Below are 144,179 nucleotides of genomic sequence, written 5' to 3'. Positions count from 1 at the left end.
ATAACGTCACTGGTTACTGCAACCACAGTTTTAAGGCAAACTGACAGCCCAGCAGTGTTTAATCGCAGGGATTTTCTGTGCAGGGCCATTTCTGAGATAGCCATGCAGGCAGTCACTGGGGTATTGTATCCAATTTACCTGAGTGCTGGTCGATGATTCAAAAACTAAAGCCCATTCTGATCAATACCGGGGTTAACCAAAGTGATGCGTGTTATCTATTCCTCTCCTCCTCTCGCTCTCACTCTCTTATTCTCTTTTCCTTTTGTATTGCTCGCTCTATCTTTGTCCCTTAATTCTCTACACCTCTATTTTCAGTCACTCTCTTATTCTCTCTCGCTGGTCCCATTGTCCATTTCTCTCCACTGTTTCTATGTTGTCCACCGGAATTAGGATTTCCAAAACCCAGAGAGGCACAACCTCTCGATTCAGCATATTTTCTCTCCCCTCTGACGTCCATTATAGCATAGTGACAAGTCATCACCTTTCTCCTGAGAACCCAATCTCCATACAGTGGGGAGAACAAGTATTTGATACACTGCCGATTTTGCAGGTTTTCCTACTTACAAAGCATGTAGAGGTCTGTCATTTTTATCATAGGTACACTTCAACTGTGAGAGACGGAATCTAAAATAAAAATCCAGAAAATCACATTGTATGATTTTTAAGTAATGAATTTGCATTTTATTGCATGACATAAGTATTTGATCACCTACCAACCAGTAAGAATTCCGGCTCTCACAGACCTGTTAGTTTTTCTTTAAGAAGCCCTCCTGTTCTCCACTTATTACCTGTATTAACTGCACCTGTTTGAACTCGTTACCTGTATAAAAGACACCTGTCCACACACTCAATCAAACAGACTCCAACCTCTCCACAATGGCCAAGACCAGAGAGCTGTGTAAGGACATCAGGGATAAATTGTAGACCTGTACAAGGCTGGGATGGGCTACAGGACAATAGGCAATCAGCTTGGTGAGAAGGCAACAACTGTTGGCACAATTATTAGAAAATGGAAGAAGTTCAAGATGACGGTCAATCACCCTCGGTCTGGGGCTCCATGCAAGATCTCACCTCGTGGGGCATCAATGATCATGAGGAATGTGAGGGATCAGCCCAGAACTACACGGCAGGACCTGGTCAATGACCTGAAGAGAGCTGGGACCACAGTCTCAAAGAAAACCATTAGTAACACACTACGCCGTCATGGATTAAAATCCTGCAGCGCACGCAAGGTCCCCCTGCTCAAGCCAGCGCATGTCCAGGCACGTCTGAAGTTTGCCAATGACCATCTGGATGATCCAGAGGAGGAATGGGAGAAGGTCATGTGGTCTGATGAGACAAAAATAGAGCTTTTTGGTCTAAACTCCACTCGCCGTGTTTGGAGGAAGAAGAAGGATGAGTACAACCCCAAGAACACCATCCCAACCGTGAAGCATGGAGGTGGAAACATCATTCTTTGGGGATGCTTTTCTGCAAAGGGGACAGGACGACTGCACCGTATTGAGGGGAGGATGGATGGGGCCATGTATCGCGAGATCTTGACCAACAACCTCCTTCCCTCAGTAAGAGCATTGAAGATGGGTCGTGGCTGGGTCTTCCAGCATGACAACGACCCGAAACACACAGCCAGGGCAACTAAGGAGTGGCTCCGTAAGAAGCATCTCAAGGTCCTGGAGTGGCCTAGCCAGTCTCCAGACCTGAACCCAATAGAAAATCTTTGGAGGGAGCCGAAAGTCCGTATTGCCCAGCGACAGCCCCGAAACCTGAAGGATCTGGAGAAGGTCTGTATGGAGGAGTGGGCCAAAATCCCTGCTGCAGTGTGTGCAAACCTGGTCAAGAACTACAGGAAACGTATGATCTCTGTAATTGCAAACTAAGGTTTCTGTACCAAATATTAAGTTCTGCTTTTCTGATGTATCAAATACTTATGTCATGCAATAAAATGCCAATTAATTACTTAAAAATCATACAATGTGATTTTCTGGATTTTTGTTTTAGATTCCTTCTCTCACAGTTGAAGTGTACCTATGATAAAAATGACAGACCTCTACATGCTTTGTAAGTAGGAAAACCTGAAAAATCGGCAGTGTATCAAATACTTGTTCTCCCCACTGTATATTTCTTCTTCTCCCCAGCTAAGATCCACTACCAACCTGCTCTACCCATTTAGAGAGAACACCTCACACAGAACATGCCTGTTGGGCACTTGATGAAGTTCGTCATCACCTACCAGATGGTCAGTAACACACATGCGCGCACACACACACACACACACACACACACACACACACACACACACACACACACACACACACACACACACACACACACACACACACACACACACACACACACACACACACACACACACACACACACACACACACACACACACACACACACACACACAATTTATTAACACCTTTGGCTCATAAGAGACTTGACACACATTGATAATAACACTAACACTTTTCTCATATAATGTTCAAAATATATTCTCAGTCTATACTGTATATGAACATGATTTGTTAAAAACGAAATGTTAGTCTAAAATAAATGTGAGATAATGTCTAGATCAAGTTTATAAATTGCATGGCTGGAATGATAAGACAGTAGATTGCACAATCAGATGGAACTGTGTAAATAGGCATTTTAACATAATAGATTTAGCAGGTTATAACTTGTGGGATAGACACCAGCTGGAATGCGCTTTTAACCAATCAGCATTCAGGATTAGAACCACCCGTTGTATAATATAATAATAATATACACAGTGGGATCTCTTGGGCACCTGTAAACATAGAGGGAATATCAACAATAAGGTCAGCACATAACTATATTGTCAGTATCCATTTTACAGTGCCTTCAGAAAGTATTCACATTCCTTTACTTTTTCCACATTTTGTTGTTTTTCAAAGTGAGATTAAAATGGATTTAATTGTCACTCTTTGTCAACGATCTACACAAAATTCTTTGTAATGTGAAAAATGTATTCTTAAAAAAATTCTTCAAGCTCTGTCAAGTTTTTTGTGGATCATTGCTAGACATGCCATAGATTTTCAGGCCAATTTGAGACAAAACTGTAACTAGGCCACTCAGGAAAATTCAATGTCGTCTTGGTAAGAAACTCCAATGTATATTTGGCCTTGTGTTTTAGGTTATTGTCTTACTGAAAGGTGAATGTATCTCCCAGCCTCTGTTGGAAAGCAGACTGAACCAACTTTTCCTCTAGGATTTGTCCTGTGCTGTATAACAATTTTGAAAAACATAATTCAACTTTCACATTGTGGGTTATAGTGTGTAAGCCAGTGTAAAAGAAAATCTCCATTTGAATAATTTTAAATTCATGCTGTAACACAACAAATGTGGAAAAATAACCACACTGAAGGTAAAACACTCTGACAAAATGTGAACATCCAAAGTAAGGATAGAGATTGACTTGACTTGAATTTTGAATATTAGATTCAGTGATGTGCTGCATCTGTTACATTTTTGTTGTGTTTTGCTCTAAGATGTCATAAAGTGTGAACTTTGCTATGAGCATTAGTGTGGTTTTACACAGTCATTTAAAACAGCACAATCTCTTCTGAATAGATGGAAGTTCATCCCAACAAGCATAACACATTTACAATCCACTAATTTTGGAAACCGCAGACCTCAAGTGTACTATTAAGCTAGTGCATCGGGGGCGATCTGTGTGTGGTAAGTGCATCTAGCTCATCCAGCTGTCATTCCCTCTCTCTCCTCTTCTCTCTCTGCTGCAGGCGTTCTGGTGTGAGAAGGGTTTCTCGGGAGAGATAGTGGCACGACCCTCTGCGGAGTGTCCCTTGAGCGTCACCTTCGACGGCACCAGTCCCAGTGGGAGTGCTGCTCTCGTGGGCTTCATCTCTGGCGTGCAGGCCTACGATTGGAGCTCCAGAGAGGATGGATGGAGTGATACGAGGCATATGACAGAGACACAGGGAAGGCAGCATAGACAATATGTGGAGTACACTCTCCCTGAACACGGCCCCGGGGGTCAGAGTTTCTATGAAGCGTAGATCATGTTATTAAAGACAGATATTGTTGAACTGTGAATAACCTAGCAAACAAGGCCCATGTTTTCACCCTGGTTGAAACCAGAGGCATCTATTGGATCATTACCCGACGGCTTCATTATTTTATTAAACATCCGGCTCGTGACATAACACCACCTACAGCTACAGAGATACAGTACAGAGCAAAACAGGGACACACAACACCTTGCTGTAGACTGCCTGTCACCAAATACATACCAGATAGATGATCGAGAATGAGAGAAAAAACAGTTCCACTCCACTGGTAAATGTGTGTGAGAGAGCTATTTTCACACTGTTTGTGATAGAAAACGCAGATAGACAGATAAAGTGATCCCTTTCACACAGTCCTGTGTTATCAGCTTCATATGGCAGCAGGTGAGAGACATGTGGAGAGGGAAAGAGAGAAAGAACATGGAGAGATAGAGAAGGTGTAAATGGGTATCATTTGGCTGAAGAGTATTGGGAAGGGTGCTTACTGGCAGAGTGTGGTAAATGGTGTTGTCACCCTTTTACAGTATATGGGCCAACATGAGTGGCTCCATATCCATAAAAAAAATGTCAGTAGTGTTGAAGTGTTCACTTCAACTTTTTGGCTAAATACAAGCTGCTACCTATTTTCAGCCTTGATATTTGAAGTGGTACACCTGGCTGCATCTCTGCTCTCAAGTGAACTATCAGATGGCAAGGCTCAAACTATTTCTTGTTGTGTCATCCATGAGCCCTAAAACAAAAGAGCACACAAAACACTCAAACTGGTATTCTTTCAAAGACGTATTATGAAAAGAGAAAATACAAACCAGATTGCACGCCAGTCCATCTGTGATTATAAGCAGATGAATAAACGAAACTGCATATCAGTGGGATTCTACAAATCAAATAGAATCAGTCCAAGAAAAAATAGGTTCCCATGTCGTTAATCATGTTTTCTCAACTGAAAATTCTTACATCAGCTGATGTCACAAAGTGCTGTACAGAAACCCAAAGCGCTGTACAGAAACCCAGCCTAAAACCCCAAACAGCAAGCAATGCAGAAGCATGGTGGCTAGGAAAACTCCCTAGAAAGGCCAGAACCTAGGAAGAAACCTACAGAGGAACCAGGAGTAAATGCCAGTTGGCTTTTCATAGCCGATCATTCAGAGTATCTCTACCGCTCCTGCTGTCTCCAGAGAGTTGAAAACAGCAGGTCTGGGACAGGTAGCACGTCCGGTGAACAGGTCAGGGTTCCATAGCCGCAGGCAGAACAGTTGAAACTGGAGCAGCAGCACGGCCAAGTGGACTGGGGACAGCAAGGAGTCATCAGGCCAGGTAGTCCTGAGTCATGGTCCTAGGGCTCAGCTCCTCACACACTCAGAGAGAGAGCGAGAGAGCGAGAGAGAGAGAGAGAGAGAGAGAGAGAGAGAGAGAGAGAGAGAGAGAGAGAGAGAGAGAGAGAGAGAGAGAGAGAGAGAGAGAGAGAGAGAGAGAGAGAGAGAGAGAGAGAGAGAGAGAGAGAGAGAGAGAGAGAGAGAGAGAGAGAGAGAGAGAGAGAGAGAGAGAGAGCGAGAGAATACTTAAATTCACACAGGACACCGGATAAGACAGGAGAAATAATCGAAATTTAACAGACTGACCCTAGCCCCCTGACACATAAACTACTGCAGCATAAATACTGGAGGCTGAGACAGGAGGGGTCGGGTTTATCCGGGTTGCCGGAAAGTAGAGCAATACAGTACTCTAACATAGAGGTGACAAAAGCATGGATTACTTTTTCTGCATCATTTTTGGACAGAAAGTTTCAGATTTTTGCAATGTTACGTAGATGGAAAAAAGCTGTCCTTGAAACAGTCTTGATATGTTCGTCAAAAGAGAGATCAGGGTCCAGAGTAACGCCGAGGTCCTTCACAGTTTTATTTGAGACGACTTTACAACCATCAAGATTAATTGTCAGATTCAACAGAAGATCTCTTTGTTTCTTGGGACCTAGAACAAGCATCTCTATTTTAAAAGTAGAACATTTACCACCCTCCACTTCCTTATGTCTGGAACACAGGCTTCCAGGGAGGGCAATTTTGGGGCTTCACCATGTTTCATCAAAATGTACAGCTGTGTGTCGTCCGCATAGCAGTGACAATTAACATTATGTTTCCGAATGACATCACCAAGAGGTAAAATATATAGTGAAAACAATAGTGGTCCTAAAACAGAGCCTCGAGGAACACTGAAATTTACAGCTAATTTGTCAGAGGACAAACCATCCACAGAGACAAACTGATATCTTTCCGACAGATAAGATCTAAACCAGGCCAGAACTTGTCCGTGTAGACCAATTTGGGTTTCCAATCTCTCCAAAAGAATGTGGTGTTCGTTGGTATCAAAGACAGCACTAAGGTCTAGGAGCATGAGGACAGATGCAGAGCCTCGGTCTGACGCCATTAAAAGGTTATTTGCCACCTTCACAAGTGCAGTCTCAGTGCTATGATGGGGTCTAAAACCAGACTGAAGCGATTCGTATACATTGTTTGTCTTCAGGAAGGCAGTGAGTTGTGGGAGAGTAATGAGAGATTCGATATAGGCCGATAGTTTTTTATATTTTCTGGGTCAAGATTTGGCTTTTTCAAGAGATGAATTTATCACTGCTGAAGTGAAAGCCATCCTCTCTTAGGGAATGCTGCTTTTTAGTTAGCTTTGCGACAGTATCAAAAATACATTTGGGATTGTTCTTATTTTCCTCAATTAAGTTGGAAAAATAGCATGATCGAGCAGCAGTGAGGGCTCTTCGATACTGCACGGTACTGTCTTTCCAAGCTAGTCAGAAGACTTCCAGTTTGGTGTGGCGCCATTTCCGTCCCAATTTTCTGGAAGCTTGCTTCAGAGCTCGGGTATTTTCTGTATACCAGGGAGCTAGTTTCTTATGACAAATGTTTTTAGTTTTTAGGGGTGCGACTGCATCTAGGGTATTGTGCAAGGTTAAATTGAGTTCCTCAGTTAGGTGGTAAATTGATTTTTGTCCTCTGATGTACTGTGGTAGACGGAGGGAGTCTGTAAGGGCATCTAGGAATCTTTTGGTTGTCCGAGAATTTATAGCACGACTTTTGATGATCCTTGGTTGGGGTCTGAGCAGATTATTTGTTGCGATTGCAAACATAAAAAATGTGGGTTCGATAGTCCAGGATTATGAGGAAAAACATTAAGATCCACAACATTTATTCCACGGGACAAAACTAGGTCCAGAGTATGGCTGTGGCAGTGAGTAGGTCCGGAGACATGTTGGACAAAACCCATTGAGTCGATGATGGCTCCGAAAGCCTTTTGGAGTGGGTCTGTGAACTTTTTCATGTGAATATTAAAGTCACCAAAAATGTGAATATTATCTTCCATGACTACAAGGTCCGATAGGAATTCAGGGAACTCAGTGAGGAACGCTGTATATGGCCCAGGAGGCCTGTAAACAGCAGCTATGAAAAGTGATTGAGTAGGCTGCATAGATTTCATGACTAGAAGCTCAACTTTAAATTTACTATCGTAAATGTTAGCAACACCTCTGCCTTTGCGGCATGCGCGTGGGATATGGTCACTAGTGTAACCAGGAGGTGAGGCCTCATTTAACACAGTCAATTCATCAAGCTTAAGGCATGTTTCAGTCAGGCCAATCACATCAAGATTATGATCAGTGATTAGTTAATTGACTATAACTGCCTTGGAAGTGAGGGATCTAACATTAAGTAGCCCTATTTTGAGATGTGAGGTATCACAATCTCTTTCAATAATGGCAGGAATGGAGGAGGTCTTTATTCCAGTGAGATTGCTAAGGCGAACACCGCCATGTTCAGTTTTGCCCAACCTAGGTCGAGGCACAGACACGGTCTCAATGGGATAGCTGAGCTGACTACACTGACTGTGCTAGTGGCAGACTTCACTAAGCTGGCAGGCTGGCTAACAGCCTGCTGCCTGGCCTGCACCCTATCTCATTGTGGAGCTAGGGGAGTGAGAGCCCTGTCTATGTTCGTAGATAAGATGAGTGCACCCCTCCAGCTAGGATGGAGTCTGTCACTCCTCAACAGGCCAGGCTTGGTCCTGTTTGTGGGTGAGTGCCACAAACTGGGAAGGGTCCAGAGACAATTACTCGATGCCGACACATCTTTCTAGCTGATTTACACGCTGAAGCTATGTTGCGCTTGGTGACCTCTGACTGTTTCATCCTAACATTGTTGGTGCCGACGTGGATAACAATATCCCTATACTCTCTACACTCGCAAGTTTTAGCTTTAGCCAGCACCATCTTCAGATTAGCCTTAACGTCAGTAGCCCTGCCCCCTGGCAAACAGTGTATGGTCGCTGCATGATTCGTTTTAAGTCTAATACTGCGGGTAATGGAGTCGCCAATGACTAGGGTTTTCAATTTGTCAGAGCTAATGGTGGGAGGCTTCGGCGTCTCAGACCCCGTAACGGGAGGAGTAGAGACCAGAGAAGGCTCGGCCTCTGACTCCGACTTGCTGTTTATTGGGGAGAACCGGTTGAAAGTTTCTGTTGGCTGAATGAGCGACACCGGTTGAGCATTTCTACAGCATTTCCTTCCAGAAGCCATGAGAAAATTGTCCGGCTGCGGGGACTGTGCGAGGGGATTTATACTACTATCTGTACTTATTGGTGGCACAGACGCTGTTTCATCCTTTCCTACACTTAAATTACCCTTGCCTAACGATTGCGTCTGAAGCTGGGCTTGCAGCACAGCTATCCTCGCCGTAAGGCGATCGTTCTCCTGTATATTATGAGTACAGCGACTGCAATTAGAAGGCATCATGTTAATGTTACTACTTAGCTTCGGCTGGTGGAGGTCCTGACAAACCACGTCCAGATAAAGCATCCGGTGTGAAAAAGTTGAATGAAAAAAGTAGAGTGAGGGAAAAACTAAAAATATAAACGGTAATTAAAAAGTAAAACCGTAAAGTTGGCAGGTAGCAAAGTAAGGTTTGCAACAAAACGCACAGCAGCACGTAAACAGGTGAAACAGATCAGGGCTTCCTAGTAGTGATGTTACGTTTGATACTGGAGCTCCAAGGCATGGAGACGCTAAGATTTCAACATGGAAATGTTGGACTTGAGCCTTGATCTTTAATTTCTTAGAAAGTAAACATTCATACCGTAGTAAAAGACTAGTTAATTCATTATGGACACTGACCTATTTATGACCTGTTGCTCCTAAAGTGTATGGTCATAAAAAAACATGAATCAGGGTAAAGAAGCAGAGGAGACATGTTAACTGTCTGAAGTAACCCTCAGTTTAAACCTATATAATGATACGTTATACTGTATGTCATGAAATGGAGTTTTACAGGAATACTATAATCTGGCAACATTTGTCCCTCTGCGCTGTGTTGAACGTGGACTTGTGGCCTGGCCCTCTGGTCTCCACACCCCATCTCTCCTACTATAACTCAACCAGAGACGTGAGGTATTCACATCGATAGTCCACCAGTGGACCTCAGCTTGAACTGGCTTCTTGGAACTGCATTCATATTTTAACAGGCCAAGCTTATTTCTGTGCATGATGAGAGAATGTGAATTCAAAGCTTCAGGATTAAGACTCTAATTTCTCCTGTTCAGCTGAGCGAGAGGAGGGATGCTGCCATTCTCAGCCTGGTGAAATACCTGGGAGAGGAGGCTGCTAGCTACATCCACTATGAGGAGAAAGTAGGTGTCTAATTGGCCTAGATATAAATGTCATAGAATGTCAAGCCTGAATAGGACAGTCATACTTGAACGTTGGGTCTTAGTGGCTGCATAACCCCTTAAACCTCTTCGTATTTAATAATATGCCTAGTATAATATTATTTATATAGTTATAGTTATATAACTAACTAACTTATATAACACTGGGAAACCTTGGGACTGTGTTGGATGAGCAGTAGACTGGAGCCTCTCCACTAAACCCGCTGTTCCGTCTGCTATCATGGTCCCGGGCTAGTAACTGCTTCAACAACTGCACACTGGGTTTTCTCATAATATCTCTACAGCAAGAACATTTGAGCAGCATGAAGGGCAAGGGTCAATCGCTCCCCTGGGACTAGTCAGTCTTGTAGGGAAGTAGAAAACACACAGATCGCTTGTCGCCGTGACACAACACACTACCAAGATTGACAAACGAGCACATTGGCCTGACAGATGTTGTCTGTTGCAATATGTTAGCATTCTGCTCCCTGGGCGGCGTTTCATGCGCTTAAGCTTTGAATGGCGAGGAAGAATTGCCTCCGAGGAATCCAGGGCTAGGGAGGGCATGGGGGTTGATGATTTTCCCTGCTTGACTAGTTACGAGACTCTGGAGGGAGAAACAATATAGAGAGATGGATATCAACAAGTAGGAGATACAGTGAAGACTGATAGAGGAAGTGAGTGGACAGGTGGATTCACACAGAACACAGTGGGACTATTAGTGCTTAATTTGAGCCGGATCCTGCTGGAAAAGGATCCGGCACCTCTCAGATTTGACTTAGTTCGTTCCGGCACCTATTTGTCCCGGATCCAGTATCTCTTGCAGCATGATTTATGAATTATTTCACTGTTTGCACTGTAGACATTCTAATAAAACGATCAGCATTAAATCAAGTTGCCTCCTTGTTATTTCTCCCGCCCCCCAGAAAGACCATCATGTAAAAGCGTGGGAATCCTTCTGTGTAATCATCCTATCCTGCCACAATGATTCCAGACCTGCTCTCTTATTTGTAGACATAGAGTTTATGGGGAGGGCCGGTGGGGTAAGTAACTGATACTGGCACAGGTCTTGTCTTGGTAGTGATGGTCAGCTAGTGAAGAGGTCCCTACGTAATCATGTCACGTAGCTAGGCTAGTCATCTCACTACTGAATTTGAAACGTGGGAAAGACAAATAAAACAAATCACCACCGGCACCTCCACTCATGCAAAATTCAAAGCTGGGCTGTACAGCGACAGGCCCGCTAATGGGGGAAATCGACTGTTAGGAGTTAAATGGACTTGACATGGGGAGAGTCATTGTGGGAGGTTTTGAAAACTAAGGTAGGAACATCTTTTTCCTTTACAAACTTATTCTGTACTGTGAAATGAATATGGATATTGTCACAGGCAGGAGGCCTATATATTCCCATACTGTATGTGTGTTCTGCTGTCATCTACATTGATTTATTTTATTTGAAGTTCTATTCAGATATTGTGATATTTGTTCTACTGCTACATTGATGTCTGGAAAATGATATGAAATTCAAGTCTTGTAAGCCCTACAGCTGAGTATGTGTGCATATGCATATGGCAGGTGTTCTGATGTATGTTGCTGTACATTAATGTCTTGAAAATGTGGCTTATAAGAAATTCTGACTTGTGTAAGCACCATAGCTTTACTCGAGTACGTGGGGATACTATAGAGTATAGCCTACGCATGGCGGCTGTTCTGCAGTGACGTCTAAATTGCTTTGAATTAATCAGCTGTCCGTTTCACCCCCATAGATAGTAGGCTACTTGGCTGTTTACTCCAGATAATCCCCCTCTCACGCTCACTATGGGTTCTGGGACCTCCCGATTTACAAATGAAGTACTGGGGAATATGACATACATTGGTAACCTAGAAGAGGTGTGGTGCGTTGAGACATAATGTTACAGTTGAAAAGCAGCATCATTTTACAGAGAAAAGCAGCAGAATCTTACAGAGAAAAGCAGCAGAATCTTACAGAGAAAAAGCAGTGTAATTTTACAGAGAAAAGCACAAACCTCGTTATCTTATCTCTGGTTTTCAGTAATTGATTAATTTCAACATGCAAACACATTAAACACATTAACATAAAAACTGTTGTGCTGTATGTAGTGAATAGAGAAGCCTGTGTTTGTGTGTCTGCTTCTGTTGTTGTAGTAAATAGAGATGTGTTGTGTTGTTGTCTCTAGGACTGTACTGTATGTTCTAGATGTGTGTTCTAGATGTGCTCTGCTGTGTGTTGTGTTGCAGGACTGTGTGTTCCAGATGTGCTCTGCTCTGTGTTGTCAGGACTAGGCCTTGGAAGAGTACAGCGGGGGTTGTCCTGTTAATGTCATGGCACCGGGCTGCTGACATATTACCACCCCAGCCTCTGCACGCCCTGTGGCAGGAAATAAACCCTGCTAAGCTGCTACTGTTCTAAACCTCCCCTCTAGTCCCCTCCATCCCTCCTCTTCATCGGCAATATCCTACCTGCACGTAACGCCACTGACATATCTACCCTGTCTATATTTACCAATGACCGCTATTATACCCCGCTCCTTCACCACCCACATCTTGTCTATGCCCTTTCCTTCCACCATAACACACTCACACACACACACAATCAGCCTCTGTAACCACCGTATGGCCCCATAACAAACCCGAACCAGCACCAGCTAACCCCTGAGCAACTACCTGAACTAACATAAAGGAGAACAATATGAGTGATTACTTCTTCACTATGAGACATTCGTCGAGGCCCAAGGAAAATGGATGTGGGGTCGGAGGGGACATCGCTTTCTTGGGAAGATGGTCACATAATGAATTTGCAATGGCCTGTTAGGGGACCCACACAGCCGAACGGAAAGAGGGGAAGAGAGGGGGAAAGAGTTAGGGAGATAGTGGAAGAGGGATGGAGAGAGAGGGAAAGATAGATGTAGAGAGAAAGAGCACACATCAAATCAAATGTATTTATAAAGCCCTTCTTACATCAGCTGATATCTCAAAGTGCTGTACAGAAACCAAGCCTAAAACCCCAAACTGCAAGCAATGCAGGTGTAGAAGCACGGTGGCTAGGAAAAACTCCCTAGAAAGGCCAAAACCTAGGAAGAACCCTAGAGAGGAACCAGGCTATGAGGGGTGGCCAGTCCTCTTCTGGCTGTGCCGGGTGGAGATTATAACAGAACATGGCCAAGATGTTCAAATGTTCATAAATGACCAGCATGGTCAAATAATAATAATCACAGTGGTTGTCGAAGGTGCAGCAAGTCAGCACCTCAGGAGTAAATGTCAGTTGGCTTTTCATAGCCGATCATTAAGAGTATCTCTATCGCTCCTGCTGTCTCTAGAGAGTTGAAAACAGCAGGTCTGGGACAGGTAGCAGGTCCGGTGAACAGGTAAGGGTTCCATAGCCGCAGGAAAAACAGTTGAAACTGGAGCAGCAGCACGGCCAGGTGGACTGGGGACAGCAAGGAGTCATCATGCCAGGTAGTCCTGAGGCATGGTCCTAGGGCTCAGGTCCTCCGAGAGAGAGAAAGAAACAGAGAAAGAGAGAATTAGAGAGAGCATACTTAAATTCACACAGGACACCGGATAAGACAGGAGAAGTACTCCAGATATAACAAACTGACCCTAGCCCCCCGACACATAAACTACTGCAGCATAAATACTGGAGGCTGAGACAGGAGGGGTCAGGAGACACTGTGGCCCCATCCGATGATACCCCCGGACAGGGCCAAACAGGAAGGATATAACCCCACCCACTTTGCCAAAGCACAGCCCCCACACCACTAGAGGGATATCTTCAAGCACCAACTTACCATCCTGAGACAAGGCCGAGTATAGCCCACAAAGATCTCCGCCACGGCACAACCCAAGGGGGGGCGCCAACCAAGACAGGAAGATCACGTCAGTGACTCAACCCACTCAAGTGACGCACCCCTCCTAGGGATGGCATGAAAGAGCACCAGTAAGCCAGTGACTCAGCCCCTGTAATAGGGTTAGAGGCAGAGAATCCCAGTGGAGAGAGGGGAACCGGCCAGGCAGAGACAGCAAGGGCGGTTCGTTGCTCCAGAGCCTTTCCGTTCACCTTCACACTCCTGGGCCAGACTACACTCAATTATATGACCCATTGAAGAGATGAGTCTTCAGTAAAGACTTAAGTTGAGACCGAGTCTGCGTCTCTCACATGGGTAGGCAGACCATTCCATAAAAATGGAGCTCTATAGGAAAAAGCCCTGCCTCCAGCTGTTTGCTTAGAAATTCTAGGGACAATTAGGAGGCCTGCGTCTTGTGACCGTAGCGTACGTGTAGGTATGTACGGCAGGACCAAATCGGAAAGATAGGTAGGAGCAAGCCCATGTAATGCTTTGTAGGTTAGCAGTAAAACCTTGAAATCAGCCCTTGCCTTAACAGGATGCCAGTGTAGAGAGGCTAGCACTGGAGTAATATGATCACATTTTTTGGTTCTAGTCAGAATTCTAGCAGCCGTATTTAGCACGAACTGAAGTTTATTTAGTGCTTTATCCGGGTAGCCGGAAAGTAGAGCATTGCAGTAGTCTAACCTAGAAGTAACAAAAGCATGGATTCATTTTTCTGCATCATTTTTAGACAGAAAGTTTCTGATTTTTGCAATGTTACGTAGATGGAAAAAAGCTGTCCTTGAAACAGTCTTGATATGTTCGTCAAAAGAGAGATCAGGGTCCAGAGTAACGCCGAGGTCCTTCACAGTTTTATTTGAGACGACTTTACAACCATCAAGATTAATTGTCAGATTTAACAGAAGATCTCTTTGTTTCTTGGGACCTAGAACAAGCATCTCTGTTTTGTCCCGAGTTTAAAAGTAGAAAGTTTGCAGCCATCCACTTCCTTATGTCTGAAACACAGGCTTCTAGCGAGGGCAATTTTGGGGCTGCACCGTGTTTCATTGAAATGTACAGCTGTGTGTCATCCGCATAGCAGTGAAAGTTAACATTATGTTTTCGAATGACATCCCCAAGAGGTAAAATATATAGTGAAAACAATAGTGGTCCCAAAACGGAACCTTGAGGAACACTGAAATGTACAGTTGATTTGTCAGAGGACAAACCATTCACAGAGACAAACTGATATCTTTCCGACAGATAAGATCTAAACCAGGCCAGAACTTGTCCGTGTAGACCAATTTTGGTTTCCAATCTCTCCAAAAGAATGTGGTGATCGAAGGTATCAAAAGCAGCACTAAGGTCTAGGAGCACGAGGACAGATGCAGAGCCTCGGTCTGACGCCATTAAAAGGTAATTTACCACCTTCACAAGTGCAGTCTCAGTGCTATGATAGGGTCTAAAACCAGACTGAAGCATTTCGTATACATTGTTTGTCTTCAGGAAGGCAGTGAGTTGCTGCGCAACAGCTTTTTCAAAACGTTTTGAGAGGAATGGAAGATTCGATATAGGCCGATAGTTTTTTATATTTTCTGGGTCAAGGTTTGGCTTTTTCAAGAGAGGCTTTATTACTTCCACTTTTAGTGAAATTGGTACACATCCGGTCGATAGAGAGCCGTTTATTATGTTCAACATAGGAGGGCCGAGCATAGGAAGCAGCTCTTTCAGTAGTTTAGTTGGAATAGGGTCCAGTATGCAGCTTGAAGGTTTAGAGGCCATGATTATTTTCATCATTGTGTCAAGAGATATAGTACTAAAACACTTAATTGTCTCTCTTGATCCTAGGTCCTGGCAGAGTTGTGCAGACTCAGGACAGCTGAAAAAAGACTACCGTTTACTCTAGAATACTACAGTATTTACTTTAGAATTCTATAGTAAACTGTAGTATACTGTAGAATATTATACTACACACTGTAGTATCCCTCGATCGTGTGTAGTACTTATTATAGAATGTTGTAGTATACAACACTAAATACTACAGTCTGAAAAGCACAACACTTTTTTAACTATATTAAATACTACAGTATTCAATTTGCATACAGTCCATTCAGAAAGTTTTCAGACTCCTTGACTTTGTCCACATTTTGTTACGCTACAGCCTTATCTTTATTTTCCCCTTATCAATATACACACAAAACCAATAATGACGTAGCAAAAATAGGTTTTTAGAAATGTTTGCAAATTCATAAAAAATGTCAAACTGTAAAATCACATTTACATAAGTATTCTGACCCGTTACTTAGTACTTCGTTGAAGCACCTTTCGCAGCGATTACGGCCTTGAGTCTTCTTGGGTATGACGCTACAAGCTTGACACAACTGTATTTGGGGAGTTTCTCCCATTCTTCTCTGCGGATCCTCTCAAGCTCTGTCAGGTTGGATGGGGACCGTCACTGCGAACCTATTTTCAGGCCTCTCCAGAGATGTTCGATCGGGTTCAAGTCCGGGCTCTTACTGGGCCACTCAAGGACATTTAGAGACTTGTACCAAAGCCACTCATGCGTTGTCTTGGCTGTGTGCTTAGGGTTGTTGTCCTGTTGGAAGGTCAACCTTCACCCCAGTCTGAGGTCCTGAGAGCTCTTGAGTAGGTTTTCATCAAGGATCTCTCTGCACTTTGCTCCGTTCATCTTTCCCTCGATCCTGACTAGTCTCCCAGTCCCTGCCGCTGAAAGACATCCCGACAGCATGATACTGCTACCCCAATGCTTCACCATGGGGATGGTGCCTGGTTTCCTCCAGACGTGACACTTGGCATTCAGGCCAAAGAGTTCAATCTTGGTTTCATCAGACCAGAGAATCTTGTTTCTCATGGTCTGAGAGTATTTAGGTGCCTTTTGACAAACTCCAAGCGGGCTGTCATGTGCGTTTTACTGAGGAGTGGATTCCGTCTGGCCACTCTACCATAAAGGCCTGATTGGTGGAGTGCTCCAGATTTGGTTGTCCTTCTGGGAACATTCTCCCATCTCCACAGAGGAATTCTGGAGCTCTGTCAGAGTGACCATCGGATTCACTTTGTCATTATGGGCTATTGTGTGTAGATTGATTCAGATTTTTAATTTTTCATCAATTTTATAATAAGGCTGTAACATATCAGAATGTGAAAAAAGTCAAGGGGTCTGAATATCTTCCGAATGCACTATATGCAAGCAGCAATGCCCATATAGAACACAACAGAATCTGTGGATTACCCAAACCTCCCATATCTCTCATCCAGACCCATGAGGTGCTTTAAGATCACTGCATGATCACCAGCAGCATACCTCCCTGCATCCTTCTGCTGGCTTGCTTCTGAAGCTAAGCAGGGTTGGGCCTGGTCAGTCCCTAGATGGGAGACCAGAAGCTGTTGGAGTTCCAGTAGGAGGCATTCTTTACTCTGATCTAAAAAAATATCCCAATGCCCCAGGGCAGTGATTTGGGACATTGCCCTGTGTAGGGTGCTGTCTATTCCCCAGGTTGTTGCTGTAAATAAGAATGGGTTCTCAGTCAACTTACCTGGATAAATAATTAGAGGAGATTTTAAATTATGTAAGAAACTGTAATGACTTTAAAGAGCTCCCCAATGAATGGAAGCCCTAACCAGAGGATGTTCACTGTTTGTTATTGTGCTGGACAAACTCTTGTTCTACCCTTCATTATAACTGTGTGTCAGCTGAGGATGAACAGCCCAACACACAGACATCCTCCGCTCACATGTAAGTGATCTGTATATATATCTATATTTATATAGGAAGAGAGAGAGACCCATTCAGTTGGTGAAAGGCACTGTGGTTAAAGTGACCCAGGTGTTCAGGCATAAGTAAGCCTACGCATCCATAATGCATGCAGAGTAAACATGTATCTGCTAGAACATGCTGGAACATCTGGACAGTGTTTTTATTCATAGATGTTGAGAGTCAGTGAACATTATTTTTTGTTTTCTCTTCAGAGTCATGTAATAGTATCTAATCACATTTTAGATCAGAGTGTTCTGCTACAGGCTCTCTATTAGCAAATCATCTCAATCAGAAGTAAATAACACGTTGTCCTGTTTGAAGCATATTCTAGGTGCAGGTGTCATTTCTCATTAGCTTTCACTCTGATGTCACAGATAATCACCCCCGCTTGTTTCAGGATTGTACTCTCATCGTTGAAATATGTTCCTATTTAGCATTGACAAGCAATGAAATAAGCATGGTAAATATTTCAGTGTGAAGACAGCTGGCAGGGAGTGATAACTGTGAATGCAGATGATTCCATACTCTACATGTAAGCATCCAAAGCCAGTGTGCTCACTGAAATTCTAAATAAGGAATTACAGTCAGTATCAGAATGGGTGATTAATAATAAACTGGTCTTAAATACATCTACAACTAAAAGCATTGTAGCTACACTATATATACAAAAGTATGTGGACACCCCTTCAAATTAGTGGATTTGGCTATTTCAGCCACACCTGTTGCTGACAGGTGTATGAAATTGAGCACACAGCCATGCAATCGCCATAGACAAACATTGGCAGTAGAATAGCCTTACTGAAGAGCTCAGTGAATTTTAACGTGGCACCGTCAAAGGATGCTACCTTTCCAACAAGTCAGCCCTGCTAGAGCTGTCCCGGTCAACTGTAAGTGCTGTTATTGTGAAGTGGAAACGTCTAGGAGCAACAAAGGCTCAGCTGCAAAGTGGTAGGCCACACAAGTTCACAGAACGGGCACCGGCAAGTGCTGAAGCGCGTAGCGCGTAAAATTTGTCTATCCTCTGTTGCAACATTCACTACCGAGGTCCTTACTGCCTCTGGAAGCAACGTCGGCACGATAACTGTTAGTAGGGAGCTTCATGAAATGGTTTTCCATGGCCGAACAGCTGCACACAAGCCTAAGATCACCATGCGCAATGCCAAGCATCTGCTGGAGTGGTGTAAAGCTCGCCGCCATTGGACTCTGGAGTGATGAATCACGCTTCACCATCAGGCAGTCCGACAGACGAATCTGGGTTTGGTGATTGCCAGGAGAATGCTACCTGCCCCAATGCATAGTGCCAACTGTAAAGTTTGGTGGAGGAGGAATAATGGTCTGGGGCTGTTTTTCATGGTTCGGGCTAGGCCCCTTAGTTCCAGTGAAGAGAGATCTTAACGCTACAGCATACAATGCCATTCTTGGCCATTCTGTGCCTCTAACTTTGTGGCAACAGATTGGGGAAGGCCCTATGCTGTTTCAGCATGACAATGCCCTCGTGCACAAAGTGAGGTCCATACAGTAATGGTTTGTCGAGATCGGTGTGGCAGAACTTCACTTGCCTGCACAGAGCCCTGACCTTAACCCCATAAAACACCTTTGGGAGGAATTGGAACGCAGACTGCGAGCCAGGCCTTATCGGCCAACATCAGTGCCGACCTCCCTAATGCTCTTGTGGCTGAAAGGAAGCAAGTTCCCACAGCAATGTTCCAACATCTAGTGGAAAGTCTTCCCAGAAGAGTGGATTCTGTTATAGCAGCAAAGGGGGACCCAACTCCATATTAATGCCTATGATTTTGGAATGAGATGTTTGACGAGCAGGTGTTCACATACTTTTGCTAATGTAGTGTATTTGGTTCAAGACATTCTCTAAGACCTCAGCCTTAACTGGAGTTGTGCATAAATGGTGTGACCATTGAGAAAGTTGGGGAAGTTAAACTCTTAGGTATAACATTTGGTGGTCAATTATCATGGTCAACTCATATTGACAATGTTGTTGTGAAGATGGGGAGGGGTATTTCTGTTATAAACAATATATATATTTTTGACACAAAAATCAACTATACTAGTTTTTCAGGCTCTGGTCTTGTCCCATCTTGACTACTGTCTGGTAATATGGTCTGGGGCAGCAAATAAATACCAATAAAAGCTGCGTCTGGCTCAAAACAGAGCAACGTGGCTTTAACTGCGCATACAGAACTAAGATCAACAACATGCATGCCAGTATTTCCTGATTGAGGGTTGACGAGAGATTAACTGCTTCTCTTCTAGTTTTTATGATAAATATTACTGTGATGAAAATTCCAGATTGTCTGCATAATCAAATAACATTAATCTCAGACACCCATACAAACTCTACGCCCAAGACATGCCACCAGGGGTCTCTTCACAGTCCCCAAGTCCAAAATTCACGGCAACGCACAGTATTATAAAGAGCCGTGATCGCATGGAACTCCCTTCCAGCTCCAATTACTCAAGTAACATCAACAAATATTAAACAAAATGTCATGGAACGGCGGGGACTGTGAGGGGACACACACATAAACACACACATTATTTTGGGGTGGTTGTAGTGTTTGTATTATTGTTACATTTTTCTGTTGTATTGTTTGTATAATGTTATATTTTAAATTTGTGTGTGACTGTCCTTCTCTCAGTGTATCAGTGTTTTGTTACTTGTCATGTTTTGTGTTTTTTGTGGATCCCAGGAAGAATAGCTGCTGCTCCTGCAAAAGTCAATGCGGATCCAAATAAACAAATAAAATGAACTCTCCTTCCCAGGATCCACTGGGCCGGCACAGAGACGGCCACCCAGTGGTGTGGCTACATGGATGGGGCAATTCAGTCAGGTCAGAGGGCAGCCCTTGAAGTCCTAGCCAGGCTGTGCCCTTTCACCCTGACCCAGGAGGAACAGGAGGCTGTGCAGGCTGCCCAGAACCAGAACCATGAGTCTGGACCATGCCAACACATACCTTCCACATCCCATCTCCACAGGGCTCTGATCCTCACCACGCTCATCATGGCCACTGCTGTACTATTGGCTCAGCCACAGCTCTGCCGAGACTGGATTGGACAGGCTCGGCAGGTAGTGCTACGGAGGTTTGCTTTGTGGCAGTAAAATATGCTGTTGTGTTGGCAAAACATCCACTTGACAGGGAAATGCCTCCGCTCACAGATATGTAAAGATGTTAAATACGATTGAATTATCTGTGACATACAGTACGGTTAACACTGTTTGCCTGGTGGACATTTTTCATTTAAAGAAATGTAATGCTTGTACGGTGTAATGTGGTGGTGGTGGTGGGTGGGGGTGAGACTATACAGAAAAAAATATTTTACTTTGGACTGCATTGTACTGTAAGTAAATTAAATTATATGTAAAGGGTTTTATATATGAACATTCCCTACAGTCGTATTAAGTCATACAGTCCCGTCAGAAAGTATTCACACCCTTGACTTTTTCCACATTTGGTTGTGTTACAAAGTGGGATTAAAATGGATTTAATTGTAATTTTTTTGTCAACGATCTACCCAAAATACTCTGTTCTAAAAATTCTAAAATGTAAAAAAGTGTATGAAAATAAAAACACATACAGTGGGGAGAACAAGTATTTGATACACTGCCGATTTTGCAAGTTTTCCTACTTACAAAGCATGTAGAGGTCTGTAATTTTTATCATAGGTACACTTCAACTGTGAGAGACGGAATCTAAAACAAAAATCCAGAAAATCACATTGTATGATTTTTAAGTAATTAATTTGCATTTTATTGCATGACATAAGTATTTGATCACCTACCAACCAGTAAGAATTCCAGCTCTCACAGACCTGTTAGTCTTTCTTTAAGAAGCCCTCCTGTTCTCCACTCATTACATGTATTAACTGCACCTGTTTGAACTCGTTACCTGTATAAAAGACACCTGTCCACACACTCAATCAAACAGACTCCAACCTCTCCACAATGGCCAAGACCAGAGAGCTGTGTAAGGACATCAGGGATAGAATTGTAGACCTGCACAAGGCTGGGATGGGCTACAGGACAATAGGCAAGCAGCTTGGTGAGAAGGCAACAACTGTTGGCGCAATTATTCGAAAATGGAAGAAGTTCAAGATGACGGTCAATCACCCTCGGTCTGGGGCTCCATGCAAGATCTCACCTCGTGGGGCATCAATGATCATGAGGAAGGTGAGGGATCAGCCCAGAACTACACGGCAGGACCTGGTCAATGACCTGAAGAGAGCTGGGACCACAGTCTCAAAGAAAACGATTAGTAACACACTACGCCGTCATGGATTAAAATCCTGCAGCGCACGCAAGGTCCCCCTGCTCAAGCCAGCGCATGTCCAGGCCCGTCTGAAGTTTGCCAATGACATCTGGATGATCCAGAGGAGGAATGGGAGAAGGTCATGTGGTCTGATGAGACAGAAATTGAGCTTTTTGGTCTAAACTCCACTCGCCGTGTTTGGAGGAAGAAGAAGGATGAGTACAACCCCAAGAACACCATCCCAACCGTGAAGCATGGAGGTGGAAACATCATTCTTTGGGGATGCTTTTCTGCAAAGGGGACAGGACAACTGCACCGTATTGAGGGGAGGATGGATGGGGCCATGTATCGCGAGATCTTGGCCAACAACCTCCTTCCCTCAGTAAGAGCATTGAAGATGGGTCGTGGCTGGGTCTTCCAGCATGACAACGACCCGAAACACACAGCCAGGGCAACTAAGGAGTGGCTCCGTAAGAAGCATCTCAAGGTCCTGGAGTGGCCTAGCCAGTCTCCAGACCTGAACCCAATAGAAAATCTTTGGAGGGAGCTGAAAGTCCGTATTGCCCAGCGACAGCCCCGAAACTTGAAGGATCTGGAGAAGGTCTGTATGGAGGAGTGGGCCAAAATCCCTGCTGCAGTGTGTGCAAACCTGGTCAAGAACTACAGGAAACGTATGATGTCTGTAATTGCAAACAAAGGTTTCTGTACCAAATATTAAGTTGTGCTTTCCTGATGTATCAAATACTTATGTCATGCAATAAAATGCAAATTAATTACTTAAAAATCATACAATGTGATTTTCTGGATTTTAGTTTTAGATTCCGTCTCTCACAGTTGAAGTGTACCTATGATAAAAATTACAGACCTCTACATGCTTTGTAAGTAGGAAAACCTGCAAAATCGGCAGTGTATCAAATACTTGTTCTCCCCACTGTATATCTTGATTACATAAGTATTCAACCCCCTGAGTCAATACATGTTAGAATCTCCTTTGACTGTGATTAAAGCTGTGAGTCTTTCTGGGTAAATGTTTGCCCATTATTCTTCAAATTCTTCAAGCTCTGTCAAATTGGTTTGATCATTGCTAGACAACCATTTTTACATCTTGCCATAGATTTTCAAGTAGATTTAAGTCAAAACTGTAACTCGGCCACTCTGGAACATTCACTGTCTTCTTGGTAAACAACTCCAGTGTAGATTTGGCTTTGTGTTTTAGGTTATTGTCCTGCTGAAAGGGGAATTAATCTCCCAGTGTCTGATGGAAAGCAGACTGAACCAAGTTTCCCTCTAAGATTTAGCCTCTGCTGTTCCATTGCGTTCATTTTTTTATCCTGAAAAACTCCCCAGTCCTTAACGACTACAAGCATACCCATAACATAATGCAGTCACCACTATGCTTGAAATTTAAAGAGTGGTACTCAGTAATGTGTTGTATTGGCTTGAAATATGGAGAGCGGTACTCAGTAATGTGTTGTGGATTTGCCCCAAACATAACACGTTTCATTCAGGACAAAAAGAGAATTGCTTTGTCACATTTTTTGCAGTATTACTTTAGTGCCTTGTTGTAAACAGGATGCATGTTTTGGAATATTTTTTATTTTGTACAGGCTTCTTTCTTTTCACTCTGTCAATTATTTAGTATTGTGGAGTAACTACAATGTTGTTGATCCATCCGCAGTTTTCTCCTATCATAGCCATTAAACTGTAACGTTTTTTAAGTCATCATTGGCATCAAGGTGATATCCCTGAGTGGTTTCCTTGCTCTCTGGCAACTGAGTTAGTAAGGACACCTGTATCTTTGTAGTGACTGGGTGTGTTGATGCACCATCCAAAGTGTAATTTATAACATCACCATGCTCAAAGGGATATTCAATGTCTACTTTTATAATTTTTTTATCTACTAATAGGTGGCCTTCTTTGTGAGGCATTTAAAAACCTCCCTGGTCTTTGTGGTTGAATCTGTGTTTGAAATTCACCGCTCGACTGAGGGACTTTACAGATAATTGTATGTGTGGGGTACAGCAATGAGGTAGTCATAAAAATCTATGTTAAATGTATTATTCCATACAGTGACAGGGGTTGAATACTTATGACTCAAGACGTAAAAAAATTATCCAAAAACATAATTCCACTTTTACATTATGGGGTAAAAATAAAATAACAAATGCAACACAACAACATTTTATCCATTTTAAATGCAGGCTGTAACACAACAACATTTGAAAAAAGTAAACGGGTGTGAATACTTTCTGAAGGCACTGCATATCAAATTATTTCACATTAGCTCTATGCTTTTCAAATAAATCATATTATACAGTTATCAGCTTCTGAGTTATTCCATTAGAGAAGAATATAGAAATTCAAATAGGCTAACAAGATGAGTAGTGTGTTAAATCAAATTGACATGCATTTAACTCTAAAATGACATGGACGGTACACCAGTGCCATGGTGAATAGAGGACAATGCAATATATAGTATTTTCCTACGGTACGTATTCATTCTGAGGATATTCCACATTTCTTCATGGTCACACAGTAAGTAGCCAACAATGTAGGTTTGATTTGAATTAAATTAGGTGTGTTTGAAAACTGGTCTTGACTAGGTTTGGAAAGCACATTTATGATATGCTGTGTTTTTCCCAAAGAGCAGGAAAAGCCTGCTAGCGCAGCTTTGTGATATCGCCAGGCAGTGCTTACGCACTCACTCTTTCAAACACATACATGCACCCTTCCACAGACACACGCATACATGCAGACACACACGCACACAAAGCCCCCCCACACACTTAGATGAGTGTGTGATGGATGAGCCAGTCATACAACGATAACTTCCCAGTGTAAGTGATTTAATCGCTGTCGCTCAATTGCACAGTTGAAAGCTTTTTGTCAGACCCAGGCTCCCTGCTAGGGGTATCTCTCACACCCAGCGGTCATTGGACGTCGGTACTGGGTCTCCGTCGGTGCCATGACGTGTTATTTGTCTTCGCTATCACTGGTTTGCAGTGGATCAACCGCTCGCTCTCCCTGGTTTTGTTTAAACCAGCCCAGATTAAATCAAGGCCAGCAGCACCACATCTCTTTGTATGTGTCAACTTGTGGGCCCCCGAATGGGTCACAGGACAACTGGTCCCTGGTGGTTGAAAATTCCTAACTGCACATCAATTCAATGTCCATTTGTTGGCATAGTATAGTATCTCACCTGATATAATACCAACACACCCACATGGAGAGCTTAGAAAACAGATGCTATGGTAGGTGAATATGGGTAGTTCCTTCTCACTGTATATACAGTATGTCATCGGCAGCATAAGTCATGCATGTGCCATCTGGGGGTTTGGCAACATGCCCTGTTAACTGTTTTTTCTGGGGTCATTTAACACGAAGTGATGAGTTGACTCTGTTCTGGGTGAATCACTGCCGAATGACTGGCAGTTCCATACAGCTTTTAATGTAAAAGAGGTGGACCGGAAAAGGGAGCTAAGATCTTTCTGTCAGGTCTTGTCTGTGTCTGTCTGATGAACAGTAATGCTAAGGATCAGGGTATTAAAGTCTGTGCTTCAAAAATGAATGGTGGTCTTGCCTGAGTCTATGAAAAGCAGTGTGTACATTTTTTAAATATCTACTTACAATATTGCCATTGCAAGGTCTGCTAAAAGCTAAATATATGCTGTCTTTTCAGAAAGTCACAAGAGCATTACAGTTTGCTTGGGGGACATAGCTGCATTATAGTAATTAAATTGTGGAACCATAACTATCAGCATTAATACTGTCTAAAGGAGATACAGGAATGCGAAATGTGCAATGAAATTGTAGAAATAAACCTTGAAACATAGTGATGATAAGGAGCTCTAAGGACTGTTTTGTATCTAAGGACTTTCTTCCAATTAGTTTTAGGGGAAGTAAACATACCCAACATAACCCGTGCCTTATCTGAAGTGTTTTTCTCTTTCTCTTTAGCTGCATTACCAAGACTGCAACCTCTGAATGGCCTTACTGCATTTTATTGAAGGAAGATTAGTAGGCTACGGTGTAACCCATGCTGACTGGTGTCATCCAAGAAATTGCAATTGTTCTACATTGCCCAATGAAAGTAAAGTGAGATGGATTCAAATGAGCACTTAGCCTGACTACGTTAGGAATCTCTTTGCATTGAATGTGAGACTATGATAGTGCAACATTTCTTAGAGACAGTCCATGCACCGGGGTAAATGCCTGGGTATGGATGGGTGGGAGAGGAGTGGGGGATGGAGGCCATGCAGGTATCGACGCAAGCTTTCAATCTCTGTCCTCCCACTACCTTAAGAGAAGTCAGAGGCATAGCTAGCTAGCTTAAATCGGTTGATCTATACCCCTAAGCATGGCTAGCCAGGGAGATGCATTCGGCCATGAAGCACAACCTATGCTTTTAATGTCCAGGTAAACAGATGCCAGGGACCTGCACACTGCAGAATGAATAAGGAAGGGAGCGTCATTCATTTATTTATTTCTAATCCCCTTGGGACTGTTGTGACTGAAGACGGCTAATTTCACAATCCCTCCATCACTCTTTTCTCTCACTCTTTGTGGCGAGAGCAACAATCACAGCCTCAGCAGGTTGCTATGGGCATTGAGGTGGAAGACAGAGTGAACAGAGCAGAAATGGCCATGGCAGTGAGGAAAGGGAAGTGGAAATAGCAATTCCTCCATCGACCAATTACAGACCTGTTATTTCAACATAACTTGAAGAGCACGAGAAGGAAGAGATGTTTTTACCCGACCCGTTGTGTAAAATTGAGTCTTGTGTGTTATCTTAACCTTTGATGAAAGAATAATTGCATGTGAGAAATGTATGTGTGAGGAGAATCTGTAAATTGGAAAGTGTATTCATCTCGACTGCAACATTTTAAAAGACTGTATTCGAGTAGGGCAAAAAAAACTGTGCTAGGTGTTTCATAAGTGTAGTCCTCAAATTACGTCATACTTAAATGGGATTTTTTCACCATGGGAAAATGGTCCATGCAAGTGGAGTCTAACTGGCGTAGACACATTGCATAAGTAGATACACTTCCTGGGTCTATTTTTGGTCAATAGTGGCCCCTGCTTGTTTCTTTTTGTGTCTAAGGACTGAGGGGGTGGTCTTTGCCAGTGCAAAATTGGAGAACAATCCAGACTGGGCTGAATTGCACTGCGTTTTTTCTCTGCCTGTTTCAACTATTGTGTATATAATCCAAATTGCATCCACATGGGAGAGAAATGTGACAGAATAGTACCTTCACAGTGTCAAGCTGGATTGCATACAATGCAGTGGCGGTCGGTGCCATTTAAGATTAGGGAGGATGATTATTAGAGCATGCTTCATTTCTATTACAGCATATTGGATGACTGTCGTTCATATTCCATTCAGCCAGCTCAATGTAACATCGACAGGTTCAGGCTACTATATTATACTTGCATTTTCCCTATACCCATCATGAGGTTGCTACAACCTACGACAGAAAGTTTATAACGTAGGTGCACAGGTCGAGAGACACATTGGAGTAATCAAGGTGACAGACTCTTGCCTGCATCTAGCTGATCTGGGGTGTAATCATTAGTCCAACAAACAAGGGTTTCTATTGGACAAATTCAGGTAGATCCCTCATCCTTTCGTTTTCTTCCGTTTAAGAAACATTTTGCAACAGAAGCGGTGGAATGAATACACCCCTGATCAACCGGACACACAGTTCATTTTCATAGCAGCCATATACAGCATCATCACTCCTCTCACCTTTTAAATTAATAAAACAGAAACCTTACTTTGACTTGGAAGAGTTGCAGTGTTGGATAGCCTTAGCCAGCTAGCCACATACATGGCATTCCTCTCTGTTTGAGTCAGGTTGTTGAGTATGCTAAATTAGCTGCATTACCTAAGTATGTGAAACGTAAACTTAGAAGAAACAATGAAATATAGCTAGCCCTCTCGGCTGCTTCTCCTTAAATTTTTTAAGAATGTATTTGTTCAAAACTGTTCCAACTATTGTCTTTCTCTCATAATTACTATGTAAGTCTATGGAAGGGGGTGGGAACCATGAGCCTCCAAGGTTTTGTATTTGAAGTCAATGTACCCAGAAGAGGACGGAAAATAGCTGTCCTCCGGCTACTCCATGGTGCTACCCTACAGAGTGCTGTTGAGGCTGCTGTAGATCTTCATTGCAAAACAGTGTGTTATAATCAATTATTTGCTGACCTGAATATATTTCGTTTTTATCTAAAAAGGATAACTCTTTTAATGTTTTACTATTTAGATTTGTCCTCTGAGGAGCTTCCACTGGTATACACCAGTATATTACCCTACTGTCACGCGCTGACCTTAGAGAGCCTTTTTATTTCTCTATTTGGTTAGGTCAGGGTGTGATTTGGGTGGGCATTCTAGTTTGTCTATTTCTTTGTTGGCCGGGTTTGGTTCCCAATCAGCGGCAGCTGTCTATCGTTGTCTCTGATTGGGGATCATACTTAGGCAGCCCTTTTTCCCACCTTCAGTTGTGGGATCTTGTTTGTGTGTAGTTGCTTTCTGCCCTGCATATAGCTTTATGTTCGTTTTTGTATTTTGTTGTTTTTTGGTGTCATTTTTAATAAAGAAAAACTACCATGCTGCACCTTGGTCTCCTATCAATGAGCATAACACCTACAGTTGAACATCTTCACTCGGGGGCCTTCCGGAGGAGGAAACGTTATGAAGTGCCAACTGTCTGGTCTGGACCCTGGTCAACACTATACAGCCTCATGCATTATTCAATTGGTGTGGTCTCTCCAACACAGCGCTCTGTCTGTGTCACTATCACCGCAGAGCAAGGAAGAGGGAGAGAGGGAGAGAGAGAGAGAGAGAGAGAGAGAGAGAGAGAGAGAGAGTGAGAGTGGAGGAAGAAATGCCACAGGGAACACCAGGCAGATTTGCCATCTGGACCTCTGAGTTGACAGCTTGACACACGTTTCAAGAGCAGCTAAACGCGAGCAAATTCACAAACTTGGCCCCCTCTTGAGAAAAGCTATGCTATGGTACATGGAGCGTAAAGCGGTTGGTGCAGCGGAGCGGTGCCCATGGTGTGTCACAGTATACGGTCGAACAGACGTCAATGCTCCAAAATTAATTAAGCTAATGGTGATGTGACAGGAGAGATGTGTGTGGAATAGAATGGACTCTATCAAGCATAAACACAGACCAAACTTACAAATAAGCATACTGTGCGGCAGTCAAGTCATTTGTACTCTCAGTAACACTCATGTCTTGTGAAGAGTGCTGATGTCTTGGTCTTTTGGTAGTTAGCAGGTGCGTCGAGTTCATCGTACAACTTCATACATCTTTAATAACTGCGTATGGACATACACAGGCAGATGCACACAGACACACAGGCTACTAACAAGCTCATCCAAAGACTACTCACACTTTCTCTAGTTGGTGTGCTCATGCTCACGTTTCCTTCAGTTTTATTATTTAATGTACACCCTGAAAATCCATATGCTGGAGAACAGCTCTGTAACAAATGTATATGGTTTCCATTACAGTATGGTAGAAAAAAAGGATCAATGACATTTCCATTTTATCAATTTATATTGCTCACCATTGACTCAGACATCATTTTCATTATAAAACAGAACAGTTTTCAGTGAACAAATAGTACAGTTAATTATAAAATGTTCTGGGGGAGAAAGCAGAAATATACAGTACAAAATAGTTATCTTTTCAGTGTATAAATCCATTAATACTCTTTTGACGAGGAAAACACCTCCAAGCTCAACCCCATTTTAAACACATACGAAGAACAAAACAGGTGAAACTAATGACTCCCCCATCCCTCGCAATCTCTCTGTACACACAAGCACACACACTCAAATGTAATACATCCTTTGAACACTAGAACTGCCAAAGGGCAACGCCCACTGCCGTTTGATTTTGTAATTAAAATAAAGCAACATCCTGCTTCATCGCTGACTTTCCCTTAATATTTGTATTTTACATTGCTCAGCTGTCAGAATGTTTTAACTGTCCTTTGTAAAAAATAATCTGATAATGGATTCTATTACTTACTACTAATCTAATTGATAAAATGTATTTCAAATACATGTTGAAGTAGTTTTATGTTGGTATTTACAGGTATTTAGGTTGATAACAACACAGTAGATGAATCTCAATGGGTCACCGTTCTCTAGCGGGTACACTTAAAAAAAAGGGTTCCAGCTGTCCCCTTAGGAAAACCCTTTTTGTCCTGGTAGAACTCTTTTGAGTTCCATGTGGAAATGGTTTTACATGGAACCCAAAAGGGTTCTACCTGGAACCAAAAAGGGTTCTTCAAAGGGTTCTCCTATGGGGACAGTCGAACAACCGTTTTAGGTTCTAGATAGCACTTCTTTTTTTTTTATAGTGTACTTGTATGCTGAGAAGCTCAGCGGTTCTAGTGTTAAATGGGATTTGACATATCCTTTTAAAGGAGATTTTGATGTTGTCACATGTATTCAGCGTTACTCATAAGTTGTTAGAAGTGGCATGAACTGTATTTGTGGCACACGCACATAATACTGTATCTTGCTCAAACACACTATCAAGAAATGCAAACAAACTCATGCATGAAGACACACTACAGATACACACACATACACCCACCCACACAGACACGCACGTTGATTTGGCAGAAGAGCACTGTAGTACTATAAGAACAGGAGAGAGTTGAGGCTTCGTCCATCTTCAAAGATTACAGAGGAATCCAAGGAATCCTCTCTGGAACGTTCATCATTCCAATGAATGAACGCACGCACACACACAAACAAAAGAGCTGATTGGATATAGAACATCCATCCCTCTAGTGCTCTGACCCTATGGCAATAGTCTCATATCAGTGAGTATTATCCCAGAGGGAACTCTGCTTTGAAATGGTTTCCTTGTGAAATCCTCTGGTCCTCTCTTAATGTGACAGAACAACCACAGATAGAGTCCTCCCCAGTCCCCACGAGACAGAGGGCTGGATTCAATCTGTATTGCTGAAGCGTTACAGATTGCACAATGAAAATGTAAAGGTAATTTACGATTGAGCCGACATATGCAGCGTTTACCGTGAATGAACTCTACACTAACGTGGGAACATTGCCTTTAAATTTCAATCACGCTGACTGAATAGAGCCCAGACACACAAAACACCCACCCCTAAAGGCTTTTGTTGTCGGAGAGAGACGGTACATTTTTTGTTCTTGAAATAGACATATACTACAGTTGAGAAGTTTGAGACTCAGTTTGACTTTTTATTTTATTTCCTGTCCTGATTATGGGCCAAGGTGTGTAATTAGAGTTGTCTGTGTGTCTGGGAATAGATTGAGTCCTCCACCAGGTGTGATTGGCAAGAGGATCAGTTGTTCTCCAGAGTAGATCGTCAGATGTTTTAGAAAACTCCCTCCAGCTCCCCAGGCGACTAGATGAACAATGACAGCTTAACTCAAATATTACTCAACAGACAGGTGCACACTGTAAACTTGTAAAGCAAACAAAATTATCATAAATACTTCTGAGCCGCAAATCAGAAGATAGCTTATTTTGAAGCCATCTTGACGGAATAGAAATTATGAATATTTTTTGAAACGACAGCTGCAAATAATGGGTTGTTCAACAGCAAAGAAAAATCATGGAAATGGCTGGGCTGAAACTTCACTGTGAAATGTCTGGGCGGTCACAGCCCTGTCCACTTGTCACCTTCATTAGATGTAATGTTCCTTAAGCTCCACAGCCCATTTCCACGTCGCCAGCCTCCAGCAGAGTGACAGGGTTCCACTTCCCATTGTGTCACACGCCAAGTCCCATGTTTCCATGGCAACGGTCAGAGAGGTGCTGCAGACGCGAAGTGTTTCAACCCCCCTCAATCTGGACTAGCACAATTGGCTAATCAAAGGGTTAAAGTGGCCGGTGCGTTAACAGCAACCTAGGTCATAGCTGGATGAACACTGTCCTAGGGCAGAACCAGTCAGAAAGAGTATAGAGACCTTGTAAAAGAAAAGAAAACATAAATATTCAGCGTGATAGAAATCATGAAAGTCATTCTTGCTCCTACATTAGATTGTGAATGGGCTCGTGGAGGTATACTTTGAAGTGTGTTTGTAGACGTTTAGAGAGTGCCACTGTAGGATCAGAACAGACAGTAATGGAGAAGCTGTAGTGTTGTAGGGCCTGATTCCTCTGCAAGTTAGCAATGGGCTGGTTAAACATACATCTTCTAGTGAATGGTGGGTACGTCTCCAAGCCAAGCTCCAGGTAATGGTCGGGGACACGTGTATTCATTCTGAGGGGAAAATAAAGATGACAAAGTTAAAACAAGCGGTGAGTGTGGTACATTGGTGGTGGTTACAACAAAGTAATTACAGTTCCTGGTTAATCTGATCATGGCACAATGGAGCCATGACAATGCAAGCAAAGCAAATTAGGGTAAGCAATTAAGCAGACAATGAAATGCCACCGCTTTGACGGTTTAGAAGTTTGAAATGGAGTGGCTTCGCCTAATGACAGAGACAGAGCGAAGAGACTCCACAAAATTAAAATACTGACTCGTCATCCATGTTCATTTTCAAAAGTGTTAATTAAAGTTTTGCCAATTAAATCAAATTGTTCCATTGTGTTCAATTGACCTTGCTTACATTAACACTTTATCTTAAACAAATTAAAACATCCTGTCTGAATACTAATGGTAATGTGTATTGTGCGCAACGATCGTTATCTCAATTACCCTCTAGTTGGACAAAGGCCTTAATCTAAAAAATCTCTGTGGTGCAGACCTATTAGGCTACATTATGCTTCCCCCTTTGAAAGACCTCAGTAATTACATGACAAATCGGGGCTGGCACTTTTCCTCTCTGCAGATATGGGAATGCCATAACCGATGTTGCTCCTCCACAGCACTTGGGTTAAAAGTCCATTAACCTGGTAAAAAAAAAAAAACGTTTTTGTTCTTGGAATGGTTTGAATGCCAATGAAAGTCCCCAAGCTCCACTCCAGCTTGTTAGAATCTTCACACTTCAACTCCAGAGTCACAAGCTGTGAATGAATCTTAAACCCGAATAACGACAGGAGGAGACTCAGTCTCTGCCTTACCAAGGTTGCCTCTTTGCATTAACCTTTTAAAAAGCCTATTTTGGGGCTTGGCTCTAGGTAAATCCAATCTTAATAACGTAGATTTTGCCATCCTAAGCTATTTCTGGAGTTCTCAGAATCCGCCGGGAATTATAAATGTGAGGCTTTCTGCTGCCACAGCTTAGATAACTATGTGTCAGAGACAGATGCCCTCTTCCTCTGACGTACTGTAAAGCTACATATACAGTAGGATGCCCTGAGAATCATTTGGATTCAGCCTGCTATCAAACATGCAGACACAACTCACTCATCTCTCTCTAAACATTATCTGATTGAAATTGTTGCGTCTACACATGTAAATAAAATATGTCTCTTATCTGCTCACATTGTCCATATTTGTGACCAGATTCCCTGTATGCAAATTAATCTAACATGCTTTATATATGACACACCCACTGGGCACACGCTGGTTGAATCAACGATGTTTCCACGCCATTTCAATGAAATTACGTTGAACCAATGTGGAATAGACATTGAATTTATGTCTGTGCCAGTGGGAAGCTGTATAAATCGATAAAAAACACCACACTTTTATAGTCAATAGTTTTATACTCTCATAATTTCAGCCTACTTTTTTTATCCAACATTTTAAGAATGGGCTTAATAGGCTACAGTCCCTATAGACGGGTGGGCTGATAATGTCACGAAAATGATGTGTGTGCATCAATGTTGCCCCAAACCACACGTTGTCATGATTCTGAACAGTCAGATAGCTAGCAACAATGACAAGAAGCTGCCATGTGGGGAATGGTAGGTGGCTCATTATCATTGTATCTTGTTATTGATACCATGTCTTGTTTTGAGGTGTTTTGACTGATTTCATGTCAATGCTAATATGGCAAAAAAAATGCTAGCTAGCTAAACAACAAATGTAACAATGTATTTGAGAGACAATGAGTCTGACAATGAGTGTTCAGTGAAACTCTCTGATCGCTAAAAAAGACACCAAACAAACGAGCTGAGTATCTGGATGTGTGTACAAAGTACAATTAATGCACAGTATACTTAAAGAGGACACTTAGGTCCTAAAACAGAAACGGGTTAAGTTACAGAGTAGGCTACAAATGCGAATGGGATTTTTATTTTTTTACTGTCATCCAACTCGGAATTCTAAGTCGGACACTCGGGCATCTGTTTAGATCGATGAAAATCAGAAATCTCAGACTTCCAACCTCAATGTGTTCAAAACAACTGGGAACTCGGGAAAAAAAAAGCTCCGACTGGGAAAATCTATTTGAATGGTCATCCAATTTGGAATTCCAACTCGGGAATTCAGGCCTCTTTCTATAGCTCCGACTTAAGTCATGATTTTACCTTGTATTTTTCCAAGTTCCCGGTTGTTTTGAACGCGGCAAGAGCTATGACTTTCCGACCTGAAGATCACTGACGTCATGATTTGATCTCGTTTTTTCCCCCGAGTTCCCAGTTGTCTTGAAAGCACCCATGACCATCAGATTCAGTTACCATCAGTCCAGTAAAATAAAAAAGTATTTTGATTTATGCTCAGCTGTGCCTCGCAAGTGCTACAACAACTGATCTATTTTGTTATCAAAGCTCGAGTTTTGAAATGTAATATAGTCTGAGAAGAACAATGTTTGCAGGCCAGGCATAAATGCCATAAATGTATTAGGCCTACTGCATAAACCTCAATCCTACATAACTGTTTTTATTAGGTTCATGTAAAAAACAACATCTGAGCTGTAAATCTCGGCTTGCCTTTTGACTGCGAAAGTGATCTTGACAGTTTGGTGACCACTGCATTAACCTATAGCAAGACGCGTGGTCAAATTATTAAAATGCATGGATAAAAGAGACAATTGGTATGAAGTGCAAAGGAGGTCACATGTTTAGCAAATACTATGGCCTTAAGTAGCCTTAAGAGTCCTTCATGTTGTAGCCTACATTATATTTGACAGTAGCCTCCACTTATGCTTACAGAAAGCTATGCGCCTTTACGCATCAGTTTGGACATCTTCTGCACTGTTTTAATAGTTGGAAAATGCAACAGAATATAATCAAATTGAAAAGGATTGCATTATAATAGCACTGTATTATTTTCATATCTGATACAGTAACAGAATAATACTATTCACCTCCCACCCACTGTTAATTCTGGCTATATCTACAGGTGGAAAATTAGGCCTACATACTACACCTAGCCATACACGTCATGCATTGCACCCTTATGCTGTGACTCCATCATAGTCTGTCCCATGCATCCCCAATACATTTGTAGTTCAGTTGAAATTCTGATATTACAGTCCTTGGCCTTGGTCTTTCTGTACAATGTTTTCAAATGTTTGATTTTGCGCTGGGATTGGATGTGGGAACAGGAGAACCAGTTCTCTCTCTCATCCGGAACAATATTTTTTCATAAATATCTTTATTTCTATCTGCCAATTTTAGCTGTACGTGGTATTGGACTGTGGATTCCGAACACAGTGCCAGTATAGACACTGGTTTCTAATGAAGACCATGATCTTAATTCAACTGGCTGGTGTTATTTTTTTGTTGCCAAATGTATATGCTTTCGTTGTCTGGATTTGATTACTTAAAAAATATATACACTGCTCAAAAAAATAAAGGGAACACTAAAATAACACATCCTAGATCTGAATGAATGAAATATTCTTATTAAATACTTTTTTCTTTACATAGTTGAATGTGCTGACAACAAAATCACACAAAAATTACCAATGGAAATCAAATTTATCAACCCATGGAGGTCTGGATTTGGAGTCACACTCAAAATTAAAGTGGAAAACCACACTACAGGCTGATCCAACTTTGATGTAATGTCCTTAAAACAAGTCAAAATGAGGCTCAGTCGTGTGTGTGGCCTCCACGTGCCTGTATGACCTCCCTACAACGCCTGGGCATGCTCCTGATGAGGTGGCGGATGGTCTCCTGAGGGATCTCCTCCCAGACCTGGACTAAAGCATCCGCCAACTCCTGGACAGTCTGTGGTGGATGGAGCGAGACATGATGTCCCAGATGTGCTCAATTGGATTCAGGTCTGGGGAACGGGCGGGCCAGTCCATAGCATCAATGCCTTCCTCTTGCAGGAACTGCTGACACACTCCAGCCACATGAGGTCTAGCATTGTCTTGCATTAGGAGGAACCCAGGGCCAACCGCACCAGCATATGGTCTCACAAGGGGTCTGACGATCTCATCTCGGTACCTAATGGCAGTCAGGCTACCTCTGGCGAGCACAAAGAAATGCCACCCCACACCATGACTGACCCACCGCCAAACCGGTCATGCTGGATGGATGTTGCAGGCAGCAGAACGTTCTCCACTGCGTCTCCAGACTCTGTCACGTCTGTCACATGTGCTCAGTGTGAACCTGCTTTCATCTGTGAAGAGCACAGGGCGCCAGTGGCGAATTTGCCAATCTTGGTGTTCTCTGGCAAATGCCAAACGTCCTGCACGGTGTTGGGCTGTAAGCACAACCCCCACCTGTGGACGTCGGGCCCTCATACCACCCTCATGGAGTCTGTTTCTGACCGTTTGAGCAGACACATGCACATTTGTGGCCTGCTGGAGGTCATTTTGCAGGGCTCTGGCAGTGCTCCTCCTGCTCCTCCTTGCACAAAGGCGGAGGTAGCGGTCCTGCTGCTGGGTTGTTGCCCTCCTACGGCCTCCTCCACGTCTCCTGATGTACTGGCCTGTCTCCTGGTAGCGCCTCCATGCTCTGGACACTACGCTGACAGACACAGCAAACCTTCTTGCCACAGCTCGCATTGATGTGCCATCCTGGATGAGCTGCACTACCTGAGCCACTTGTGTGGGTTGTAGACTCCGTCTCATGCTACCACTAGAGTGAAAGTCCGCCAGCTTTCAAAAGTGACCAAAACATCAGCCAGGAAGCATAGGAACTGAGAAGTGGTCTGTGGTCCCCACCTGCAGAACCACTCCTTTATTGGGGGTGTCTTGCTAATTGCCTATAATTTCCATCTGTTGTCTTTTCCATTTGCGCAACAGCATGTGAAATTGATTGTCAATCAGTGTTGCTTCCTAAGTGGACAGTTTGATTTCACAGAAGTGTGATTGACTTGGAGTTACATTGTGTTGTTTAAGTGTTCCCTTTATTTTTTTGAGCAGTGTATATTTCAACCTTTATTTAACCAGGTAGGCTAGTTGAGAAGAAGTTCTCAATTACAACTGCGACCTGGCCAAGATAAAGCAAAGCAGTGCGACACAAACAACAACACAGAGTTACACATGGAATAAAAAAACATACAGTCAATAACACAATAGAGAAAAAGTCTATATACAGTGTGTGCAAATGAGATAAGATAGGCAATAAATAGGCCGTAGTGGCGAAATAATAACAATTTAGCAATTAAACAGTGGAGTGATAGATGTGGAAAAGATGAATGTGCAAGTAGAGATACTGGGGTGCAAAGGAGCAAAAATAAATAAATAATAAATAACAGTATAGGGATGAGGTAGTTGGATGGGATATTTACAGATGGACTATGTACAGGTGCAGTGATCTGTGAGCTGCACTGACAGCTGGTGCTTAAAGTTAGTGAGGGAGATATGGGTCTCCAGCTTCAATGATTTTTGCAATTCATTCCAGTCAGTAGCAGCAGAGAACTGGAAGGAAAGGCTGCCAAATTACTTTGGGGGTGATCAGTGAAATATACCTGCTGGAGCGCGTGCTACGGGTGGGTGCAGCTATGGTGACCAGTGAGCAAAGACTTATAGATGACCTGGAGCCAGTGGGTTTGGCGACGAATGTGAAGCGAGGGCCAGCCAACGAGAGCATACAGGTCGCAGCGGTGGGTAGTATATGGGGCTTTGGTGACAAAACGGATGGCACTGTGATAGACTGCATGCAATTTGCTGAGTAGAGTGTTGGAGGCTATTTTGAAAATGACATCGCCGAAGTCAAGGATCAGCAGGATAGTCAGTTTTACGAGGGTATGTTTGGCAGCATGAGTGAAGGATGCTTTGTTGCGAAATAGGAAGCTGATACTAGATTTAACTTTGGATTGGAGATGCTTAATGTGAGTCTGGAAGGAGAGTCTACAGTCTAACCAGACACCTAGGTATCTGTAGTTGTCCACATATTCTAAGTCAGAACCGTCCAGAGTAGTGATGCTGGACGGGCGGGTAGGTGCGGGCAGCGATCGTTTGAAGAGCATGCATTTAGTTTTACTTGTATTTAAGAGTAGTTGGAGGCCACAGAAGGAGAGTTGTATGGCATTAAAGCTTGTCTGGAGGTTAGTTAATACAGTGTCCAAAGAAGGGCCAGAAGTATACAGAACAGTGTCCTCTGCGTAGAGGTGGATAAGAGAATCACCAGCAGCAAGAGCGACATTATTGATGTATACAGAGAAAAGAGTCGGCCCGAGAACTGAACCCTGTGGCACCCTCATAGAGACTGCCAGGGGTCCAGACAACAGGCCCTCCGATTTGACACACTGAACTCTGTCAGAGAAGTAGTTGGTGAACCAGGCGAGGCAGTCATTTGAGAAACCAAGGCTGTTGAGTCTGTCGATAAGAATGTGGTGATTGACAGAGTCGAAAGCCTTGGCTAGGTCGATGAATACAGCTGCACAGTATTTTCTCTTAACCATAACCGATGGCGGTTATGATATCGTTTAGGACCTTGAGCGTGGCTGAGGTGCACCCATGACCAGCTCAGAAACCAGACTGCATAGCGGGGAAGGTACGGTGGGATTCGAAATGGTCGGTGATCTGTTTGTTAACTTGGCTTTCGAAGAACTTAGAAAGGCAGGGTAGGATAGATATAGGTCTGTAGCAGTTTGGGTCTAGAGTGTCTCTCCCTTTGAAGAGGGGGATGACCGCGGCAGCTTTCCAATCTTTGGGGATCTCAGACGATACGAAAGAGAGATTAATTTCGGCTGATAATTTTAGAAGTTACACTTCAAGGACATCCGTACAAAATGTGTCTTTGAGTACCTCCGAAGGTGGTCAGAAAGATATAATCACAATCAGATCACAATGCGTCTTTTGATTGTCTACACATCGAAAAATGTGGGCACAACCAGAATGTGGATAAGATCAGAACAACCGACGCATGTTAGAACCAGGTATAAATGGGGCTTCGGAGTCTCTCAGTTGGGGGAGCTAATTGGACACTGAGTTCATCTTCGAGCTTCATGCAAGTGCAACTTTAACACAGCCACACACACACACACACACACACACACACACACACACACACACACACACACACACACACACACACACACACACACACACACACACACACACACACACACACACACACACACACACACACACCTTGACTACAGTCATTCACAGAGAAAACCTTTACCTCCGGACACTATAACAAATGAATACATTGAAGCAAAAATGTAAAATACCCTTTCTACTAGTGAATGCACACAGGCTCAGGTAATGTAAGACCCCTGGATACTACCTGCACTTGCTTAGCAGACAAGAATTGAACACAGGCACTGTATTGAGTTGCACATAAATCTCTCTATTGTTTCACTCTATCCCTACTTTTCCAAAGAGTAAATTACATTTTTTATTTTTTGAGTAAAAACTAAAATTATTTTGCTGACCCCTGGTCTAGAGATTCCTCTCTCCAAAAGGTGAACACCTATACTGGCATCTCAAACAAAGTACTGTACAGAGATTCTTCTCTCCTTTTCTGGAAAAAACGGAGAGAGGACGTCTGACCCCTCTTTCCTCCTCTCCGTCAGTTTGCGATGTGCTTGTAATTAGCCTGTTATAGTGTGCACTAATTAGGATGATATAAACATGAGGTAATTAGTTTGCTCTTTGTCAGGGGAGCGGGAGCTAACACAGACATATGCCAGCCGCTCTCTCTGGGAGCACAGGCTCCTCTCTCACCATCCACTCAGGGCTCCAATTAGCCCAAAAGTCTACCCACCAATTTATTGTATTTCTTTTATAGAAGCTTTCACTCCCCTCCTATACGCCATTATGGGAAGAAGCAGCAAGCAGATGCAATTAGAGATGCTCCGGTGTTCGAAAAAAAGGGAAATCACTGGAATTCTCTGTCTTTTTCTTGAGCTAAATTATGCTTCAGTGACCTGTGCATGCACCGTGGAGCGGGTTAGTGTGGCTGTGGAGGAACACGGCCCACGCAAGGTCTTTGTAGGGCATGTGATTAACAAGGTCGGCTAGGACTGGGGAGGAGGTGAAAGTGAAGAAGCACACTGGGGACTGTGTGATTCACACCCGCCAACAAATGAGATAATGATGGACGTGTAGCAGCTCTAGTCTTCTCACCGGAAAAGGACAAAAGAGAGAGAGATGAAATGAGAGCAAAGCTGAGGTTCTCTCTCAAATCAAATCTCTCTCTCTCTCCTCTCCCCCCTCCGTCCGTCCGTCCGTCCTTCCGTCTGTCTGTCGAGCGTAGGCACATTGTTAATGTTGCATCTTACTGGTGATATATTAATATACAGTACAACTCTGACGTTGGAGCTATTACAAACCTCATGAAATAGATATTTTTTTAACTCTCTCTCTGTGTTTACACCTTTCAAATTAGCATTTTGTAAATATCAAATATATAAAGGATTTTGACATAACTGTGTTGACTTTGTATGTCTTCACATGCCAATAGCTAGACAAGTTAGTTCCCAGCCACATAAACACAGTAAATATCCTGCTGTATCATCCTTAGTAAACATTTCACAGAATGTTTGTGACATTCATGAAGACGTGTTGTGTATGACGGAGAACATTGTTCTGGCTGCAATGTTTTATGTTAGCTGATTACTAACTTCCAAATAAACAGTGTGATCAACACAAGGCGAAAACAGAGGGGCTAAAACCAATTGCTTGTCATCTGTCATGAAGCCTGCAGGGAGACGTAGGCCTGCACACTCAGTAATTTGACTGCAATCTGCTTGCATTTTGGGGGAAAAATCTTAACAAAAATCTCAATCTACCAGAACATGTAGAGTAGAACTATACATTTACATTTCAGTTATTGCTGTTCAAATTGTCATACATTGACTAATGTATTGTACAACACTACCAGAAATGAACGAATCTTGTCATGAAAGTGAGAGGGTAGATAGATCTAAAAACAAAGCTAGGTGGAGTAGCAATCATCTGGAAGTATACTGTAGGCAAGTTTGATGTCTACTGGAACACATGTGATCAGGGTCATTCTCACGGAGGTCTCTACCTACCAGGAAACTGTGCTATTACAGGACAATGCTATAACATGAGAACAGTTTCTCTCTCTGAACATAGACTGTATACTTATTATCGTATTTTGAAAGTATACAATTTGCCCCCATCCTTTCCCCCCTTCTTTAAGAAGAAAATAATAAAAGCACATATTAACGGTAGTGCTGAAAGCATGAATGCATGAATATATAAATCTTGACAGCAACAGTAATATTTTGCCCGGGGACACGTATCATGACTCAAACTGCAATGCAAACTTCAACGTGACAGGGTGCACAAATCTCCAGGAGCCTAACAAAAGGCAGGCAGGCAGCCAGCCAACACATCTGCCTGTATAGGAGGTAGCTATGGACTGCTGCAGTGACTAAGTATGTTATAGAATAGTGATTAAGATTTTTGGGGGCTGGATAACGATGGTGTATGTACATGCAATGCAGAGCAGAAAAAAGACACAAGCCATGCTTGAGGAATGGTGTTGGCTCAAGGATCTCTCAGAGGAAATGTGTCGCAATGACTTGTAGAGAGGATCCAACCAAGGATGTCTGCGTATGTGTGTGTGTTGTGATTTATGAATATGATTTATGCTAGTGATGGACGACCACATTAGGAGCGGCAGCTTCCTTCCAACACAATCTCACTCTATCCCTCTCTCTCACACAAACATCATCAACAATCCAACAAACTCTCGAATTCAACGAACCCAGGATATTAAAATAATATTACAATGATGTTAAAATGTTTCCCATATGTATCTATTTATTCATGGTTTATAATACTCTCTAAACAGGGATAAGCTCTCCACCTCAAATATCTAACAAAGAAATGTGCCTTCTTTAGATTTAATTCAGTTGTTAAGTTAAGAGAAAGGCTATCTCCACTCACCATTATTCTTTAAGAGGCATCATTAATATGTACACAAAGAAGGATCATATTGTAATTACCGTATTCTAATACAAGTAGAAAAATTAGGAAAATAAGTAGACATTTTATTTTTCCCTGTTTTTCAACCGGGCAGAAGAGAACACAGGATTGTGTGTTATATTCTTACGGTCACGGTGACTGCAGTCTAACACTGGCACCGAGTGAACGCATATCTCGACAAATGTCTCCGTTCCCCTCTGAAAACCACCCTTTAATAATTCAAACATTTGCTGAGAAAGAGAGCCAGAGTCTTTGTGAATTAAAATTAATGTGACAAGAGAAAAGAGGCAAATATGTTCTCAAAAAACTTTAAGGGCAAAAGAAATTGTCCCCGTTTTCTTTTCCAAGCAGGAGATAGTGTGGAAGCCTGCTGGTGCATTTGATCTTGTTAAGTTCGACAGTCTTTCGTGATCTCTATTCAGGAGGAGGGGACACAAAGGTGACACAGGGCATTGTTCATTCCATTGATCTAACATTGAAACTGCCTCCACTTAAGCAACCTTAGGAATGGTACAGTCAAAGCATGTGATGTACAGTTTAGAGTGCAAGGTCTCAACAGTGCAGCCTTGGGACTTACAATTAAAGAACCAGACTAAGGAACACTCATGAGTCATGGAGTAGTTTGAATATGTCAAGAGGCCAACATGTGACTACTCAGACAATAGTCTGAAAGGAAATTTGGTATGTGAATAGACTTTACTTCGACTGCAAAATCATGTTATAGAAACTGGCAAATGGTATGTGACATAACTCTATTCAGCAAGTCAAATGGAAACAATTGTATGTGTTTGTCTGATGAAAGTCCACTGTGGTTCCCAGTGTTAACTGGTCAGGTTCACTGTCCTGTAGACCAGGCGTGCCTAGATACCGATCCATATCTCCCCTTTCACCCTTCAGTAGAGGGTAGTGATGGGCATTCTGAGTACTTCTCGGTGAGTAGGATCTTCTGGCTCCAATCACCTACAGTACAAGAGCCATTCAGTTTCAGTCGGCCACTCAGTATAAGTCAACAACCAATCATATTCACCTGAAGAAAACTGAAATCATGCCCAACGGGCCAATGGATGCTAAGCCTGCCCTAGGAAGCCTCGCCTTCCTGGCTATAATACCGGGGCTCGCATTCATTTCCTAAATTCTTCGCTTTTCAGCTTGCCTGAAGGAAGAACGTATCACGCAATTAACAAACTTTTCAAGCACATGAAGACAACGAGATTGGGCTCTGACTTAGGTGTCTGTTAGTGGGGAGAGAGTACTTGTCCCCCTAGATGTGGTGAGTTTTGGGTCTTGGTATTGGTTTTTGTGTTTGCTAAAAGCGAACTACTTTATGCTCTTCTTGTGTAGCTAATGCTTCCTTGCTTGAGTAAGATGGCCAGTGGTAAGAGTAAGTTTAAAATGTCTAACCAGCCAAATTTGAGCCTCCGACTGTGCCCTAGGGCATGCGGTTTCAAAATTAAACTTAAAGATACACACGAGTGCTGTCCTGTTTGTCTGGGGTGGAATCACACTCAGAAAGCTATGGCTCTGACCAGTTTGTGTGACAATTGTCTCCGGCTTGGCTCAACTTAAATTGGGTGTCAGGCTGCTGGCGAAGGGTCTTCTGGTGAAGCGACCTCGGGAATGGTGTTGTCTGAGGCGAGAGCAGCAGTGGTGGTCAGAGTTGATAGTGGTGTCATCCCAGTGAGACTCATTCCGGTTTCTCTGGCAGTGTTCAGAGTACAGATTCTGGGGATGATGTAGTATCCCTGGTTGGCTCTGGAGGGTTTTCAGAGTGTCAATCAGATTACATCAGTCCCGGGCAGCCTAGGGCCGATGCTTTGGATTCCACGGGCGAGAGTGAACCATTGGTTGTTAATGTGCCTTTGATGGATCCGTGTCCTTAGGAAACTACGCAGTAATTCGTTTTTTTTTCATGTATTATTTCTTACATTGTTAGCCCAGAAAATCTTAAGTATTATTACATACAGCCGGGAATAACTATTGGATACAAGAGCGATGTCAACTTACCAGCATTACAACCAGGAATACAACTTTCCCAAAGCGGATCCTTTGTTCGGACCTCCATCCTGGACATTGCATCTAATCCCAGAGGCCGACCCAAAACAACGTTGTCGCTGGAGGAGAGGAGAGGCCTCCTGGTCAGACTTAAGAGGACGCTGCCCATTCAAACAGTGCATGCCAAGCAAACCGTCTAAATATGGAATAAAGATATGGGCAGCATGTGATGCCAGGACAAGTTATGCCTGGAACATGCAGGTTTACACCGGGAAACCTGCTGACGGTTTTCCCATAAAGGAACCAGGGGAAGCGGGTGGTTCTGGAAATGACTGCAGGTCTCCAGGGGCACAACATAACATGTGACAATTTCTTCACCTCATATGCTCTTAGTCAGGAGCTGCTCCCAAAAAAAATACCATGGTGGGGATGGTTAGAAGGAACAATCCTGAGTTGGCTCCTGCCTTACTCACTACCAAGGACAGGGATCGTTTTCCCTCTAAATTTGACTTCACTGATACACACACTCTTCTGTCCTACTGCCCGAAGAAAATGAAGAATGTGCTCCTGATGACAACTCTGCACAAGGTTGTCGCTGTGAGTACCAGGGAGGACAAGAAGCCCAACGCTGTCCTGGATTACAACAGGAACGAAGAGGAGCTGACAACCTTGATAAGGTTTGTTACTCTTTATCTTTCAAGTCTCGTACTTTTTTTCCTATTACCAGATTGTTTTATATGCACCATAAAAATGTTGTTGTTTGGTGAAATGCACATTGAATTTGTGAACAATATGGAGTCATTTCTATTCATTTGAATATGTAAATATGTTTTAGATGTGATAAATTAAAACAACGCTTTGATGCAATTTTTCACATTACTATGCAAGACATGAAGCATCACTTTATTTTATGATTGTTGCAGGTTTCTGGCACATACTCTTGTAAGAGGATGACCGTACGTTGGCCCATGGTGATGTTCTTCAACATCCTAGATGTGTCAGCCTACAAGGCGTTTGTGGTGTGGATGGAAGTGAATCCAGGCTGGGAGCAGGGGGAATTCTTCAAAAGGAGACTATTCCTAGAAGAGTTGGGGAAAGCCATGGTGGCATCCCTCATTCAAAGGCGCCAACACCTTCCTCCAACACCATCCTCTGCTGGATTGGTGAGAGATATACAAGGGCCAGAAGAAAGATCTACGGCCGCCAGAGACAGACGAGACAAAAGGAAGAGGTGCAATCTGTGTGCACCAAGCGATGTCAAAACGAGCAGTATGTGCCATAAATGCAGTGCATATATTTGCAAGGCACATGCAACAACCACCACATATGGTCCAACGTGCATGAGAACACACAAAATGTAACCACCATTGATTGACAGATTGTGAACATTTTAATGTTTTTGATATTGTTAGTAATACTGTTATTGTTACTGTTGTTCTTTAATGTGTTCAGACATTAATTTTGTAATATGGTAAAGTTGTCATGTGTCGTTTTGGGCCTATGTCCTTTCTTTACTAATAAAATCATTCCGGTCAGTTTTGACCGGGAACACAACAGATATTATTTTGTGCCACTATTATTATTTTAATTTAATTTAATTGTTTCAAAACAAATGTCCTTGTTAAACTTTGAGACAAAGTAGTCTGTGATAAACAGCACAATATGTTTCATCTGAGTATTTGTTATAGTTAAAATAATCTTTTTTTTTTTTTTACGAGTTCAAAAACGAGTTGTATGAGCTCAGGTCAATGAGGCCTACAGGCCATAAATAGCAAATAGAAGTTCAAAACTTGTAGGGCAGAGGCGGTTTGCCTTGGGCCAGGGAGCGACTTCAAGGTCAGTTTTTGACCATCTTCGTGCTTCTGGGCAGCGGCGGACGTCCTGGCACAGACGCTGTGCTGGGTTGAAGGAGAGCGGGGTGAAAACAGATTCCTCTGCAGCGCCATAGAAGAAGCAGACCTCGAACCCTAGCTGGAGGCTGGGGGAGGGGGGGTGTCCTCAGGGCCCTCCTATCCAAGAGTTTACTGTGGCAACAGTACTCCCAAGTTGCTCGGTCAATGGGAGCAAGTTACTGGTTGCCAAAGTCCCTGAACCTGGTGTGGGATGGATATCAGAATGACGGTACCACGAAAGCACATTGTTTCTACCCAAGGTTCCTCGTGTTCAGCGGTATCGTCCAGTTGTGGGCATAATAAACAGTTTCTTCCCCACATTCTGACACACAATTGTCAAGAGCGGTGGATATGAAAAGTAGTATGACAAAAAAAAAAAGTTGTCCCAGTCCTCAGGGTTTCCCTCTGCCCCTTAAGGAGATAATGTATGGGAAACTGGCAGCATGCTCCATCCAGTGGCTGGCATGCGCAGTTTCACCATGAGTGATGAGGATGGTGATGAGGACGGTGACAAGGGGGTAGGTTTCTGTGTGTCCTCCTCCTTTTCATTGCATCATTAAGTCAATGGTCCTAGAAGTCCTAGCACCTGTCTTGAGAGAGGAGATTGCCATCCTGGACTTGAGTGTTTTAAACCAGCACCTCAAGGTTTACAAAGTTCAAAATGCTCACACTTCACTGGCTATTGCAGTCGGTGTGTCCCATCGATTGGTTCATGTCCATAGATCTGAAGGATACGTATTTTCATGTAGTTGTATATCTTTCCCACAGAAAGTTTCTGAGGTTTAATTTCAAGGATGTGACCTACGAGTTTCTGGTGGTGTCGTTCGGCTCTCCCTATCACCCTCAACCTTTTTTATGTTGGTGGCGATGGCTTTGGGAATGGTGTGATGCCAGGGGATCAGAGTATTGGATAATTGGCTAGTCGTAGCGGAGTCAAGGGAACTTGTTGAGCTCCACACTGCTACACTGGTTTCCCATATTCCGTCTCTGGGGTTCATAGGGAATCACAATAAAACTTTTTGACTCTGGCTCAGCGCATTCAGTTTCTGGGTCTGCTTCTGTTCTCGGTTCTGAATCATGCGTTTTTGTCCCAACAGAGTAAGGTTGCATTCCGGCTGTCTGGCACGGTTTCCGTTGGGGCACTCTGTGCCTTTTCACTTGTGCCTGCAGTTATTAGTCTGATTGTCTCTATGATAGCTGTGGTGCCTCTGGGACTACTGTTGGTGCGTCTATTTCAGCGCTAGGTGATTGCTACGCGTCTGGATGCATCTCATCACCGCCAGCGGTTGCTCAAGGTATCCTCGTCATGCCTAAGGGCGTTGACTCCTTGGAGAGACCCATGGGCCGGGTAGTGTCCTGCAGGCTGATCACAACAGACACATCCTTACTGAGATGGGGAGAACTGTGTGTGGGCTATTCGGAAAGAGGGTTTTGATCAACAGTGGAATGGGCGATGCACAACAATTACCTAGAGATACTGTTTTGGTAGCGCTGAGGGGTTTCCTTACGATGTTAGAGGGCCAGCATGTGTTGGTAAGGTCCGACAACAGGATGGTGGTGGCGTAGATCAAATTGCAGGGGGGGGTCTCTCTATCTCCTAAACCTGGCCCGTTAGCCGCTCGTATGGAGCAGTACACATTTCCTGTCGCTCAGTGTGACGTATCTTGCCGGATCCCTCAACATGGGTGCAGATCTACTTTCCAGAAAGGGTCCCATCTCTATGGAGTGTAGACTGCACCCCTCAGAGGTTGCCCAGATATGGACCAGATATGTGACCGGTTTCGCCACGTAGATCTTTACGCATTTCAAGAAAACACGCATTATCATCTTTTCTTCTCAATGAGGGATCTGGGTGCTCCATTGGGAATGGATGATCAGTGGCCTCAAACCCTATTCTATGCGTTTCCTCCGGTAGACCTGATTTAGGCCACCGTCGAGAGGGTCTGGCAGGAGGGTCTGATTCTGGTGGCACCCATTGGCTGGTTCCCGAAAATCATCCGCCTGTTAGGCGGGGACCCGTGGAGGATTCCGTGTTGTCAGGATGTATTGTCCCAGGCGCAAGGGAGTTTGTCAACCCCAACCGCAGATATGTGATCTGTGGGTTTGGCCCCTGAAAGATTGAATTTGACGGCTAGGAGTTTACCCTCGACCGTGATTACAAGAGGGTTGTATACATATAAGTGGAGCGCGTTTCAGGATTGGTTTCGGGGTAAATGAGTTTCTCCTTTTCAGACCTCTGTTGGACATTTTGATGTTCTTGCAAGAGCTTTTTGAGCAGGGCCTTTCTTTTTCCACATTGAAGGTTTATATGACAGTCATCTCGTCGTGTCATGTAGGGATTGACGGCTCTACCCCGGGGTCTCATCCTCTGATGGTGTGGTTCCCGAAAGGCGTACATCGGCTCAGATCAGTGTCTAAGCCCATGGCACCGACCTGGGACCTGGCTTTGGTCCTTGACGCTCTGTGTGAGTCTCCCAATGAACCATTCAGAGTGTCCTTTCCTACAAGACTGCCTGCTCATGGCTTTGGCGTTGGCCAAGAGCGTTGGGGATCAGTACACCCTTCCTATTTGGAGTGTGGGCCTGGCGACTCCAAAGTGATGTTACGTCCTAATGCAGCTTTTGCTCCCAAGGTTATGCCCATGTCTAACAGGTCACTTGCTTTTCTTTCAAGCTGTTCCCTTTCTCACCTCCTCCGTTTGCTTACGGTGAACAACAGAGGAATCATGGCCTGTGTCCGGTGCGCACTTTATGCACATATATGGATAGGACCAAGGAGACAGTGGCTCTTCCTTTAAAAGTTGCAGCACAGCTTACGGTGTGCCGCAGAATTCTATGGCACATTATTTAAGTGTCAGCCATTGATGCCAGAACGAAGCAATTTACCACAGTCTGCCACCATCTACCACAAACGGTCGCGGCATAAGCTCAAAACTTTTAAAGGAAGAACCAGGGTTTGTGACCAGCTTATTGTCTGTTTCGCTAATACAACTCGGGGTAGGGCGCTTTCGAAGCAGCATCTTCCTCATTGGATTGTGGATCTCCCTAGCATATGACAGCAAAGGAAAAGGGCTGCCTAGCGGTGTGCGTGCTTACTCCACTAGGGGTGTGGCAGCTTCTTGTGCATTGTTCAGGGGCATAAGGATTGGTGATATGTGTGCTGCAGCGAGTTGGGGTTCCCAACATACCATTGTGACGTTTTATTGCTTGGATGTAACTGTTCCCAGTGTGGCTCATAGTGTTGTTATGGCTGGGTCCGGGAGTGGGTGTTAGGCACTGTGCAGGTTGCGCATTTATCCGGGTTACCACAGTTCCCTGTGGGTTTAAGCCTTGGGCTGCCTTGGGGTGCAGCAGCGCATAAATTGCGCATTCATCAGGGTTACCACAGTCTCCTGTGGGTTTGAGCCCCGGGCTGCCATGATTCATTGACTCTGCTTGATGCTATGCAGCACGTATGTGCGCTTTACCAAGAAACGACAAGTGTTTTGTTGTTTTGGAGTTGCGGTTCCTTGTGTGAGTTCTGACATTTCAGGCTCACAAGGTAAGTATTGTTCTTGAAACTGTGGGGTCTATGGACTTGGGCTGCAGTGGCAGCGTGTCAGTATGCATAGCCAAGTTGCAGCAGGGTCTGGTTCCCTATATGGGGCTCTCAAAGTTCAGGCCTCATGAGGCTCTGACAGTTCAGGTATCTCTGGTAAGTATTAGGCTTCTGAAACCCCTTTTTGAGGCTGGTGGAACCCTTGTGTGCTTGGGCTGCCGTGGGCCTCATAGTTTGGTACCCTCCGAGCCGGCTTGGGGCAAGATTGTTTGTCCCATAGTATGTTATACCGAGTGACCTAATGAAAGGGAATGTACAGTTATGAATATAACTACTGTTCCTTGAAGGAGGAAACGAGGTATAAAATATTTTGGCCCTGCACCATTATGGAGTTTGGGCTCGCTGAAGAGTGGTACTGAATTGAGGAAATTAATGCGATCCCCGGTATTAAAGCCAGAAAGGTGGGGCTTCCGAGGGCGGGCTCGGCATCCATTGGCCTGTTGGGCGTGATTTCAGGTGAATATGATTGGTCGTTGACTCTCCATAGTATGTTATATCTCGTTCCCCCCAGGGAACAGTAGTTATATTCATAACTGTACGTACATTTGACTCCCAAATGGCTCTTCGTTCAGTACTGCAAAATGAGAACGCTTGCAGTAACAGTATGCAAAAAAATAATAATCACATGAACATATCACAGATGCGGTTTGGTTCTTGGAGTTCACCAAAAAGATATGTCAAAAAAGAGCCGTTCGTTCGTGAACGACCCATCACAAGTAGAGGGACATACAGAGCTGTAGGACTGTCTTAAGCCTATCTCAGGAGATGGATCCATGTGTCCTTGATCCCTCTTCTTGATATAAATAGAAACAGGAGTGCAGGAGCAGCTCATTCTTTGCTTTCAATTGCAGTTGAATCCCTGGAGGCTTTTTTCTCTCTGTCCCTCAGCCCACTTAATTGACCTCTTCTTACTTATGGACCACAGTGATACCAGGAAGTGGGGAGGGAAGGGCAGCACAAGGGGGTTGAGGTTTCTAATAAGACAAATGGCTTGACACTGAAGACCTGCGCGGGGGCACTTGGACAACACTGTAAATTTGCCTTTGTCTGTTCTAAATAATAACACACTCCCAATCACCGGCTGTGTGTGATTCAACATATTATGTGTGTAGCCAGTGTATGTGTGTCTGCGTAGCAGTATGTAGGCTACAGCAGTGTGTGTGGGTGAACTGGAAGGTGGGTAGGTGTTACTGTTATCTGTGGACACAGTACAAAGTGTCTGCCAGAGCCGGTGGCAATATGAAACAGGAGCAGGTAGAAGATTACAGAATTCAATTTAAGGCAATGGAGGGGGTAGGTCTTTGATATGAGGTTCCACACTGCCACTGCATTTGTTTCCTTCCAGTGTCACAGCAACAGATCAGCCATAGAATCTCTCCCTTCACTGTCAGTCTCAGATCTGCTGTAAAACAGGCAGACTCTGGCTCTCCCTATTTGTCTTAGCTTCAGGACCCACAGTGCCAACTGTAGCTATTAATAAACACTTCAGTAGGGATTGTAGTGTTGGGGGATTGAGATGAGGGAATAGTCTGCACGGGCCTGGGGTATCCTATCCTTGCAGCCATAGTTTTCACACAAGGCGTCCGGGAAACTACTGCACATTGGCACCAATTTGAGGTCATGCCTGCAGTCTAGGCAGGAACAAAATCCTGCTACTGAGACACAGTTGAGGATTTCAAGCTCAGGATATCAACAGGTAAGAACGATCAGGGGCATCATTTGTTTGCCTCACTGGGCTCAGTGCTGTTTAGTCTCGTTTCCGTCAGTCACTGCTTTTTTTATAGACAGATTTAGACTCTCCTTTAGAGAGTCAATGGGAGTGTGATGTAGTGGAGCTAGACGATGGAGAGAGTGTTCAGGGACTAGTTCATCATTCACCACCTAAACCCTCCACTCAACCATGAGACTTCCCCACACCTCCATTCTTTACATAGACAATTGTGATCTGCTCACTGAATCCATTAACACATCAGTTAATGAATAATAAAATAATAGTGAAAAAAATCGGATGACCAACACATTAAGCAGCTCTCTAGCAGACCATAGATCCCGTTAGTGGGGATGAGACCGGATTTGAAAAATGGGGACAAAATATCAAACCAGAAGCTATTGCATATTCATTAACAAGCCTCAGTGGAATGCGTGATTTGAGCACTTAATGGCTACTTAAAGCCGAAGAGAGAGCGCGAGAGAGAGAGAGAGACAGAATGGCAGTGTGTAATGAAAGTGTTCTATAAATCAGGGATGGGCAACTCCAGTCCTCGGGGGCCTGATTGGTGTCTCACTTTTGCCCCAGGCCCAGCTAACACAGCTGACTCCAATAATCAACTAATCATGATCTTAGTTTAGAATTAAATTAGTTTAATCAGCTGTGTTTGATAAGGAAAAAATGTGACACCACTCCGGCCCCCAAGGACTGGAGTTGCCCATCCCTGCAGTAAACGTTTTTTAGAGACACTTGTCAAGTGAAACGTACTGGAGGGGAAATTAGCCATGGGACATGCAAACAGTGGGCTGTGTTGGTCTGAACAATACCTCAACTAGTGGCACTGATTTGACACTGATTTATATTCATGCCTCTGCCTGATGATATTATATTGGAACACGGAGCACATTGCGATGATTCTGATGAACTGTATAAGATCACGTCACCAGTGATATCTAGAATCTGGAGAATATTCAGGACATGAAACCAGATTATGGTTTACTTGAAATCAAAGAACATTTCCGCTTCTTACGTATGTAGCGAGCTTTGAAAAAGGGGCAGCTCTTTTTGAGTAGAAGGAGATCAAAAAGGCAGTAATACCTGACATGAAATCTTTTGACATTGAAATATCTTACACAAAATCCTAATACTGTACACTTGGTTTTCAGTTTGACTTTTCACAGCCTTTGAGATGGCAAGTCGGTTAGGACATCTACTTTGTGCATGACACAAGTAATTTTTCCAACAATTGTTTACGGACAGATTATTTCACTGTATCACAATTCCAGTGGGTCAGAAGTTTACATACACTAAGTTGACTATGCCTTTAAACAGCTTGGAAAAGTCCAGAAAATGATGTCATGGCTTTAGAAGCTTCTGATAGGCTAATTGACATCATTTGAGTCAATTGGAGGTGTACCTGTGGATGTATTTCAAGGCCTATCTTCAAACTCAGTGTTTCTTTGCTTGACATCATTGGAAAATCAAAAGAAATCAGCCAAGACCTCAGAAAAAAAATTGTAGACCTCCACAAGTCTGGTTCATCCTTGGGAGCAATTTCCACATGCCTGAAGGTACCAAGTTCATCTGTACAAATAATAGTAAGGAAGTATAAACACCATGGGACCACGCAGCCGTCATACCGCTCAGGAAGGAGACGCGTTCTGTCTCCTAGAGATGAACGTACTTTGGTGTGAAAAGTGCAAATCAATCAGTCCTATATCGACATAACCTGGTTCAGCAAGGAAGAAGCCACTGCTCCAAAATCGGCATAAAAAAGCCAGACTACGGTTTGGAACTACACATGGTGACAAAGATCGTACTTTTGGAGAAATGTCCTCTGGGCTGATGAAACAAATAGAACTGTTCGGCCATAATGACCATTGTTATGTTTGGAGGAAAAAGGGGGATGCTGGCAAGCCGAAGAACACCATCCCAACCGTGAAGTATGTGGGGGTTTGGGGGGGGCATCATGTTGTGGGGGTGCTTTGCTGCAGGAGGGACTGGTGCACTTCACAAAATAGATGGCATCATGAGGGAGGAAAATTATGTGGATATATTGAAGCAATATCTCAAGACATCAGTCAGGAAGTTAAAGCTTGGTCGCAAAAGGGTCTTCCAAATGGACAATGACCCCAAGCATACTTCCTAAGCAAAATGGCTTAAGGACAACAAAGTCAAAGTATTGGAGTGGCCATCACAAAGCCCTGACCTCAATCCTATAGAACATTTGTGGGCAGAACTGAAAAAGCGTGGGCAAGCAAGGAGGCCTAGAAACCTGACTCAGTTTACACCAGCTCTGTCAGGAGGAATGGGCCAAAATTCACCCAACTTATTGTGGGAAGCATGTGGAAGGCTACCTGAAACGTTTGACCCAAGTTAAACAATTTAAAGGCAATGCTACCAAATAGTAATTGAGTGTATGTAAACTTCTGACCCACTGGGAATGTGTTGAAAGTAATAAAAGCTGAAATAAATAATTCTCTCTACTACTATTCTGACATTTCACATTCTTAAAATAAAGTGGTGATCCTAACTGACCTAAGACAGGACATTTTTACTAGGATTAAATGTCAGGATTTGTGAATTGAATTTAGATTATTTGTCTAAGGTGTATGTAAACTTCCGACTTCAACTGTAGCTATATAGAATAGCCTTATAGTGCATACGAAAAGTATTCAGACCCCTTGACACATTTTGTTACGTTACAGTCTTATTCTTTTTATTACATTTTTTCCCCCCTTTTTTTCCCCAATTTCGTGGTATCAAAATTGGTAGTTATAGTCTTGTCTTATCGCTGCAACTCCCGTATGGACTCGGGAGGCAAAGGTCGAGAGTCGTGCGTCCTCTGAAACACGACCCAAACAAGCCGCACTGCTTCTTGACATAATGCCCGCTTAAACTGGAAGCCAGCCGCACCAATGTGTCAGAAGAAACACTGTGCACCTGGCGACCGTGTCAGTGTGCATGCGCCCGGCCCGCCACAGGAGTCGCTAGAGCACGATGGGATAAGGACATCCCTGCCGGCCAAACCAACCCTAACCCGGACGATGCTGGGCCAATTGTGCACCACCCCATGGATCTACCGGTCGCGGCCGGCTGCGACAGAGCCTGGACTCGAACCACGATCTCTAGGATCACTGCGATGCAGTGCCTTAGACCTCCGCGCCACTCAGGAGGCCGACAGCCTTATTCTAAAATTAATTAAATTGTTATTTTTTCTGATCAATCGACACAAAATACCCCATAATGACAAAGCAAAATCAGGTTTTTAGAATTTTTTGCTAATTTATAAAATAAAACTAAAATATCCCATTTTTATAAGTGTTCAGACCCTTTACTCAGTACTTTGTTGCAGTACCTTGGGCAGCGATTACAGCCTCGGGTCATCTTGGGTATGACGCTAAAAGCTTGGCACACCTGTATTTGGGGTGTTTGTCCCATTCTTCTCTGCAGATCCTCTCAAGCTCTGTCAGGTTGGATGGGGAGCGTCGCTGTACATATATTTTCAGGTCTCTCCAGAGATGTTCAATCGGGTTTATGTCCGGGCTCTGGCTGGGCCACTCAAGGACATTCAGAGACTTGTCCCAAAGCCACTCCAGCGTTGTCTTGGCTGTGTGCTTAGCGTCATTGTCCTGTTGGAAGTTGAACCGTCACCCCCAGTTTGAGGTCCTGAGTGAACTGGAGCAGGTGTTCATCAAGGATCTCTCTGTACTTTGCTCTGTTCATCTTTCCCTTGATCCTGACTAGTCTCCCAGTCCCTGCCACTGAAAAACATCCCCACAGCATGATGCTTCCACCACCATTCTTCACCATAGGGATGGTGCAAGTTTTCCTCCAGACGTGACGCTTGGCAATCAGTCCAAAGAGTTCGATCTTGGTTTCATCAAACCAGAGAATCTTGTTTCTCATGTTCTGAAAGTCCTTTAGGTGTCTTTTGGCAAACTCCAAGCAGGCTGTCATGTGCCTTTTACTGAGGAGTGGCTTCCGTAAGGCCACTCTACCATAAAGGCCTAATAGGTGGAGTGCTGCAGAGATGGTTGTCCTTCTGGAAGGTTCTCCACAGAGGAACCCCGGAGCTCTGTCAGAGTGACCATCGGGTTCTTGGTCACCTCCCTCCCCCGATTGCTCAGTTTGGCCGGGCGGCCAGCTCTAGAAAGAGTCTTGGTGGTTCCAAACTTCTTCCATTTAAGAATGATGGCGGCCACTGGGGACCTTCAATGCTGCAGAAATGTTTTGGTACCCTTCCCCAGATCTGTACCTTGACACAATCCTGTCTCAGAGCTCTATGGACCATTCCTTTGAACTCCTGGCTTGGTTTTTGCTCTGACATGCACTGTCAACTGTGGGACCTTATTTAGCCAGGTGTGTGCCTTTCCAAATAATGTCCAATCAATTGAATTTACCACAGGTGGACTCCAATCAAGTTGTTGAAACATCAAGGATAATCAATGGAAACAGGATGCACTTGAGCTCAATTTCGAGTCTCATAGCAAAGCGTCTGAATAGTTCTGTGAATAAGTATCTTCTGTTTTTATAAATAACATTTTTAAAAAATTGCTTTGTCATTATGGGGTATTGTGTGTAGATTGAGGGATAAAAATATTTAATCAATTTTAGAATAAGGGGTCTGAATACTTTCTGAATGCACTGTATTTAATGTTGGCCATTTCAATTTAGGTTTCAGAATAAAAGGGACATAAAACTGCTCATCCCTTTTCTTTATGTTTGGCTTGATGTTTCTGCTAATATACCTGAGCAAATGATGGATGGTCGCTGATGACAGAGATCTATCATAAAAGTTTTTTAAAAACTATGAAATTATTTTAAAAACCTTTGAGCATCACTTTAAACATCCTATCTTGACCATATCCATGGAGGAAGCAAACAATGTTCTGTCACTTTAACAGTAACGGTAAGCAGTGTAGCTCATAATTGCCTGATGGGGAAAAGTGGCCTAACTCAATTGAAGCTATGCACCATAGTAATACTCAAACTGTCATGCTGATTGAATGCTTATCCTGATGACCACTCTTCAAGGTAAAAGTATTCCATTAATTGCACCTAACCGCTGTTTATATCATCAAACCATGGCTATTATTTCCTGAGGGGTTAATTGTTTCAGCCAACAAACTCAAATATGTGTAACATCTCTGTTGTGACTTCTACCATATGAAAATGTATTTATTGTGACTATGCTCTCAGTTTGTGTCTCAGTGCTATTTTCCATTACCACTGGCAAGAAAACACTCGTTCTCTCTATTTGAAAGGAGATATCAGAGGGGGGGCATTGTAGTGTACACGTAATTGAACACAAATGTAAGTGTTTTGGAGCTGTCTGAATGTAAATCTGTTCCAATTGAGCTTTCAGAGCATAAAGCATAGCATTGAGCTTACAGAGCATAAAGCATAGCATTGAGCTTTCAGAGCATAAAGCATAGCATTGAGCTTTCAGAGCATAAAGCATAGCATTGAGCTTTCAGAGCATAAAGCATAGCATTGAGCTTTCAGAGCATAACGCATAGCATTGAGCTTTCAGAGCATAAAGCATAGCATTGAGCTTTCAGAGCATAAACCATAGCATTGAGCTTTCAGAGCATAAAGCATAGCATTGAGCTTTCAGAGCATAAATCATAGCATTGAGCTTTCAGAGCATAAAGCATAGCATTGAGCTTACAGAGCATAAAGCATAGCATTGAGCTTTCAGAGCATAAATCATAGCATTGAGCTTTCAGAGCATAAATCATAGCATTGAGCTTTCAGAGCATAAAGCATAGCATTGAGCTTTCAGAGCATAAAGCATAGACTTCCTCTCAATTATTATATTTTTGATTTATAGGCAAGAAATATGCCTCTGTACAAACTACCTCTGTATAAACTACCCAGTTTTGTGTTCACCAGTTATAATCATACTATTGGCACTTGCACAGTAAACCAGACTTGACATCATAACTAACAATTTACGTTTTGGTGAGTCCAAACACCTTTGATGACCAAACTGAAACAGCCTCAGAGGAAAAATCACACCATCTCTGATCCTTTCTCCCTGGTGCTTTAATTGGGCTTTGACCCAGCATGCAGCATTCCTCTCTCGTCCTCCTCTTGAGAACGGGCCGCAACTTACAGTCTTTCTCACCGCTTTCCGTTGGGACTGCCTGCACTGCACTGAGCCATAATGAAAGGCTGTGCTGGTCGGCAATATGGCTCTTTTATCAAGCTAAACCGAGCTGACGCCTGCTGCTCAATTATTAAACATTCCCCGAAATGAGCAACAACATACCATAGAAAAAAAACCTGCTGTAGACCCCCTTTAGTACTTTGCAGAGGACAGGGAGAAAAGTGTCTGTGTGTGTTTGAGATGATGAGATTCACTTTGTCACTGTAATGGGGAGAAACACATTTGTACTAAGGCTACATTTCACTGGCATGTTTCCATGAAAACAAGAAAGTACAAGCCTTGGGATCCCCTTCCGGGAAAATCCATGCATTGTCTGAGAAAAAACTCAGATTGAATTAAATGAAGTTCCAATCAGAAATAATATGCCAGCTTTTAAAGTTGAGTTAATCACTTTGCAGGTAATACGAGGTCTCTGTATCTCCATGGATTAAGGGCATAACATGTTGACAGAGTGCAAAAGAATTAGCCACGCAACAGCACTCCTTGTCATAGAGGAGCTTAGCCATTAAGAGTTATTTTAATGAATGGCTTGGTAACTTGGTTCCTATAGGTGCTATATGAAATATTTCTCAAATAACTCACAAAAGGTGAGGCATTTAAAAATAATTAGAAAAGGGTTTGTGCAGAATGAAAATTTGACGTCGGTGCCATGGGTGTTTTGAAATCAAATAAATGCCTTATACTTTTATTACAATAAATGACGCTGGAGGCTTACTTAGCTGCATAGACAGAGGCAAAAATCTAAACTGATAAAACAATTAGCAAACTGCAGTGAGCAGTAAGGGTAAACAATGTTGATCGTAAAGTGATCATTCATATGGATAACATAGGTTCTGTGGACTTCTTTTGTTTTGCAGCACTATAATAGCATCATTCATTCAACGTGTAAACACACAAGTGTGTGAATTAATTTACTCATTATACAAACCAAACATTTACAGGGTTTTAGTTTTTGCTTACTGTGATCTTTGGTTCCTTCCAGTTGAGTTTAATAAACACCTTACTTTTTCTCTCTCCTCCTTCCAAAACGATACCTCTCGGAGCATAAATAATCCCATTTTACTAAATCACTTCAGGTGCGTATCCATTGATAAAACAGTGCATCTGTACAGGGAAACATGCTTCCTGAGATCAAACGTAGACGTGGTGCTGGTGATTGTAATTACCCTGGTATTGGGTATAAATAAGTGCCTCATCCTGGCAGGCCTGGGGCATCCATCTGCATTAAACAGCCCTATCATAAGCTTTGGGATTACCCGTATTGCTAAGGCTCTTTTATGATTACCATAAATCTCCCCAAAACAGGCGGGAGCTAACCGAATGCCCCTTCCACTATGCCCTCTACTATTTTACTAAACACACTGTTGAGTTAAGCGGCTTCAGAGACTAGACTAAAGAAGGCCGTAGCTACTGCAGTCTGGCAGGCAGGGGGACAAATGTTTTATTTTATTTCACCTTTATTTAACCAGGTAGGCCAGTTGAGAACAAGTTCTCATTTACAACTGCGACCTGGCCAAGATAAAGCAAAGCAGTGCGACAAAAACAACACAGAGTTACACATGGGATAACAAACGTACAGTCAATAACACAATACAAAAATATGTATACAGTGTGTGCAAATGAAGGCCAATAGAGGCAAAGTAATTACAATTGAGCAATTTACACTGGAGTGATATATGTGCAGATGAGGATATGCAAGTAGAAATACTGGTGTGCAAAAGAGCAGAAAAACAAAAACAAATATGGGGATGAGGTTGGTAGTTGGTTGGATGGGCTATTTACAGATGGGCTGTGTACTGCTGCAGCGATCGGTAAGCTGCTCTGACAGCTGACGCTTACTGGTGCACCAGTGACCAGATTGCATAGAGGAGAAGGTACGGTGGGATTCGAAATGGTCGGTGATCTGTTTGTTCACTTGACTTTCGAAGACTTTAGAAAGTCAGGGGAGGATGGATATAGGTGTGTAAAAGTTTGGGTGTAGAGTGTCCCCCCCTTTGAAGAGGGGGATGACCGCGGCCGCTTTCCAATCTTTACGAATCTCAGACGATACGAAAGAGAGGTTGAACAGACTAGTAATAGGGGTTGCAACAATGGCGGCGGATAATTTTATGAAGAGAGGGTTCAGATTCTGGCCCAGCTGATTTGTAGGGATCCAGATTTTGCAGCTCTTTCAGAACATCAGCTGTCTGGATTTGGGTGAAGGAGAAGCGGGGGGGGGGGGGGGGGGGGGGCTTGGGCCAGTTGCTGTGGGGGGTGCAGAGCTGTTGGCCGGGGTTGGGGTAGCCAGGTGGAAAGCATGGCCAGCCGTAGAGAAATACTTATTGAAATTTTCGATTATCGTGGATTTATCAGTGGTGACAGTGTTTCCATGTTTACAGATTTGGGGTTGTACCAGGTAGGTTCCTTGATAATTTGTGTGAGATTGAGGGCATCTAGCTTAGATTGTAGGACGGCCGGGGTGTTAAGCATATCCCAATTTAGGTCACCTAACAGTACGAACTCTTACGATAGATGGGGGGCAATCAATTCACATATGGTGTCCAGGGCACAGCTGAGAGCTGAGGGGGGTCTATAACAAGCGGCAACGGTGAGGGACGTATTTCTGGAGAGATGGATCTTTAAAAGTAGAAGCTCGTAGAAAAATTAGACGATCTTTAGAAGTAGAAACTGTTTGGGCATAGACCTGGATAGTATGACAGAACCCTGCAGGCTATCTCTACAGAAGATTGCAATTCCGCCCCCTTTAGCAGTTCTGTCTTGACGGAAAATGTTGTAATTGGGGATGGAAATTTCAGAATTTTTGGTGGCCTTCCTAAGCCAGGACTCAGACACAGCTTGGACATCAGGGATGGCGGAGTGTGCTAAAGCAGTGAATAAAGCAAACTTAGGGAGGAGGCTTCTGATGTTAACATGCGGCTCGTATAGGGTCACCGAGGCAGTTTAAGCGGCAATCAGCAGTTAAAATAATAACATAGAATAGTCCCCGGCCCTGTTTAGGTAAAAAGCTCAGGGACGGGCCTGGAGAGATATAACCACTCTCAAATTCATAGATGGATGCAAGGATTGACATTCATGATATCTACACTATAGTTTTAACCATGTTTTGAGGCTTTTCAGTATTTATTTACATTTACTTTGTTTACAAACATTGGACTAAACAAGCTTATATTTTAGGTTCTGATGGGGTACAACAAGTGAACTAAGCTCGAGGCATTTATAAGTTATAATCTTCAAGAATCAATGGGTACATATCATTCATTTAGAAGTCCATCATTTGATGTAGCAACTGCAGATTGGTCCTTTAAATAAGCCACAAGTAATAGGCATCCAGCCATGGAGACTGGGACCATGTTGATCTCCACCTCTCCTTTTTCTACCCTGCCACATTAGAAGACAGGCAGCCAGGGCAGGTCCAGTCGCTCTATTATGGGGGATCCTACTAATGCTGATCAATACCTCATTAATCCATGTTGTGATTTGGCTTGAATAGACTTGGAGTTTGTTTTTTGGAATCTTATGAGTTGGAGAGCTTCACTTTTCAGTTAGGTCAAGACGGGGTTATGTACTGTAAACTAGCTAGTGGCCCTAAAGTAATTCCTGCATTGTCTTTAATTTGGGCCTTTAAAGAAATACCCCTATAGATTAAACACACACATATTATGAGTGTGGTAAACATAACAAACATGATGTTGTGACTAATCTACAGTATATTTAACCATCCAAGGAGCCAAGCCATGATGCCGTATCAATGACTTATGTGAGACCTTAAAGCAGGAACAGTGTATCCAGGATGTCACTGGAGCCATGCAAAATGGTTTTGCTTTTCACCATGTGCATGATTAAATACTGTGCCTCAAAATGCTGCTGAAGCACAACGCTGTACGAAAATAAGCTGATTGGTAAATAAACTATACAAACAAAAAACGAAACAAAGTGCATTAACGCCAGAGAGCCGAACATGACACGTGGCAGTGTAATAATGCAGCTCCCTGAACCCGAGCTAGGTTACCATTGCCTCCTGGTTCTAAATAAAAAATGTACGTTTCCAGTGTCTAGTTTGATTTATGAATCAAAACCGCAGAAATAATTGGAAACCGTCAAGGTTCTAAGTCGACCGTATTATGAACCAAGATTCAAGGGTGCTTACCCCATTTTGTATGACTTTTTTTTGCACTATGAGATCGAAATAACCCTCTGATATTGTGAAAATGCCGTTTTCGTGTAAGAGCGGTTTGAAAACAACGCCTGCAATTTCAGCCTGTTCAGGTGGGATGGATCTTTTGGCCCAGGTGATATCACAATGCAATCAGATTATAATAGACCAATGACTGTTCATCTGGGTAAGGGGGTGGGCTCTAGACCATCAGCCAATCAGGGCTGTGCATGTAAATATCTTCAAATGAGTTTCCTAACAAAGGGAAATAAATTATTAAAATATATTTTGAAGTTATTTTCATTAAATAAACACACACAGTGATGTATTAGACATACAGTGATGATTTAAAAATACAATTACAAAAGCTGCATGGGGGTTTAACAGTGTATGCCTGATAAAGGATTTACCTCTCTTTCTTGAGCCTTTGTGTTTTTGCTTTTGGGGTTTTGTTTTTAAAGGCTGATGTGACGGGTCATACCTCGCATTCCCTGGAGCCAGAGATGCAGGTGCAGGAGCCAGTCCCGTTGCCGAGCACCTCCAAACCCTCCGGGGTGGCGGCCGGGTTGTAGCTCATGTAATACTCCTGCAGCTGGGAGCTCAGGTTCTGCTCTGGCTCGGGGCTCTTTTTCCGTCGCTTGCGGCCCACCACGGAGCTCTGCTGCAGGAGCCGTGCAGCGTTCGGGTAGCGCCTCCACGACACATAGATGACGGTCAGGATGAGCGACATGGAGAAGAAGAGCGCCACACTGCCCACCACTACCTTGTGGAAGGACATGAGCTCCAACTCTGGGGGCTGAGTCACCACCAGGCTGCGGAGGGAGGGTGGAGCCTGGGGAGGGGAGTCTCTGGGGTCAATTCCTACCCGGCTTGGGAAGGTGGGGCGGGGAAGGGGCTGAGGCAGAGGTGGGGGTAGGGGGACCAGGGTGGTAGGTGGAGGCAGGGGTGGAGGGGGGCTGGTGGGAGCAGGGGTTGGGTCGGGTGTCGTCTCAATGAAATCTGGGGTCGGGGAAGGAGTTTCTGTCTGGAAGTAGTCCGTTTCCTCACAAATTCCATTGTTCCTCGTAGCATCCATGATCTTCTCTCCCTGCAGATGCTTTGGGCTGCTGCATATCATGGTGGTGTCTTTAGTGCCTCGAAAGTTTCTCAGCCAAGCCACTAGTGGGCAGATGCCTGTCCCACATTCCCACACGTTACCCGCCAGGCTGATGGAGGTCAGGGATATCCAGGCAGACACTGCCTCTTGGGACACGTTGGACAGCTTGTTGGACTCCAGATTGAGGATCTGTAGGTTGGGCAGGCAGTGGAATACGGCTGGGTCCAGGGTCTGGATCTCGTTGCCAGACAAGTCCAGTTTCTGCAGCGTGTGCCAGCTCCAGGGCAGGCCCTGGTTGACTGCTCGGATGCGGTTCCACTGCAGATAGAGCCCCCGCAGGTTAGCAAGACGTGGAAACAGAAAGAAGTTGATCCGGGAGAACTGGTTGTGCTCCAGGTGCAGCTCCATGAGTCTCTGCAGCCCCAGGAAAGTGGTCCTGGTGAGGGCCCGGAGACGGTTGTAGCCCAGGTCCAGAAACTCCAGGCTGCGACATTCCAGGAAGGCCCGGATGGGGATGTTGGTGAGGCCGTTGGAGCGGAGGTGGAGGTTCTGCAGCTTCCTCAGGCCGTGGAACTGCCCCGGCTGCAGCATCTGCAGCTTGTTGTAGGACAGGTCCAGGCTGCGGAGGTTGGGCACCCCGTGGAAGGTGGCGTTGTGGAGCTGAGAGATCTTGTTGGAGCTGAGGATCAGCTCTTTAAGTCTGCGGACCCCCTGGAAGGCCCGGCTATCTAGAGCAGAGATCTGGTTGTGGTCCAGGTAGAGCCAGAGGATTTGGTTCAGGTGGGCAAACTGGTAGGGGAGCAGTGTGTGCAGGTCATTGTAGCGGAGAGAGAGGCCTTGGCAGCCCACTGAGATGTTCTCAGGGACATCTGAAAAGCCAGCTGACTCGCAATGGACGATTTTCCCCTCACAACGGCAGCTGTGGGGGCAGGTGCGTTCACCAGAGCAGAGCAGCAGCAGGGCCTGGAGGACGAGGAGCAGGAGGAGTGGGAGGTGCGCCAGTCGTCCATCACACAGCTTAGAACCTACGGATAGAGAGACAGAAAGGGAGAGAAGAAGCAGGCATGTTAGAGAGGAATTCTTACTAATCCACATAGATGGAAATACCCATAAAATTATAAATATTAATGATTTTATAGTTCAATTAGAGTACGTTCATCATAGCCACACTCAAGGATGTTCCGTACATTGTAAAAGGATATTCTGAAAAATATTTGATTTGAAATTAATACATATAAGTAAACACCTATACATCATGTTTTCATATTCTCGTTGCAAATTATTTGAAATTGGTGTACAACAGTTAGTGTATTATGAATATTACGCTTTCAAGGTCTGTTGATTGACATTGCAAATATGTCTAAGTGCACACACACAATGTTTGTACTGGGTAATTGTACTCTCTTTTCACCCCGGTGAATCTGTGCAAGGCTCATAGTCTTGTGTTACAGCTCCTTGCATTTCTAATGCTTCAGTAGACAGCACACAGACTACAGGCCTATGCCCTGATAAACTAGTCAGGAGACAAGACTCTACTTGTCTTGACACATAACACTCCTCTCACCCCCTCTGGGATTCAACGCTTTGATCCTATTCTTCTCTGCTTTGTTCTCTTTGTGCAGCAGATAATAACGTCTTGTCCCCATTTAAAACCATTTGTTAGGAAACAAGAACACCTGTAGATTTAGCTCTAATTGAGGCACATTGCTGCCTGCTGTGTGATGTCTTCCCTTTGCGCATAAAGACAGTGTGACGTGACAGTGAGCAAAATTGAATCCCCTTGAGAACTGATGTGTCCATGAAGTGGCACCTTCAGCTGGATTGTTACTTCAAAGTAATCGAGGAGGTCTCTAGGTTATGGATGGATGACTGTGTGTGTGTGTGTGTGAGATCAGAGGCTCCGTACAGTACATTGACATGGGACCCCTGATCAAAGCAGCCCATTCTCTAGGGCAGTGTTCCCTGTTTGATATCCGTGAGGACAAAAATGTGTAACAATTCCCTATTTACTGAAATGACATAACTGGCACATCATGCCACTGATGAACGCTAGATATCACGCCCTCAATGAAACAATTGAATATTGAAACTTATCTATAAAATGTAAATGTTCTAAGTAATTTAGCAGACACTCTTATGCAGAGCGACACAGTTATTGCATTCATATTAAGGTCGCTATGTGAGCCAACCACATATCACAGTCAGATGCTGGTGACCGATTTTCATGTGAGTATTCAAAAATCCGCATAAAGAAAATATGCGCATTTTCCCACCAGTGGTGTGTTTCCACCATACTGAATTGATGCAGATAAAAATCAGCGAGTGATGACTTAGTGCACACAACATGTACTTCGCTTAAGTTTTCATGTACTGAATAAAAATCTAAAGTTCAATGTGTTTCCATTGCATTTTCAACTCTACCAATAGTTTTGTCACAAAAACTGTTGCGTTAAATAGCAAATGTGCCCATTGTGGTCTTGACACATGCACTCTAGCTCACAGATACAGTGCGGATAGTCTACTTACATTATGACATTATTATGGATAAGAGCGTTAATATTTGTATTTGTCAAATGGCAGTCGAGCATCGATCATCATGTCACCAGAAAAAGACCCTTGATATTTATTGGAATGTACAGTTGAAGTCGGAAGTTTACATAAACTTAGGTTGGAGTCATTAAAACACATTTTTCAACCACCTCAAAAATGTATTGTTAACAAACTATAGTTTGGGCAAGTTGGTTAGGACATCTACTTTGTGCATGACACAAGTAATTTTTCCAACAATTGTTTACGGACAGATTATTTCACTTATAATTCACTGTATCACAATTCCAGTGGGTCAGAAGTTTACATCCACTAAATTGACTGTGCCTTTAAACAGCTTGGAAAATTCCAGAAAATTATATCATGGCTTTAGAAGCTTCGGCTAGGCTAATTGACATCATTTGAGTCAATTGGAGGTGTACCTGTGGATGTATTTCAAGGCCTACCTTCAAACTCAGTGCCTACCTTCAAAATCAGCTATGACCTCAGAAAAAAAATTGTAGACCTCCACAAGTCTGGTTCATCCTTGGGCGCAATTTCCAAACACCTGAAGGTACCACGTTCATCTGTACAAACAATAGTACGCAAGTATAAACACCATGGTACCACGCAGTCGTCATACCACTCAGGAAAGAGACGCGTTCCGTCTCCTAGAGATGAACATACCTTGGTGTGAAAAGTGTAAATCAATCCCAGAACAACAGCGAAAGACCTTGTGAAGATGCTGGAGGAAACGGGTACAAAAGTATCTATATCCACAGTAAAACGAGTCCTATATCAACATAACCTGAAAGGCCGCTCAGCAAGGAAGAAGCCACTGCTCCAAAACCGCCATAAAAAAGCCAGACTACGGTTTGCAACTGCACATGGGGACAAAGATCGTACTTTTGGAGAAATTTCCTCTGGGCTGATGAACCGTGAAGCACGGGGTTGGCAGTATTATGTTGTGGGGGTGCTTTGCTGCAGGAGGGGCTGGTGCACTTCACAAAATAGATGGCATCATGAGGGAGGAAAATTATGTGGATATATTGAAGCAACATCTCAAGACATCTGTCAGGAAGTTAAAGCTTGGTCGCAAATGGGTCTTCCAAATAGACAATGACCCCAAGCATACTTCCTAAGTTGTGGCAAAATGGCTTAAGGACAACAAAGTCAAGGTATTGGAGTGGCCATCACAAAGCCCTGACCTCAATCCTATAGAAACTGTGTGGGCAGAAAAAGCGTGTGGGAACAAGGAGGCATACAAACTGACCTAAGACAGGGAATTGTTACTAGGATTAAATGTCAGGAATTCTGAACAACTGAGTTTAACCTTTTGTCAATAGGGGGAGCTGTTAGCATTATTATTTTTTTTACATTTCCAAATTAAACTGCCTCGTACTAAATTCTTGCTCGTACAATATGCATATTATTATTACTATTGGATAGAAAACAATCTCTAGTTTCTAAAACCGTTTGAATTATGTCTGTGGGTGAACCAGAACTCTTTCTACAGCGAAAATCATGACAGGACATGCGAAGCTCTGAAAAATAGTCTCTGATCTCGGATCAGTTTTAAGCTCTGTGTATGCCCTATGGATCGAAATGAACTGCACCCGCCTTCCCCTGGATGTCAGTAACCAATGAGAAGTGGAATGGCGTCTCTACGTGTTTCTCAGAGTTTATAAAACGCAATGGAGTGAGATGTCCCTTCTTTTGGACGCTCGCCAGGACGCAAGGGAGGACCTCAGAATGGCATGCTCAAAAGCTCTCGTTATTGATCAAAGATATATCCGTCTGTGATTTAATTCGATATAGGTGTTAGAAACATCATAACGAAGTTATTTGAAACCGATTTATATCAGTTTATGCGAGTATATTGCTATTTTTCTGAATTTCCTTAGTATTGCGTTTGAGGATTTGGACATGTGTGTGCCGTGTAGCTATCGTTAGCTGCTAGTTCCGAAGTTGAAGAGGTCGTTTTACAACAAAGCAACGATTCTTTTGGACAAAGGACACATTGCCCAAGATACTGATGGAAGCTCGTCCAAAAGTTATTTATGATTTTATTACGTATTTATGTGGAAAAATGTAAACGCAGTTGTCGGCCATTTTTTGCGGCACTAGTCTGGCTGTAACTCACAATGTATGTCTAGTAACGTTAATTTTAAAAATCTAAATCAGCGGTTGCATTAATAACCAATGCATCTTTCATTAGCTGTCCAACCTGTATTTTTTTAGTCAATCTAATCGATAAATAATCGTAAACATAGGTGCCTTTCCAAGATGGCGCCGGCCAGAATGCATGCCATGTTGACAGATTACATTGCATAACCACGATTTGTGATGCTAAATATGCACATTTTCGAACAAACTCTATATGCATTGTGTAATATGATGTTACAGGACTGTCATCTGAAGAATTCTGAGAAGGTTAGTGAAAAAATGTATATATTTTGGTGGCGATAACGTTATCGCCCCTTTTGCATTGATTCAATGCTGGGGTGATGTTAGCTCATGTGGTATGCTAATATAACGATATATTGTGTTTTCGCTGTAAAACACTTAGAAAATCTGAAATATTGTCTGGATTCACAAGATCTGTGTCTTTCGATTGCTGTATGCTGTGTATTTTTCAGAAATGTTTTAGGATGAGTATTTTGGTAATTGACGTCGGTCTCTGTAATTATTCCGGCTGCTTCCAACGCTATTTCAGATTGCAGCTGCAATGTAGAACTGTGATTTATACCTGAAATATGCACATTTTTCTAAAAAAAACATATGCTATACCATAAATATGTTATCAGACTGTCATCTTATGATGTTGTTTCTTGGTTAGTGGCTATATATCTTTATTTAGTCGAATTAGTGATAGCTACTGATGCAGGAAAAAAATGGTGAAAAAAAAAAGTTGTGTCTTTTGCTATCGTGGTTAGCTAATAGATTTACATATTGTGTCTTCCCTGTAAAACACTTAGAAAATCTGAAATATTGTCTGGATTCACAAGATCTGTGTCTTTCGATTGCTGTATGCTGTGTATTTTTCAGAAATGTTTTAGGATGAGTATTTTGGTAATTGACGTCGGTCTCTGTAATTATTCCGGCTGCTTCCAACGCTATTTCAGATTGCAGCTGCAATGTAGAACTGTGATTTATACCTGAAAAATGCAAATTTTTCTAAAAAAACATATGCTATACCATAAATATGTCATCAGACTGTCATCTTATGAAGTTGTTTCTTGGTTAGTGGCTATATATATCTTTATTTAGTCGAATTAGTGATAGCTACTGATGGAGTAAAAAAGTGGTGGAGTAAAAAAAGTGGTGTCTTTTGCTAACGTGGTTAGCTAATAGATTTACATATTGTGTCTTCCCTGTAAAACATTTTAAAAATCAGAAATGATGGCTGGATTCACAAGATCTGTATCTTTCATCTGGTGTCTTGGACTTGTGATTTAATGATATTTAGATGCTAGTATTTACTTGTGACGCTATGCTAGGCTATGCTAGTCAGCTTTTTTACTGTGGGGGGTGCTCCCGGATCCGGGATGAGTACCAAGTAAAAGTTACATGTATTTGGCTAAGGTGTATGTAAACTTCCGACTTCAACTGTAGCATCAATCTCATCACCATGCACATTCACCACCTTGTGAATTTCATCATAACTTATTTAATCTGTGACTCCAAGTTTCTTCAATATGATGGTTATTATAGCAATATTTACGCATGGAGGCATTTCCACCGCAATTTCTCGCATAATTAATCTTACAGACACAAAAAGATCCCACCATGTCAAACAAACAAATTATCTGTCAGCATTTGTAAAATTGTACCAAAACTTACTGTTTCCATCATACTGTAGCGGTCGAGATTTTCTTTTATGCAGTACTCACATAAGAACTGTTGATGGAAACGTGGTTATAGTAAGTCGTTTTTCCCTTAATAAAGTAGCTATCAACAAAGTTAGTGCTAGTAAGAAAAGACAAGGGAGTATAGTTCAAAAAGGCAATTGTGGTTTTTTTCCTTAATGAGATTAAATACCAACCTTTGCTGCTGTTTGAGAAAAAAAGTAAGTGCAGGCTTTCCTTTTATCAATCTCTCATTCAAAATGTCCTAACCTGCAGTGCCTTTGCAAAGTATTCAGACCCCTTGACTTTTTCCACATTTTGTTAGGTTACTGCAGTGTTAGTCACTATTTTTTGTAAGGGGGCCACTTTGGGTTGAGACAATCATTCAGAGGGCCACACAGATCTTTAATTTGTACTTTTTCTTCCGACATTATCAATTGAGAGAACATTCAGAGCAATAGAGCACATGCAATTGATTTGATGTACAGCACAAATATATACACACACATGTTATGTAGCCTATTCGATGTGTGTAAGACCCATATTAAGGGTTACCTCAGTAGTTGAATGAGCAAAAATGTCCGTTCTGCTCCTTGACTGAATTCATTCTAAATGTATAGTCTGTTGTTGCTATCCTTGTGAGGCAATCCAGGTGTGTCTGTTTCTGTTTTTGTTTCACAATATTCATTGTTGAAAACGTTTCTTCACATGAATAAGTGATGACAAAAATTGTCACCTTTTGCATGCACTGCTTCAGAAGTGAATACTCTGTGCCTGACACAAGGCTCCAGAAATGGGTATCACCTGATCTTAGTTCACCTTACAATGTGTCATTTGCCTGCAGCTCCACTATCTCACTCTCTATTCCAGCACGGTCAGGACAGAGGGCTGTGATGACTGGGGTAAAAGATGACACTAGAACATGAAAGGGGTTCTCAATGAAGTTGAACAACTCCTTGTACTCCATGATATCCTTGAATCCTGACTCAAACTACTTAAACTCTTCCAACACACACACAAATGCATCACAGCTAAAAATGTTGCAGTATGCCTGGGTTGGATGTGGTGACTGCTCTGAGTTTTGGGAAATATGAACAGTATGGTGATTTTATTTTGAAATGCTGTGACCACACGCAGCATTTTGCAGAGAGTTTTATCTTTCCCTTGGAGCTGGAGATTCACCGTGTTCAGGTAGCAGGTGATGTCAGTTAAAAAGCCAGCATTAATATCCACTACGGATCATCCATCTCTGGCTCCTCTCTGCCCTTGCTTGCAACACATTCATGAATTTGAGGGAGGAGAAAGAGAAATCTTTCCAAAACTGCCACAAAACAGCCAACTCACCTCATTGTGAAATATCAAGTCGCCGTATTCTGTCTGGTATTCCTCCAGCAACTCAGTGCCCTTGCAATAATAAATGTTCACCACGTGCACGACTTGCTGCATCACATTCTTTGAGTTTAGCCACAAGTGCTTCCTGATGAATGACACTGTACAATGAAATGTAACAAATTCGGGAATATCCTCTCTCTTTCTCACCAGGCCTATGAATCCCTTCTCCTTACTTCGCATGTTTGGGGTGCCGTCAGTGCACACAGATGCCAGATTTGCCAGATATTATTATCAGCAAAAAATGTAACATGGGCAGTAAACATTTTTGAGGGAAGCGGACCCAAACACATAATTGGGCAATGTCACTTACATCAGTGCTTTTGTCAAATGCAATTCTAAAACACGGCGCCACGGATATGTCAGTAATCCGTTGCTTACCGATGTCCTCGCCGATGTCTTCTATGTGTCTTGTGATGGTCGAGTCAGAGTTGCAGTCCCTTAATTTGCTTTGAAATAGCTTCCTTGTTTGTGAAATCAGCATACAATATTTCAGCTGAGGCCAAAAAACATTATTTGACAATCTCCACATCTGTGAAGGCCTTCTTGTTTCTCGCGAGTATCCAAGCAATCTCATATGTTGCCTCTGTGGTTTTCTCTGCAACAGTGCTAGATCTGTCCATCATCTGTTGTTGTCCTTTGAGCTGTCCTTTGAGTTGTGCTATTTTGCTGTTTCTGTGGTTGCTTTGTGGCAGATCTGTTTTGTCAAAGTGGGCATGATGTGACTGGAAATGTCACTCTAAATTTGCTCGTTTAAAACAATTGACTGCTCTCTGGCAAATTGAGCAAGTCCCATCATGCAGTACAAAATAATACTGGTATGTCCATTTCTCTTGGAACTTTGTGTTTTTCTTGAATTGACCGAATCCTTCTCTTTGCCACCGGAGCCATGTTAGCCATGTTAGCTAGCTGCATTTCCCCGCCGCCATCTTCCTGATTTTCCTGGTTCTCCGGTGGTTGTTCGTTCATAGCTGTCACGTTGTTTTCCAACTCTTCCACCTCATGTTCATTGTCAATAAATTTACGTTTCTTTTTTACAATAAATCGATCCATGTCGATCAGACTGCAAAATTAGCTAGTAGCAAACTGATGTGTCGGTTGCTGTAGCTGAGCAGTTGTGTTCTATTTCAGCAAACGTTCTAGTTCAGCCTTTCTGTTCAACAGCTGCGCTATACTGCCATCTATCTGCCATCCAGGGAACAATAGATATATTCAATGAAGTGATTCAGGCCTGCATTAAAACACATTGAATTGAAATTGTATCATTGTTATGTATTATGAATATAAAACAGGAAAATCACTGGAAGCTGCAAATTAAGTGCTCGTGGAATGAGTACCACCGGGTTAGAGCCTTATTCTAAAATGGAATAACTCTTTTTTCCCCTCACCAATATACACACAATAACCCATAATGACAAAGCAAAAACAGGATTTTAGAATTGTTTGCTAATTTATAAAAAATTATAAACAGAAGTATTACATTTTCATAAGAACTCTGTACTTTGTTGCAGCATCTTTGGCAGCAATTAAAGCCTCGAGACTTCTTGGGTATGACACTCCAAGCTTGGCACGCCTGCACGCCTTCTCACCAAGCTGCTTGCCTATTGTCCTGTAGCCCATCCCAGCCTTGTGCAGGTCTACAATTTTATCCCTGATGTCCTTACACAGCTCTCTGGTCTTGGCCATTGTGGAGAGGTTGGAGTCTGTTTGATTGAGTGTGTGGACAGGTGTCTTTTATACAGGTAACGAGTTCAAACAGGTGCAGTTAATACAGGTAATGAGTGGAGAACAGGAGGGCTTCTTAAAGAAAAACTAACAGGTCTGTGAGAGCCGGAATTCTTACTGGTTGGTAGGTGATCAAATACTTATGTCATGCAATAAAATGCAAATTAATTACTTAAAAATCATACAATGTGATTTTCTGGATTTTTGGATTTTTAGATTTTTAGATTCCGTCTCTCACAGTTGAAGTGTACCTATGATAAAAATGACAGACCTCTACATGCTTTGTAAGTAGGAAAACCTGCAAAATCGGCAGTGTATCAAATACTTGTTCTCCCCACTGTACCTATTGCAGATTCAGTCTTCCCAGCCTGGTGCAGGTCTACAATTTTGTTTCTGGTGTCCTTTGACAGCTCTTTAGTCTTGGCCATAGCGGAGTTTGGAGTGTGACTGTTTGAGGTTGTGGACAGGTGTCTTTTATACTGATAACAAGTTCAAACAGGTGCCATTAATACAGGTAACGAGCCTCTTAAAGAAGAAGTTATAGGTCTGTGAGAGCCAGAAATCTTGCTTGTTTGTTATTGACCAAATACTTATTTTCCACCATAATTTGCAAATAAATTCATTAAAAATCCTACAATGTGATTTTCTGGATTTCTTTTTCTCATTTTGTCTGTCATAGTTGAAGTGTACCTATGATGAAAATTACAGGCCTCTCTCATCTTTTTAAGTGGGAGAACTTGCACAATTGGTGGCTGACTAAATACTGTATATACATACGCACACACATACATATTGTATACTGCTCTGTCAGAGTGACTGAATTCACACCCCTTGAATGAATTCAAAATGGATTCAATTTAGATTTTTTTTTGTCACTGGCCTACACAAAATTACCCATCATGTCAAAGTGGAATTATGTTTTTAACATTTTTACAAATTAATAAAAAATGAAAAGATGAAATGTCTTGAGTCAATAAGTATTCAACTCCTTTTGTTATGGCAAGCTAAAATAAGTTCAGGAGTAAAAACTTGATTAACAAGTCACTTAATAAGTTGCATGGACACACTGTGTGCAATAATAGTGTTTAATATGCTTTTTAAATGATTACCTGATCTATGTACTCCACACATACTGTACCACAAAGACCAGGGTGGTTTTTCAATGCCTCGCAAAGAAGGGCACCGATTGGTAGATGGGGGGGGGAAAGCAGACATGGAAGTTGGTGAAGTTATTAATTACACTTTGGATGGTGTATCAATACACCCAGTCACTACAAAGATACAGGCATCCTTTCTAGCTCATATGCCGGAGAGGAAGGACTTTAAAACAGTTACAGAGTTTAATGGCTGTAACAGGAGAAAAATGAGGATGGATCAACAACATTGTAGTTACTCTACAATACTGTACAGAATACAAATATTCCAAAACATGCATCTTGTTTGCAACAAGGCATTAAATTAATAGTGCAAAAAATGAGGCAAAGCAATTCACTTCTTGTCCTGAATACAAAATGTTATGTTTGGGGCAAATCCAATCCAACACATAACATCCAATACAACACATAACTGAGTACCACTCTCCATATTTTCAAGCATTGTGGTGGCTGTTTGATGTTATGGCTATGCTTGTAATAGTTAAGGACTGGAGAGTTTTTCAGTATAAAAAAAGAAACAGAATGGAGCTAAGCACAGGCAAAATCCTTGAGGAGAACCTGCTTTTCTGCTTTCCATCAAACATTGGGAGATTAATTCACTTTTCAGTAGGACAATAGCCTATAACACAAGGCCATATTTACACTGGAGTTGCTTACCAAGAAGACAGTGAATGTTCCTGCGTGACAGAGTAACAGTTTTGACTTAAATCTACTTGACAATCTATGTCAAGACCTGAAAATGGTTGTCTAGCAATTATCAACAACCAATTTGAAAGAGCTTAAAGAATTTTGAAAAGAATAATGGGCAAATGTCGCACAATCCAGGTGTGGAAAGCTCTTAGAGACTTACCCCGAAAGACTCACAACTGTAATCGCTGCCAAAGGTACTTCTACAAAGCACTGACTCAAGGGTAGAAATACTTATGTGAATGATATATTTCTGTATAAACTTTCTAAAATCTTTAAAATAATGTTTTCACTTTGTCATTATGGGGTATTGTGTGTAGATGGGTGAAGAAAAAACAATAATTTAATCAATTTTGCATTCAGGTTGTAACACAACAAAATGTGGAATAAGTCAAGGGGTATGAATACTTTCTGAAGGCTCTCAGTAGCCAGTTTATTAGGTAGACAGTGAGTCTCATGTCCGTGGCTTGCTATATAAAGCAGGCAGACAGGCTGTTTCAAGGGCAGCTTTTTTCCATCTACGTAACATTGCAAAAATCAGAAACTTTCTTTCCAAAAATGATGCAGAAAAATGAATCCATGCTTTTGTTACTTCTAGTTTAGACAACTGCAATGCTCTACTTTCCGGCTACCCGGATAAAGCACTAAACTTTAATTAGTGCTAAATACGGCTGCTAGAATCCTGACTAGAACCAAAAGATTTGATCATGTTACTCCAGTGCTAGCCTCCCTACACTGGCTTCCTGTTAAGGCAAGGGTTGATTTCAAGGTTTTACTGCTAACCTACAAAGCATTACATGGGCTTGCTCCTACCTATCTTTCCGATTTGGTCCTGCCGTACATACCTACACGTATGCTATGGTCACAAGACGCAGGCCTCCTAATTGTCCCTAGAATTTCTAAGCAAACAGCTGGAGGCAGGGCTTTCTCCTATAGAGCTCCATTTTTATGGAATGGTCTGCCTACCCATGTGAGAGACGCAGACTCGGTCTCAACCTTTAAGTCTTTACTGAAGACTTATCTCTTCAGTAGGTCATATGATTGAGTATAGTCTGGCACAGGAGTGTGAGGGTGAACGGAAAGGCTCTGGAGCAACGAACCGCCCTTGCTGTCTCTGCCTGGCCGGTTCCCCTCTCGCCACTGGGATTCTCTGCCTCTAACCCTATTACAGGGGCTGAGTCACTGGCTTACTGGTGCTCTTCCATGCCGTCCCTAGGAGGGGTGCATCACTTGAGTGGGTTGAGTCGCTGACGTGGTCTTCCTGTCTGGGTTGGCGCCCCCCCCCCCTGGTTTGTGCCGTGGCGGAGATCTTTGTGGGCTATACTCGGCCTTGTCTCAGGATGGTAAGTTGGTGGTTGAAGATATCCCTCTAGTGGTGTGGTGGCTGTGCTTTGGCAAAGTGGGTGGGGTTATATCCTGCCTGTTTGGCCCTGTCCGGGGGTATCATCGGATGGGGCCACAGTGTCTCCTGACCCCTCCTGTCTCAGCCGCCAGTATTTATGCTGCAGTAGTTTGTGTCGGGGGGCTAGGGTCAGTCTGTTATATCTGGAGTATTTCTCCTGTCTTATCCGGTGTCCTGTGTGAATTTAAGTATGCTCTCTCTAATTCTCTCTTTCTCGGAGGACCTGAGCCCTAGGACCATGCCTCAGGACTACCTGGATGATGACTCCTTGCTGTCCCCAGTCCACCTGGCCGTGCTGCTGCTCCAGTTTCAACTGTTCTGCCTGCGGCTATGGAACCCTGACCTGTTCACTGGACGTGCTACTTGTCCCAGACCTGCTGTTTTCAACTCTCTAGAGACAGCAGGAGTGGTAGAGATACTCTTAATGATCGGCTATGAAAAGCCAACTGACATTTACTCCTGAGGTGCTGACTTGTTGCACCCTCGACAACTACTGTGATTATTATTATTTGACCATGCTGGTCATTTATGAATATCTTGGCCATGTTCTATTATAATCTCCACCCGGCACAGCCAGAAGAGGACTGGCCACCCCTCATAGCCTGGTTTCTTCCTAGGTTTTGGCATTTCTAGGGAGTTTTTCCTAGCCACCGTGCTTCTACACCTGCATTGCTTGCTGTTTGTGGTTTTAGGCTGGGTTTCTGTACAGCACTTTGATATATCAGCTGATGTACGAAGGGCTATATAAATACATTTGATTTGATTTGATCAAGGCATTCAGTTACTGTTCGATTGGACATTAGAATTGGCAAAATGAGTGACCTAAGCGACTTTGAGTGTGGTATGATCGTCGGGGCCTAGTGCGCCGGTTCCAGTATCTCAGAAACTTCCGACCTCCTGGGCCTTTCACGTACGACTGGGTGTAGGGTTTACAGAGAATGGTACGGCAAACAAAAAACATCCAGTCAGCGGCAGTCTTGTGGGCGAAAACAGCTCGTTGATGAGAGGTCGAAGGAGAAAGGCAAGAATCATGCTAGCTAACAGGCGGGCCACATAAATAATGGTGCAGTACAACAGTGTAGAGGTCGACCGATTAATCGTAATGGCCGATTAATTAGGGACGATTTCAAGTTTTCATAACAATCGGTAATCGGCATTTTTGGACACCGATTATGGCCGATTACATTACACCCCCACGAGGAGACTGGGTGGCAGGCTGACTACCTGTTACTCGAGTGCAGCAAGGAGCCAAGGTAAGTTGCTAGCTAGCATTAAACTTATCTTATAAAAAACAATCTTAACACAATCACTGGTTGATGATATTACTAGTTTATCTAGCTTGTCCTGCGTTGCATATAATCGATGCGCTGCCTGTTCATTTATCATCAAATCACAGCCTACTTCGCCAAAGGGGTGATGATTTAACAAGCGCATTTGCGAAAAAAGCACTGTCGTTGCACCAATGTATACCTAACCATAAACATCAATGCCTTTCTTAAAATCAATACACAAGCATATATTTTTAAACCTGCATATTTAGTTAATATTGCCTGCTAACATGAATTTCTTTTAACTAGGGAAATTGTGTCACTTCTCTTGCGTTCTGTGCAAGCAGAGTCAGGGTATTGTAACGGCACTCGTCGGATGAAGAAGGAGACCAAGGTGCAGCGTTGTAGGCGTTCATGATTTTTAATAAACTGAACACCGCCACAAAATAACAAAGTAGAAAAAATGAAAGCGCACAGTTCTGTCAGGCAACAAAACAGCTAAACAGAAAATAACTCCCCACAAAACCCAAACGGAAAATGACAACCTATATATGATCCCCAATCAGAGACAACGATAGACAGCTGCCTCTGATTGGGAACCATACTCAGCCAAAAACACAAAGAAATAGAAAACATAGATTCTCCCACCCGAGTCAGACCCTAACCTAACCAAACATAAAGAATAAATAAGGATCTCTAAGGTCAGGGCGTGACAGGTATATGCAGCAGTTTGGGCTGCCTGGCTCGTTGCGAACTGTGTGAAGACCATTTCTTCCTGACAAAGACTAATTAATTTTCCAGAATTGTACATAATTATGACATAACATTTACGGTTGTGCAATGTAACAGCAATATTTAGACTTAGGGATGCCACCCGTTAGATAAAATATGGAACGGTTCCGTATTTCACTGAAAGAATACACTTTTTGTATTCGAAATGATCGTTTCCGGGTTTGACCATATTAATGACCTAAGGCTCGTATTTCTGTGTGTTATTATATTATAATTAAGTCTATGATTTGATAGAGCAGTCTGACTGAGCGGTGGTAGGCAGCAGCATGCTCGTAAGCATTCATTCAAACAGCACTTTCCTGCATTTGCCGGCAGCTCTTCGCTGTGCTTCAAGCATGTGCTTCAAGCAAGTGTATGACTTCAAGCCTATCAACTCCCGAGATTAGGCTGGCAATACTATAGTGCCTATAAGAACAGCCAATAATCAAAGGTATATGAAATACAAATGGTATAGAGAGAAATAGTTCTATAATTCCTATAATAACTACAACCTAAAACTTCTTACCTGGGAATATTGAAGACTCGTGTTAAAAGGAACCACCAGCTTTCATATGTTCTCATGTCCTGAGCAAGGAACTTAAACTTTTTTACATGGCAAATATTGCACTTTTACCTTCTTCTCCAACACTTTGTTTTTGCATTATTTAAATCAAATTGAACATGTTTCATTATTTATTTCAGACTAAATTGATTTTATTGATGTATTATATTAAGTTAAAATAAAAGTGCTCATTCAGTATTGTTGTAATTGTCATTATTACAAATATATATATAAAAATCGTCCCATTAATCGGTATCGGCTTTTTTCGGTCCTCCAATAATCGGTATCGGCGTTGAAAAATCATAATCGGTCGACCTCTACAACAGTGGTCTGAGTAATGTGCAGAATGGCATCTCTGAACGCACAACTCGTTGGTACTTGTCACGGATGGGCTATTGCAGCAGACAACCACACTGGGTTCCACTCCCATCAGCTAAAAACAAGAAGAAGAGGCTCCAGTGGGCACGCGATCACCAACACTGGACAATTGAGGAGTGGAAAAACATCGCCAGGTCTGACGAATCCCAGTTCCTGTTGTGTCATGCTGATGGCAGAGTCAGGATTTGGCATAAGCAGCATGAGTCCATGGCCCAATCCTGTCTGGTGTCAATGGTACAGGCTGCTGGTGGTGGTGTAATGGTGTGGGGAATGTTTCCCTTGATACCAATTGAGCAATGTTTCCATGCCCTGAATAATTCAGGCTGTTCTGGAAGCAAAGGGGGCTCTGACCAGGTACTAGATGGTACTAATACCTAATAAACTGGCAACAGAGTTTATATACACTTTACAAAAATATAAATTCAATATGCAACAATTGCAAGATTTCACTGAGTTACAGTTCATATAAGGAAATCAGTCAATTGAAATAAATTCATTAGCTCCTAATCTATGAATTTCACATGACTGGGAATGGTCACATATACCTAAAAGAAAAGGTAGGGGCGCGGATCAGAAAACCAGTCAGTATCTGCTGTGGCCACCATTAGCCTCATGCAGAGGGACACATCTCTTTCACATACAGTGGGGAGAACAAGTATTTGATACACTGCCGATTTTGCAGGTTTTCCTACTTACAAAGCATGTAGAGGTCTGTCATTTTTATCATAGGTACACTTCAACTGTGAGAGACGGAATCTAAAAATCTAAAAATCCAAAAATCCAGAAAATCACATTGTATGATTTTTAAGTAATTAATTTGCATTTTATTGCATGACATAAGTATTTGATCACCTACCAACCAGTAAGAATTCCGGCTCTCACAGACCTGTTAGTTTTTCTTTAAGAAGCCCTCCTGTTCTCCACTCATTACCTGTATTAACTGCACCTGTTTGAACTCGTTACCTGTATAAAAGACACCTGTCCACACACTCAATCAAACAGACTCCAACCTCTCCACAATGGCCAAGACCAGAGAGCTGTGTAAGGACATCAGGGATAAATTGTAGACCTGTACAAGGCTGGGATGGGCTACAGGACAATAGGCAAGCAGCTTGGTGAGAAGGCAACAACTGTTGGCACAATTATTAGAAAATGGAAGAAGTTCAAGATGACGGTCAATCACCCTCGGTCTGGGGCTCCATGCAAGATCTCACCTCGTGGGGCATCAATGATCATGAGGAATGTGAGGGATCAGCCCAGAACTACACGGCAGGACCTGGTCAATGACCTGAAGAGAGCTGGGACCACAGTCTCAAAGAAAACCATTAGTAACACACTACGCCGTCATGGATTAAAATCCTGCAGCGCACGCAAGGTCCCCCTGCTCAAGCCAGCGCATGTCCAGGCCCGTCTGAAGTTTGCCAATGACCATCTGGATGATCCAGAGGAGGAATGGGAGAAGGTCATGTGGTCTGATGAGACAAAAATAGAGCTTTTTGCTCTAAACTCCACTCGCCGTGTTTGGAGGAATAGAAGGATGAGTACAACCCCAAGAACACCATCCCAACCGTGAAGCATGGAGGTGGAAACATCATTCTTTGGGGATGCTTTTCTGCAAAGGGGACAGGACGACTGCACCGTATTGAGGGGAGGATGGATGGGGCCATGTATCGCGAGATCTTGACCAACAACCTCCTTCCCTCAGTAAGAGCATTGAAGATGGGTCGTGGCTGGGTCTTCCAGCATGACAACGACCCGAAACACACAGCCAGGGCAACTAAGGAGTGGCTCCGTAAGAAGCATCTCAAGGTCCTGGAGTGGCCTAGCCAGTCTCCAGACCTGAACCCAATAGAAAATCTTTGGAGGGAGCCGAAAGTCCGTATTGCCCAGCGACAGCCCCGAAACCTGAAGGATCTGGAGAAGGTCTGTATGGAGGAATGGGCCAAAATCCCTGCTGCAGTGTGTGCAAACCTGGTAAAGAACTACAGGAAACGTATGATCTCTGTAATTGCAAACTAAGGTTTCTGTACCAAATATTAAGTTCTGCTTTTCTGATGTATCAAATACTTATGTCATGCAATAAAATGCAAATTAATTACTTAAAAATCATACAATGTGATTTTCTGGATTTTTGTTTTAGATTCCTTCTCTCACAGTTGAAGTGTACCTATGATAAAGATTACAGACCTCTACATGCTTTGTAAGTAGGAAAACCTGCAAAATCGTCAGTGTATCAAATACTTGTTCTCCCCACTGTAGAGTTGATCAGGCTGTTGATTGTGGCCTGTGGAATGTTGTCCCACTCTTCTTCAATGGCTGTGCGAAGTTGCTGGATATGGGCGGGAACTGGAACACGCTGTCGTACACTTTGATCCAGAGCATCCCAAACATGCTCAATGGGTGATGTCTGGTGAGTATGCAGGCCATGGAAGAACTGGGTCATTTTCAGCTTCCAGGAATTATGTACAGTCGTGAATGACACAAATATAAATTTTCACAAAGTCTGCTGCCTCAGTTTGTATGATGGCAATTTGCATATACTCCAGAATGTTATGAAGAGTGATCAGATGAATTGCAATTCATTTCAAAGTCCGTCTTTGCCATGCAAATTAACTGAATCCCCAAAAAACATTTCCACTGCATTTCAGCCCTGCCACAAAAGGACCAGCTGACATCATGTCAGTGATTCTCTCGTTAACACAGGTGTGAGTTTTGATGAGGACAAGGCTGGAGATCCCTCTGTCATGCTGATTGAGTTCGAATAACAGACTGGAAGCTTCAAAAGGAGGGTGGTGCTTGGAATCATTGTTCTTTCTCTGTCAACCATGGTTACCTGCAAGGAAACATGTGCCGTCATCATTGCTTTGCACAAAAAGGGCTTCACAGGCAAGGATATTGCTGCCAGTAAGAATGCACCTGAGTCAACCATTTATTGGATCATCAAGAACTTCAAGGAGAGCGGTTCAATTCTTGTGAAGAAGGCTTCAGGGCGCCCAAGAAAGTCCAGCAAGCGCCAGGACCATCTCCTAAAGTTGATTCAGCTGCGGGATCGGGGCACTCACTGTGCGTGCATCTGCACGCACAGTAAGGCGAAGACTTTGGAGGATGGCCTGGTGTCAATAAGAGCAGCAAAGAAGCCCCTTCTCTCCAGGAAAAACATCAGGGACAGACGGATATTCTGCAAAAGGTACAGGGATTGGACTGCTGAGGACTGGGGTAAAGTCATTTTCTCTGATGAATCCCCTTTCCGATTGTTTGGGGCATCCGGAAAAAAGCTTGTCCGGAGAAGACAAGGTGAGCGCTACCATCAGTCCTGTGTCATGCCAACAGTAAAGCATCCTGAGATCATTCATGTGTGGGGTTGCTTCTCAGCCAAGGGAGTGGGCTCACTCACAATTTTGCCTAAGAACACAGCAATGAATAAAGAATGGTACCAACACATCCTCTGAGAGCAACTTCTCCCAAACAATGACCTTTCCAGCATGATGGAGCACCTTGCCATAAGGCAAGAGTGATAACTAAGTGGCTCGGGGAACAAAACATCGATATTTTGGGTCCATGGCCAGGAAACTCCCCAGACCTTAATCCCATTGAGAACTTGTGGTCAATCCTCAAGAGGCGGGTGGACAAACAAAAACCCACAAATTCTGACAAACTCCAAGCATTGATTATGCAATAATGGTTTGCCATCAGTCAGGATGTGGCCCAGAAGTTAATTGACAGCATGCCAGGGCGGATTGCAGAGGTCTTGAAAAAGAAGGGTCAACACTGCAAATATTGACTATTTGCATCAACTTCATGAAATTGTCAATAAAAGCCTTTGACACTTATGAAATGCTTGTAATTATACTTCAGTATTCCATAGTAACATCTGACAAAAATATCTAAAGACACTGAAGCAGCAAACGTTGTGGAAATTAATATTTGTGTCATTCTCAAAACTTTTGGCCACGACTGTACATATCCTTGCGGCATGGGGCTGTGTATTATCATGCTGAAACATGAGGTGATGGTGGCGGATGAATGGCACAACAACGGGCCTGAGTATCTCGTCATGGTATTTCTGTTCATTCAAATTGCCCTCGGTAAAATACAATTGTGTTTGTTATCTGTGGCTTATGCCTGCCCATACCATAACCCCACTGCCACCATGTTGCACTCTGTTCCAAACGTTGATATCAGCAAACCGCTCGCCCACACAACGCCATACACGCTGTCTGTCTGTTGAACCTGGGATTCATCCATGAGGAACACACTTCTCCAGCGTGCCAGTGACCATCGAAGTTGAGCATTTGCCCACTGAAGTCGGTCACAACGCCGAACTGCAGTCAAGTCAAGACCCTAGTGAGGATGAGCTTCCCTGAGAAGGTTTCTGACAGTTTGTGCAGAAAGTCTTTGGTTGTGCATACCCACAGTTTTATCCGGGTGGCTGGTCTCAGACGATGCCGCAGTTGAAGGAGCCAGATCTGAAGGTCCTGGGCTGGCATGGGTACTCGTGGTCTGCGGTTGTGAGGCCGGTTGGACGTACTGACAAATTCTCTAAAATGACGTTGGAGGCGGCTTATGGTAGAGAAATTAACATTAAATGATCTGGCAACAGCTCTGGTGGACATTCACACAGTTAGCATGACACTTGCTTTTTGTTCATATGGAACATTTCTGGGATTTTTTATGTCAGCTCATGAAAATAGAACCAGCACTTTACATGTTGCATTTCTATTTTTGTTCAGTGTATACATACTTTAGAAATACATTTTCGGAATGGAAAAACTTTTAGTGTAAACTTAAACGACTAAAGAACCTAAATATTTTTTTAAAAGATATCATCTTTGAGAAATAACAATCACTAAAATAAAAGCTAGACAGTTAGAGATAATTACAAATTTAGCAGTCTGTTATTACGTTTGAGCAAAATAACACAGCATTCGCTATGGCAAAAGGGATAGAATCGCAGGAAATTAGCTTGAATTAAACTGCAACATTTTCTCTCAGCTCGATGGCAAAATGTGTAGAATTGCAGGAAATTCGTTTTAAAAGGTCAAAAATGTATCTCAGATCCATGGAGAAATGTAGAACATTTCTGAAAATTGGCATTAAAAAAAATAACATTGTCTACAATAAAAATTTTAAAAAAACATTGTCTACACCGCCAAAATGGGGATCTCAAAAATTCTCTCTCAAATTCTGCCTCGCCGACGGGCTGACCGTGCCCATTGCCACCCCCACTAACTAATCCCTTTTTGATCTAGAAAAAAACTCTGGCCTTGTTTTATCTTTCATCTCACAGTCCTTTGGTTCTGGATTTCAGTTGCCATTCATCCATGTAAACATTTTTAAACTCTGACAAACAAGTATTAGGGTTGTGACAAATGTAAAAAAATGTCTTACCATTTCAATACCATCATAAAATGATGTGAATTCACAATTCAGATATAGTCCTACGTATGACCGCTAGGGGGCGATGCAGTTCAAATCAACCACAGTCCAGGCTACCTACCAGACGGCACTCACCTTACTGCTGTACCCGACCTACTCAGCAACAATATAATTAATGCCGTTTTAGGTTCTCTGTTGTGTTCCTCTCCTCCATGTTCTCACTTGTCAGTACATGGGACTTTAGTCCCACTTCTCATCAATGTGATGGCTTGTTGCAGTGATGTATGACGGCGTGTTTATAGACGTCCAACCATCTGTTGTTAATGCCACGTATGGTGTTTGAGAGCTCGCGTTTTGTACTTGCAGAGCAATCATTGTACAATTTCTCCATCCAGGCCATCACGTTTTTTTACATGGCATCTTGCAGTCTATATACCATTAGGGTATTGAAGCTGACATCCTCTACCATTGACAATGGCTGCATATCAACTGCAATCAGCACTGTGATTTTCTCACTCCGTCCCTTATCACACTGCTGCCAGCAACGATTTGGGTCTCACGTTGCCTCCCTTTCAACATTGCACCTGTAGCCTGCTGCCACACTAGCTCAATTCCTACTCATTTCATCACGGTCTCATTTAACTTCTCAAAGTATTGCCATAGAGGATTTTACTGCTGTGCCTTCCCTGTCTTACTCTCTGCCATTTTTCCAACTGTTAATGATGATGAATAATTGATCATTTGAAAGATTCATTACTCCTCCTACTTAGGCCTATAGTATTTTTGCATTAGGTATTTGTAAAAAACGTTTTGCCTTTATGATGATTAAGACCCGTTAGTGGCAGTTTTGTGATAACTGCACTGTGATTTAAATTCTGTGAAAAATGTTTCAGGATTTTTTGTAAACATTAACGATCCCAAATCCATGTAAAAGTTTAAACGTCACACTCATAACAAGTATGGTCAGAAAATGATCAGCATCCATTTTGAGGCTGTAATTGATCAGTGACCCATTTGAGCCCAGAATTACCCTGATATTCTGAGGCTGGCTTTCAAAGATGAGTTACCAAAATTAAACCCATTACAGGAGAGAATTCCCATAAGTCTCTGGCTCATAGTTGTATAAAAAACACCTCTGTGAGAGAAAATCATCCAGCCTGCAATACTTCTTCCAGTTTATGAAATTATGATTCAAACTGTGTTGGAAATTATGATTCAAGCTACTGTGTGTAAATTAAGCTCTGATGTCCTCAAACTGATACAGTATGCAAAGCCAGTGCCCCCACCTTTATTAAGAGTACACCGACAGAGCTGGCCAAGCATCCATTGCAATTTACAGACTCATCACTTTTACCTAAATGGTAATCCCACTGGAACAGTTAGCACATCCCTCAATGAGCCTACAGAGAACCCTCTCTTCCATGAAATAACTTACAGATGATTTGGTGGCTTGCATTAGCACACGTGCCTCTCAATAAAGGCCTATGCTATAAGGGGGAAATCAATAGAGACACTTCTGGACATATTTCAACCACGAGAGAAATTCTCCAGGTGTAACATATTATCTGGGGTCGGACCAGTCTCTCGTGCTTCGGGCTCATTGATGACTTTGCAAGACGGCTACGCTAATTAGCACACATCGGCTCAACATAGATCTCCGAACGGAAGCGGAGCGATAACACCCAGTGGAAGTGTCTTTATTGTGCTCCCTCGGGGCTTTTAAAGAGCGCCAGGCAGAGAGACGTGGCCATTACTGGTCATTAAACATGGCGTACTGTTCAGACGTAATCTGATTTCCCCCCCCCCACATAGATCTGACATAATATAGGGCCTGCCAGGAGTCCCCCTTCCCAATGTGGTGCCAATACTCTCTAGAAACCACTTAAACAGAGATGAATCAACAAGCCTGTGAGATAGAGTAAACAAAGTGTTATGCCATTGCCTGCCTCTCTAGGCATACCAAGGGGAATTAAAAAAGAACATGAGAGGTGCAATGACAAAGGACTACAATTACTTACAGACACACACAAGCACACACACAGACACACAGGAGCACACAAACACTAGAGCACACACACACACAGGAGCACACAAACTTATTTTATATTCATTACAATGCTTAGCTAACATTAGCATTACATAAAATACCCCCAGCCAAAGGTTTTATCTGGTACCCTCTCTATCCAATGTTGTAATGCTACACTTATAGACTAAAGTTACTTTTCAATCTGATTTCAGAATGAACAAATTGAGCATGTGCCTCCCAATGCTCTAATTCTGCTACAAACATCATTGAGAGGAAAATATCATAAAATTATGAACACTGACAGCTCAACTTATTCTAATGTCATTTTCAACAACAACGTTCTACTTCAAGGCCGTTGCATAATGGTAGTATATTCCACAGAACCTTCTTTACACGGTCGAAGGCATGAAACAAGGTTCTGGTGTAAGCATAGCCACCACCTCAGGGTTGCACTGCAGATAAAAATCTATCCAAATTCCTCCCGCTTCTCTCTGTTGCTAAAATACATTGATGGCATCGAGCTCCTCCAAGGTTAGTTCATTTAAAAGCAACTCATTTAAAATCGTCTAAGAGGCTGGCCCTTTCATAAGACTGGGTTGGATTCTGGCAGCCATGGCAGAGTCAGCTGTCGTCTTCCTTGGCGGAGCGACAAGTTGATATTTCATTTGAATGCACAGTGCTCTTGTGGTGGGCTGACGCAAAGGCTATTACCCAGAGTGCCCATGTGAGCAGAGTGGCCAGCCCCGGGAGAGCTGCACCGTGGAGCACTTCAGAGAACCAAAAAATATGACATATAGCCTAAGCCCTCAGCATAGAGCATGGGTCAGGTACGGTATGGTATGGAATGTGCAAAATACATTGGGCCCTCCCTATTCAATCACTCTCAGTAATGGGTTTCCTTAATAAGTAGAAATCCATAAGGACATTGCACTACTAGCAATGGGGAAAGAAAATGTAATCTCAAGATAACATGGCTCAAGATGTTTTATTCTCATGTGTCTTTGAAATTAAGAAGAAGATACTCAAATTGTATGTCTGAGCTCATTAAAACACTTCAACGTCAGTGAATAGAACATCTTTGTTATTCTACCCTGAGCTGCTGCCTACATGGAAACATGCTCTCCTCTATAGTAGGTAATTACTAGAGGTGGGGTTACCAAGGGACATGGGAGTTAGGGGCTTCAAAGACAAACAAAATGGAGGAATTAACCTCTCCTTGTAAAGGTAAAACGCCAAGATCAAACACATCATTTATTGTACATTTTGCTAACTCAACAAGTGGATTAGGAATAGATGCAAGAGAATCCATAGTCTAGACGTATTCTTTCAACATTGATAGTGTCTCCTTAGACACAGGAGCAGAGAGCTTATAGTACATTGCATTTGGAAAGTATTCAGACCCCTTAACTTTCCCACATTTTGTTATGTTACAGCCTTATTCTAAAACGTATTAAATAAAACATTTTCTTCAGAAATCTACACACAGGTTTTACTTTTTTTAAATTATGAATGTGCAAAACATATGAAAGAGCTCATTTACATAAATATTCAGACCCTTTGCTATGAGACTTGAAATTGAGCTCAGGCGCATCCTGTTTCCATTGATCATCCTTGAGATGTTTCTATAACTTGATTGGAGTCCACCTGTGGTAAGTTCAATTGTTTGGACATGATCCAGGAAAGGCACACACCTGTCTATATAAGGTCCCACAGTTGACAGTGGATGTCAGTGCAAAAACCAAGCCATGAGGTCAAATGAATTGGTCCTTAGAGCTCCGAGACAGGATTGTGTCGAGGCACAGATCTGGGGAAGGGTACCAAAAAATGTCTGCAACATTGAAGGATCACAAGAACAAAGTGGCCTCCCTCCATCATTCTTAAATGGAAGAAGTTTGGAAACACCAAAACTCTTCCTAGAGCTGGCCGCCCGGCCAAACTGAGCAATCTGTGGAGAAGGGCCTTGGTCAGGGAGGTGACCAAGAACCTGATGGTCACTCTGACAGAGCTCTAGAGTTCCTCTATGGAGATGGGAGAAACTTCCAGAAGGACAAACAGCTCTGCATCACTACACCAATCATGCCTTTATGGTAGAGTGGCCAGACGGAAGCCACTCAGTAAAAGGTACATGACAGCCAGCTTGGAGTTTGCCAAAAGACTCTCAGACTCTCAGCGGCAGGGACTGGGAGACTAGTCAGATCGAGGCAAAGATGAACAGAGCAAAGTACAGAAAGATCTTTGATGAACACCTGCTAGAATAAGGCTGTAACTCAGGACCTCAGACTGGGGCGAAGGTTCCCCTTCCAACAGGACAATGACCCTAAGCAAACAGCCAAGACAACGCAGGAGTGGCTTCAGAAATGGATTCTCAATGTCCTTGAGTGGCCCAGCCAGAGCCCAGACTTGAAGCTGATCGAACATCTCTGGAGAGACCTGAAAATAGCTGTGCAGCAACGCTCCCCATCCAGCCTGACAGAGCTTGAGAGGATCTGCAGAGAAGAATGGGAGAAACTCCCCAAATACAGGTGTGCCAAGCTTGTCGCGTCATACCCAAGAAGACTTGATGCTGTAATCGCTGCCAATGGTGCTTCAACAAAGTATTGAGTAAAGGGTCTGAATACTTATGTAAATGTAATACCTCTGTTGTTGTTTTTTTAATTAGTAAAAATGTCTACAAACCTGTTTTTGCTTTGTAATTATTGGGTATTGTGTGTAGATTGATGATGGGAAAAAACTATTTAATACATTTTAGAATAAGGCTGTAACGTAACAAAATGTGGAAAAAGTCAAGGTGCCTGAATACTTTCCGAAGGCACTGTATGTATTAGTGCTGAGCCAAGCTCTGGCTTAGTAGCACTATACGTGATATACTGCAATATTGAGTGTGTTCACTCAGATTTAAGACACATACAATTAAAAAGACTTTCAAGCCATAGAAGTTCGTGACATATTACCGATGCAGGACTGCCATCATGCAACACAGATTAATTGGTCACACTGAAATTGCAATATTGAAATGAAGTACCCCTTACACACTTAAAACCCATTATTTTACACACATTTATTTAGAAATGGGAGAGAGCTGTAAAGTTCACAGTGGAAGCAGGGAGCAGTATAAAATCGACTGATTTATGATAAAAGCTTATTTTATAGGTAGAGCTAGCAGAAGTGTAGCAGCAAAGGCAGTGGAAGTGGAGGCAGAGGTAGAGGAGATGAAGCTATAGCACAGCAACAGCTGTAGATGTACAATATAGGAGCTGGTTACTGGTGGCAACAGGATACTGCTGCTAATCATTATCAGAGAGACAGTAATTGTGAGAGAAATTCATCCTGGATTACAGTACAGAAATTAGAGCCTTAAATGAAATGAGGACAAACATCCTTAACCTCAATTACTCTGTGTTCATCTCTATGGCTGGAATGAGGCAGATTTGGTACGTCTCTGATGCAGAACTGAGGGAGAGAGGCCAACGCACACACATCCCTGGGATCAGAGTGGGAGGCTGGGGAATGGATTAACAAAGCATATTAAATTATTTTAGAAAAAAATATATCAGGGAAGGCTCAAGAGAAGAGCAAGAGCTGTCTTATGTGCTCTCTTCAAGAACATTTTGGGGGGGAGAATAGTTTGCATTTTACTTTGTCTTTTCCCATGTCTCAACTGTGCAGATTAGTGTTTTCCAGTGCATATTATATAACGGTATAGTTTTGGATCTATTTTTCTAAATGAATTATTTTAAATAAGGAAAGCAATATTTTCCAGTATTTCATACCGAGTAGATAACTCAAGCGTTAAGAGATAATGTCAAGATTAAACTGCACAATTATGGGCATTAAGTGCTGATTAGCTAACATAATCTTCCGATTAAAGGATTGTAGATAATTCTAGGATTTCATCGCTTATTATCGACGAACAGACTTGCAGTTGAGCCAACAACTTTTTTAAAGTTCCAGTTTCAAGTTTTATTAGTCGTGTATACGAATCAGAGCAGGTGGTCAGTCCAGTTCAAGTGTTCTGCTGTCTGATGGCTATTCAAATAGAAACTGTCTCTAAGCCTGTTGATATCAGACCTTACCGTGATCTGGGGTCAGGATCTGGGGACCCATGCCAAATCTTTTCAGTCTCCTGAGGGGGAAAATGTGTTGTCGTGCCCTCTTCATGACTGTCTTGGTGTGTTTGGACCATTTATAGTTTGTTGGTGATGTGGACACCAAGGAACTTTCAACTCTGGACCCGCTCCACAACAGCCCTGTCGATGTGAATGGGGGCGTGTTCGGCCCTCCTTTTCCTGTAGTCCATGATCAGCTACTTTGTCTTGATCAGGTTGAGGGAGAGGTTGTTGTCCTGGCACCACACTGTCAGGTCTCTGATCACCTCCCTATAGGCTGTCTCATAGTTTTCGATGATCAGGCCTACCACTGTTGTGTCATCAGCAAACTTAATGATGGTGTTGGAGTCGTGCTTGGCCACGCAGTGGTGGGTGAACACGGAGTACAGGAGAGGACTAAGCACGCACCCTTGAGGGGCACCAGTGTTGAGGATCAGCGTGGAAAATGTGTTGTTGCCTACCCTTACCATCTGGGGGCAGCCCGTCAGGAAGCCCAGGATCCAGTTGCAGACAGAGGTGTTTAGTCCCAGGGTCCTTAGCTTAGTGATGAGCTTTTAAGGCACTATGGTGTTGAACGCTGAGCTGTAGTCAATTAACAGCATTCTCCCATCGGTGTTCCTTTTGTCCAGGTGGGAAAGGGCAGTGCGGAGTGCGATTGAGATTGCATCATCTGTGCAACTGTTGGGACAGTATGCGAATTTGAGTGGGTCATTTAGGCAGGTTACCTTCACTTTCTTGGGAAAAGGGACTTTGGTGGTCTGCTTGAAACATGTAGATATTACAGACTCGGTCAGGGAGAGGTTGAAGACACTTGCCAGTTGGTCCGCGCATGCTCTGAGTACACGTCCTGGTAATCGATCTGGCTCCATGGCGTTGTGAATGTTCACCTGGTTAAAGGTCTTGCTCATATTGGTTACGGAGAGCGTGATCACATAGTCATCTGGAACAGCTGGTCATCTCATGCATGCTTCAGTGTTGCTTGCCTTGGCAGAGCTCTAGAGTTCCTCTGTGGAGATGGGAGAACCTTCCAGAGGAACAAACAGCTCTGCAGCACTCCACCAATCAGGCCTTTAGGGTAGTGGCCAGACAGAAGCCACTCCTTAGTAAAAGGCACAACAGCCAGCTTGGAGTTTTCCAAAAGGCAGCTAAAGACTCTCAGACCATGAGAAACAAGATTCTCTGGTCTGATGAAACCAAGATTGAACTCTTTGGCCTGAATGTCAAGCATCATATCTGGAGGAAACGTGGCACCATCCCTATGGAGAAGCATGATGGTGGAAGCATCATGCTGTGGGGATGTTTTTCAGCGGCAGGGACTGGGAGACTAGTCAGGATTGAGGCAAAGATGAACAGAGCAAAGTACAGAGAGATCCTTGATATAAACCTGCTCCAGAGCGCTCAGGACCTCAGACTGGGGTGAAGGTTCACCTTCCAACAGGACAACGACCCTAAGCACACAACCAAGACAACGCAGTAGTGGCTTCGGGACAAGTCTCTGAATGTCCTTGAGTGGTCCAGTCAGAGCCCTGACTTGAACCCGATCGAACATCTCTGGAGAGAAAGGAAAATAGATGTGCAGCAACACTCCCCATCCAACCTGACAGAGCTTGAGAGGATCTGCAGAGAAGATTGGAAGAAAGTCCCCAAATACAGGTGTGCCAAGCTTGTAACGTCAGACTCAAGGCTCTAATCGCTGCCAAAGGTGCTTGAACAAAGTACTGAGTAAAGGGTCTGAATACTTATGTAAATTTCATATTTCCATTTATTTTTTATAAATTAGCAAAAAAATCTAAAAACCTGCTATTGCTTTGTCATTATGAGGTATTGTGTGTAGATTGATAAGAAAAAAATATATTTAATCAATTTTAGAATAAGGCTGTAACCTAACAAAATGTGGAAAAAGTCAAGGGGTCTGAAGACTTTGCGAAGGCACTGTATACCTGTTTGCTTTAAGTGTGTGGTATCTTTGTCACAGGAAACAAGCTGTAATAGCAGTGATAGGAGATTCAGCACCATTGAAATTATTGACAGAATTCTGATGTTCAGCACCACATTACACTGGACAGCGACTGTCTCTGGTGCAGCCTGTAAATAAGGCCTAACCATGGAAGTAACTCTGTTTGATATCAATGTGACTAACCAGGCTGTTTTTCAACCACACTTTTGAAATGTAAATAATAAGCAATACATGTTTACATTTTAGTAGACACTCTTATACAGAGCGACTTACAGGCGCAATTATGGTTAAGTGCCTTGCTCAAGGGCACATCGGCAGATTTTTCACCTAGCCAGCTCGGGGATTCAAACCACTGATCTTTCAGTTACTGGCCCAACACTTTTAACCGCTAAGCTACCTGCCACCCTAAACCATTTAAACTAACCGAAAATAGTCCTCTCCATTGTTGCTTCGAAATCCCAACCAAAAAGTGTTACATATTTTCATAAAATAAAGTATCTTTACATATCTTTATCCAGGAGGAGATTAAGTAAGTAGCTACATTAAGCCAGATGTGATCCCAGGTCTCAATGAAGCTGAGAGCAGTTCTTGCATGTCTTGTTTTAGTAAACATGCAAGGCAAAGGGGATTTAGCATGGATCTACTCTTACAAGCGCTCATGTCTGGCCGATTAACAAGCACAATGAGAAAGCAACAAATAAATTAGCATGGCAGCCGACAGACACAGCCACAGACAATCCATTCTACATCAAAGAAAGCTGGTGATTAGACCATGTCATCTTATAGCCCCAATGATCTCTATCACCTATCTGTCATCATTTGTATCTAAAAGCCACCAATAAAATGCTAATTGTTCTTAAATGTTAATGTCCCACCCCACAAATTCTAAAGAGGCCCTTGAGAGGCAAAACCATGCCAGTGTCTGCATCTATGGATCTGTGCATTTCAAAGTCTGACATTAATTAGGTAAGGGATGGGATTTAAAGTGGAAGGTAGTACAACTGTTTTACTGTGTTCCATCACAGTTAAATATGAAGGAAGGGGCATTATATACTCTCAATCGAAAAAGATTATTCATCTCAAGGGTAAAATAAAGGTTAAACAAAAACAACTGTAACTCATGAATTTATTTATCTCATTATGATTCAGGATCCTATATCTACACAGCATTCAGACTTCATACAAAGCAAAGCAAGCACATTTATGAAAGTTTTTCAGTGCTACTAGCTACAGTTGAAGTCGGAAGTTTACATACACTTAGGTTGGAGTCATTGAAACTCGTTTTTTCAACCACTCCACAAATTTCTTATAAACAAACTATAGTTTTGGCAAGTCGGTTAGGACATCTACTTTGTTCATGACACAAGTAATTTTCACAGCAATTGTTTACAGACAGATTATTTCACTTATAATTCACTGTATCACAATTCCAGTGGGTCAGAGGTTTACATCCACTAAGTTGACTGTGCCTTTAAACAGCTTGGGAAATTCCAGAAAATTATGTCATGGCTTTAGAAGCTTCTGATAGGCTAATTTACATAATTTGAGTCAATTGGAGGTGTACCTGTGGATTTATTTCAAGGCCAACCTTCAAACTCGGTGCCTCTTTGCTTGACATCATGGAAAAATCAAAAGAAATCAGCCAAGACCCCATAAAAAAATTGTAGACCTCCACAAGTCTGGTTCCTTTTTGGGGGCCATTTTTAAACGCCTGAAGGTACCACATTCATCAGTACAAGCAATAGTACGCAAGAATAAACACCATGGGACCACGCAGCCGTCATACCGCTCAGGAAGGAGACGCGTTCTGTCTCCTAGAGATGAACGTACTTTGGTGTGAAAAGTGCAAATCAATCCCAGAACAACAGCAAAGGACCTTGTGAAAGAGCTGGAGGAAACAGGTACAAAAGTATCTATATCCACAGTAAAACAAGTCCTATATCGACATAACCTGAAAGGCCGTTCAGCAAGGAAGAAGCCACTGCTCCAAAACCGCCATAAAAAAAGCCAAACTACGGTTTGCAACTGCACATGGGGACAAAGATCAACCGTGAAGCACGGGGGTGGCAGCATCATGTTGTGGGGGTGCTTTGCTGCAGGAGGGACTGGTGCACTTCACAAAATAGATGGCTTCATAAGGGAGGAAAATTATGTGGATATATTGAAGCAACATCTCAAGACATCAGTCAGGAAGTTAAAGCTTGGTCGCAAATGGGTCTTCCAAATGGACAATGACCCCAAGCATACTTCCAAAGTTGTGGCAAAATGGCTTAAGGACAACAAAGTCAAGGTATTGGAGTGGCCATCACAAAGCCCTGACCTCAATCCTATAGAAAATGTGTGGGCAGAACTGAAAAAGAGTGTGCGAGCAAGGAGGCCTAGAAACCTGACTCAGTTACACCAGCTCTGTCAGGAGGAATGGGCCAAAATTCACCCAACTTATTGTGGGAAGCTTTTGGAAGGCTACCCGAAACGTTTGACCCAAGTTAAACAATTTAAATGTAATGCTCCCAAATACTAATTGAGTGTATGTAAACTTCTGACCCACTGGGAATGTGATGAAAGAAAAGCTGAAATAAATCATTCTCTCCACTATTATTCTGACATTTCACATTCTTAAAATAAAGTGGTGATTCTAACTGACCTAAGACAGGGAATTTTTACTAGGATTAAATGTCAGGAATTGTGAAAAACTAAGTTTAAATGTATTTGGCTAAGGTGTATGTAAACTTCCGACTTCAACTGTATATAGAATCAATTAGTTGGATTATTTGTTGGATTTCAGTCCGACTGTTCTTTCTACCAAAAAGCTCTGACACATGAGTTGAATCAAATGCCACCATTGTTAAAGAGCATTAAGTCCTTATTTCTAGGATAGCCCTAGCCTACAGTACCCTCATGTCGTTTTTCACAGTATACCAGTACCACGGTACTGTCATGGTACCAAAACCTCATGATACAACATTTTAGGATACCTAGTACCATTTCATATGATACTACCACATTTTTGGTGGTATCATATGCCCCACCGATCTAAAGAAGCCGCTGGCGCCTGTTATAAAATGTTTATAAAGCCAGTTTTATCTACAAATTTAAGCAACAGCCACTAACTAGTCACTTGTACGCGCCGGTCCAATAATATCCACTTCACTTTCATACGCTTATCACGTGTGGCAGGTATAATCTGCCAGCCGCATTTCCTTCCATCCATCACTCACCTGCTTCTCTCCGTCCACTCTTCCTGCACATCTATTCCTTCATCAGTTTTTAAAATATAATTTAGGCGTGATGGCGAGGGGGGATGCAGACCATGATGAGTCTTCTGTTGTTACATATGTACTGTATATTCAATACATTGGAGCAGCATGCAGAGCGAGCAAAGTTGATACATTGTATACAGTGGTGGAAAAAGTACTCATTTTTCATACTTGAGTAAAAGTAAAGATAACTTAATAGAAAATTACTTAAGTAAAAGTGAAAGTCATCCAGTAAAATACTACTTGAGTAAAAGTCTAAAAGTAGTTGGTTTTAAATATACTTAAGTATCAAAAGTAAATGGAATTGCTAAAATGTACTTAAGTATGACAAGTAAAAGTAGAAACCCTTTCAAATTCCTTATATTAAGCAAACCAGACGGCACAATGTGATTGTTGTTTTTTATTGGTAGATAGCCAGGGGCACACTCCAACACTTAGACATCATTAACAAACGAAGCATTTGTGTTTAGTGAGTCCGCCAGATCAGAGGCAGTAGGGATGACCAGGGATGTTCTCTTGATTTGAATTGACCCATTTTCCTGTCAAAATGTAACAAGTACTTTTGGGTGTCATTGAAAATGTATGGAGTAAAAAATACATTATTTTCTTTAGGAATACAGTGAAGTAAAAGTTGCCAAAATATAAATAGTAAAGTACAGATATTCCAAAAAACGTTTTACTTAAAGTACTTTACACCACTGATTGTATATCATTTCCCTGGTATAATTACCAAGAGCACCAGCCAGTCAGATAGGCTTTGTAAGTTCGCTTTCACCCAGTAGTGCCAGAGAGGAAAAACCACTTCACGACAGTCATGCTTGCAGCTTTACATCAAAGAAAACAGCTTGTCTGTAGATCAAACGGTAAAAAGAATATGACTCATATTACCTGAGCTACCTTTTTTTCTTACTACGCGACTTCGTGCGCATTTGGTGTAATTTCACAAAACATGTAGAGGGCCGTTTTAAACTAATCCAGTTTGTTATTGTTTTGATAACAATGTTGTTCAGTCATGTTACCTAGCTAGCTAACAACCTAGTAACTTGACAGTAGGTCTAGGCAAATTTGATTGGCACAAGAAGAAAGGAAAAGGGTCTGCTACTCATGAGATATGTTTCAAAGGTAGGATTCACATAGGCCTAACTATATCAAAATTCTATCTCTTTCTGGTGCTTCTTACATTCTGTTTGGTGCCTAACGTATTTAAAGTTGGAAGCAGTGTGTATGTTTGTCGGAGAGAGAGAGTGGTATTTATGATGGCGACAGAGAGAGTGTGTGTGTTAGCTGAAGAGTAAAGGTTTCACGTGTGAATATCAGTGACAAAGCTTTTTTTGTGTAGCACATGTGCATAACATTTAGATAACGGGAACAAGTGTCATGGGACTGGACGAAAAGGACACTAGGCCACTCTGAACCTCCAAAGGTGACAGAGGTGACAGGTATTGTTCTGCCCTTAATGTCAGATAACCGGAGCTTACATTTTGACGAACAGGTATCAGTAGGAATTAAATATCCCATCAGAGAAGCTAGCCATGGTATTGGTATGAATTCAGGGCCTTGAAGCCACTGTCTGACTCCGTCTCCATTGTTATCCATACTGAGGAGCTATACTCAACTTAGTGGCCAGTGATGTGGCCTGCAGCAGTTGAGAAATCTATATCTAGTCACTGATTAAAGGAGTCGATATGTGAAGCAGTAATTGGGTTTAACCTGCCGGGGTCCTGCCTCACTGCAGACTGGCAGGAATGGCTCATCAGCTAGGTCAACATTGGATGACTATAGGGGCAGAAGGCAAAAAACGATTCAATTTTCAGTTGAATTTAATGAGACCATACCGGCATCTCACCAGTGGAATCCTCATGCAGAGCAGGGGAGAGCAGAGCAACACATTGGTGTGATAAGCAAAACCTACAGTTTTCTAAAATGAGAATTTCTCAACAACTGTTCATAATGCACTAGTGCATAACCTATGCATAAGTAAATACATCATTAACGTAATCTATTAGCAACAGCCAATTATCTGTAAACAAGTGCATCACACCTATAGCCTTCCAATTAAAACCAGGAGAAACACATGCATATTTTAAAAGCAGTGGTATATAAGGTGCATATTATGTTGTCCATTATGCTACAAATGATGATAATGATATAGTCATCTCATACCACTCAGTGTGCTGTTACCCAGTGGCATAGCGCAGTTTGGTGAGGTGCCCCCACAAGGTCCAAACAAGCCCCCCCCCCTGACTTCCTGCAATTCTACACATTTTTCCATGTGCCAAAGAGAACAATATTTTTTACATTCATGCTGGATGGACCTAGCAGCTGGGTCTTTTTGAATGATATCATTAGGTTATTTCCAGGATGCATGGCTTATTAGGGGCGTGGCTTTCAGTTCGATCTTATTGGCCACCCATGAGAGTAAATGTAATTCCTGTTAATCATAGTATGTTTGGATACTGCACATGTAAATTGTTCAGTTTTGTTGTTGTTGCATTTGCCATATTCCTAGAGAATATTATGATTATTTATTACATATTATAATAAGGTATGCTACCTTTAATACATAATAAGGTATGCCACCTTGTTGTATCCCAACAATGAGACTTACAAAGGGTTTTAGAGAACACAAACTTCTGTAAGCCTCATTGAAGATACAAAAATGTCAACGTCCAACCTTAACGTGTGATAACTATACAACAAACTGATGAACAGGAATTACATTTACTCTCACGGGTGGCTAAAAATAACTATGTGAAAGCCACGCCCCTACTAAACTACACTGACAGTTTTCTGATCTGACCTGCTGTGTCATATCACTATAACCCAACATCAACAACCCAACCGTGCTCTTTTTAAAGAAAGCAACCCAACTAAGTGACCCAACGCCTGCAACCCAGTAGTTGGGTCAACCAAACAACCCACCATTTTTTTGTTGTAGTTGGATATTCATTTATCAAAATGAAAAGTAGTCTCGTTTAAAAATCTGACTGTATCCACTCACCCATATCTGCGTGCCTGGCTTTTCCCCAGTGTTCGAAGGCGTAATCCCCAGCACAGATCACCGCGCCGTTCTCCACCGTTCTCCAACACTTGGCTTCGTTCTATCCGTGGGCAATGCGCGCGTCGCCTCACTAGACAAACACGAAGACTGACTCACCTGCTCTCATGCTAAACAATTCATCCAAACGTTAATGGTTTAGATATCGCAAATTCAAGTTTACCCCCATGACTACATCCACGATTAGTTAACTTTTGTAGTTATATTCAGAATAGCGTTTAAATTACGCATGAATGTAGGCTATTTTTGACGTAAGGAAAAAATACCCCACGCACAAAACTCATATTTTTGTGCTATGATTTTATCCACAACAGCAATACACAAAATAAAGAAAACGCTAAAGGCAGGATGAAAAGTTAAATAAACTCTACATTTTGCTACAAAAAGAAAGACCCCCCTTTCAAGATGCCCTCATAGCTGTCTTGCCACAAACATCAAGAGGAAGCGTCGTATTCTGAGGGAGACCAGAGGAATCCGGGCTGTCATTACAGTGTGCAGTCTGATGCGAGCGTGCGCCCGTGATTGCGCGCGCGCCTGAGTGTGCGTGTGTATGTGCGTGTGCTTGTGTGTGTCAAGCAGAGCTGCAGCAGTGGAAACAACAGTTTAGTCTGCAGGTGGCTCTGTAAAATGACTGCCCTTCTGGTTTATGGGCTCAGATTGATGTTTAATACACCCCTTTTCTATCTACCTCGATCGTCTTCCCAAAACACTATTCTGCTAACCCAGTATCGCCTACGCACTCGATTCGGAAGGCAAATTCACGAATGTTGTGCTAACATTGAGGAATACGGAGGGCTACTGTACACAGGAAGGAACTTGATTTATAATGAGGGATACCGGTTGAAAATCGGACCTCTGAAATGAAAATGGTGGCCCTCCCTTCAATAAAATATATTTTTACCTGACCCTCCCTGAACACTTAAAAAAAAAAAAGGGACCCTCCCCTATACCCAAAATAATATTTAAAACATAAAGTGGATAGCAGAGAACATGCCTACAGGTTACCCAGTGGTGTAAAGTACTTCAGTAAAAATACTTTAATGTATTACTTAATTCGTTTTTGGGGGTATATGTACTTTACCCAAAAGTACTCGTTACATTTTGACAGGAAAATGGTTCATTTCACACACTTATCAGAAGAACATCCCTGGTCATCCCTACTGCCTCTGATCTGGCGGACTCACTAAACACAAATGCTTTGTTTGTAAATGATGTCCGAGTGTGAAAGGATTTCAACTTTTACTTTTGATACTTAAGTACATTTTAGCAATTCCATTTACTTTTGATACTTAAGTATATTTAAAACCAAATACTTGTATACTTTTACTCAAGTAGTATTTTACTAGGTGACTTTCACTTTTACTTGATTCATTTTCTATTAAGGTATCTTAACTTTTACTCAAGTATGAAAATGGAGTACTTTTTCCACCACTGAGTTTACCCTCACTCCTAGGACAGACCAGGGCTGGGTTTACCAAAAGCATCGTGGCATTAAGATCATCTTAATTCCATTGACACTAAATGGACAGAAGATTATCTTAGTGCTACGATACTTTTGGGAAACCCATTTGAGAGCCTTAGATATGCAATTTTAGAAACTTTTCTTGTTTTTGTATGCATTACATTGCGAAAGTAGCCAGAAGGTTGTGGATTCACAGACCCCCGCGGACAAGGGTAGGGGTGAAAAGAAATCCAATATAATAAAAGCACTGCATGAATCTATCACCTTATTTTCAGTCCAGGAAAAAATAGCCTTTTATTAACTCATTTCATGGAATTTTATGTCAAGTTACATGACTGGAGACAAGCAGAATATTTTTTAATACCACAACAGAGCATTCAGCACTCTAGACTTTTTGATTTCTATACAGGCCATTGTTAAAAAAGAGGACACCGGTAGTCTAAGTTTGGAACAATGCTAAAGTTGTCTATCACCTCTAAAAATGTAGCGCAACAGAACCAGTTACAACTGAAGTATCTGATCATCTATGAATTCAAGAAAAAGTCAGTTGTTTAACACAGCAGCCGCATATCATCAGGTAGGCCTATATGCACTTGTAACTTTTTTCTTTTGGAAAAATATAATTTTCTGATTTATTCTGTTTTATTCAATGATATTTTTGTTAGAATATATATTTGTGTTGACTGTGGTTAGGGCATGGGAATATAAAAGCATCTGCTTCTCGAATTAGCCTACTTTCAGCACCCATGCGCTGTCCAGCTCTGCGTGTGCCAATTCATAGTAATATAAGTTATATAAATTACTAAAATATGGCTTATTGTAAGGTAAATAACTCTGATAAATAGCTTCATTATGGGCAACAAAACATATTGTTTTTATTCAAATCAATTATAGCAGTAGCAAGCTTACCTCCGGTCCTCCTCATTTTCCAGCTCTTCCTCTCAAACTGACAAGGACATCAGTAAGCCTATTCCGCGTGCACAGATCAAGGTTTATGTTAGCTGGAAATTGCCGACTTATGCCCCCCCCCCCCAAAAGAAAAGCAGACAAAAATGACTGAGAAAAAAAATCTATTTGTAAAATAATGCTTTTTATTCATTGATGGAAATACCAGTCAATGTAAATAGTAAATACATTTGACCTTCATGCTTATCCGTCTATAGGTTAATTTGCATAATTTAGTGGAATTAAATGGGCCTGTGTGTATTTCCATTAGTCATCATGTACAGTGCATTCGGAAAGTAGTCAGACCCCTCATTCAATAAAAAAAAAAAAAATGTTTTTAAATGTATTACAAATAAAAACATAAGTACCTTATTTACACAAGTTTTCAAACCCTGCTATGACACTTGAAATTGAGCTCAGGTGCATCCTGTTTCCATTGATCATCCTTGAGATGTTTCTACAACTTGATTGGAGTGCACCTATGGTAAATGTAATTGATTGGACATGATTTGGAAAGGCACACACCTGTCTATATAAGCTCCCACAGTTATCAGTGCATGTCAGAGCAAAAACCAAGTCATGAGGTTGAAGGAATTGTCCATAGAGCGCCAAGATAGGATTGTGTCGTGGCACAGATCCGGGAAAGGGTACCGCAGCATTGAAGATCCTCAAGAACACAGTGGCCTCCATCATTCTTAAATGGAAGAAGTCTGGAACCACCCAGACTCTTCTTAGAGCTGGCCGCCCGGCCAAACAGAAATCGGGAGAGAAGGGCCTTGGTCAGTGTAAAGGACATCACGCTGCTTGCTTAACAAATACCCCTTCCTCCTAATTCAGCCCATACCTGGTGCGAACTCGGGACCTCTGCCTCGCTAGCACAGGTGACCGCCCTCCTGAATCATTTTACAAGTTGGCGCCTCGCGAAAAGCTAGTTATTCGCTGGTGCAAGTGGGGACAATTCAGGCCGAGGAGTAAGTTTTATACATCCATGTGTTAAAGTACAATAGCACACCTAAATCAACTTGTCAATTAAAATAACACTTAAGGAATTTTAACAATATAATATGGCTAACCAGAAGAAAATAATAAAAAATAATCTACAAAGAACTTTTGAGATTAAGGAAGGTTCTTTATAGAACATTCCCCATAAAGGTTTTATAAAGAACCGTAAAAGGGTTCTATATATCCCCCAAAAGGGTTGTAACCACAGCGGAACAGTTTTTTGGTGGTATACAGGAGCTTTTATTAATGGTTCATTATAGAGGGCTTGCAGTTGACGTATGACGACTCCTGGCAGCCATGTTGGAAGACCACCGTAGTCATTCTTCTGACAAGTGGCTACCCCAAACTGCATGATAACAGTGCCTAAAACTAGTTGATTCAACACCACTGTCATTCTCTGTAGAGTATTTGGCTGGTCTAACAGGGCAGAAGAGACAACGGGAAAAAAATATGTTTATAGATTCCCCGCAATCATGAAACACCAGTGTTGATACCACCATAAGGCTCAAGAACTGTCAGAAAAGCAAAGAAACCTTTTTGCCCATCAATACCTGAACCCAGACAGCTGTCAGTAACGGGTCTGCTGTGAAAATTTAATTACTGGTAAGTTAAGTCTGATTGATTTCGACCTTAGTTTAGATGTTGTGCCAACCAGGTATTTTAGGTTAACAGAAAGTTAACCTAAATTAGCTAGCTCGATAGCTTGTAGCCTAGCAATTAGCATGTATCGCTTGAGTTTAATGTTATGGGGAAGCTATTTTTCACCATAAAAATTCACCTTTATAACAAAGGATTGCATACCTCTTCAATTGCATTTGCCGACAAATGTAAGCTTACTATTCCTAATGTTATGAGTAGATTGGATGGTGATAATTTAGGCTATTAATAAGTGCGTAGTGGCTATATCAGAGACATTTCCTTTGCAGAGGAAAAATGTAGACTTTGATAAACATTTCATCCAATTCTACTACACTTTATATGACTGAAGAAATTAGCAGAATCTTTTTTTAATACAATGGTAGCCTAGGCCTACCCTACTGACACTGACAACAGATTAATACAAACGGCCTTGTCTTGAATGCATATAACCTAGGCCTATGAAAAAGGGGTCCTGGCTAAAGAAATATCCAGCTTTTGTCAAAAGTACATTTGAAGTCGGAAGTTTACATACACATAGGTTGGAGTCATTAAAACGTATTTTTCAACCACTCCACAAAATTCTTGTAAACAAACTATAGTTTTGGCAAGTTGGTTAGGACATCTACTTTGTGCATGACACAAGTAATTTTCATAACAATTGTTTACAGACAGATTATTTCACTGTATCACAATTCCAGTGGGTCAGAAGTTTACATACACTAAGTTGACTGTGCCTTTAAACAGCTTGGAAAATTATGTCTGTTAGAAAAGTTTGGCCATAATGACCATCGTTATGTTTGGAGGAAAAAGGCGGAGGCTGGCAGGCCGAAGAACACCATCCCAACCGTGAAGCACGGGGGTGGCAGCATCATGATGTTGGGGTGCTTTGCTGCAGGAGGGACTGGTGCACTTCACAAAATAGATGGCATCATGAGGAGGAACATTATGTGGATATATTGAAGCAACATCTCAAGACATCAGTCAGGAAGTTATAGCTTAGTCGCAAATGGGTCTTCCAAATGGACAATGACCCCAAGCAAACTTCCAAAGTTGTGGCAAAATGGCTTAAGGACAACAAAGTCAACGTATTGGAGTGGCCATCACAAAGCCCTGACCTCAATCCTATAGAAAATGTGTGGGCAGAACTGAAAAAGTGTGTGCGAGCAAGGAGGCCTACAAACCAGACTCAGTTACACTAGCTCTGTCAGGAGGAATGGGCCAAAATTCACCCAACTTATTGTGGCAAGCCTTTGGAAGGCTACCTGAAACGTTTGACCCAAGTTAAAAAATTTAAAGCTAATGCTACCAAATACTAATTGAGTGTATGTAAACTTCTGACCCACTGGGAATGTGATGAAAGAAATAAAAGCTGAAATAAATCATTCTCTCCACTATTATTCTGAAATTTCATATTCTTAAAATAAAGTGGTGATCCTAACTGACCTAAGACAAGGAATTTTTACTAGGATTAAATGTCAGGAATTGTGAAGAACTGAGTTTAAATGTATTTGGCTAAGGTTTATGTAAACTTCCAACTTCAACTGTATATCTTTTGCATCTTAGCTAACCCTAACCTAATTCTCCTAACCTGCTGCCTAAATTCTCAGAATTTGCTACGGAATGTCAAATTTGACGTTGATTTGACAAAAGCTGAATCCCTTCTAGCCATGGCCATGAAAAGGGGAGATGAAAATTGTACAATATGACAGCCATATAGCCTGGAGGACATTATTGTCCAAAGAAACTCCAGTGGTTATCATATATTCATATGACAACCCAATGATCATTTTTTGAGAACTTTATTCTTAAGAGGGAGGAAAATGTATGGACATTACAGCACAGGACAAAGGCCTCAATGGCATAGCACAACCTGCTGTGTTGACTATTGATTGTTCAAGCCCAAAAATAGACGTCATCTTTTTATGACAATAAAACATCTGAATGAATTAAATACAACCAAACCATTAAGAGCCCTGATGGTGTAGGTGACCTGAAGTGATTTTCTAACATCAGGTTTGCTTTTAATTTGTTTATGTACTACTGTAGGTTCACCAGCTGACCTCTATCTAGACACCCATGCAGACTGGATTCCCACTGTGAAGATGAGCAGTGCTTCAGCAGCATCAGTTTCTACTTCTACTACTTAGTCCTTTTCCAGATATGAAAGGAGACATCCCTCAATTATACAAGATGGTTGTTATATGCTGTGCTTTGGTCAATCTGAATGATTCTGTTGTGCCAATTGAGTAGAGCACCTTCACCTTGTCGTCATGACAAAAGTGCCCCCTTAACCTCAAACAGTGTGAATATATAAAATGTCATTTAGAACGTGTACAATACGATTGTTTATGATATTGTACTTTTCTAATGGGCTATATTGTTGTATGGGTGAAATTAAAAGTATTTTGTCATCTCTGCTTTGCCTAGCCCCATTGAATGAAACATCTTTATCATCCAACAATTTTTTTTATTTACAATTTGAAATACATTTAACATAGACAATGTAATTGTTGTGGTAGTCTTTGGCAAAACCATCTTCATTATCACAGTGGCACCTACAAGTGCCACTCAGACCTTGGCGAAAAGTATCTGGCAGTGAACTTGGTGGTAGTAGTTGTGTGTGTGTATTAAGCTAACGATCCCATCTCCTGCTTCCAGACATTTCACCACCTAGATTACAAGGGTTGGATTTGCGCCAACAAATGTAACATTAGAACAAGGCATGCACAAAATCTAGTATAATGATTAGCCTCATATCCATTATCTACTGGTATCGTTTTTAATTTGAGAACATATAGCTGAACAATATGTGAACGGTGTGTGAGTTAAGCTATTCTCTGCTTCAGATGCACAATGTCAAGGGATGCATTGCAAATGCACATAAGGCTTAAAGGCGCTGCATGGTTAATCCGGAGTCTGCATTGGCCGTGCAGCATTTACGTGATATGGCCTCTGCAGAAGCCAGGGCACTCCTACTTCTTGCGCTTCGCGGCGCAGCACAGAGCTGTTGTGAAGAAAGTGAGGAACTCTCGCCCCCAACTACTGTCAACCAATCATGTCAATGCAGAGCTACATGGAGGCCTTCCCATTGTTACAAAATTTGTTACGGAACAGAGCTCAATTTGGCCTCTGCAATTGTGTCACACCATCCATACGGCACTTCCTAGCACATTTTCAGGTCAAGCATGAATTGGCTCTAATGCCATATTACTGTAGGCCAGTGGTTCTCATCTCCAGACCTCATGGACCCAGAACAGTGCAGTTTTATTGTAGCCACAGACACACACCTGATTCAACTTAGCAACTAATCATCAGGCCCTCAATTAATTGAATCAAGTATGATTTTCCAGGGCTACAACAGGTGTGTTTGGGGTACTCAAGGACTGGAGTTGGGAACCACTGCTGTAGTCCTATGGCTGCATTGGAGTTGCATGCCATTATCAGTTGCGAAATGGGTTCACATAGCAAATATCCTAAACAAAATTGTGACAATCAAAAAACTAATTGGAGAGCTTATGACTGAACAAAAAGGTAATGTTCATTTGAGAATACAGAGAAATCAGAGACAGATTCCCTTCCCTCATTTTGTTGCTGGATTGTGATCTGTGATTAATCAACATCAACACTAGTTCATCTTGAATAATAATTAAGTTAACAAACTAAACAAATTGAAAGACTTACCTTCAATCAACACTTTCATATCGTTTTAAAGTGTACAAGTAAGTGAACTCATATGTAAAGGTTCAACAGTTTAGTAACAAGTAGGCTATTACTACTAAAACACAATTTCAGGTAAAAAAAGAAAGAAGTAAATACCAGAGGTGGCCAACGTCACTCCACTGATCCCTGATCTACTAGGTGAGCAGACTTCTGTTGCAGCCCAGCGATAACACACTTGATTATAAACTAATTAGGTTTGATACGTTGAATCAGGTGTGTTAGTACTGGGCTGGAAGAGAAGCCTGCACACCACAAGAGGTTGGTGGCACCTTAATTGTGGAGAACGGGCTCGTGGTAATGACTGGAGTGGTATCATTCATGGTTTCCAGGTGTTTGATGCTGTTCCATTTGCTCTGTCCGGACATTATTATGAGCCGTTCTCCCCTCAGCAGCCTCTACTGCTGCACACCCAGCAGGGTTGGCCTGCTACAGTTGTAATAGGTTTATACAATGTGTGACCTTGAACTGTATTTTTGTTCACAAAATTTGCTAACATATACAGTAATCCATTGTATACAAGGATGACCCTTATTCTCTTGGGACATTCATTGGGACCTCTTCATCTGCAGACAGGGTTTGGAAGCTCTCTGTACATGAGATCAGAAAACATCAAAGAAACAGGCTGCATTATACTCAAGTTAGACAGCCCTGACTATTATGTTGCTAGATCGCTCTCTGTCCTCAGTTTCTCACCAGGGACTGAAACTGGAGAATAGTTTCACAATGTCCTCCCACAAAGTTACCTGCCCTATCCAGAGTAGCCTACTCTCCCTTCCAGCTGGAAGTGCTAGCTAATCCTTTCATCCTCTTCCACGGCTGTTAGCAAGCTACCTACCTAGCTACAAATGCATCAAGATGGCTAACTACCTAATATGAAGTTATTTAATTCATGTAGCTAGCTAGCTAGCTATACAGAATGTAAAGTTAGCTAACTAGCGAACATTACGTTAGCAGCTCATTTGAGTTAGCCTGCACTCCAATTTTCTGTGTCAAGCTAGCTAATAATACATTGTTTTATTACTTTCAACATATTTACTTACTTGAATAGGTTCATCCACTGTCTCCATTTTCTGGGTCCTTAGAAAAACTTAACTTCTTCCCGAAGTTTCTGGTGGTAACAAAATGCAGCCAGTCATGTGGACGATTGGAGGACTTTCAACAGACTGAGTTTGGTCTTCCGACATGGTGATTTGTGACACAACAAAGCGCTCTATAGAAGCTTAAGAAAGGGTTATTTTTTGTGTGTGTATGAGTCATTGTGATTCACATGAAGGTGATCATTATACAATGGGTCATCCCTATCACTCATATTGGGCAATTACAAGGGATGAAAAGGGTAGACCTGCGAGTCAGATCTGAACAGGAAAAATCACACTGTTTGACAAGCATTAAGGGCCAAATCATTCTAATTCATCTGCTGGTCAGACAATTGGCTTATGTTCAAGCTGTTCCTGTGATCTGAGGGCATGTCATAGATGATATAAACTCAAGTTGAAAAAGTTAGGAGGAGAACTCAGGTGTGGAACACAGAGTTCTGTATAAGACTGTGAGCTTTTACATTAGAAGTTGATTAATGTACAATAAGTTGGTGTTAGTTTCCTAGTTAATTAGCCACCACCATCTCATGCAACCAATCATACACATGAACAGGTGACATTAACAGACACCACCACCTTGATTGAAGTATATCTAAACCATCTCAAGGCCATGGTTACATCATACATCACATACTGTACCAGTACAAGTCTGACTGCACATAGGGAAGGAAGGAAGGAAGGAAAGGAAAGTTAGGAAAAGGAAGGAAAGTCAGCCAAAACTTAAAACCAACATCAATATGGAGGAGTCAACATACACTTGTAAGTAAAAACGAATGTAAATAAGTTAGAAATTGTGCTACTAATGCACATGACGGCACAAACACATATCGTAAAAGTAATTATGTTTTTGTTTGGTTAGCTTTTGGAAACGTTAGTTAGCACATACAACTTTCCCTGACAATACACTTATACATTGTAATTTAAAATTTACCAGACATTGTCGGGTGTCTGCAGATGCGTTGTCTTTTAGCCAAGATAGGAAATGCAATCATAATTGACGGTAGTGCATAAAGAACACACAACAGCTACCGGTGGTTCTATGATGACTGAAAACACAACCGTGGGACGAACAAGTGACACATTTCCAGGCAAGGGCGGTCCATTTAAAATGAATTCATTCTTTTTTTAAATTTAAATTTTATTATTCAAAAAAAAAAAAAATACATTTATTTTATTCATAATACAAAAATCAACTTACATTGCTACATCAAACATGTCTAGCAAACCAAACACAGGTATTAACAATGCTCAAACATACAAAAAATATAAATACAAATAAAATACAAAAAATAAACAATTTAAGTGCAATTATATTCACTCTGAAAATATCTTATTATAATGATTCATGAAGATGTTATTCTTGTTGTTATTCACTAGGGTTAGTGTTTTAATAAGATAATTAAATTCAATCAGAAAACTTGGTAATATTGGTATAGAATTTAGTAATTTCTGTTTGTGTATAAAGTATTTGACAACAAGAATTTAAAAAAATTACAATAATTTCAGTGGTTTTGTTATCATTGCAATAGTAACATATTATATATTTTATGTTAAAATTATAGGCAGTGTTCATAATGTTAAATAAGTACTTTGTAAGGTTTTCCCAAAATTCTGACATAAATTTACATTCAAAGAACAAGTGAGACAGATTCTCACCTTTTTCACAGAAAACACAGATATCATCAATAGCCACACATTTGGAAATCATAGAATTACATGGATATATCTTATGTAAAATTTTGAAGTGCACTTCCTTAACTTTGTTTGGTATACAGTATTTGTAAGGCCTTAACCATGCATTTCTCCAGACAATGTCAGGAATAAGCATGTTCCAGAAAAACTTTCCTCTCGGTGTAAGTTGGTTTTGTGAATGAAGAATTTGTCTTATATATTTATTACAACAAGATTTATCAAGTAAGCCCACGCCTTCCAATCTGAGTTCTGGATAAACTTTGTGATCATTCCCAAAATTAAGATGACTTTTCATAAGTGTAGTTAGACCACTGGGAACGGCTTTGATCACAGAAATAAACTCTCTGAAAGGTATTGGAAACTCTTTCAATGTTATAAATTGTTCATATGTGAGAATGTTCTTGATATTTTCGACAACAAGGGTAATAAAGTCAATATTCCTCTCATGCCAGCTGGGGTAGAACAATGACTTATTCCTTACAGTTATGTCTGAATTATTGCACAAAAGAGCTTTATGAGGGGAAAAATTGTGCAGGAAACATATTTTCCAGGCCAGTAAAGCTTGTTGGTGAAACCTAGCCAAATTAGCAGGAAATCCTTCAGGAATATAATTACATTTCAGTAAAAATTGATTCTTTGGAATGAAATACCATATTGAATCAGTATCGAGCAAACATTTTTTCAAACAGTGTATCTTGAAAGTGTTATTTATGTCAACAAAATCCAACACTTCTAGACCGCCTTCAGCTCTTTTGTTAGAAAGGACATATTTTTTTAGTTTGTGAGACATATTTTTCCAGATGAAGTCAAGAAAGGTCTTATTGATCTCTTTACAAGTAGCTGGATTTACACATAACGATAATGAGGGGTACACAAAACGAGACAGTCCCTCTGCCTTGGACAGAAGTACTCTCCCAAGTATAGAAAGATCTCTTTGTAGCCAATTATTAAATATATTTTTAGTTCTCTTAATTTTAGGAGAGAAATGCAAATGTTGTCTGACTAAGTGGTTTTTTGACAGATGTATTCCTAAATATTTAACACAGTCCTTTACAGGAATATTTTCAATTTCTTTATCATCAGAGTCAAATAAACATAAGATTTCACATTTAGAAACATTCAGCATTAATCCCGATGCAATAGAAAATGCAGTTATAGCATTAAGGGCATGTGTGACCTGGTCTTTGTCTCTTAAGAAAAGAGTAGTTGGGAAATTTTGATTTCTTTGTTAAAAATGGTTAAGCCATACAAATTTGCATCATTCAGAATATCTAGAGATAGAAGTTCCACAACCAAAATGAATAAAAATGGCGAAATTGGGCATCCCTGTCATACACTTCTGTTGATACTAAATATTTTGGAAGTATTAAGGTTTAGTAGCACAGAACTATTTATATCTTTGTAAAACATGCAAATTACTTTAATAAAATGTTCACCAAATCCAAAAAGTTTAAGAGACTGTCAGGGATTGTGTGCAGAGAGGTAGCGGAGTCAAGCACAGGACACAGGTGTTGAGCAAAACAACGGCGTTTACTCAAAATACAAGCAAAAATTCTTCATAGGGAATATAACAAACACACATGCACCAACAACAACCACTAACGAAACAAACAATCACGGACAGAACAGAAATGTATGCCAGAGGGTTAAATAGGGAACATGATAGGGGAATTGAAACCAGGTGTGTGTAATACAGATAAAACAAAACTGAGAAATGGATCGGTGGTGACTAGAAAGCCGGTGACATCGACCGCCGAACACCACCCGAACAAGGAGAAGGGCCGACTTCGGCGGAAGTCGTGACAGTACCCCCCCCCCCCCCCCCTTGACGCGCGGCTCCAGCCGCGCGACGACACCGGCCTCGGGGACGACCCGGAGGGCGAGGTGCAGGGCGATCCGGGCGGAGACGGTGAAACTCTTGTAACATTGAAGGATCTAGAATGTCCTCCACCGGTACCCAGCATCTCTCCTCCGGGCCGTACCCCTCCCACTCCACGAGGTACTGAAGGCCCCTCGCCCGACGCCTTGAGTCCATGATGGCTCGTACGGTATACGCCGGGACCCCCTCGATGTCAAGAGGGGGTGGAGGAACCTCCCGCACCTCAGACTGCTGGAGCGGACCAGCCACCACCGGCCTGAGGAGAGACACATGGAACGAGGCGTTAATGTGATAATCAGGGGGGAGTTGTAACCTATAACAAACCTCGTTCAGTCTCCTCAGGACTTTAAATGGCCCCACAAACTGCGGACCCAGCTTCCGGCAGGGCAGGTGAAGGGGCAGGTTTCGGGTCGAGAGCCAGACCCGATCCCCCGGTGCATACACCGGGGCCTCACTGCGGTGGCGGTCGGCACTCACCTTTTGCCTCCTGATGGCCCGTTGTAGCCACACATGGGCAGCGTTCCATGTCTCCTCTGAGTGCCGAAACCATTCATCCACCGCAGGAGCCTAAATCTGGCTCTGATGCCATGGTGCCAGGACCAGCTGATAACCCAGCACACACTGAAAAGGTGATAGGTTGGTAGAGGAGTGGCGGAGGGAGTTTTGGGCCATCTCCGCCCAGGGGATGTAAACCGCCCACTCCCCCGGCCGGTCCTGGCAGTAGGACCTCAGAAACCTACCCACATCCTGGTTGACTCTTTCCACCTGCCCGTTACTCTCGGGGTGGAAACCTGAGGTAAGGCTGACCGAGATCCCCAGGCGTTCCATAAACGCCCTCCAGACTCTAGACGTAAATTGGGGACCCCGATCAGAAACTATATCCTCAGGCACCCCGTAGTGCCGGAATACGTGGGTGAACAGGGCCTCCGCAGTTTGTAGAGCCGTAGGGAGACCGGGCAAAGGAAGGAGACGGCAGGACTTAGAAAACCGATCCACAACGACCAGGATTGTGGTGTTACCCCGCGACGGGGGAAGATCCGTCACGAAATCCACCGATAGGTGTGACCACGGTCGCTGTGGAACGGGAAGGGGTTGTAATTTCCCTCTGGGCAGATGTCTAGGTGCCTTGCACTGTGCGCATACCGAACAGGAGGAAACATAAACCCTCACGTCCTTAGCTAAAGTGGGCCACCAGTACTTCCCAGCAAGGCAGCGCACCGTCCGACCGATGCCAGGATGACCAGAGGAGGGTGACGTGTGAGCCCAACAGATCAAATGATTGCGGACATCAAACGGAACGTACAGACGCCCAGCTGGACAGTCAGGTGGAGTGGGCTCTGCACGTGACGCCCGTTCGATGTCCGCGTCCACCTCCCACACCACCGGTGCCACCAGGCGAGAGGCTGGAATTATGGGAGTGGGATCTGTGGACCGCTCCTCTGTATCATACAGCCGGGACAGTGCGTCTGCCATAACGTTCTGGGAACCTGGTTTGTAGGAAAGGGTGAAAACAAAACGGGTGAAAAACATGGCCCACCTTGCCTGGCGAGGGTTCATTCTCCTCGCCGCCCGGATGTACTCCAGATTGCGGTGGTCAGTCCAAATGAGAAAAGGGTGTCTAGCCCCCTCAAGCCAATGTCTCCACGCTTTCAGAGCCATGACAACAGCCAGCAACTCCCGGTCCCCCACATCATAGTTTCGCTCCGCCGGGCTGAGCGTCTTCGAAAAGTATACACAGGGGCGGAGCTTTAGTGGCGTACCCGAGAGCTGACACAGCACAGCCCCTATCCCAGCCTCGGACGCGTCCACCTCAACTATGAATGCTAAGGAAGGATCAGGATGAGCCAGCACGGGAGCCGAGGTAAACAGAGCCTTCAGGTGACCAAAAGCCCTGTCCGCCCCAGCTGTCCACTGCAGTCGCACCGGTCCCCCCTTCAGCAGTGAGGTAATGGGAGCCGCTACCTGACCAAAACCCCGGATAAATCTCCGGTAGTAGTTGGCAAACCCTAAGAACCGCTGCACCTCCTTTACCGTGGTTGGAGTCGGCCAATTACGCACGGCTGAAATGCGGTCATTCTCCATCTCTACCCCTGACGCTGAAAAGCGGTACCCTAGGAAGGAGATGGACTGTTGGAAGAACAGACATTTCTCAGCCTTAACGTACAGGTCATGCTCCAACAGTCGACCAAGCACCCTGCGCACTAGGGACACATGCTCGGCGCGTGTAGCGGAGTATATTAGAATGTCATCTATATACACCACTACACCCTGCCCGTGCAGGTCCCTGAAAATCTCATCTACAAAGGATTGGAAGACTGATGGAGCATTCATTAACCCGTACGGCATGACGAGGTACTCATAATGCCCAGAAGTGGTGCTAAATGCTGTCTTCCACATCTCCCGCCTTGATACGCACCAGGTTGTAAGCGCTCCTGAGGTCCAATTTTGTGAAGAAGCGCGCCCTGTGTAATGACTCGGTCATACTGGCTATGAGTGGTAGCGGGTAACTGTATTTTACCGTGATCTTATTTAAACCTCGATAATCATTACACGGGCGCAAACCTCCATCCTTCTTCTTCACAAAAAAAAAACTTGAGGAGACAGGTGAGATGGAAGGCTGAATGTATCCCTGTCCCAGAGATTCGGTGACATATGTCTCCATAGCCACCGTCTCCTCCTGTGACAGAGGATAAACGTGACTCCTGGGAAGTGCAGCGTCTACCAAGAGATCTATCGCACATTCCCCCGGTCGATGGGGTGGTAATTGAGTCGCCTTCTTTTTACAGAAGGCGAGTGCCAAATCGGCATATTCTGGGGGAATGTGCATGGTGGAAACCTGGTTTGGACTTTCCACCGTAGTGGCACCTAAGGAAACACCTACACACCTCCCTGAACACTGACAGGACCATCCCTTGAGAGCCCTCTGTTGCCACGAAATAATCGGCTCATGAGAGGCCAACCAGGGAAGACCCAACACCACAGGAAACGCAGGAGAGTCGATCAGGAAGAGACTAATTCTCTCCTCGTGATCCCCCTGCGTTCTCATAGCAATGGGCGCTGTGACCTCCCCAATCAGCCCCGACCCCAAAGGACGACTATCTAAGGCATGTACAGGGAAGGGAACATTAACAGGAACAATAGGGATCCCTAATCTATGTGCCAAAGAGCGGTCAATAAAGTTCCCAGCTGCACCTGAATCTACTAGCGCCTTATGCTGGGGATGCGGGGAAAACTCAGGAAATTCTATGGGTAACCACATGTGTGCAACAGGGGGCTCTGGGTGAGTTGTGTGCCTACTCACCTGGGATGACCCACCAGTGCTCCGCCTGCTACCTCGACTTCCAGGAGAAACACCCCAGCACCGACCAGCAGTGTGCCCTCTGCGGCCACAGTTGGTGCAGGGAATGGTCCCCCCTCCGGTCCCCCTCATAGCAGCCCCTCCTAACTCCATAGGTGTTGGATCCAAGGTGCTGGGTAGTGGAACGGGCGGACCCCGATCTAGACATCCGCGGGAGGCCAACAGGTTATCCAGCCGGATAGATAAGTCCACCAGCTGGTCCAGGTTGAGAGTGGTGTCCCTGCAGGCTAGCTCCCTACGAACGTCCTCTCGTAAACTACACCTGTAGTGATCGATCAGGGCCCGCTCATTCCATCCCGCACCAGCAACCAGAGTTTTGAAGTCCAGTGCGAACTCTTGAGCGCTCCTCATCCCCTGTCTAATATGGAACAATCGCTCTCCCGCCGCTCTCCCTTCAGGTGGGATGATCAAAGACTGCCCGGAAGCGGCGAGAGAAGTCTTCATAGTCATCCAGAGTTAGGCCTTCCCTTCCCCAGATGGCGTTGGCCCACTCCAGGGCTTTACCAGTCAGGCAGGAGATGAGGGCGCCCACCCTCTCGCGTCCCGAAGGGGACGGATGAACAGCCGCCAGGTAGAGCTCCAGCTGTAGTAGGAACCCCTGGCACCCGGCTGCTGTTCCGTCATACGCTCCTGGGAGCGAGAGCCGAATCCCACTGGGTCCTGACGATGGAGGGGTGGACATCGGTGTAGGTTGAGGTGCGGGCGGAGGTGATGGGGCATGATTGACCGGAAGACCTCCTCTCTCCCATCTGTCCATTGTTTGCAGCACGCGATCCATGGCTGTCCCTAGACTGTGTAACATGGTCGCGTGCTGTTGGACTTGCTCCTCTACTGGGAGAGAAGGGCTGGCTGCACCTGCTGACTCCATTTGAAAAGGTCCGTGATTCTGTCAGGGTTTGTGTGCAGAGAGGTAGCGGAGTCAAGCGCAGGACACAGGTGTTGAGCAAAACAACGGCGTTTACTCAAAATACAAGCAAAAATTCCTCATAGGGAATATAACAAACACACATGCACCAACAACAACCACTAACGAAACAAACAATCACGGACAGAACAGAAATGTATGCCAGAGGGTTAAATAGGGAACATGATAGGGGAATTGAAACCAGGTGTGTGTAATATAGACAAAACAAAACGAAACTGAAAAATGGATCGGTGGTGACTACAAAGCCGGTGACGTCGACCGCCGAACACCACCCGAACAAGGAGAAGGGCCGACTTCGGAGGAAGTCGTGACAGAGACCTAAAGAGAAATTCATGTTCAATTGTGTCAAAGGCTTTACAGAAGTCCAGAAATAGGACAACCGCATCTGAGTCAATTGCATCTGAATAATCTATAAGGTCCAAGACTAAACGAATGTTAGAGCTTATGTGACGGCCCTTCATAAATCCTGTTTGAGTCTCATTTATAATGGTATCTATTCCTTTCTTTAATCTTTTGGCATAAACCAGAGCAATCAATTTGTAATCAACATTTAATAAAGTAATTGGTCTCCAATTGTCAATGAGAGAAGAGTTTTTATCAGGCTTCGGAATTAATGAAATAAGGCCCTGTTTCATAGTGGAGACTATTTCCCCATTTTTAATGCAATCTTGAAACATATTGAAAATCGGGTCTTCTAGCAACTCCCAAAACTGTCTATAGAATTCAACTGACAGGCCATCAGGGCCAGGTGATTTCCCTTTTTTCATTGAATTCAGAGCCTCTAATTTCTCCAATTGACACAGGTGAATCGCAAACTGAGTGGAAATCATCCTCAATTACCGGGACAGAATTCTGAATGTGGCAAATGTAACTTTCACAACCATCTTCCTGAAATTGAGAGCTGTAAAGGTTTTCATAAAAGGAATTGACAAATGATGATATTGTAATAGGATCTCTGCATAAAACATCGTTAATGAATTCGTTCTTCCCCTGCAAGTGTCAACTCATCATACGTCATCATACGTCATCTGAAGAGTCCGCTTAACTTGAGGGCAGAGGGGAGATGGTGTGTCTTTTACATTTTTGGAATGCAGGCAATGTAAAAAAAAATATATATATATATATATTACATCAACGTAAGGAAATTGTCTCTTTTTTTCACCCAACTTTTAAGCTAAATCCAATGACATGGTGATTTTTTTTCTTGATTTCACGTTAGTTGACAACTCAACCAAATGTAAATCAAAACTAGACGTTGAACTGACATCTATGCCCATTGGGTTGTTTCTCATTATAAGCATATTCTATCATTTATTGAGCATTATTAGCTCAAGGCTTTGTTTTAAGCAGGTTTGCTGAAACAGGCTCACTGCCACTCTTCATCTTAGTGTCATATTTCAGCATAAAAGCATGAAAGAGAAAGAGATGCAATGCATAACGCACATCAAAGCATAGACGTTCACCATTCACAGCTAGAAACAACTGACATGGAAGGTTAGAAAATGTGCATGTGTGTGCATGCGTGTATCCCTGCGCTTATGAATGAGTGTGTGGTGAATGACCGTCATATACTGTATGTGTGGCCTATAGGTAGTGCGGATATGGGCGATTCCAGTGGGAGGGCTGGGGTAAACATGTCTGAGGTGGTGCTGGAGTTGTTTGTGTGTGCATGTCTGTCTCACTAGAATCTAAGGAAATGGAATTTGGATGTCTTGACTTTATGAACTCTTCCATTAGCGCACTTCTCTGAGCTGTAGATGTTGGGATTTAGAAATGATGAACGCTGCAGTTAAATCAATAATAGATAAGAGTTCACACTACCCATAAACCTGTAATTGATTTTTTATTACGTTTAGAAAGTTAAAGGCCCAATGCAGCCATTTTTATCTCAATATCAAATCACTTCTGGGTAACAATGAAGCACCTTACTGTGACTGTTTTCAATTAAAATGCTCAAGAAGAAACAAATTGCTTCTTAGCAAAGAGCTATTTCTCAAACATGAATTTTGCTAGGACTGTCTGTGAGTGGTCTAAGTGGGGAGGGGAAAACTGAAACTAGCTGTTATTGGCAGAGATGTTTGGAACCAGTGGAGGCTGCTGAGGGGAGAACGGCTCATGGCCTGAACAGAGCAAATGGAATGGCATCAAACACCTGGAAACCATGTTTGATGTATTTGATACCATTCCACCAAATCCGCTCCAGTCATTACCATGAGCCTGTTCATTACCACGAGCCTGTCCCACTAACCTTCTGTGTTTGGAACTCTTTCTTATTGGTCTATTAATTAACCAGGGACTATTAATTAGTCAGGAGGCAGGCCAAAACTCCATCCCACCAAAACAGGCCAAAGTTTCAGGTGGTCTTTTCAAACAGCTCTTACACTAAAAGTACATTATCATAATATTCACACTATTATTCCAACCACAGTGTGGAAATATATATGAAACACAGGAAATGTCTTTTTTGCAACATCTCATGATGATCTTTCATTTTGCGGCGTTTACACAGGCAGCCCAATTCTTTTCAATAATTGGTCTTTTGACCAATCAAATCAGCTCTGAAAAATATTGGATGTGAAAATATCTGAGAATTGTCAAAATACCAATTAGTGGGAAAAAGATAAGAATTGGGCTTCCTGTGACCTTCATTAATTATTTTTGTAGTTATATTAATGCATAAGTTATAGTCAGGTCCAGATCATCATCAAGTGAATCCAAACCTCGCAAAACTATACTTTCAATATTTCTGTACTATTTTCACTGACTCTAATTGTTATGGTGTAATATTTTATATTACATATGTCTTTATTTGAATATAGAGAAAATACAGTATGTCCAGTAATTCTTCACATGATTGGAACATTGTACATTGGACAATTTTGAGACCGCAATATAAATGCCCATGGTGAAATATAAAACTCCAATTAGCTTTTCCACATTGATGAATGATGGAAAAAAGTGAATGAACACTTTGTGGCTGAAGGGGTGTATCTGGCACCACAGGTCCCAGATTGGTGGGGCAATTTTTTTCCCCTGGGGCCCATAGTTTTTCCTGATCTGGTAACCTAACCAGGTATAAATCCAGACCCTATCGGGTATGACAGTGATTAATCAGTGGAAGTAGGTTTTGTATGGGCTATAATGGGACCAGAGTTTGAAGGGTGAAACTCATTTACTGCATTTGTATACAATTCAAAACTTGAAAGTGCTATTTGGAGAACAGCAAAAACAAGCCAATATGACCCCAGCCATTATTACCTTGGCTGCTGTAGGTTCATTCGCCTCAGTTGATAAGGTAACAGATATCCTATTAGCTATATAATTGTAATGTTATACCCCTGAAAGGGGAGAAATTTGAGAAATTATTCACATTGACATGTAGCATCAGCAACTGCTCAGTCAGTTCTAATGATGAAATGCATAAAATCAACAAAATATTATCTCCTAACACAAATAAATGGGCTATAAATACAAAACGTTACCAGTTCGTTTACCCTGGCCAGAGGGGACAGGGCACGTTGGTTCTAGCATATGCAGCTGCGGTTATACCCACATGACAAAATACTATAGTACACCATGGTATAATTACTGTGTATTTACTGTAGTCTTTTTGCGGATTGTAGTATACTGTAGTGTTTACTGTAGTGTTTTTGGGGACATTATTATAGTATTTATTGTAGTGTTTTTTTTAGACATATTGTAATATTTACTATAGTGTTATTGTTTTATTATCTTTTACATAAAAGTGGAGTCTTTCTCCTTGAGGAAACCAACGGGAGAGCAAATGTTCCATAATCTGTAGGTAGGTAGGACTGGGGTCTGCTCTTTTCTATGTATGGAACACAATATATGATAAATTCTTGGCATGTAGGTTTCTCACTTATAGGTGGCACAAATTGGGGAATGGGTAGGGTATATGCAAATTAAATACTGTAGTATTTACTATAGTTAAAGTGTAGTGTTTTAGAGACATTACAGTACAATTTTGTGGAGAATACTGTAGTATTTACTATAGTATACTACAACATTCTTCAGTAAGTACTGTACATGATCGAGGGATACTGCAGTGTGTAGTAGTATTCTACAGTATACATCAGTTTACTACAGAATTCTATAGTAAACTGTAGTATTTTATCATGTGGGTAATCAGTAGCCTACAGTTGATCAGAACGGAAAATCCTCTCGTTTTCATCCCATACAGCATGCCAGATCGAAAATGTTTAGGTGTAGGCTGCTGCAACATTTCTGTGAAGAGTTTTTGCTTGTGTCTGTAGGGAGTGAGGTGTTACCGTATTTGCTAAATAAAAAATATTTCAAAAGTGGAGAGTGCGTTTTGTGCTTTACATGCCTTAACAGATTTGGGTTGGACCACAGCAGCAGAGTCCAGCAACATACTGGAGAATGTAAGCCTATCACAGAGTTCAGAATCACCTTTATTTACAGATTACTTCTAGGAAATACCCAACCCTGTCTTTAACAACTGTTTATTCATATGCAGTCAGCCAGCCTACCTCTTTATTGTTCCCCACAGTGGTCACCAACGCAGAGTAGCACATGATCTAAGATGGAGTTCAAATGTTATTCGTCACATGCTTCGTAAACAACAGGTGTAGACTAACAGTGAAGTGCTTACTTACTGGCCCTTCCCAACAATGCAGAGAGAAAGAATAGAGAAATAATAGAAAAGTAAAACGCGTAATGATAGAAGTAATAATAAATACACAATAAACGATAACTTGGCATATACATGGGTAACCACTACCGAGTCGATGTGCAGGGGTACGAGGTAATTGAAGTAGATAAGTACATATAACTAGGAATAAAGTGACGAGACAACAGGTTAGATAATAAACAGTAGCAGCAGCATATGTGATGAGTCAAAAAAGTAAGGTCAAAAAGGGTGAATGCAGGTAGCTATTTGGTTAACTATTGAACTAACTACACTGCTCAAAAAAATAAAGGGAACACTTAAACAACACAATGTAACTCCAAGTCAATCACACTTCTACGAAATCAAACTGTCCACTTAGGAAGCAACACTGATTGACAATAAATTTCACATGCTGTTGTGCAAATGGAATAGACAAAAGGTGGAAATTATAGGCAATTAGCAAGACACCCCCAAAAAAGGAGTGATTCTGCAGGTGGTGACCACAGATAACTTCTCAGTTCCTATGCTTCCTGGCTGATGTTTTGGTCACTTTTGAATGCTGGCGGTGCTCTCACTCTAGTGGTAGCATGAGACGGAGTCTACAACCCACACAAGTGGCTCAGGTAGTGCAGTTCATCCAGGATGGCACATCAATGCGAGCTGTGGCAAAAAGGTTTGCTGTGTCTGTCAGCGTAGTGTCCAGAGCATGGAGGCGCTACCAGGAGACAGGCCAGTACATCAGGAGACGTGGAGGAGGCCGTAGGAGGGCAACAACCCAGCAGCAGGACCGCTACCTCCGCCTTTGTGCAAGGAGGTGCACTGCCAGAGCCCTGCAAAATGACCTCCAGCAGGCCACAAATGTGCATATGTCAGCATATATCCTAAGTGGACAGTTTGATTTCACAGAAGTGTGATTGACTTGGAGTTACATTGTGTTGTTTAAGTGTTCCCTTTATTTTTTTGAGCAGTGTATTTAGCAGTGCATCTGTAACGCCTGCCGTGCGGTTGCAGAGGGAACAGTCTATGACTTGCGTGGTTGGAGTTTAAGGCCTTCCTCTGACACTGCCTGGTATAGAAGTTCTGGATGTCAGGGAGCTCAGCTCCAGTGATGTACTGGGCCGTACGCACTACCCTCTGTAGCGCCTTACGATCAGAAGCCAAGCAGTTGCCATACCAAGCTGTGATGTAGCCAGTCAAGATGCTCTCAATGGTGCAGCTGTATAACTTTTTAGGATCTGAGGGCCCATGCCAAATCTTTTCAGCCTCCTGAGGAGGAAGAGGCGTTGTCGTGCCCTCTTCACGACTGTGTTGATGTGTGTGGACCCATGATCCTTAGTGATGTGGACACGAGGAATTTGAAGCCTCAACCCGTTCCACTAAAGGCTACCGATGTGAATGGGGTGTGTTCGGCCCTCTGTTTTTTGTAGTCCACGATCAGTTCCTTTGTCTTGCTGACATTGAGGGATAGGTTGTTGTCCTGGCACCACACTGCCAGGTCTCTGACCTCCTCCATATAGGCTGTCTCATTGTTGTCGGTGAACAGGCCTACCACCGGTGTGTCGTCAGCAAACTTAATGATGGTGTTGGAGATGTGCACGGCCATGCAGTCGTGGGTGAACAGGGAGTACAGGAGGGGTCTAAGAACGAACCCTTGAGGAGCCCCCGTGTTGAGGGTCAACATGGTTGATGTGTTGTTGCCTAACATCAACACCTGGGGCGGTCCGTCAGGAAGTCCAGGATCCAGTTGCCGAGGGTGGTGTTTAGTCCCAGGGTCCTTAGCTTAGTGATGAGCTTTGAGGGCACTATGGTGTTAAATGCTGAGCTGTAATCAATGAACAGCATTCTCACATAGATGTTCCTCTTGTCCAGGTGGGAGAGGGCAGTGTGGAGTGCAATAGAGATCCCGTTAGAGATTGCGTCAGCTGTGGGTCCATTGTGTCTGAGATGAAGGTGTTGATGTGAGCCATGACCAGCCTTTCAAAGCATTTCATGTCTACAACTGTGAGTGCTACGTGGCGATAGTCATTTAGACAGGTTACCTTTGCGTTCTTGGGCACAGGGACTATTGTGGTCTGTTTGAAACGTGTAGGTAATACAGACTGGGTCAGGGAGAGGTTGAAAATGTCAGTGAAGACACTTGCCAACAGAGCCTGCTAACCTTCTAATCAGCTTGTTTGCATGGGCAGGAGTTTCGGTTTGCCTGGTGGCATCACAAGACTGTAAATTGGTTAATATACCAATAACAAAGAGTTCCAAACCTCTCTGCAGTTTGTTTGCTCAAGGAGAAAGCCACTTCTATGTAAAAGGTAATTAAACAAAAACACTAGATTATATACCTGTATATTGCAGTCTGCAAAAACACTACATTAATTACTACATATAAATTGTGTATAGTACAGTTATTTTACTATAGTATTTAAACTATAGTTAACTAACTACTACACTACAGTATTTACTGTAGTGTTTTTGCGGACACAGTGAATAATACAGCAAAGTCCACAAAAACACTACAGTGAATACAATAGTATATTAAATGAGCATTTTAATGGAAAACTATTATACAGTGCCTTGCAAAAGTATTCATCCCCCTTGGCATTTTTCCTGTTTTTGTTGCATTAGAACCCGTAATTTAAATAGATTTTTATTTGGATTTCATGTAGTGGACATACACAAAATAGTCCAAATTGGTGAAGTGAAATGAAAAAAAATCCCCAGAGTCCGCAACACCACTAAGCAAGGGGCACCACCAAGCAAGTGACACCATGAAGACCAAGGAGCTCTCCAAACAGGTCAGGGACAAAATTGTGGAGAAGTACAGATCAGGGTTGGGTTATAAAAAAATATCCGAAACTTTGAACATCCCACGGAGCACCAATAAATCCATTATTAAAAAATAGAAAGAATAATGGTACCACAACAAACCTGCCAAGAGTGGGCCGCCCACCAAAACACAATGACCAGGCAAGGAGGGCATTAATCAGAGAGGCAAGAAAGAGACCAAAGATCACACTGAAGGAGCTGCAAAGCTCCACAGCAGAGATTGGAGTATCTATCCATAGGACCACTTTAAGCCTACCCTCCACAGAGCTGGGCTTTATGGAAGAGTGTCCAGAAAAAAGTAATTGCTTAAAGATTCAAATAAGCAAACACATTTGGTGTTCACCAAAAGGCATGTGGGAGACTCCCCAAACATATGGGAGAAGGTACTCTGGTCAGATGAGACTAAAATTGAGGAAAGAAGGAAAACGTTATGTCTGGTGCAAACCCAACACCTCATCACCCCGAGAACACCATCCCCACAGTGAAGCATGGTGGTGGCAGCATCATGCTGTTGTGATGTTTTTCAACGGCAAGGACTGGGAAACTGGTCAGAATTGAATGAATGATGGATGGTGCTAAACACAGGGAAATTATTGAGGGAAACCTGTTTTAGTCTTCCAGAGATTTGAGACTGGGACAGAGGTTCACCTTCCAGTAGGACAATGACCCTAAGCATACTGCTAAAGCAACACTTGAATGGTTTAAGGGGAAACATTTAAATGTCTTGGAATGGCCTAGTCAAAGCCCAGACCTCAATCCAATTGAGAAACTGTGGTATGACTTAAAGATTGCTGTACACCAGCGGAACCCATCCAACTTGAAGGAGCTGGAGCAGTTTTGCCTTGAAGAATGGGCAAACATCCCAGTGGCTAGATGTGCCCAGCTTATAGAGACTAACAGCTGTAATTGCTGCAAAAGGTGGCTCTACAAAGTATTGACTTTGGGGGGGAGTGAATAGTTATGCATGCTCCAAATTTTTTTTGGTCTTATTTCTAGTTTGCTTCACAATAAAAAATATCTTCAAAGGGGTAGGCATGTTGTGTAAATCAAATGATTCAAACCCCTCCATTTTAAATCCAGGTTGTAAGGCAAGAAAATAGGAAAAATGCCAAGGGGGGTGAATACTTTCTCAGGCCACTGTATATAACATTCTATTGGTCGCAAGAATTCTGTATAATAACTTAAATTGAAAAACTCTAAGTTTTGAATCCGGCCTCGTTTTGCGTGTAAATTCATAAACCATATGCCATGGAATCAGTACATTGTAAATCTCTTTCCAACTATTTTGCAATTTGTATGACACAGCTGTCAATTTTTTGTACCAAGCTTATAGAGATATACCCCAAGATACTTGCAGCTGTAATTGCTGCAAAAGGTGGCTCTACAAAGTATTTGCTTCGGTGGGGTGAATAGTTAAGCACGCTCAAGTTTTCAGTTTTTTTGTCTTATTTTTTGTTTGCTTCACAAAAAAAAATATTTTGCATCTTCGAAGTGGTAGGCATGTTGTGTAAATCAAATGATACAACCCCCCAATAAAATAAATTTTAAATCCAGGTTGTAAAGCAACAAAATAGAAGAAATGCCAAGGGGGTGAATACTTTCGCAAGCCAATGTAGTAAGGTACTTCATTCTTACCCAGAAATGATTTGATATTTTTAAAATGGCTGCTTTGGGCCTTTAACAATGTCTGAGTCTTCTGTTGTGTACGGCCCTGATTCTCTCTCCTCAGGGCCTGTGTGTTTCTCATGCACTTATAAGGTCACTTACTAAACTCAGCAAAAAAATAAACGTCATCTCATTGTCAACTGCATTTATTTTCAGCAAACTTAACATGTGTAAATATTTGTATCAACATAACAAGATTCAACAACTGAGACAAACTGAACAAGTTCCACAGACATGTGACTATCAGAAATGGAATAATGTGTCCCTGAACAAAGGGGGGTCAAAATCAAAAGTAACAGTCAGTATCTGGTGTGGCCACCAGCTGCATTAAGTACTGCACCAGATTTTCCAGTTCTTGCTGTGAGATGTTACCCCACTCTTCCACCAAGGCTCCTGCAAGTTCCTGGACATTTCTTGGGGGAATGGCCCTAGCCCTCACCCTCCGATCCAACAGGTCCCAGACATGCTCAATGGGATTGAGATCCGGGCTCTTCGCTGGCCATGGCAGAACCCTGACATTCCTGCTTTGCAGGAAATCACGCACAGAACAAGCAGTATGGCTGGTGGCATTGTCATGCTGGAGGGTCATGTCAGGATGATCCTGCAGGAAGTGTACCACATGAGGGAGGAGGATGTCTTCCCTGTAACGCACACCGTTGAGATTGCCTGCAATGACAACAAGCTCAGTCCGATGATGCTGTGACACACCGCCCCAGACAATGACGGACCCTACACCTCCAAATCGATCCCACTCCAGAATACAGGGCTCGGTGTAACGCTCATTCCTTCGACAATAAACGCAAATCCGACCATCACCCCTGCCATCCTGTACCTGTCCCGCAGGTGTGATGTTCGGATGTACTGATCCTGTGCAGGTGTTGTTACACGTGGTCTGCCACTGCGAGGACGATCAGCTGTCCATCCTGTCTCCCTGTAGCGCTGTCTTAGGCGTCTCACAGTACTGACATTGCAATTTATTGCCCTGGCCATATCTGCAGTCCTCATGCCTCCTTGCAGCATGCCTAAGACACGTTCACGCAGATGAGGGACCCTGGGCATCTTTCTTTTGGTGTTTTTCACAGTCAGTAGAAAGGCCTCTTTAGTGTCTAAGTTTTCATAACTGTGACCTTAATTGCCTACTTCTGTAAGCTGTTAGTGTCTTAATGACCGTTCCACAGGTGCATATTCATTAATTGTTTATGGTTCATTGAACAAGCATGGGAAACAGTGTGTAAACCCTATACAATGAAGATCTGTTATTTGGATTTTTATGAATTATCTTTGAAAGACAGCATCCTGAAAAAGGGACGTTTCTTTTTTTGCTGAGTTTATACAAGGCCATGTAAACACAATGCACCTCTCCCCATGACATGTCAGTACATTAAGAGAGCATGAATTAGTGAAGAATGACGGAGGCGAATGCGCTGTAATTCCATTCAACACATCTCTCCTGTCTCCTTGAGAACATGGTTCTCTCTGATCATCGAGAAGCAAAACAAAGCAGACCTAACTGCTGCTGTGCTCTTAATGTGCGACACAATGGAATACTCGAGGGAGAGGAGATGCATACAAAAGGAGCATAATGACACAGGATGAAAGGGAATCTATTGGCCTTCTTGGCATTAGTTTTTTTCAATTGCTAACAAGCATTGATCAATACTGAAGCCACTTTTTCAAAACTCTTCACACAGTCTGCATTACCAACATGCATCTTGGCCAAACAGTTAATCTCACCTCCAAAACTCAAACCACCAAAACACTTTATACATGTCTCAAAATAAGCTTGTTTGACCATAACACTGGCAACAATTCTCCCTCAGAAAGCATAAGTTGTCACTCATAACACACTGTCCTCAAAAACACTAACAGGGAGCATTACATACATTAACTTTTCTCTTTTAAGTTTGAATGATTTTTCACATAAATCAGTATTTCATTATAGAATAAGAATAGCACCTTTTCACTTTAACTGTACTAAAGTATATGTAACAAGAATTAATCAGAAATGCAGCAATTTGCTTCAATAGCCTTTATTTTTTTCTATATCCTTGCATATAGTCATTTACTTGTGAAAAATAAAAAGTTGAAACAAAAAACAAATTCCTGAAATTACAGGGCTGCAATAATAATTTTAAAAAAAATATCAACAACATGTATAGTATAATCACCATTACTGTACAGTACTGTGAAGGTTCTAGTTCTCCCTCTCTCCTGCATTTGGCCACAAGTTCTCATCAACATCACATCTGCAGCCGAGTGGTGGAATGCCACATTATCCCACACAACAATGAAGGTAGGGGAGTTTCTTGCCCCTCTCTCCTCCGCTGGCACAAGTCGATTATGCAGGTCATCCAGAAAATAAATGAGCCTCTCTGTATTGTAGGGGCCAATGAGTGGTATGTGACACAGCAAACCATCATTGGACAGTGCTGCACACATTGTGATGTTATCTCCTTTCTGGCCTGGGACATCCACGGTTGCTCTCTGTCCAATCACATTTCTTCCCCTGGGGATTGTTTTTGCCAGGTTGAATCCAGCTCCATCCACAAAGATGAATGTATGTGCAGTTTGCCTGGCTTCCATCTCCATTACTCTCTAAATTACAGTAAATCCACAGTTTTACAGTACTTTACAAATCAAAGCAAACTTTATTTGTCACATGCGCCGAATACAACAAGTGTAGACTTTACCATGAAATGCTTACTTACAAGCCCTTAACCAACAGTGCAGTTGGTTACATTATGAATAGAGGTGTATGTTCTTTCACACGTTCACCGTTTCTCTCAAAGGGTACAGTGTACAACTACTTCACCCTTATTTTATGTTTCTCTAGGACTCTGGCAATTGTCATTGTGCTGACCGTATTCACATTCCCAAAAGTGATATTGTCTGCCAGCACTCTGTCCCGAATTTCTCGCAGTTTTATTGCATTGTTGCCAATTACCATGTCAACAATGGCAATTTCCGACGCATCTGATAATATTCTGCCTCTCCCTCCTATGGGAGGCAACCTTTGGATCCTACTGAAAAACACAAAACAATCAATATATTTCAAAATGTCAGTACATGTAAAATTGTGTACATACTGTACTGTAATATGTAGTTCAATTATCATTGAAGGATGCACATCTCACCTGTTGTTTTGCCGGAAAATTCCTACTATTGATGCAACTGTTGAATGCTGCAGATTTGGTTGCACCTTAAACCAGCCTCTCTCAGAGAGACCATGGTTTACAACATGGTCAATAATTGTGGCCCTTATCTCGTCAGACTACCGCTGTCACGTTCCTGACCTGTTTTCCTTTGTCTTGTATTTATTTAGTTGGTCAGGGCGTGAGTTGGGTGGGTTTGTCTATGTGTGATTTTCTATGTTGGGATTTTGTGTTCGGCCTGGTATGATTCTCAATCAGAGGCAGCTGTCAATCGTTGTCCCTGATTGAGAATCATACTTAGGCAGCCTGGGTTTCACGTGTGTTTTTGTGGGTGTTTGTTTCCGTGTTAGTGTTTTCACCACACGGTACTGTATAGGTTTCTGCACTTCGTTTATTTGTTTTGTATTTCAGTGTTCAGTTTTCGTTATAATAAATCATTATGAACACTAACCACTCTGCGTATTGGTCCGATCCGTCTCGCCTCTCCTCGTCCGAGGAGGAGGAAGAATATGACAGCCGTTACAACCGCTCTTGGTCTTCCTCTCCTTTGTCCTCCACGCATTCTCCCTCTCCCTGCCACTCTTCTTTCCCCACCAACATGTCTTCCTTGATTCATGTTTCCATGGATCATTCCGAAGCCATTCTCTTTTGTCTGTTTGGTAACGAGACTAAAAACAGGACACTTGGGTAGGCTTTCAGCTGAAATTGCAATCAGCTGTGTTTAGAATGATTAAATATTCTTCTGAGATTTTCTATATGTTTCAATCTGGTTACTGCAGAAATGCACAACATTTGCCATCATTCTGTTTTGAATGTGTTTTTAACAGTTTTGGAAACGGTGTGTTAGCATTTGAAAACGTGCTGCAAATATATCGTTTTGCAGGTGGTGGAGTATGAATGAGAACAGAGTTCATGGATTTCAGAGAATGTGGTCATTGAATGCATTTTGTGTGAAAACAATGACAAATTATTCACAGTTTGGTCCACATACACTTCTGTTTCGCTGACTGTGTGAAGAGTTTTGACAATGTGACTTCAGTTTTGACCAATGCATGTTAGCAATTGAAAAAAAACTGAAATAAACCCTCTTGGTCAAGCCATGGTCAGAGGTTTCAATCTTTGTGTTGGACAATCATCAGATAGTGTTGGTTGGAGAGGACTTTTAACTATACTGTTCAGTAAATAGCTTTGACTGTACATTGCTGACATGAGCCAATCAGAGTAAACATTGATGACCTAAGGTCATATATCTCTTACTGCCTGGCTCATTCGTGGAAATGTGTCTTACTCTGTGCATTACTCTGTGTGCAGTTTGCTTACGCCTTGGTTTTCCAATGGCAATGTGAATAAAACAAAGCGTTCACATTAGTTTTAGTTTTATATAGTACTGATTGCTGGTAAAGGAGCCTTGCGTGGAGACATGGCAGTTGTTGGTTGATGGGGGAGGCAGGTAGCCTAGCAGTTAAGCACGTTGGGCCAGGAACCAAAAGGTCGCTAGTTTGAATCCCCTAGCTGGCTATGTGAAAAATCTGTCAAGGCACTTAGACCCTAGTTGCTCTGGATAAGTGTCTGCTAAATGACAAATAAATCATTTCAAAATAATAATAATAATGGCTGTCATAATATCAGCACCAGAGTATGTGAGCGGAGCTGGAGCAAGGAGAGTGCCCAATTTGACTGGAGTGTGAAGCGAAATTCCCAAAGGCTGGAGCATCAGCCTTCTCGCCCACTCCAATTTTGCTCCAGTAGCGCTCACTTTACGAGCTCAGGGCATGCCCGCCCCAGCATGCATTTGTAGTCTACTTGTGTGTTGCTAGAGCCACTTGCTTTAGCTACTGTCATGGAGTTCGCTAAATATTTTCATAAAGAAACTGATAAAACACACAGGTGCTAAATCTAGGTGACTTACAAAGATGAGGACCAAGAGAGGTAGTGCGGTGATATAGTGTACACAACTAAAGAATCATTGTGGTATCTGAAAAGACACGTATCCCAAAAGCACGATGGTTTACTTACTACATGCACATGCTAAAAGAAAAGAACGAGCTGGGTAGATAACTGTGTCATTGAAGAAAGGTGTTTATAAACAAAATATCTGGTCTCTTAAAACATTTAGTTCATCTTCGTTCTATTATCTATACAATAGACCATAATTGATTTTGGCCCAATAGGCCTGGTATATTCCCACATTCAAGGAGCGTTCTGTTATGATTGGGTTATTTTACATAACACCTTTAGGCCTACCTATAGAAAAAATATTTTTTACAAATTTGTGTTTCAAAAAATGAATTAAAAAAATGAATTCAAAGGCACTAATACGTAATTTTTCATTTAATGTATTTAATTCTAAGTGAATCACAGCCTATATGCTCAATTTATAGACTAATGATTTAATACAACAAAATGTTGTTTAAATGGTGAGCACGAGCGCTTTATGTCCCTAGCAGCCTATTGTCTCGCACTTGCAAATGCTTCACAATGTATATCTTTGTAGGCTATAGTTTTGAAACAATTGAAATAATATAGCCTAAATAATTCATTTACGTTCCTTCTTAGGCTCGCTGTCTGGCTCCTGACCTATTTAGAGTGTTTATATGCAGTTTAATATGACGTGTAGCCTATTTTAAATTATGTTCGCTTCTTACATTCACCTTTTCATGTTTATTCAAATAGTTTTCATTCAAGTCCATATGCTTCGGTTTCAATACTTCAAAACCAATTGGTAGGTCCAGGTAGTCACAAAAATAGATGGGTGTTGGTTAAATTGTGATTTTAATGAATGGAGTGAATTTAGAGCTGAAGTTTTTTTCTTCCTGTGAGCGATGAGCGGGATTTCCAACTGCTCAACTCCGCTCACATGCTTTGATTAGCACCCGTAGGCTCTGTCCTGACCCAGTTCCTGCACTCTACATACCAACAGTACTTGTGACCAATGCTGTAATCCCTGTTTTTCCCTACTGCCTTCATGTGAGTCCTCTGCATGTGTTTGAGCCTGACAGCCAAGTCTCCTTCTACAGACTGACTGGGAATGTCAGTGGAGCCCCTGGCCCTTGAGATCAGTCTGACCCGCATCTGGGACGTGTTTTTGGGTGTTGCAGTGGCTAAACGACTCCCTGGAGAAGTCTCCTCCTGGTAGCTCTGACATCCTGCCTATCTGAGGAGAGAAGCATAGCACACATCCCAGGGGGATTCAGAGTCAGACACACAGCAAGAAACACGATGCAACGGGATGCCGGCATTGATTTCTCAGCCCTTGCCTGGCTGGTTGGAGCCTGACCTTGCTGCTGTCGAAGGGAATCTGTGTGTCGACAAGTAAGGTACTGTAATCACGTTGATAGCACAGAGCACAATGCAACACAAACAGAACAGGTTGACCTGACCCCACACCCTGACCTACACTCTACTCCACCCTCTCTCTCTCTTGCTCCAAGGCAAACAATCTACAGAACACATCTTCATTGTGAGAAATATAATAGACACTGCAGAAAGTGTTCACTACAGATATTGGGCTAGTAAGAGGTGCTTACTGTAATAGGGTGGACATGGGTTACACTTGAGTAAAGTTATCTGTGATTAGAGAGTTTGAACTTTACATGCTTGCTGCTAACTGGTTATAGATGTTCCAGACAGTTCTACCTCAACCTGGTCCTTGAGAAGCTAAGGACCCTTATTCCCGGCTGTCAGAGCATGAACTTGATTCAACCATACCAGAGCCTGCTACTGCACTCTTAGTCTCTGAGTAGATAGTACTTTACTTTCTAGTAGTGCATTCAGAAAGTATTCACACCCCTTGACTTTTTCCACATTTTGTTGTGTTACAACCTGAATTTAAAATGGATTAAATTGTGATCTTTGGTTACTGGCCTACACACAATACCCCATAATGTCAAAGTGGAATTATGTTTTTTGAAATTTTTACAAATACATTACAAATCAAAAGCTTAAATGTCTTGAGTCAATAAGTATTCAACCCTTTTGTCATGGCAAGCCAAAATAAGTTCAGGAGTAAAAATGTGTGAGACAATTCCTGCACTATATGTGTAAATAATTTTTTCTACATTTTCTACAGCTGTGCGTGCTACGGGGCGATAGTCAGGACTCAAGTAAAAGTGAAAGTCACCCAGTAAAATACTACTTGAGTAAAGGTCTGAAAGTATTTTGTTTTAAATATACCTAAGTATCAAAAGTAAATGTAATCGCTAAAATATAAGTATAAATAATTTCAAAATGTATGGATAGCCAGGGGCATGCTCAAACACTCAGATATCTTTACAAACAAACCATTTGTATTTCAAATCAAATAAAATTTTATTAGTCACATACACATGGTTAGCAGATGTTAATGCGAGTGTAGCGAAATGCTTGTGCTTCTAGTTCCGACAATGCAGTAATAACCAACAAGTAATCTAACCTAACAATTCCACAACTACTACCTTACACACACACACACAAGTGTAAAGGGATAAAGAATATGTACATAAAGATATATGAATGAGTGGTGGTACAGAACGGCATGGCAGATGCAGTAGATGGTATAGAGTACGGTATATACATATGAGATGAGTACTGTAGGGTATGTAAACATAAAGTGGCATAGTTTAAAGTGGCTAGTGGTACATGTATTACATAAAGATGGCAAGATGCAGTAGATGATATAGAGTACAGTATATACATATGAGATGGGTAATGTAGGGTATGTAAACATTATATTAAGTGGCATTGTTTAAAGTGGCTAGTGGTACATTTTTACATAATTTCCATCAATTCCCATTTTTAAAGTGGCTGGAGTTGAGTCAGTATGTTGGCAGCGGCCGCTAAATGTTAGTGGTGGCTGTTTAACAGTCTGATGGCCTTGAGATAGAAGCTGTTTTTCAGTCTCTCGGTCCCTGCTTTGATGCACCTGTACTGACCTCGCCTTCTGGATGATAGCGGGGTGAACAGGCAGTGGCTTGGGTGGTTGTTGTCCTTGATGATCTTTATGGCCTTCCTGTGACATCGGGTGGTGTAGGTGTCCTGGAGGGCAGGTAGTTTGCCCCTGGTGATGCGTTCTGCAGACCTCACTACCCTCTGGAGAGCCTTACGGTTGTGGGCGGAGCAGTTGCCGTACCAGGCGGTGATACAGCCCGACAGGATGCTCTCGATTGTGCATCTGTAGAAGTTTGTGAGTGCTTTTGGTGACAAGCCGAATTTCTTCAGCCTCCTGAGGTTGAAGAGGCGCTGCTGCGCCTTCTTCACAACGCTGTCTGTGTGGGTGGACCAATTCAGTTTGTCCGTGATGTGTACACCGAGGAACTTAAAACTTTCCACCTTCTCCACTACTGACCCGTCGATGTGGATAGGGGGGTGCTCCCTCTGCTGTTTCCTGAAGTCCACAATCATCTCCTTTGTTTTGTTGACGTTGAGTGTGAGGTTATTTTCCTGACACCACACTCCGAGGGCCCTCACCTCCTCCCTGTAGGCCGTCTCGTCGTTGTTGGTAATCAAGCCTACCACTGTAGTGTCATCCGCAAACTTGATGATTGAGTTGGAGGCGTGCATGGCCACGCAGTCGTGGGTGAACAGGGAGTACAGGAGAGGGCTCAGAACGCACCCTTGTGGGGCCCCAGTGTTGAGGATCAGCGGGGTGGAGATGTTGTTACCTACCCTCACCACCTGGGGGCGGCCCGTCAGGAAGTCCAGGACCCAGTTGCACAGGGCGGGGTCGAGACCCAGGGTCTCGAGCTTGATGACGAGTTTGGAGGGTACTATGGTGTTAAATGCTGAGCTGTAATCGATGAACAGCATTCTCACATGGGTATTCCTCTTGTCCAGATGGGTTAGGGCAGTGTGCAGTGTGGTTGCGATTGCGTCGTCTGTGGACCTATTGGGTCGGTAAGCAAATTGGAGTGGGTCTAGGGTGTCCGGTAGGGTGGAGGTGATATGGTCCTTGACTAGTCTCTCAAAGCACTTCATGATGACGGAAATGAGTGCTACGGGGCGGTAGTCGTTTAGCTCAGTTACCTTAGCTTTCTTGGGAACAGGAACAATGGTGGCCCTCTTGAAGCATGTGGGAACAGCAGACTGGGATAAGGATTGATTGAATATGTCCGTAAACACACCAGCCAGCTGGTCTGCGCATGCTCTGAGGACGCGGCTGGGAATGCCGTCTGGGCCTGCAGCCTTGCGAGGGTTAACACGTTTAAATGTTTTACTCACCTCGGCTGCAGTGAAGGAGAGCCCGCAGGTTTTGGTAGGGGGCCGTGTCAGTGGCACTGTATTGTCCTCAAAGCGGGCAAAAAAGTTGTTTAGCCTGTCTGGGAGCAAGACATCCTGGTCCGCGACGGGGCTGGTTTTCTTTTTGTAATCCGTGATTGACTGTAGACCCTGCCACATCCCTCTTGTGTCTGAGCTGTTGAATTGCGACTCGATTTTGTCTCTGTACTGGGACTTAGCCTGATTGATTGCCTTGCGGAGAGAATAGCTACACTGTTTGTATTCGGTCATGCTTCCGGTCACCTTGCCCTGGTTAAAAGCAGTGGTTCGCGCTTTCAGTTTCACGCGAATGCTGCCGTCAATCCACGGTTTCTGGTTTGGGAATGTTTTAATCGTTGCTGTGGGTACGACATCGTCAATGCACTTCCTAATGAACTCGCTCACCGAATCAGCATATTCGTCAATATTGTTGTTGGACGCGATGCGGAACATATTCCAATCCGCGTGATCGAAGCAGTCTTGAAGCGTGGATTCAGATTGGTCGGACCAGCGTTGAACAGACCTGAGCGCGGGAGCTTGTTGTTTGAGTTTCTGTTTGTAGGCTGGAATCAACAAAATGGAGTCGTGGTCAGCTTTTCCGAAAGGGGGGCGGGGGAGGGCCTTATATGCGTCGCGGAAATTAGTATAACAATGATCTAGGGTTTTCCCAGCCCTGGTAGCACAATCGATATGCTGATAGAATTTAGGGAGTTTTGTTTTTAGATTAGCCTTGTTAAAATCCCCAGCTACGATGAATGCAGCCTCAGGGTGTGTGGTTTCCAGTTTACAAAGAGTCAGATAAAGTTCGTTCAGGGCCATCGATGTGTCTGCTTGGGGGGGAATATATACGGCTGTGATTATGATTGAAGAGAATTCCCTTGGTAGATAATGCGGTCGACATTTGATTGTGAGGAGTTCTAGATCAGGTGAACAGAATGACTTGAGTTCCTGTGTGTTGTTATGATGATCACACCACTTCTCGTTAATCATAAGGCATACCCCCCCGCCCCTCTTCTTACCGGAAAGATGTTTGTTTCTGTCGGCGCGATGCATGAAGAAACCAGCTGGCTGCACCGACTCCGTTAGCGTCCCTTGAGTTAGCCATGTTTCCGTGAAGCAGAGCACGTTGCAATCCCTGATGTCTCTCTGGAATGCTACCCGTGCTCGGATTTCATCAACCTTATTGTCAAGAGACTGGACATTGGCGAGTAGTATGCTAGGGAGTGGAGCGCGATGTGCCCGTCTCCGAAGCCTGACCACGAGACCGCCTCGTTTGCCCCTTTTTCGGCGTCGCACAGGGTCGCCGGCTGGGATCAGATCCATTGTATTGGGTGGAAGGCAAAACACTGGATCCGTTTCGGGAAAGTCATATTCCTGGTAGGAACGATGATGAGTTGACGTTAATCGTATATTCAGTAGTTCCTCCCGACTGTATGTAATGAAACCTAAGATTACCTGGGGTACCGATGTAAGAAATAACACATAAAAAAACAAAATACTGCATATTTTCCAAGGAACGCGAAGCGAGGCGGCCATCTCTTTTCGGCGCCGGAAGTATAGTATTTAGTCCGCCAGATCAGAGGCAGTAGGGATGACCAGGGATGTTCTCTTGATAAGTGCCTGAATTTGACCATTGTCCTCTCCTGTTAAGCATTCAAAATGTAACGAGTACTTCAGTGTGTCAGGGAAAATGTATGGAGTAAAAAGTACATTATTTTCTTTAGGAATGTATTGAAATAAAAGTTGTAAAAAATATGAATAATAAAGTAAAGTAGAGACCCCAAAAAACTACTTAAGTAGTACTTTTAAGTATTTTTACTTAAGTAATTTACACCACTGTGAATGACTACATTGTCTTTGTACCGCACACATACAATTTTCTGTAGGTCCCTCAGTCAAGCAGTGAATTTCAAACATAGATTCAACCACAAAGACCAGAAAGGTTTTCCAATGCCTCGCAAAGTGCACCTAATGGTAGATGGGTAAAAAATTAAAAAGCAGACATTGAATATCCCTTTAGGCATGGTGAAGTTATTCATTACACTTTGGATGGTGTATCAATACACCTAGCCACCACAAAAATACAGGTGTCCTACCTAACTCAGCTGCCAGAGAGGAAGGAAACTGCTCAGCAATTTCACCATAAGGCAAATGGTGACTTTAAAGCAGTTAACGAGTTTCATGGCTGTGATAGCAGAAAACGGATGGGTCAACAACATTGTAGTTACTCAATACAATACTAACCTAATAGAAAAGGTGGAAAAAAGGAAGCCTGAAAAGAAGGAAGCCTGTACAGAACACAAATATTCCAAAACATGCATCTTGTTTGCAACATGGCACTATCAATCAACCAATCAAATGTACTTATAAGGCCTTTTTTACATCAGTCAATGTCACAAAGTGCTATGCAGAAACCCAGCCTAAAATCCCGAAAAACAAGCAATGCAGATGTAGGCTAGGGAAAACTCCCTAGAAAGGCAGGAACCTAGGACGAAACCTAGAGAGGAACCAGACTCTGAGAGGCAGCCAGTCCTCTTCTGGCTGTGCCGGGTGGAGATTATAACAGTATATAGCCAAGATGTTAAAACGTTCATAGATGACCAACAGGGTCAAATAATAATAATCACAGTGGTTGTAGAGGGTGCATCACGTAAGCATCTCCGGAGTAAATGTCAGTTGGCTTTTCATAGCCGAGCATTCAGAGTTCGAGACAGCAGGTGCAGTAGAGAGAGAGTCAAAATCAGCAGGTCCGGGACAAGGTAGCATGTCCGGTGAACAGGTCATGGTTCCATAGCTGCAGGCAGAATAGTTGAAACTGGAGCAGCAGCACAACCAGGTGGACTGGGGACAGCAAGGAGTCATCAGTCCATGTAGTCCTGAGGCATGGTCCCAGGGCTGAGGTCCTCCGGGAGGGGAGGGAGAGGGAGAGAGAAAATTAGAGGGAGCATACTTAAATTCGCACAGGACACTGAATAAGACAGGAGAATTACTCCAGATATAACAGACTGACCCTGGGCCCCCGACACAAACTATTGCAGCATAGCTACCAGAGGCTGAGACAGGAGGGGTCAGGAGACACAGTAGGCCCTGTCCGATGACACCCCTGGACAGGGCCAACCAGGCAGGATATAACCCCACCCACTTTGCCAAAGCACATCCCCCACACCACTAGAGGGATATCTGCAAACCATCAAGTTACTACCCTGAGACAAGGCCAAGTATAGCCCACGAAGATCTCCCCCATGTCACAAACCTGAGGGGAACCTGGACAGGAAGATCACGTCAGTGACTCAAGCCACTCAAGTGCCACACCCCTCCTAGGGACGGCTTGGAATGGCACTAGTAAGCATGTGACTCAGCCCCCGTAATAGGGTCAGAGGCAGAGAATCCCAGTGGAGAGAGGGGAACCAGCAAGGGCGGTTTGTCGCTCCAGTGCCTTTGCGGTTCACCTTCGTATCCCTGGAACAGACTACACTCAATCATATGACCTACTGAAGAGATGAGTCTTCAATAGAGACTTAAAGGTCGAGACCGAGTCTACGTCTCTCACATGGATAGGAAGACCATTCCATAAAAATTGAGCTCTATAGGAGAAAGGCCTGCCTCCAGCTGTTTGCTTAGAAATTCTAGAGACAATATGGAGGCCTGCGTCTTGTGACCGTAGGTATGTATGGCAGGACCAAATCGGCGAGATATGTAGGAGCAAGCCCATGTAATGCTTTGTAGGTTAGCAGTAAAACCTTAATCTGCCCTAGCCTTAACATGATGCCAGTGTAGAGAGGCTAGCAGTGGAGTAATATGATCCAATTTTTGTGTTCTTGTCAAGATTCTAGCAGCCGTGTTTAACAGTAACTGAAGTTTATTTTGTGCTTTACCCGGGTAGCCGGAAAGTAGAGCATTGCTGTAGTCTACTCTAGAAGTGACAAAAGCATGGATTAGCTTTTCTGCACCATTTTTGGACAAAAAGTTTCAGATTTTTGCAATGTTACGAGAATGAAAAAAACAAAAACGATTACAAGCATACCCATAACATGATGCAGCCACGACTACGCTTGGAAATATGGAGATTGGTACTGGAAGCCCCAGTGATGTACTGGGTCGTACGCACTACCCTCTGTAGGTGATTCTAACAAGGGGTTGAATACTTATCTAATGAAGATATGAGTGATTTATTTGTCATAATTTATTTGACAAATGTTATAATTTTTCTTCCACTTTGACATTACAGAGTATTTTGTGTAGATCGTTGTCAATATTAATCCCAGTTTGTAACACAACAAAATGTGGAAAAAGTCAAGGGGTGTGAATACTTTCTGAAGGCACTGTATACATCTCCTGAGTATATCCTATCGCCATATATAGGCCTTACCGTTGTTTCAATATAGGTCACGACCTGCTTTCATGAATAATTTGAAAAACAATGTTTAAGATTCACATGCATTCACTTCTGTTTCTGGGCAGATTGGATCCCAGCGGTCGGAAGATGTTACCCATGGCAGCATAAGTCACTGTGGTTGTGGTTGCAACATGGTCACAACATGGTTGTGGAACATAAAGACAGTTTTGTATTACATGGGGTTATTTACAATACAACTGCAGGTATAGGTAGGGATTAGGGTGTTGCATGTCTACTGCCTGCTGCCTGGAGGCTGTATGGGGATATTTCTAGTGCTACGGTACCAGAGTGTGTCTAATGCACTCTTGGTTTATGTGATGTTGTCTATTGCCTACATAACTACATGTCAAATCCTTTTAATGATATGAATGTTTCGGCCATGTTTTGGCCTTTGGATCTAAACTGTATTGAATGTTTGGGCATGATCTCACAATATGCATTATAACATAGAGACCATAATACACGTGTTGGGTGTGCAAGCGTTGCAAAATAAATGTACACGTTACTCAATCATTTAATCTAAACTGCTAAAGCGCGTCTGCGTAGTCAGGTGTTAAAATAGAATTTGGTTCTATTATTCAATTAGTACTTGGATCTTTTTTTACGCCTGACGCGCTGCAAGTTCCACCTCTCCCATCTCATTGGTTTTTAGGAGCATATACCCATGTACAGTTGAAGTCGGAAGTTTACATACACTTAGGTTGGAGTCATTAAAACTCGTTTTTCAACCACTCCACAAATTTCTTGTTAACAAACTATAGTTTTGGCAAGTCGGTTAGGACATCTACTTTGTGCATGACACAAGTAATTTTTCCAACAATTGTTTACAGACAGATTATTTCACTTATAATTCACTGTATCACAATTCCAGTGGGTCAGAAGTTAACATACACTAAGTTGACTATGCCCTTAAACAGCTTGGAAAATTCCAGAAAATGATGTCATGGCTCTAGAAGCTTCTGATAGGCTAATTGACATCATTTGAGTCAATTGGAGGTGTACCTGTGGAAGTATTTCAAGGCCAACCTTCAAATTCAGTGCCTCTTTTCTTGGCATCATGGGAAAATCAAAAGAAATCAGCCAAGAACTCAGAAAAGGAATTGTAGACCTCCACAAGTCTGGTTCATCCTTGGGAGCAATTTCCAAACGCCTAATGGCACCACGTTCATCTGTACAAGCAGTAGTACGCAAGTATAAACACCACAGGACCACGCGGCCGTCATACCGCTCAGGAAGGAGATGTGTTCTGTCTCCTAGAGATGAAAGTACTTTGGCACGAATAGTGCAAATCAATCCCAGAACAACAGCAAAGGACCTTCTGAAGATGCTGGATCAAACCGGCACAAAAGTAACTATATCCACAGAAAAACGAGTCCTATATCGACATAACCTGAAAGGCCGATCAGCAAGGAATAAGCCACTGCTCCAAAACCGCCATAAAAAAGCCAGACTATTGTTGTGGCAAAATGGCTTAAGGACAACAAAGTCAAGGTATTGGAGTGGCCATCACAAAGCCCTGACCTCAATCCTATAGAACATTTGTGGGCAGAACTGAAAAAGCGTGTGTGAGCAAGGAGGCCTAGAAACCTGACTCTGTTACACCAGCTCTGTCAGGAGGAATGGGGCAAAATTCACCCAACTTATTGTGGGAAGCTTGTGGAAGGCTACCCAACACGTTTGCCCCAAGTTAAACATTTTAAAGGCAATGCTACCAAATACTAATTGAGTGTATGTAAACTTCTGACCCACTGGGAATGTGATGAAAGAAATAAAAGCTGAAATAAATAATTCTCTCTAGTATTATTCTGACATTTCACATTCTTAAAATAAAGTGGTGATCCTAACTGACCTAAGACAGGGAGTTTTTACTAGGATTAAATGTCAGGAATTGTGAAAAACTGAGTTTAAATGTATTTGGCTAAGGTATGTAAACTTCCGACCTCAACTGTATTAGTTTCCCCTTTTATTTGTGGATTAAATGTTGGAGAAGAGAACACACAATTTTGAGTGACTCAAAATGGGTGAAAACTCTACAAAAATCGAAAAAGGTAGAATAACAACCCAATGTTTATATCCCAGTACAAATGAGCTAACAACAGCAAGCTAGCTAGCTAAATGGCCTTGAATGTTTCATGTGTTTCGATCTGTCCCCAAATGAATATAGTTGGTTCAGAGTTTGTTTTAATATTTCAACCTGCGTGTCTGGATTGCGTCTGTTGTGGATGAACAAAATCAACATGCGTGCCCGGTCTAGACAGCATGCTATGGTCAACTGGATGTTGGCTATGGCGTTGTGGCCATTGGGGCTCTGGCAAGTGGACTGGGCTGTGCCTCTGGGCGTCTTGGCCTTTCACCAAGATTCTGCTTGGAATCCAATGTCTAAATGAGCATGATGCACTTCAGCTCCCCACAGCAGTGGTCTGGTGCCAAACACTAATGGAGAGGATGTTTATCATACTCTTCCCTTGGCCATGTATGCATGATTATGACATGTCTAGTCTAAACTTTCCTTGAGTCAAAGAGCCCCAGAGTGTCCAAACTAAAGCTTTGCATTGGTGGAATAGCATGGCAATTTTAATACTTATGACATTTGGCACATAATTAAGATTTATATTAACATAATAGCTTTCGGACCAAATTTGTAATTCCTTTCCAGGTCATCATTAATGATTCATTTCCTTCAGTGACAAACAATGAGGTAACCCCATCGTTCCTGGTTAATGAGACGGCTGTTGCGTGTGAGACAATTCCTGCCCTATATGTGTAAATAATTTCTTGAGACAATGTCAAAATAATTAACCACACACAACTCCCATGCTCTTCATTTACATAACAAAAGCTAAATCCGTACATTATAAAACATTTATTGGTAAATGTTATTAGATGAAAATGTGTCATGTACTACCATGTACAGGAGCACCAGGAGGGAATTACATTGCCTCAATGAAAATAATGTATCTTTACAACGCATCTCTCTCAAAGCAAGTAGTGCCTTTGCCAATGTTGATAGGACTTAGAGAAGTAACATTATGTGCACTGCATTTTTATCATTGTGCTGCTGAAGAGTGTATTGAAAGAGAATTTGCTAAAGGAATTGTGTAATTATGTTAATTCAAAGGGATCATATTAACCATATCATACTTACCAGATGTGAGGAGAAGCCTTTGGCCATTCTGCTATATAAGGTCTATTGTATCTTGTTCAAGCATCTAAAGATATGGCTTTACAGGCTGTTAGCGACTCTATTTCTGTGCTACTTTCTTTATGAACACAAAAAAATTTACAACCTTTTTTCCAGGGAAAGTGAGTGGACCCAAAGGAAATCACAGTGTGAAATACTGAGTTCATTCAGTGAGACGAATATTGAATAAAACCCACAAGGGCACAAATCGTTCTCTTAAATTGAAAATCATTTCATTTTTCATTGGTCCAATCAATATTTAATGAGAGGTCTTTAATGCATATATTTCTCTATCTACAAGATGACAAAATGATACCGGCATCAAATCTCAACCTTTAAAAAAAATATCACAAAAAATCATTACAATACAGTATGGGCCCTTCAGATCACTATAATCTCCTTGGCACTTATTTTTTCTCTTTTTGGGATTATCCCCAATATGTTTATGTAAAACCGAATTTCACTGAATGACTAATTAAAAACATCTCAAGCTTACAAGCAAGACAAGGTAGTGTGTATATTGGCAAGTGATAAGGCATCTTCGGTAGCAGCACTGCTCTGACTCCGGTAGCATGTAACAGAATGTGGCTGGCTTCTCCCCTTCAACTGAGATGATGATAAGTAGGTTCAGTAGGCTGTAACACGTTTGATTAATAACTTAACACACCTCTTTTCATTTACCCTCACGCTCTATTTTCTGCTCTGTCTACCTTCCCTCCCTTTTACAATCTGGAGACATCTCCCTGGAAACTAGACATGGCCTCTCTCTCTCTCTCTCATCGTGGCTTGGCACAGTGTGTATTGGGTTAGATGACTAAAGGCCCATGACTAAAGGCCTGCTCCTCTTTCATGTTGCACTCAGCATTGCACAGAGCTAGTGAGACTCTAAATCCCCTTTTCCACAGTGGGAGAGGCCCAGGCACCCCACTCACTGGGCATGGTGCATGTTCCTCTGTTTGGAAAATCCTGGCGTGTGGGTGCGACCCTCTCCGCGTGCATTAGCAACGTCTTTGAAGGAATTGTGCTAGAGTTTATCGCTACAAGGAAATGTGATACATTGACAAAGCTCCCTGGCTCTGAGTTGACCTCCTCCCGGAGCAGGTAGGCTGAACAGCACCCACACTCTCTTTCTCTCTCAGTGAGGGAGAGAGGGAGGGAAAGGGAGAGGGAGAGAGACTCTTTACACATGCTCTACTGAATACACCATTTCACTAGCCTGATAATGTAGTCTACTACAAGGCCCAATAGATAATCATTTAAAAGGATAAGTATGGTCCTATGTGGAAGGTGAGCACTACTGTATAAAGAAGTAGACAAATGCATGAAATACAGTAATACTTTATTCATCCGTGTGTAAACACACTTGAACATTTGGCCCAACTGGCATGTACGTGGACAATCACAAGTTGGGGCTGTTTCAGTGCTCTAGCATGATTCATTTCCTGTGATTTTAACATGGTGTCATCCTACCATCTGGGCTTCCTAACATTCTGTTCCACTAATGCATGTCCACAGTTCAGAGTTGCCAAATATGATTTTATTCAACGCTAATGACATGATAAAAAGGCCATGCGTTTATGTTATTTCCAGAAGAGTAGCTGTATCTCTGCCCTCTTTAAACGGTCTCTAAAAGTGATAGTAAATATGCTACATAATTTAGTCCATAGCTCATTACGGACATGTGCACTGAGTCTGCTGACCTCTTGGGGGAGGGCTTTAATGCCTGACTGGGCCTGACAGAGCAGAGATAGAACCACAGAGCCTGTGGTCTCTCACCCTCCCTCATCCTCCCATCATCCCCCTGGGTACCCAGAGCAAGGTCACTCTTAGAGGTTTGCTCCTCTCCTCTCTGCACTCAGAGTTTACCTGGGGCTCAGAGGGCTTGACTGCTAGGCCCTGCTGCCTCCCAGGTTCACTTTGTGGCCGGGCAGGGATTAGTGTTTCTGTCTACCCTGCACTCTGACGGAGCCCTCCCACCCATACCCCAGAGAGACAGGACACTAAGGTCAGTGTGGTGTATGCGTGGCAGAGTCTTCCTAGTCCAAACACCTCATTATCCACACAACCTTATTCACCAATTGTCGCACCCAATTACTTCCATTTCTTTAGTGAGCACAGAATCTTGTTTGTCCCTATTTAATGTATCATACCACTTTATGGTGATGCATCCACTAGAGAAGTTAAACTCTGGGAGCTATTTGGTCACAGGCCAGCCTAACCGCTAGACCTTGGCCACATGCTAATGACCATGGTGTTGAAAATGTCACCGTGCCTGTCCAATCTATTTCAGCAGAAGGAAACAAGTCTCAAAATAGCATATGAGAGAAAATGTTTATTCAACAATCTTTTTCAATTTAGAACAGAATGGACAATATGTAAATTGGGATTTCTAATCAAATGTGAGCCCATATACTACCAAAGATGGCTTGTGGCTTTTTAATTAAAAAAATCCCTCTTGTGACTTCCAGTTGTGGTAACATTATGCATGCCTACTTACATAATCAATCATTATTAGCAATAACCTATTACTGATACAAGTTTTAACATTGTCCACCAGTCATGCCCCTCTCTATGCTTTAACGAGCAATGATGTCAGGTAAGGCTGGAACTTCCATTAATGCAGCTCTTCAGGCATTTAGGAGTGGGAGGTCAATTTGTGTATGTGTGTGTGTGTGTGTGTGTGTGTGTGTGTGTGTGTGTGTGTGTGTGTGTGTGTGTGGACGTGTTTAACTATTCTTGTGGGGACCAGAAGTCCCTACAAGAATAGTAAACAAAGTAAAAATTGACCAACTGGGGACATTTTGTTAGTCCCCACAAGGTCAAATGCTATTTCTAGGGGGTTTAGGGTTAAGGTTAGAATTAGTGTTAGGGTTAGAATTAAGTTAAATATTAAGGTTAGGAGCTAGGGTTAGTTGTAGGGTTAGGGTTAGGAGCTAGGGTTAGGTTTAGGGTTAGGATAAAGTTTAGGTTTTTGGGTTAGGGTTAGGGTTAGGGTTAAGGTTAGGGTTAAGGTTAGGGTTAGGGTTAGGGTAAGAGTACGGGTAAGAGTACGGGTTAGGATTAGGGTTAGGTTTAGGGTTAGGGGTTAGGGAAAATAGGATTTTGAATGGGACTGAATTGTATGTCCCCACAAGGTTAGCTGTACAAGACTGTGTGTGTGTGTGTGTGTGTGTGTGTGTGTGTGTGTGTGTGTGTGTGTGTGTGTGTGTGAGATATTTCACATTTCCATACGCCTCCACAAACTTTATAAATAAAGAAAGAAAATGATAAACTTTTTAAAATGCCTACAAAGAAGTTTGAATCTCAGGGTTCTTGTTGATGTAAATCGCTACAGTAAAAACAAGTATACATTATTAAAATGCTAATTAGCTTGCATGCTCCTTGAAACTTCAATACTTTTGTTTACCACTAAA

General features: G+C 42.6%; 1 protein-coding gene and 1 pseudogene across 2 annotated transcripts; one reads left to right on the top strand and one right to left on the bottom strand.

Moving 5' to 3' along the window:
• The window catches only part of LOC139543415 (probable flavin-containing monoamine oxidase A), a 44,665-nt pseudogene extending 24,181 nt beyond the window's left edge, over positions 1-20,484 (top strand).
• An 8,543-nt stretch (positions 20,485-29,027) lies between these two features.
• LOC139543939 (leucine-rich repeat transmembrane neuronal protein 4-like) lies at positions 29,028-98,454 on the bottom strand. 2 transcript variants are annotated; one of them, XR_011668774.1, is made up of 3 exons: positions 97,895-98,454; positions 61,776-63,486; positions 29,028-31,908 (listed from the first exon to the last, which is right to left on the bottom strand). XR_011668774.1 is itself a non-coding variant. In XM_071350498.1 (3 exons), exons 1-3 carry the CDS (start codon positions 97,896-97,898, stop codon positions 31,843-31,845), a joined length of 1,710 nt encoding a protein of 569 aa, XP_071206599.1. In that variant the 5' UTR covers positions 97,899-98,454; the 3' UTR covers positions 29,028-31,842. The 2 variants fall into 2 exon arrangements, 1 of the variants encoding a protein (XP_071206599.1); XM_071350498.1 differs by having other exon boundaries at positions 61,847-63,486.
• Between the last annotated feature and the right edge of the window lie 45,725 nt (positions 98,455-144,179).

This window comes from Salvelinus alpinus, chromosome 18, assembly GCF_045679555.1.
Source record: "Salvelinus alpinus chromosome 18, SLU_Salpinus.1, whole genome shotgun sequence".
In the NCBI taxonomy this organism is placed as follows: domain Eukaryota; kingdom Metazoa; phylum Chordata; class Actinopteri; order Salmoniformes; family Salmonidae; genus Salvelinus; species Salvelinus alpinus.
This window is presented reverse-complemented; position numbering and strand designations above follow the sequence as displayed.

Coding starts and splice junctions, on each gene's coding strand:
- LOC139543939 (XM_071350498.1), bottom strand. Junction 31,909..61,846: donor CTGGCTCCAGGGAATGCGAG/GTATGACCCGTC, acceptor TTTTCCCCTCAG/AATGAATACACGTGTCCCCG.